This window comes from Podarcis pityusensis (genome assembly GCF_964106645.2).
Source record: "Podarcis pityusensis genome assembly, chromosome: 7".
Lineage (NCBI taxonomy): Eukaryota > Metazoa > Chordata > Lepidosauria > Squamata > Lacertidae > Podarcis > Podarcis pityusensis.
This window is the reverse complement of record NC_138031.1, coordinates 41,150,737-41,291,826: the sequence shown is the minus strand read 5'-3', so window position 1 is coordinate 41,291,826 and position 141,090 is coordinate 41,150,737. Positions and strand designations below refer to the sequence as shown.

The window sequence follows — 141,090 nt, the reverse complement described above, 5'->3', positions numbered from 1 at the left end:
GTTGCCATCTGATTGGATTTTATTCTGATCCTGATCTGATTTGAGGATGTATTTTAATTGATTGTCTGATTTTATGTTAATGTGTTATACATTTGATGTTAGCCGCTCTGAGCCCGGCTTCGGCTGGGGAGGGCGGGATATAAATAAAAAATTATTATTATTATTATTATTATTATTATTACTACTACTACTACTATTATTATTGTTTTGTTACCTATTCAAGCAAACTGAAGTACGGTTGTATTCAACTAACGTTTACTCAGAATATTGAAATTAATGACTGACATGTGTTCTTTAATTTCAATGGATCTACTCCAAACCAAAGTTATCATAGTGTTTACAACTTTGTAAGTAATGATTAACTTTATGCAAATTGATTTAGAGTTGTTTCACTACTATTTCTGGCTTTTGAGGGAAAAAAATTAAACCTCCAGTTGTAGGTACACATAATGGAGAGTAAGTACCTTTGCAAAACTTACTTTTGAGTAACCATGCATGGGGTAAGGACGGAGTTAGTTCCTGAAAACGCACAAAATAAAGAATTAGAAGATGCAGAATGACAACCCCACTTTTTTTCTCCCTTTCATTCTGCGTGAGGAGCTGTAATTGAACAACCTTTTTTATTAGACGTGTCCCACAAACGTTTCAAAACCACAACCCTCTATTAATTTCTTCTTATTAAAAGCGCAAGCCCGCACAAAAACCCAGCTGGAGAATGCGGGCATCGATCCCGCTACCTCTCGCATGCTAAGCGAGCGCTCTACCATTTGAGCTAATTCCCCCTCTGCAGGCAATTGTGAAATTCTACAATGGAAAGTCTCCTCTTGAAACAGCTATGGCATGAGTCTTTACTGAGTCAGGAATGGGGGCAGGATCATTTTTGAACAACAAGCTGAAGAGGAGCTTCTGGCAGGCACTCTATAAAGCCACTCTCCCCCTCATTGCTGGATCGAGAGTTGGAGGCAGGAAGTCACAAAAGTGCAAGTGCTAAAGCGGCAGTCTTTGCGATGCCCCCTGCTGTACGTCTTCCGAAGGTTCCCATTCCCACCATGAAAAATAATTTGGGGGAAAAGCATGCATTGACATCTGACTTTCTAATTAAGGGATCTGCCTTCTGAGCTCCCATTTACCTCATCCTGCTTAGCAGAATCATAAGCAACAGGTTGGTGGTGGGGTTCCAGCTATCCTCTTTCATTCTTACATACAAGCCCTCGATTGTATGGGGCAATTCCCCTGTTTATTTCGTTTGACAGACTGTGATAAAAAAAGCCTTTATTTAAAATAAAATAAAAAACACACCAGGGAATGTTAAACATTTTTTTTTATCTTGCTGATTATTTTTCCTGCTAAAATAAACAAAGGGAAAAGCATTGATTGGAGAATGCGGGCATCGATCCCGCTACCTCTCGCATGCTAAGCGAGCGCTCTACCATTTGAGCTAATTCCCCTCCCTGGGCAATGTTTGCTGCTTAGCCTATGGTGAATCGCCGCAGGAAATGGGATTTCTTTAAAATAAAATTCTGCAGTTTACTTTCTAAGTGGTAAAAAATCCCAGGTTTAACTCTATTTGGAAGAGGATTGAAGAAGTGGAAGGGTGCATAAGCAGCGGCAAAGAGATGATCCAAAAAGATCCGTCACCAAACAACTGCGGCAGCCTGCACCATCCATCTCAGACAGCTCCAACTTCACTCTCTCACCTGTCTCTTCCCTTTGGCTGGAAGAGCATCGCCCCTTCTAAACCCTGGCTGCGCATTTCATTCACAAATACTGATCAGGTTACAGCTATCGGGTAACCTGCTCTATCTAAGCCATTAGTTTTCGCGTTATTAAGCAGCAATGTGTCCAACTACGGACTGATTCTCGTTTGGCTAGCAGCTATAAGGGAAATAAATATGTGACATAAAGAGAGCACAACCTGGAGAATGCGGGCATCGATCCCGCTACCTCTCGCATGCTAAGCGAGCGCTCTACCATTTGAGCTAATTCCCCTTCCTAGCGGTGTTATGCAGTCGTCACCCTTAGGAGTGCCATCGCAGGAAATGAGCTGCCTGGTCTTATGCACTGGCATATTTTGCTAAAACACTTCTTTCTTGTAATCGTCCTTTCACAACCTACTATAAGCATAGTATCCCATACCAGTCCTACTCAGAGTAGACCCATTGAAATGCATGATCATGACTTAGGTTAATAGCTCAGCCGGTACAGCAGGACACTCTTTAATCTCACTGTCATGGGCTCGGACCTCACATTTGTGCAGTGCAGGGAGTTGGACCAGATGATTCCTTGCGATGGTCCCTTCCAGCTCCATGATTGATTTCAATGAGTCTCCTCTAAATAACTTAGCTGGATAGAGCTCAGTGTGGTGCATTCAGTTTTTAGGATTTCAATACACAATACTGCAATTTTGAATATATTTTTATTTGTCTTAGGCATTGGATAGTCAACTTATTTTCTTACTCCTCTGTTTCCTGCTTCCCACTAGCAGCAGCATCCCACATCCACAAAAATAAAATAAAATAATGCTGGAGAATGCGGGCATCGATCCCGCTACCTCTCACATGCTAAGCGAGCGCTCTACCATTTGAGCTAATTCCCCTTCGCTCCCAGCTTCTTCAGCGCTCACCCTTCAGTGCGTCATCGCAGGAAATGAACTGTCTAGCAAACATTCACGCAGTTGTTCCCTAGCCGGCAGTTCGCGCAAGCAAGCAGTGAAACAACGCGGTGCTGAACATCTGTGCTTTTAATCCTCTCCTTCCGGGAGTTTAACTCTCTGGACTTGGACAGAAGGCAGATATTTTATTCTTCTGCAGTGAATTAGCAACATCAGGTTTCAAAGCATTTCAATACTGTTACAGCCACGGATCGAATCTCTGGAAGAGCCACGTGCAAGAGCAGCCAACAAAACCCCAGCCAGGCCAATTAAAGAAGGAGAGACGGAGCAGAGAAAGGGGAAAGATGAGAAAGGGGTGTGCTGAAAACCCAGCCCAAATCTGGAGAGCACTATTTTAAAGAGAGGACATCTGCGGGGGGTGCTGCGCTCACAAGGAATTACCCCCCCCTTGGCAAGAGAGACAAACCGGGGCAGAGATAGAACTGTTACAGAGATATCCCAAGGAAGTTTATTGTCACAGGCTATGTAAAAGAAAGGCAGTTTAATCATCATCAGTATTCTGTATTGATTGCATGAAGGGAGGCACAAGCTAAAATGAGGATTCCCTAGGATACTTGTGTCACAGCCCAATCTAAGGAACATCACCATCACTATTTGTATGTTTGTTTGTTTGTTTGGCTTTCTTTTTAGATGGAAGGAAGGAAACAAGAGACAGGAGAAGGTGCATCTGCAATGGTCCCTTTCATAGTTGTGTGCAGAAGATACTTTGGTAGGTCTAGCTTTTTCACCTTGGCTTGTCCGACGGCACCTGTCAAAATGCCCTCTTCTATGCAACAATTTAAAACAAAGGAGCCCTGCCCTCCTTTTCATCTGGATCGCCCGAAGAGGAAAAAAGGAGCAAAACGGGCATATGAGGTCAAAAATAAATTCAGAATAAAACTGATCTCCATACTGTAGTTTGGAGTTAAAGGCAGGTTTGATTAAGCTGGACACTACTACGCCAGAATACTTAGGCTGCTGGGGAGTAAGTCCAATTAGACTCAGTAGGGATCTACTTCTGAGTAGAAGTGCCTTGGTTTGTACTGGTAATCCTCTAGTCTAAACTGCAGCCCTATGTCTGCAGGCTGAAACAGTGCAGCTCAAATTTCAGTGGAACTTCTCCCAATCTGGCAGCCAAGGAGATGAATCACCAAGGAGAGATGAGTCACCAAAGGTTAAATTCTTCATCTTGTGAGGGGAATTAGCTCAAATGGTAGAGCGCTCGCTTAGCATGTGAGAGGTAGCGGGATCGATGCCCGCATTCTCCAATTTATGCTTGTCTTTTGTGTATTTTAATAGAACATTCAAAAGTAGGGTAAGTTTGGTTAAAATTCTGTGGTGTGTTTTAATACTGTTAAAAGTTGAGGGGAGTTTCAGTCTGGTCACCTCACCTCAAAAATAATATTGTAGAGTTGGAAAAGGTTCAGAAAAGGGCAACCAAAATTATCAAGGAGATGGAGCAACCGTGATATTTGAACCGTGGGTGGTCAGATTCCAAGAATGCCTGCAACTGATCTCCAACACATGTTCAGCAATCTTGCTCAAGAAGAAATGTTAGAAACAGGTCAAAACTTATATTTAAGTACCTTGTATCAAGGAGAATTCCAAAATCCTTATTAGGGCAAATCCTTTATCTGGCTGTCCAAAATGTCAGAAAACAAACGGTTGCGAAAGAAAGGGAGGGGGGAAAAAAGGATGATGGCGAAGCCATGGATTACAATCTTAAAATGGAATGTGGGAGTAGTAGTTCTGGAGAACTTTGAAAGCTTGCACACTGTTTTGTGATATTTTCATTTGTCTAATAAAAGCATTGTCCTGGTATACATGTTTTCTTATGGATCAAGATCGATACTTTTAATTCTTGTATCAAGGACCAGATTTCCAGCACATAGGGTTGTATGCAACAAAGTTGTTCCATTTGTGCAAAAACATCCACCTGCACAATGGAATTTCCTTCTCTCCTCTCCCTGTATGCCCCCTCCCCCATATCTGCTCAAGAGGCTTGGGAGAACTCCCAGAAGAGATTTTCGGTGCACATCGAACAGAGCCTCTGGTGAGGATCTTAATGTTCAAACATGTATATATGAGAGAAACTAGTGAGGATCTTAATGTTCAAACATGTATATATGAGAGAAAATTATCTTTCAAGTATCCTGGTCCTAAGCTGTTAGGAATTAAGAGGTTAAAATCAGCTCTTTAAATTGGGCCAGAAACAAAATGAGAGCCAGTTCAGCTGGCAAGCACTGACAGGTTTAATATGATCAAAACATCCAGTCCCAGTAAAACAATATTGTAGTCCTATTTTGCATCAACTATTTTAGATCTACTGACTGTTTTTAAATAAATCTCCATGTATAATGCATTGCAGTAGTCTAAATGTGTGTGTGCACCAGAGCATGGTCCATCCAGGTACGGTTGCAGCTAGTGTATCAACTGAAGCTGATAAAAACTGTTTCAGGCTCTAATGACAGCACTGGACTAAGCACCCTCAGACAACAATTTTTAAATTACATTTCTCTTCCATCCATATCACTGAGTTCCCTTAGCAGTTTACAGTTAAAAATATAATATACAATACAAAATGTAAATTATAAAAACCTTCAATTATAAATAAATCAAAGCAGCAAAAGCTAACACAAGCACAGAAGTTATTTCTCTCTTTACAGGGAAGGAAGGATGAGGAATATATGGCCTTCCAGATGTTGTTGGAATTTAACTCCCATCATCCCTGACCATGAGTCTTGCTGGCTGGGATTGATAGGTGTTGTAATGTCCAGCAACATCCGAAGAGCCATAGACTCCCCATTTGTTCTCTACAGTCAGGAAGGAGGGTAACATGCAGGGCTTGAGTTATGGTATGAATTCAACCTATAGCCTTGTCTTTCTGTTTTGAGCAGGAAATAAATTCCCTTGCATGAAACACAATAGTATTGTATTAAATACTGTAGTATTTAATGTTGGAGCAACTGGAAATGAAAAGGGGTAATGTCCTTTATGAGCATAAATCACTCCATGGATGAACTAATAGCAGGTGCAAGGTCAGCCAAGCCAGTTACTATGGCAACAGCAATAGTGCTCCAACTATATATGTGATTAAAATATATCAGCTCAGTTAGTCTGTGAGTCATCAGTTCATTGGTGTTACTAGTCCAGTGTTACATGTTGAAATGTTGGAGTTTACAGTATTTGGAGCAACAGAGAAACTTTTTACTTGTATGTATCTGTATATATCTGCATCTGCAAAAGCCTACAAGCTGTATAACTACATCTAGAACCGTTTTACTGAGCCTTAGCTTCTGCCATAGTAAAGTATTTGGATCTTAAGCTGCTTCTGTGTGGTGACTGGTACTGTGAGCAACTATCCCTGCCTGTGCATTTCGTATCAGTTTCCCAACATTTAATACACCAAACCAGCCTCTGTAGGTTAAGGTTTTATTCGACTACAGCTCCATCATCCCTGACTATTGGCCATACTGGCCGAGGCTGATGGGAGTTGGAGTCCTCCACCACCTGGAGGCCACCCCATTGGCTACCTCCGCAAACTCCATAATTAACCCTTTCGCAGCCTCACTTCCCGACACTAGCGCGACAAATGCCCGCGAGGGCTCCCTTCTCCTGTCAATTGCTTCGCGTAGCCACCTCCCTCCTTCCCTCCCTCTCCACCCACCCCGGTCAGTCGGTATTTTCCCTTCCCTTATCTGCAGCCGCCTTAGCCGCCACCCTCTCGACGCGCAGAAGCAACAAACGCCAGCGCGAGGCGGGGCTAGTTTCCAGGAAGTGACGTAGGGCGCAAGGCAGAAGTCACGTGCTCGGCGCCCGTGTGTTTCCTGGCTGGTGGGGGAGGGGTTTGGACAAGATGGCCGGATCCACAGGTCTGTGTTGAGAGGAAGGCGGGGGGCGCCTTGGAAGGGCTGGCGGGGGGCTTTCGCCGGGGAGGGGGGTTCTCTCCCTAGAGACCCCGGTGGCGGGTCCCCGGCGCGGCTCATTCCGTGGAGAGCGGTCGGCGCCAGCGAAGCCGGGCCAAGGTTCCGGCGCCGGCGGGAGAGGAGGGCGGGGAGGCCGCGGGGGTTGGCGCTGGGGCCGGAGTCTTCCTCTTGGTGCTGCAAGGGATGCGGGGAGGAGACGCCTGCGGGGCTGGCAGAGGCAGGCGGTGCAGCCGGGAGGTGGGGAGGCCGAGGCAGCTTTCCGCTCCTGGGGTCGGTTTTTGTTCAGGGGAAGGTGGAATTCGGGGTCTTCGGACCTCCTTCTCACGCTCGGGTTGGGTTTGGGTGAGAGGAAATGTGGCGTTTCTTGAGTCTCTCTTCCGCCCTCCCCCCGCAACGTAATACTGATAAATATTCCCCTTCTCTTCGAAAACGAAGCCGACCCCAGTGGCATTTAGGTGGCTTTTAATATCGCCGATTCCGAAGTGCAGGCGTTGCTGGTTGCTGAGGGTAGGACAGATACGTTCAACAAAAAGCACACAAAGTGTGTATGGGGGCGTGTAATTAAGTTCTGTCTTGGTCTTTTTGCTGATGAGGTCCGTTGTTAATCTTGCGTATGAATTTTTGTTACTGGCACGCTTCCCTCCTTTCCCGGTTGTGATCTTGTCGAAGTATTTCCAGCAAAACTCCAGAAGGAAATTAGCGATGAGCTTTGAGGCTTTGTATTGAATTTACTTTCTGTTTATTTTAATCGTATTGCTGAGGCAGTAGGCTAAGGGAAACCAAAACCTTTAATACTTGGACCTTACAGTTCCCGTTTTCCTGACCTTCTTTTTCTTTTCCTCCCTACATCCCCTTTTATCCCAATCCCATTTCTTGTCTTTTTTGTATACTGCCCACTTTTCAGCATCCCCACTTTCCTAATTCCCCGCACCCTTCTTCCCACTTTCAGTTTATTCTAGTTCCTACCACAATTTTTCAATACTGTGTCTCAATTCTCCCCACTTCTCATAAAATGGTAGAAATGCAAATGTTTATCAGTCTTCCAGTTCATGCGGTTATTGGTGAAGTGGAAATATTGCAGCTGAGTAGTGCTTATGAACGAGGGGTGGCAGTTATTCAAAATTAATGTGAAGTAAAATCCATAACTTATACTATGGATTATGTTACAAAGTTCATTTGAGATTTAAACATGTCAAATTATTTGGCATGTTGTCCTTGAAGTCTGTTGTTGATCATAGATGGTGTTACCAAAGAATTTTACTTGAAAATAATAACCTTTAATAATTCTTTAATAACCTGGGTCTACTTGCTTGAACTGTAATTATCTTCCTTTTCATCGTTGGCAATATGTTTCTCACCTGGATCTTTCACAGCACTGATAGGTACTGAATTTGAAAGGGTATTTAAATAATTTTGACTTTGTGTTCCTGTATTCCAGCCTTTTATTTAAACACCATTAATAGGTGATTGTTGAATAGGTGTGCTGAATAAACTGTAAATAATTTTAAACCTGGAAGCTGTGCATATTGTTCAATTATCTTGAAAAGGCATTTTCTTTCAGATTCACAACATGTATATCTATTAGTCTAATTATTTTTAATTGTGTTACAGCCACATAGGAATTAGCCAAATAAAGCCATACATTAATAAAAATTAAAACTTCTTAATAATATCAAACCCACCCATAGCCCTGTTTTAACATTTGTCACAAAATACCTTCATAAGTCAGGCTTGATGGGTGGAGTTTCAAACCTAGTGGGGGAACACTTGCTTGATCTTAATATTCTGTGATGGGACACAGAATACAAGCTGCTAAGACAGTCGGTCCCAAACCATTTAGTGGTTTAAAGATCAAAACCAGTTCTACTGGGAAATACATTGTACATACTTATGGCTCTCTGTGTGGAGCAGGTTGCTATGCACAGATCTGGTTAATATTACAACTCACTTTTTCAACTTTATATGTTGTGCTTTCCCAATAATCATGAAATCTGGATTTAAAAGTATTGTTAGCATGAACATAATTGCTGTTTTGCATTGAAGTTCTTGAGTGACAATCAAAATATAGGATGTCGTATTGGATCCCATGATCTTCAGTTACCTGTATTTGTGCCAACGCAGAAAAAACAGAATAAGCAGTACAGTATTTCTATGTCCAGACATATGACTGCTTGGCTGTTTTTACTCGTTTAATAAATGCAGTCAACAATACATCCAACAGTATTTTAAATAGCAACTCCTTTCAGTTATTTTTTACTGATGAAATACAAAACATAAACTGATACATAATTTATTTTTTCCATTAAACATTTACAACTTATTTATAACAAAACTATTCAGAATTTTGCCAGAGTTTGCTGCAATTCAGGCCAGAATTTTGTTTTTAGCAGCATGTCTTTCCATGAAAACTAGGGTGTTGTAGGATAGTCTCTGGGCATCACTGACATGCCTTTCTTAATTTGTCCATTAACCATAAACTGCCTTGCATAGCTCCCATCAAACTTCATACAAAAACAGTTTCCAAGCTGTGTTCTCTTAAGGGAACCGTAAGCTTCTGCAGCAAATGTAAACAGCTAATGAGAGTTCATTTCATACTCTCATTATGAATCTGCCTCTGGGCGAGGAAAAGCTCCTTTCAAAGATAACACTCAGCACAGAAAATCCACTAATTTGGGGTTATTATTTTAATTTACTAAATCTTTATTGGCACATTTTCGAAGCAAAAGGAAGAACAAGCAAGTATAGGTCCTCTGCATGGAGAAGATGGAGAAATGCTATAGGGTCACAGAGAGAAGGCAGAATTGCTTAACACCTGCTTTGCCTCTGTCTTCACCCAAAAGGAAAGCAATGACCAACCCGGTGATAACAGAATAAACAATGCAAGGAGGGAGCTGCAGCCCAAGATAGGAAAAGAGTGGCAAGGGAACACTTAGTTACTAAATGAATTCAAATCTCCAGTGCTTGATGGGCTGCACTCAAGGGTAATAAAAGAGCTTGCAGATGTGATCTCCAAGTCTCTGCCTATAATAATTGAGAAATTTGTAGAACAGGTGAGGTCTCTGCAGATTCTCCCCATCTTCAAAAATGTGAGAAAAGAAGACCTGGTATATAGATAGCAGTAAAGGGTTGGTCTGTGAGAATTTAAGAAATAGTGCTTTGATTACTAAGACTTTGCATGGGTTTCTATAAACAAGTCATGCCAGACAGAGTTAAAAGTGTGGTTGATCATGAGAATGGTGGGGGCATAGTGTATCTTGTTTTCAGTAAGGCTTTTGACATAGTGCCCCATAATATTCTTGCAGGGAAGTTGGTGGATTGTGGACTGGATTGGGTGACTGTTAGGTGGATTTGTAGCTGGTTGACTGAGTGAACCCAAATGGTTCCTCATCTTGGGAAAAAAGTGAAAAGTGGGATGCAGCAGCATTGTTCAGTGTCTTTATAAATGACTTGGATGAAGGAATTGAGGGGATGCTCATCAAATTTGTAGATGACACCAAACTGGGATGGGTAGCTGCAGAAGACAGAATCAGGACTCAAGATAATCTTAACAGATTAGAGAACTGGGCCAAAACTAACAAAATGAATTTCAACAGGGACAAATGCTATGTTCTACAATTAGGCAGCAAGAACCAGCTGCACAAATATAAGATAGGGGAGTCCTGGCTTGCCAGTAGTGCATGTGAAATAGATGACAAACTTAATAGGAATCCACAGTGTGATGAAGTAGCAAAAGAAGTATAGTGGCCAGATCAAGGCAAGTCACAATACCACACTATTTTGCCTTGGTCAGACCACACCTAGAAGACCATGGCCAGTTCTGGGTGCCAGATTTAAGAAGGATATTGACAAACTGGTAGGTGGACAAAGTAGGGCAACCAAGATTACCACAGGTCTGGAAACTCAGCCATATGAGGAATGGTTGAGGGAGTTGGGTATGTTTAGCCTGGAAAAGAGGAGACTGAGAGGAGAGATGATAGGCATCTTCACATATTGAAAGGGATACCACATGGAAGATGGGGGCAAACTTGTTTTCTCCTGCTCTGGAGGGTAGGACCTGAACCAATGGCTTCAAGTTACAAGAAGAGGGATTCTGACAAAACGCCAAGAAGAACTTTCTGACAGTAAGAGCTTTTTGACAGTACAACAGACTACCTTGAAAGGTGGTATACTCCCCTTCCTTGGAAGTTTTTGAGCAAAAGTTGTATGGCCACCTGTCATGGATGCTTTAGTTGAGATTCCTGCATTGCACGGTGTTGGACTAGATTACCCTTGGGGTACCTTCTACTCTATAATTCTATGTTTTCATTATGCACATGGATATAATATTTAATGCTGCAGTTAGGGGAGGTAATTATTGGTCCAAAAGGGGGGTATTTTTGTAGTCACCTGAGCATGTAGCTAATCATGCAGAAAGAAATGGTTCTGGCCTTTATCAGATGCTAAATGTAGTTTTGCATGTTTAGAAATATCTGTTCTTCTTTGTACAATAACACTGTACAGAATGTGAGTCTGAGGCTGCACAGCAATACAGACAAATGTTTTGTGTATTATCCAAATGTTCACCGTTTGGTAATGGTGATATGGTTCTATACAAACAAAGGTAGTGAGCAGCTACAGCATGTGAGCAATTTAAAAATTTAGTCTGCAATACATTGCTGTATTGTGAGGGGTTCTAATTCAAAAACTGTTTTCCATGGCAACCATTGGGCATTCTTAATCTTAGCTGGAAACTATAGCAGGGCACTTATGGAAAGGAGATCTTTTGGTGTGTAAGGGGAAACTGCTTATTGGCTAGTGTAAAGCATGCTTTTGGTTGTGTGTATGCTCAAGCTGATTTTAGTCATATGTCCTGGAGTGAGTGCATAGGGAATTACTGCTTTGCTTATAGTGGGGCAAATCCTGGTTTATTTAACTTCCCTTTTTCTTTTAAAGCCAAATATATTTGTAGTCCTGCTTGAAGCAGAGTGCGGTGGGGAAGCTTTAACTCTAAGAATGAAAAATGGCCAGTAATGGTGATAACCTTCCCATGGTTAGGATTTCCTGCTCTGTTTTTTTGTAATTATAAAAGGCAACCACTTTATTGGAATCTACAGTGTATTCCTTTACAGGTTGTGTGATATCACAGTATGGCATAGGTCAACTCATTATCTCCCATTGCTGTATTTCAGCATAATGAATACACATTTAGATCTCCAGCATCTCTGGTATTTAGAAATCTTGAAGATATTATCTGTTAAAATCCCTTAGCACTTTTCTCTCCCAAAATAGCCACCTGAGCATGCTTGTGGTCAAAGCAACTTAGGGCAGGCATTGCATGCTTGCATAATTGTTCGACCTATGCAAGGGATCAGATATGTACAAACCTGCTTTAGTAACCTGATACAGTTGTTTGAGCTGCCAGTACAGTTTGTGGATTTGGATCATATTTTGAAATGCATCCTTTTATTTGTAGGAAAATGGTGTATTGTGAATTTGCTTCTCTAATCCTTTTCATACAACCAGTCCTCCGCTAGAAATGAATGCTTTCCTGTATTCTTATTTTTGTTATGAAATAGGAAGTAACTGATTTCTACTCTGAACTGTTGTTTAGTTAGACAATTGCAAAGAGCAATATTTCTTAAATGCCTTCTAGTTCTGAAGTTCATCTCAATTAGAATTTGTGTGCACAATATTCTTATTTAATATGCAGTATGTGTGACTAGGACCAGTTCAAATGATGATATTGGCTTTATAATAAAAGATAACGAACAATATCATTGATTTTCTGTAAATTGTTGTGAGACATATAGTGAAAAGCAGGATTAAGTGCTAAACAAACAAGCCCGTACCCCATGCACTGAGCCCCTTTGTTCATCCGTTTGCAATGTAAGCAATCAAACCAGGAAGCACCTAATGAACCATAGTGCCCTCGGAAACTAGGCTTACGAGCTTTGGAACAAGCTAAGACAATTAACCCACTTAAAGTATGGTTTAATATTCTAGCTTGTTTCAAATGTGGTGACCATAATTTTTTCGGTTTGCTTATGCTGCAGAGGGAGGAGCAAATAAGCTGAGTGTTTGGGCAAAGACTCATATTTATTACTACTATAATAATTATATATTTATTTATATCCCACCTTTTCCTCTAATGGTACTCAAGATGACTTACAGCTAAAAATAAGAGCCGCTTATTTCATCTTAAACTCATAAAGGATTGTCTGAATGTAACCAGTATTCCACAGAGAAGTAATGACTGAGTAGTGCTTACTGTTGTAACGCTGAGGTAACTGTCATATATTAAAACTTACTTTCTGAAGCAGAAAATTGATGAACTAAATGGTGAAAATTATGGCTGTATATGACTTCCAGATATGAAATTTGATCATTTAATTTAGACTGTCACTTTAAAAAAAAACAACCATAAGAAAATCAAATCTGCATCCAAATAATTTGATGTTGCTGAGGAATTTAAGATTCCAAGTTGTATGATACTTCATAAGTGGAAATAAGTTTGTTTTTCACATTGGTTGCAATTCAATATGTATATCAGTAAAATGTGTTATATGCATAAATTCTCAGGTGTGGATTTTTTAGTTGGCTCAACCAGGCTTTCATACTAAGACGTGACAAGAGATCAGCTGTGATTTTGAACATTGCTATTTACATTGCTTTACTTTTTTTCAAATAGTTAAAGTCCCTCGTAATTTTCGCTTGTTGGAAGAACTTGAAGAAGGTCAGAAAGGAGTAGGAGATGGTACAGTAAGCTGGGGCCTCGAAGATGACGAAGACATGACACTTACAAGGTGGACGGGCATGATTATTGGACCACCAAGGGTCAGTACTATAAGTTAAATCTTCATTTAGCGGAACTTTTCAGACATTTGCAATGCATGGTTGTTAGCTATGGGTTATGCTATGGGGTGAATCAACTAAGTCAAAGAGTAGACTCATCAATTTCAGGGGATTATTCTGAGTACTATATAACTTAATTGGATTCAGCCCAAAGATTGATGAATATCATAATTCAATTAGGAATCTTATAAGCTATAACAGAAGTTAGCCCTATAGCTAACCTTGCTTTTTCACAATTGGTAACAATCATAGAAAGGTGTGGAATGGTTTCTTATAGGCCCAGGTCAATATGGGGGCCACATAATTGTAACATTAAGGACAATGGTATTTTTTTTACATTTTATTGAATACTAACAAATCTCTATTCAGATGACAGTGTCTCATGGTGACTTCTGCTCAAGTTGAACTGTTCCAAATCCATATTCAGTAGTATGCAATTGTGGCCCAGCACAGATGCATAGTTCTGTTGTGTGCATTCAAACAACACATTGATGATATTAGCTATCCCTCATTAAACAATAATTTCAGCTCTGCCAAGAAACAGTTTGGACCTTTAGAAACATGAGATGTTCTATTTTGGTTTTTAACTTATAAAATACCACTTCAGTGTGTGCCTGTTAGTCACACTGAGCTTATGGCACCAAATATTCTCCCTTCCTTTAGTTTTATGTGTGCTTGTGTGTGCAGGGATAACAAACAAAGTAACTTGATGTGGATGGTGACAATTGACATGGCTATCCAGTGTACACAGAGTTCTGTTGCCTTCCCCTCCTTTCCCTTTAAGACCTGCATGTTGGCAGCAGAGCCTGGTATCATGCTAGTCACATCTCATTTGTTTTGTATTATAACCCCAGGATCTACTCCCAACAGCTTAGTGTGAAAGAGATTCAGCCATTAATAAAGAACCCAGTATGCCCTAATGACATTCTGAACCTTTCAAATTTGTTTTCAGTACTGGAACTGAACTGAGCTCAGTTTTTAACACAAGTTCATGCCTGATTAGATTTCAGCAGCCTACTGTAGGTGGGAAAAGTATTTTTATTTTATTTTATGCTGTTAGGAGGCAGAAGCCTTTGCCAATCTATTGCAAATTAGCTAGAGATCGACCAGTTAAAGCCTGGTCTACCTTCTCTCCACCCCTTCCATAAGCCAACAATCGGCTCTGGCTTTCTCTTTGAACCTTGGCTTGAGAAGGTTGGAGTAGCAGCAACATCTGGATCACTTCAGGATACTGTGGCTTTTTGGCTTGGCTGCTCTTGCCATGCACTCCAAAGGCAGCCCCTACCCTTGCATTACCCCAGACACAATTAGTCTTTGAAAATCAGGTATCTGCATATTGTATGGCTGACATATTGCTAAAGGTGGCGCTGTGGGTAAAACCTCAGTGCCTAGGACTTGTCGATCGCATGGTCGGCGGTTCGAATCCCCGCGGCGGGGTGAGCTCCCGTCGTTCGATCCCAGCTCCTGCCCACCTAGCAGTTCGAAAGCACAATTAAGTGCAAGTAGATAAATAGGTACCGCTTTATAGCGGGAAGGTAAACGGCGTTCCGTGTGCTGCTCTGGTGCCAGTTCGCCGGAGCAGCTTTGTCACGCTGGCCACGTGACCCGGAAGTGTCTGCGGACAGCGCTGGCTCCCGGCCTCTAGAGTGAGATGAACACACAACCCTAGAGTCTGTCAAGACTGGCCCGTACGGGCAGGGGTACCTTTACCTTTACCTAATAGGAGTATTCTGGGCATCCAGGAATTGGACAGAAATATAATTGCTTTCTGCCCCTAGGCAAAGTTAAGATTGATTGTATTTCTTTGCCGCTTTACATTCAAATGAATCGCAAAGTGGCTTACAAACAATTAATATCAATAACATAATAGAGCATAATAGAACAACATAAGTACAGCATAAATCATATAAAATAATTATCAAACCAATATACCATTACAGTCTATACAGCACTATTAACAAAGCAGCAACTAAAAAATAAGGTAAACATCACAATTACAGCAAAAGTCATATGATTAACAAATCAATTTGTCGTTTATAATCTATAAATAGCAGCTAAAAAATAAGCTAAGCACTGTTAAGTTCATACACAGACTCTCCACACCCCTATGACTCATAGTATTGCATTCTATTCAGTTCATTAAAATAAACACAATGCCTGTTGCTAAGCCAGCTCAGCTAGATGCTGCACTTGATGGGGTTTTCGGTTAGTGAGCCATGGTGCAGATGGTGGTTTTTCGGACCTACCACTGGTGGTAAGGTGGAAGTTGGCTTTGGGTAGCCCACCCAGGCGCCTTTAGTAAGAAAACGGGTTAGATTACCTGACTGGTTCAGCCATTTGGTATGAATGGTAGCCTTGAAAATAGGGCTATGCCTGCAGTAACTTGTTTTACTGGCTTCCGTGATTCTAGCATAGAGTATATACCAAGTTTTCTGGATAGCAAAGAATAGGGTTAGAAAAACTTAATCTTCGCACAGTTACACACAAAATTGTATGATCTGCCACAATTTTTCAGACATAGCTAGATGCTGAGCTTTCTCTTGTAGATTCAACCTGCATTATACTTTGGCCAAATGTGTGTCTTTTTATTTTTTATTAATCTGCCAGTTTTGCAAACAGAGGGCTTCTTCACTTGTGTTTCTCCTTAGGATGTTCTTATCTTCTGGCACTTGCACTTCATTTTCTTCAATTCCTGAGGAATTGGAGTGAACTCTTCTCTCCTCACCCTCATATAGTTTTCAGTGCATATGTGTGTTTCTAGGTAGCACGGGGTGGGGGGGGACATACCCAAGGAGTAAAATACAAGAAATCATGGGAACATTGGTAGGAAGAGGTCATGGTGAACTGCAAATTTGGAGGAAGCTGCTATAAGCCAAGAGTAGAATTCTGAGCAAAGATAGAGAGGATTTGGTACTAATATTAGGACTGGTTTCCTTTTATTTTAGTTTTGAAGATCATTTATAAAATTAGCAGCATTGTTGTGGAGCAGCATCAATCATTGTTTCTGCTTCAGCATCACACATACTGAATGTCTTAAAGTTAGTATCAATTTGAATTTGTTTTGATCCCATTTTACTGTAGTTGCGTTAATTATATGTAGAGACTGAGAGCAGCTAGGGCAAGGCAATTCTAGTTCTGTTTCCCCAAAACTGACCTGTCAATGTGCTTACTTAAACATCTTTGACACAGTAGTCAAAGCTTAGGCAAATCTGTCTTTTCTGAGAAAAGGGGATCCCAGCAATGATAGGATTTGAGGGTGTTCTGGTCAGTGTTGTGGAAGGAATAGTAAATATTCCTGGAACTCAGTCTAAATCTAGCTAAATGGTAAGAAGCAGTCTGGGTAAGTGATGAGAAATTATATACTAAAATTCTGTGGGCAGCTTCTGCCTTCTCTGAAGATGAAGGGATACGGCATCTATGGGATAGGGAAAGGTTTTAATTTAGTTAGTTTGGATGGTCACTGAGCACTGAGCCCAGTAGGTTTTTGAGCAGCGGTAGTGACTCTCGGGCCCTCCAAGACTCTCTGGACATTGGAACCTTCCCTTGTCCACATCCCTCACCAACACTTCTTGTGTGCTTCTCAAGTGCTGTTGCCTGAGGGGGGGATGTATGTTTGAATTGTGATAATGGCTCTTGCTTGCCTGGATAGAGGTTGGTGTTTGGGTGTGTAGAAAGCTGACTTTTGCATGGCTGAAATGTAATCTACTGAAAGGGGTAACGAGTCACAGCCACTGCTCTGCTGACCTTTGCCTACATTCCCACTCAGTTTTGCATCTGGGTGCATGCACCATTGACATGTTGCCTGCCTCCCAAGGTTGCCCATGAGAGAATGTGGCCTTCATGGAGAGAGAGGTTCTCCACCCCAATGTAGAACATTCATGAAGGGAATTCTCAAATCTATATTGTCTCTCCCCCGGCAAAAAAAAACTACGGTATATGCAGTTTCATTTAAAACAGTTCTGTTTCACCTTCCTATTGCGAAGCCTTCAAGGTGACCTATAAAAATTCAAATGCAACCATAATGGAACCCACAACAAAATTACCATTTATGAATTATACCCAGTTGTGCCTGTCTATGTGTGGAATGCTTGCCCAACAGGACTTCCTCATTCTTGCATTCCTCCTGCAGCCTCTCACACTTCCATTTCGCTGCTGCTGCTGCTTGTTTCAGTTTTTAAGCAATCAAGATGAAATTGCACTGTCTGATTACTAGAGTGACCCCTGGTCACAATTTTCCCAGATTAATTTGATATGCATATTTGTTCGGAGTGTTCAGTAATTTGAGTACTTCATCCACACTGAGATCAGAATGAGTCATAAGGTAGTTTTGACAATGCCATATAGTACACAATTCAGATTCTTCAGTAACTAATAAACTAGAACGTAATTTTAATTTTAATGATAAGCCACTTTACTCAGTGAAATAATAAAAGAGTTAAATATTGTTTTTAGGGCTGACAGGTGTTGTGAAGGAACCAACATTGTATTTCAGATCAGGGAGATGCCTTGAGTGGGGTCGTTGTGAACTAGGTATGTATATACAGGCCCAGGATCCACAAGGCTACTGCAACACATGTGGAAAGTAGGAGGAGATAGCTTCTCATATGTGTAAGGGAAGAAGCTTCTTAATTGCATGGGTGATGTTTTTTGGAAGGTCTTTCCACTATTATGGGTATTGGGCTTCTTTACTCAAGCACAGTTCAGTTTGGAAAGCAAGCGTGATTACCTTCCTCTTTATCTCAGCAACTACTAGATGCAGAAGCCTATGAAGCCTATCCTAAGTTCTGTCGCTTCCTTCCTCTCAATTTTGGTTTGTTGCAAAGTTCTGTTTGAGGTTATTGGCTGCCTTCTGCCACCTTTCTTCTGCGTTTACATGTATATATTTCTCACAGTTTCTCTATTAAAAATGGATCCTTTGAATGATGGTGGCATTGAGGTTGGTTGTTTTGTGAGTATTAAGGGGAAGATACATCTAGGTTTTTCATTTTATAAAAATCTTTGGGCAAGAAACCTGAAATAATGGTTACCAGGTGAAGGGGGAAATCTGCCATGAAATGATAACACCAGTTTCTTCTTGCTAAGCCTTAGTTAAGCTGAACTTCCTTTGTTGCTTTAGTATTATAAGATATTTATTTGTCCCAATCCTGCTAGTGTTATCTACGTATCTCTAGATGGCTGGAGAACTGGGGATATATACAAGCCATGTTCTTCAGGTAGTCTGCATTAAAATATTAAAATTTCACCAGTCAGCTGTTAGGAGAGAGCAGGAAGCTGAATTTACCTGCTACCCCTCTTTCCTGCCAAACAGCTGGTCAGCAGAATCTTACCAATTTTGAAACAGCTCTGCACACAATCCTTGAGATGGGGATGACTGACTTTGTTTCAGTATTGTTATTTGGAATGCATATTAGCTTTCAGTATGATTAATTCTTTTTTTCCCTCCTCTGTTTACTAGACAAATTACGAAAACAGAATATACAGCTTGAAAGTAGAGTGTGGGCCTAAATATCCAGAAGCACCTCCAACAGTTAGATTCGTAACTAAAATTAATATGAATGGAATAAATAATTCCAATGGAATGGTAAGATGGAATGCAAGATGATCAAGCCAGTTTATTTTTTGCAGAAAAGCTGTTAAGGATTCTGTTTCTTTTTTTGTAAATTGTGCTGTCATATTATGTGTTGGTGGTACCTATGGTCAAGGGGTTGCATCCACATTTAGTCATTTTTAGAGCAGACCCATTGAAATTAGTGAAACTTAAGTTTGTCATGATGACTTTGCCCCATTGATTTCAGTGGGGTTTATTCTGACCAAGTCTGGATCCATACCAAAGTTATAAAGTCACAGTAAAAACAAGAGGCTTAATCAATTTTATGTGGTGTGAAATAGTTAAAGGAATGGAAAGCATTTTTTAAAAATTGTGACTGCCAACATTATCAACTTCTTACATTAGTAAACATTTTGTGTATAGGAACGTGCCAAAGCCACAAATCTCTTTCTCTGTGTAGGAGATTCATCTAGGAAATGTGTAATGTTTGGCATGCCCTTGGGTCCATATATTATAATTTTACAATTGGAGCCATAATTTGGAGTACTGCAAATTAAAGGAAATCTATTCATCAATTATAGTTTGCCTTTGCTGTCATGTTAAATAATTAAATTTTACAAACTTAGTCCTTTTAGCTCCCATTTTTCTATTATGATCAATCCAACTAAAGCTGCAGAAGTTGCCCAGTGAAAATGACTCTTTGAGTCTCTCTCAGTCAAGTACAGGAATAAATTTAAAGCAACAGCACATCTGTTGTCTGTGCTTGCTCTGTATCAGTTGTGTTGGTTTCTCCCCCAGTTGAGTAGGCCATTGATTTCAGTGTAATGGACTGAAAATCCATTAAATGGGAGCTGTAGACTTGCAAGTAGGTTGCTGATTTGTGAGTGAACAGTCAGGTAAAAACTGAACTGATGAATCCCAAACAAACTTAAAGTTATATTGGAATTTTTTTAGGAAGAACTGTGATCTAGCTCTAAAATATTCTGTATGGATCAGGGGTGGCTAACATTTTTGGGGGTTTGTGTGTCATCCAAGGTCTACATTTGCTCTTGGCCAACACTCTGGAGGCTGAATGTCAGCAGGTGGTGTGGCTGCTCACACTCACACATGCATGCACAAATGTACAGGGCCCACTGCTCCTGTGGGTCTGATTCGTGCCATCTGATTGAGAAAGGGCTCTCTTGCCCCTTCCCTGCTCATCAGATGGTTGAGACTACTGTGAGACTGCTGGGGTGGGCAGAGAGGTTTACCCATCCTCTGCAGCCCCTTGTCACATTTATTTTTATTTTTAATTATGGACTTGGCAGTGTGGGGGACAGCGGCAGAAATTTACTTGGTGGCCAGTGGCTAGCCACCCTCAATACAGACCCTCTATAGAATGTCCTGTAGTATAAAAATTCATTGTGGAAGTACTGTGAGATCTTGACTGTTGTATATCCCAGACCTATAAACACATTTTCTGGGGTTGCTTTTTTTTCATGGCCTTTAGGGGTTTCATACATTCTTTACTTATTAAAGAAACAGTATTCTTTGTTACCTTGCTGATTCATCACAATAGTTTCTGTTTTATATTCCAACAGCTGCAAGTGTATATTCTAAGCTCCTTGAATTGTATCCAAACTCAAATTATTCATAAGAGACAGAATAGTTGGCCTGTTTTTCTAAGGATGAATTCATAGAGAGGTTAAATCGCTTCCGCACTATCCAATAATTAATTAGTTGATGCATGCTGACATTTACATGTTTCTGTTGACTATGTTGCTAAGCTAAAATGGTCAGTTTTTACTAACCTATCCATGAGATATGGCAAAACATTATTTTCACCTGCCTTCCTCCTCTTGAATTGTTTAACAGGAGATGCCAAATGTTTTGAAAACTTTCCCTGAATAGCTATAAAAACTAAAAAATCTTCAAAAGGAGCCACAAATTCTCATCCTTGACATTTGTATCCATAGTGGTTTATGATGAGTCACAGTGATAATTAAGGCCTCAATCCTACCACTTCTGTACTAGTGCAGCTAGTGTTAGCACCAGGCCATAAGAGCAGGTTGTCTGAAAACTCAATGCAAGCATGCTACTACAGTTATGGAATTGGTTATTTTATGTGCCTTACTTAAATGTACACTTTCTTTCCTTACAGGTGGATGCACGAAGCATACCAGTGTTAGCAAAATGGCAAAATTCTTATAGCATTAAAGTTGTACTTCAAGAGCTAAGGCGTCTAATGATGTCCAAAGAAAATATGAAGCTTCCACAACCTCCAGAAGGACAAACTTATAACAATTAATTTTAGCTGAATCCCAAACTTGTCTTAAACAACTTCTACTTATGTTTAATGTCTTGATTCAATCTCACAATGCAAACCACCCACACATTAAGAGTTTCTGCTGGTGTACGTGATCTGGACATTTGAAAGAATATATATATGTATATGTATGCCCCATATGTTTTCAGGCACAAGCAGAGAAAAAAAAAGGCAGCACAATTATTTTTCCTCTTTACCAAGGCACTATAATTTTAAGCATAAACCTGAAGTAGCCTAAAATTGGAGCTCCGGTGTTTCAAGACGAAAGCATGACAGGAAGTGTCAGGTTGCTGTGGAATAATGTTTCAGAAAACTTTTTCTCAAGAAGAAAAAATAAAAATGGCATGCTTTATCCATCTTGCTTTAGTAAAAGAGCTGCAGATAAAATTGTTTCAGTAGCAGGTACTGCAAATACCATTGCTCAACTTGTTTAATTTTTGCAAAGGTGTGGGTGCTGACTGCTAGTAGTGTCACAGAATACGGTCAGGATTGTTTTGATACTTGTATTTATAAAATGGGGAAATGATTTTCTTTTAAGCGGCTCCTGTGTGTTACATGTAATGGACATTGCAAATATTTGTTTACAGTCTTTGTTCTAATAAACCATGCATTTAAGTTTTAGTGAAGCAAAACAAAAAAGGAAAATAGGTGTATGGATATGTGATTGAGAATAAAATTAGTCTTCAAATGTAAATAAAATGTGGAAAGTATTTGAGGCTGTGCTTATCTCTCTGTTTAAGTTGTGCCAGTAGTACCTTGCAGCACTAAGAGGTCAGATGTTGCTCCTAATCTATGGCAGTGTTCCACTCACTTACTTTATATCTTAGGCTGTTGAAGTGATTTTAGCCAAGCCAGATCCTTAGTCTAGGCACAAGTTAGGTTCTACATGTGTAATACTTTTTAAGACAAAACACAAAATATTGATGACAGAATGGACATCCAGTTGTAACTTTACTGCTTTCATAACTGCTCATGCCCATGTATCTCATATTATTGCGATGCTTTATTGCTTTTTTTAAAAGCAGGTTTGCTATTAAAAACGATGGGTTATATTCCACAGTGTCACTTAGGTTGACACTACAACTTCTGTTAGTTGAATGGTTAGGGGAGCAATTTTGGGCTTGGTTAGGGACCCTCCAAATCAGATGTAGGGGGAACACATGAAGCGTCAGGGGGAAATCACTGAAAATTGCTTCTCTCCTTATTCCAATGATTGAAGCCTTATACTCAGCTATCAAATACAACCCTGTGAGAATAGGGGAAAAGAAAACTGTTGGTAAGCATTTCAGTGCTATCTTAAAGTACTTTGGTGTTGCTACTAGAAGGTTCGGGCGGTTTAGAGGAGCAGGATTGCAGTTCTTGGATTGGCTGCCCTAAAATAATCATTTAAAAAATATATCCAGTTGCACGGACAGGTGCACAGATGACCTCTCTTCAGCAAAAAGGACGTACCAGTGGAAGGCTGCAGGGTGGATAATTTGCAAGAGAAGACCCTTTTAGAATGAAAAGTTACCTGGAGCTTGCATATATACACTTGCTAGGCATGCTGTGGTCACTGTATTGACCAGTTTCTGCATTATGAGTGCAATCTTTTCCCTTCCTTGAGCCATTAGAATAGGTGTGGGAGACCTTTGACTCATGGGCAAACTTGGCCCTCTAGGTCTCCTCTCCTCGTGTAACTGACATTACTGCAAAGGGATAATCAAGCTTAAAGTGAGCTCCTGATTATTCATTTGCTGGAGCAAGATATGTTCCCATCATTGTGAGCTCATGGGTAAGGGGAACGCAGCTCTGATAGCACCAAGCTAGACCTTTCCATCTTAGCAGTTTCAAAGGAAACAACTTGAGTGTTGTTGGAATAAATTGCCCCCTCCTTTCACTTCCCCATCATCGCACCTCAGCCTTTTGAGAGCACCCCAGTTCTTCCTGCCAATGAATTGCTGCCTGTAATCCTGTTTTGAAGCTTTTAACAAAGCAATAAAATGGTCTGGGACCCATCCTCTGGTATCACCTGTTACCTGCTCCTGTGCCTATACATATGCACATGTGAACCTGCATCTTACAGGCATGTTCAGTTGGGGGGATCTTTACTGGAGGTGATCTACATCTACTGTGGCTTGAACCATTAGTAAAGAAAAAGCAAGATGGTTGTAAGTTACACAGGCTACCCCGTGGCCTGGACCATAAGCTGAAACACTTCCTATCACAGAATGCTATTGCAGCTAGTAGTCACTTCTGAAAATTAGGGAAACTCAAATGGGTTGCTCTTGAGTCCTGCTTTTGGGATTTTCATAGGCACCCATAGGCTATATCCAGCTGGACTCTTCTTGTGTTCCTATGAGAGCTTTCCTTACATGGATTATGTTGTGTAGTCATTTAGTCGTGTCCAACTCTTCGTGACCCCATGGACCAGAGCACACCAGGCACTCCTGTCTTCCACTGCCTCCCGCAGTTTAGTCAAACTCGTGCTGGTAGCTTCGAGAACACTGTCCAACCATCTCGTCCTCTGTCGTCCCCTTCTCCTTGTGCCCTCCATCTTTCCCAAAATCAGGGGCTTTTCCGGGGAGTCTTCTCTTCTCATGAGGTGGCCAAAGTATTGGAGCCTCAACTTCACGATCTGTCCTTCCAGTGAGCACTCAGGGCTGATTTCCTTAAGAATGGATAGGTTTGATCTTGCAGTCCATGGAACTCTCAAGAGTCTCTTCCAGCACCATAATTCAAAAGCATCAATTATAGGTGGGCACTAAGGAGCCAGACTGTATGCAGTGGAGGTCTAAAGCCACCAGGGGGAGAAGCTCAAATGGAAATAACAGATTTTGTGTATGTAGAGATCAGGAAAATGAGAAAGGCAGAGAGAAGAAGCAAGATCCTACAATTACCTGTCCTGTGGGATGAAGGGCAGAGAGAAGTCTGAATTTCACTGTGACTTATACATGCACTGTCATGACTAGATTAAGAGTTACTGGCAAAGGCTAGGCAGTGGAGGGCTAATCTTCCTGGATGTCTGATGCATTCAGTTTTCTAGGCTCAAGCTATTGATAAGGTGGTTGAAGATAAGGTAGCATTTGTAGGTCATCCTTGAGCTAAATCTGCTCAACTCTGGGTTCTTTGGGACCCTCCAAAAAAGTTCAAAAATTTTAAAAAGGGTTTTGGGGGCAATAATGGTAATTTGTGCTCTTTGAAATAGTTCTGACTGACCTGAAGAGAAAACTAACTGCTGAGAAGCAAAGGAATGGAGCAGGGAGGCAGGGGTGTAAGGGGCCTAGCTTGGTTGAAGAAGTCTCGCTTCTGCAAGTATCTATGGAGTGAGCGCAAGCTTGGAAAAGGATGGTGCAGAAAACACTTCTGGAGGATCTCCAAAACGTAGATCAGTGTCCTGGGTAGGATGCTGAACAATGTGGGAACTGAGAGGTGCCTAATTATAGGAATTAAGCTTCCTAACTGGCATTAAATAAATAATGCCAGTTATTTATATATAAATAAAACAAATTAGCTCCAACGCAAAGACCAGGGCAGGACTGGACAGAAGGGACTTTTAAAAGATACAAGTAGTAAATTGTCAACAAGTCAATCACATGTCACAGCCAGGTGATTAGAAATGTTTCAGAGGAAATGCATATTTAGAGACTTAATCCAGTTACAGGGGAAGATGTCCGGTGGAGGATGCCTCTTTCTAGGTTCTTAGTAAGAAATAAGAGTGTCTGTTTGCATTAGATACAGAAGTTCAGGATATATAATTAACCTTTTTGCCATTAATTTTATGACTTGTGCAAAGGCTGTTTGAGATTTGAATTACCGTAAGCCGCTACAGCTTCCCCTCATGGGACTGACCTTATACCACTGTCTCTGTTTATTTGCAATAGTACTGCACTCTTTTACACAGAACAAAGCCAAAATAAATGTTTAGTTTCAGGGCATATGCAGAGTTCCAGTTGAAGTGATATTCTTGGCAATGTGCCACTACCAGCTTTCATGTTTCTGCAACCTCTTTATTGTGTTCTAATCGTATTAAATATCACCCCAGTACTTATTAGTAAATGATTTTAAAGCTAAAGCTGTCAAACTCTTATCTGTGTGCTGGTTATGATGGAAGATTCAATGTTTGTGTCCCTAAGTATCCTCAGGTTTGCCGTATTTATTCTGAAGTAAAAATTAAGATGGAGCTTCTATCTCTTTCTCCCCCTCCCCCCTAACATAGCTGAGAAGTCCATATTCCCACGGCAGCATGCCTAAAGGAAAAATTGTTTTGCACAACATGACACAGGCACTCTGAAAGTTTTGTGTAAATCACAAAACTTGTGTCTCTTAAGAAAGGTCAAGGGGTTAGGAGTGGCTGTTAAAGGCCACACCCTTCCATTTCCCCCATAATTCAAGGGCTGCCTGAAAGGTAACTGCAAGATGGCCACGGAGACTGTGGATCTCCGTCGTGTTGTTCAGTCTGAACCGTTGCATCATTCCTCTATTGTTTTCCTACTGTATAAACAGCCAGGCTGCTGGAAAGCTGTGGAACTCGAATCTAAGGCCCTGTATGTAAACATGCAGTAGTGTTACTGTTTTTCAGTTTACAGTAAACATAGAGCTGCAATACGATGCAGGGGATATTCAGTATTCCTGCCCTCAGAGAATACGTAGATAAAATATCTATTGAGTAGATTCAGAGGTGTTTCCCCAACTATGATTTGTCTCCTCTCTACTACCCCAAGTGTATATTAGCATGGCAGCACCTGTGCCGTGGAACTCCCTGCATCTTGACATTAAGCAGGTGCCTTTACTGTACTGTTTTAGACACATGCTTATGTGCCTATCCAGACACATGCTTTAGTTTACATTTGTTTCATTTTTTTATTCTGCTTTGTTTTTAATGATAGCTTTCTTCATGTTTGTTTTTCTTGGTTTCTTCATTTTAACCATCCATTATATATAACAGAATCTGCACACTGCTTGGACTTTTTTTTTTAGGAAGCAGTTTATATTTCCCCCTAAATAATAACAATAATAATCAAAAATAGTAAATGATTATAATGTGAATACATTGAATGCCACCCATATCCAAAAGTATATATGAAGCACTACCTATCCATGCATTGTTCCCTGTCTCTTAAGATGAAGCAATAATGTCCTGTTATTAAACCAAAGTAATAATGACCTTATTGCTTTAAAGCGTCAAGGTTAGGTAGGTTCTTTTGTCACCTTCCTGCTTCAGACACTGATTTGGGGGAACCTCTAGATAAAATTTCCTGTGCCACTCCCCACCTGAGAGCACACACCACCTTCTTATAACCTTTTCCCACTGCCTATTTGTTTGCCTCCTTCTCTTGAGACCAGTCCACAGCACATCCCAGAGAGAGGACAAGTTGTAAACCATGAATTTGTCACTATGCCTTCTTTTTGCTCTGTTCACTTACTCAATCACTTGTTTAGTGGTAGTAGGTAAACAGGCAACAGCAAGAGCCGGAAACTCCAGATATTGGCAGTGGGCCCAGGCTATGGGTATCATTAGATGCCAGATGATGCCAGCTCTGTAGTGCCTGCCTTGGTGCTAATCATTGTTATTAGTGCCCTTTGCAGCCTTTGTCTTTGCTTGTTGCTTGAATTTTGACTTTGCACAGGGCACTGCTGAAATTTGAGACCCCGAGGTCTGCCAATGTGGCCAGCCATTATGTAAACATAACATTACAATATTGCATTATGTATGAAAAATGTTAGAAATTTTAAAACACACAACGGTTTAAGCAGCAACGTAGGCTAAGCAATGAGGTTCCCTCCTGATGTTGTTTAACTACAGTACCCATCAGCCCAGCCAGTAAGGCTAATGATAAGGATGATGGGAGTTGTAGTTCAAAAACACTAAGGATACCCCATTGACTAGCCTTGCTTTTAAATACAGTTGGTCCAACATAAACATTTTTTTAAACAGTCCAATAAAAGCACATAAAAGGCATTTGGGAGTGGAGTTTTTAGCCATTTTAAATCCTAAGCAGAAGGGTCAACTATACCTCTGTTGGGAGTTCAACAGAGTAGGGGTGCCACTCCTGAAAAAGCCCTGTCCTAGTGCCTGCCCATCTAATCAATCTTAAAGGCAGATTACTTGACCAGGGCCTTAGATGCTGAACTTGGGACATAAGCAGTTACAGATAGCCTTGGCCGTAAGCCATTTAGGGCTTTTAACGCTCAAGACCCATGCTTTGAAATGAACACACTAGTTACCAGTTCAACTGATACAGCATTGTTGCAATGTGTTCAGAACGCTTAGCGCCTGATATAAATTTTTACATTAAGTGGCTGGGAAGTATGATGACCAAACCCTCCGCAATCGCCACTTGATTTTAAACCCTAAGTCTTCACATTCTCTGTTGTTCAGGAAAGACTCTGTGTTCAGTTGGCTGCCTGCCCAACCCTTTTGGTGGGAAAGTCACCTATGAAACAAAAATCTGGTTCTGACAGGTTCTGGGTGACACAAACATGCAGGATCTGTGTGGTGCTGCTACTGAAGCAACCCAACCCACAACATAAGTCAGTGAGCCCTTGTTGCACAGCAGTCAGTAAGTCCTCTCCAGGTGCATTTGTCAACCATTGATTTGCAGGCAGAGGTCTGAGGTCTTCTGCTGCCACTTGTGATTCTTCAAAATGGCAACCCTCCTTTCTTGCAAGAGATGCACAGATGATGGTGAAGAGGAGATGCTGCTAGCCGAAGATCGGCCAGATTTGATTGAGTCTCTTGATTCCAGATGCAACAGCAACAGAAGCTGTTCAGGAGGGGCGAACTTCCTCCAAGAGAAAGAAAGGGAACGCCTATCTGTCCACGAGAGTCTGGATTATTTGCCTTCCCACAGCAGCGTTTACAAGAAGTGGCTGCAGGGACAAAACTACAGGTAATAAACAACCTCTTTTTGTACACACTGGAAATTAGCACTGAATTAGTAACACCGAGTTGGAACCCCATTTGAAATTCACATGAAAGGGAAAATAAGCAATGGGAGTTGTAAGGGAGTTTGGAGTCGGGGATGCACACCTTACGATTTATGCAACTTTCCCTCACTCCAGCATAAGGGATCTGCCTACTTCAATAGGCCTTTGCAGAACAGGCATGAAGAGGGCATGCCCACTATGCTGGGACCCCTGTTTTAAGAAATCAGCAGGAGTTGGGATATTGGAGTTCAGGGATGAGTGCCAGCACCTGTGCATCCCCTTACCCCTCTTTTCTTCCCAGGAGGTTGAAAGGGAAGCAAACGGAAATAACAGGAACCCAGTTTACAGAGGGCTTGGAGGTGTATTCTGCTGCCACGCCATCCAGTGTAGTTAGGCAGGTAATTAGTTATTAGTTTTAGCGTCATTTTGTGTTAAATGGTAAGCTGTATTGCTTTAAAATGGGGTGAGGCCTTGTACAAATGGGGCTACCTCTGTTCAGCCCTGGACTTCTGCTCCAAAGTCCTGTTCCAATGGCACCACCTATACCACCAGAGTTACAGTGCAGCAGGAAGGCAGTACACATGTGCAGCCTGTGATTTTTTTTCTTTATTAAAAAGTCCATGGGTATATAGAAATGATACCTTTGGGTCTGGGTTTTGCTGTTATATACCAGTTAGCATGGGGTCAGCTGCTTCTGTCTTAGAGTGAGTTATATAATTAATGCTCAATTGTATACATTAGGATTTCCTGACAAAACACATGTTTGTTCTTGCTTTGATTTAAACTTTTTGAGAGTCAGTGATATCGAGCACCAGCAGAGAGTTCCATAATAGAAATGGCTTTGGAATAAATATTTCTCATTAGCTTCAAGCTTGATGCAACAAACTTTGTAGTGATCAGCTTTAGCTTTGGGCAAAGATATCCAAACTGATCAAACTGAAGTTTGTCGGTCTGGTTTCATGTTGCTTAACTTCTCCCAACTCCTTTATCGCACTGATTAAGAAAACATTTTCTATAATTAAGTGTGCTGTTCACTCAAAGCAAAGTATTTTTAAAATCTGATCACACACTTACCTCTCTTGTTCAAATCAATGGCATGCAGATGTACCAAAATATGGGTGGTGGTGGGGAACATGCCCTAATTTTCCTCAGCTCGTACAATAATTTATGTAAGAGTCAGATAATTTAAACCTGCATTTTTCTTAGTCCTCAACATGATGACCAGCAGAGACAAAATAATGGGTCAAATATATTTCAAATGGACATGGTGAAAAATATCATTTTGTAGCTTAAGCATTAAAAGCACATCAAGAACACCTGGGCTTTCTACCTGTTCCTAGAAAGATAATTGAAGTGAGTTGCAGGCTATGAAATAGTACTGTCTTCACTTGGCTCACTCCACTTGCACATGGAGGATTCTGCCCCCCCCAAGCTTTCACAGGTTAAACATATTTTCCTTTATTTCCTCTTTGCGCATATGACTGTAAAGTATTATTACATCGAGTGATAAACTTAAACCAAAGTGTTTTGGTGCCACCTATTGGGAACAGTGAAGAGTGCACTCAGATGTTTAGGGGAAAATGCGCTGTTAGGGACCAATGAGGAACTGCCACATTCTGAAGAGATGCAAAACACAGGAAACTCTGCTGGCAGGTTAGAGCAATTTCCAAATCCACAGTGGGGCAAGACCTTCATTTGTACCAATCTGAATGCCACAAAATACAGCAGGGAGGGAAAAGGTACCAGGAACATCCTAAGCATGTCTTCTTAGGAGCAGTTTATAAAAACATAAAACTTGGTAATACACAGTATTGCTGCAAAAGTGCAGGTTACACATCTATAATTATTATAAGAAGGAGAGTCCACTGTGACCACGAAAGGTTGCAGTCTACATTGGACGGATTGATTACAGACTGAGCTTCTTGCTCTTGCTGCAGACTCTGTTTCTCCAGAGAATAACTAGGTCTGGGATTCTTGGAAATGTTAAATAGACCCAATTTCCAGTGGGAAGTGGATCCTTGGATCTATTGTTACATTCTTGCATCAGAGCAGTCATAAGAGACATCACACCTGCTTATTTTAGCTGTTAAGGCAGCTGTAGCGGATAATCAGAAGAGCTAAATGCAGCATATTTGTTACCAGTAAACGATATCTTGAAAGTTTATGCTTGTAATTCTCAACTGTTGTGTCTGGATTAAATTATGAAAATTAAGTCAATTTGCTCTTGTTGCAATTTGTTTTGCAGAACCTAAGATTTGGATCAGGGACAATTCAAAGGGCCAAATTAGAGATGTAGGCAATACTTGCCTAGGGATATGGACTTGAAGCTTTGGGGAAGAAAGAACAAGGCATATGGGTGGAACAAAGAAGTCTCAATCCTTCACTTCTGAGTCATTAGTTAAAGAAAATCATGACTGAAAGACATGAACACCGTTCAATCACAATTCTTCTGAGAGATACCCAGAAGAAACTGAGAGCTCTTCATCTCAAAAACTGAGATTCCAGATTAACTGTTTAGCATTTTAGATGCATTACCAAAAGGCTACTTATTAACATTCTGAGATTACTGCAACTGATACCAATTCCCTTTTATTTTTATTTTTTAGAATGGACTGGGATCGATGGTTGGTGATGGGCATCATTGGAATAATAGTAGGAACAGTGGGTTTCCTGATCCATCAAATAATTGATTATCTCATCAAACTGAAATGGGAACTGGTGAAGAACTACATTCAGGTAACATGGCAGAAAATAATAATCTCTTTGTTCAAATTACTTTGGGGGAAGTAATAAAGTCCAAGTAAGATTTTGTTACCTGATATTGGCATCATGCCACCTCTGTCCCTGATGACCTCTCTTTCTACAGACACTGAATGACATACTCGGGTAAAGTGTGCATAACAATGCACAGATTTCTGAAAATAACATACAAATAATCTTCATTAGGGGAGACTGCTTTGCAATAAAAATTATATTAGTGAAGATTGAATGCAAATTGTGTATATTAAGAGAAATTTGCACTAAAATGCTGATGAATTATTTATATTATAATATTTATATTATATGTATTTATTATATATATATTTGTAGGGTTTTTTAAAAACCCTATGAATTGCTGCAAAAATGTGGAGAACAGAATTTAAGATTGGAAACATAAGGAAGCAAGGTACTGTAATTGAAATTGACAGATTCATACATCCCCACTTAGGAAGAACAGTTTTTGATAAAGCTAAGCTAACCTGAACTTGGTCATAGCATGGGAGCCCTTTGTAAGCCACAGTGAACTATGACCCTGGCTACCCACATGTCTTACTTTTAGGTTTCCCAGAGGCATCTGGTTGTGGGAAACAGGCTGCTAGATGCGATAGACCTTTGGTCTACTCCAAAATCACCTTTTATTCTTGCTTGGACATAACTGTAACAATTAAAGCATTGTGAAAGGGAGGCTTGAAGAATGCTGGAGTCTAGAATCATGCTGTAGTGGACTCACCCTGCTAATTGCCCCCAATTAAATATAGTGGACTGACTGCAAAATACTCCAATTAAACAAATTTCTACAATTTATCACAGGCTATCTTGTGTGAGGGAAAACTTAGTGATTTAGAGTCTCAAGCAGGAGTTCATCAAATAAGATAAGTTTTATTTACAAACAGAGGTTGGTGAAACCAAGTTGGGTCAGGAGATGCTTTTTTTCAGGTAGAAGTTAACTTATTAGTTAAACTAAATATAAAGATGTCACAGGCTTAAACACAGAAGTCTATGCACAGCTTTTCTTAAACTTCAGTTGCTAAAAATCAGTTGTTATATTTCAGGTAGATGTTCAGGTTTCTAGAATTGGTGGTAAAATGCTTAACTCAGTTTCTGTTCCTTTACTTAGCTATTACAGGTGTTACAGTTAAATACTTTTGACACAGCACAGCTTCCTTCACAGATTAATATTTTGGTTCATGAGTGAGGGGCACTTTTAGTCAGTTACCCACTCTTTGAGCAATCCCACACCTGAGGCATTCTAATTAGTATAACAGACCCAGGGGATCACCTCATCCCTTGTTACTGGCTTGGAAGTCTTCTGTACCTAGAAGAACTATCCCCTCCTGGCTATACTGAGGCCCAGGTAGTCTGTATTCCCACAGCTGCTACCTTCCCTGGTCAGACTCAGTCCTTCGCTTAACTCCAGTTAACTGTATTCTGTCCCAAGACACTTAACACGATCTTACTTTCTAAGCTACAACGGCGCTTAGATATTAGCTATAGATATTTTCCTCAGAACAGATGTTAAACGCAAATTTGAACCAACTCTCTCAGACAAACCCTATCCTAATCACTGTCTCCCATCTCAAATTAAGCCCTATCTAAAACAAAAAACACAAACTCCCTCAGAAACTGCTCCTTTTATTCTCCCTCCCAAAGTGCTGCTCCACCCCACCTCTGGCTAGCTGTCTTGGCAGCCATTTGGAGAGAGGCTCCAGCGCTCTGGTAGGATTCTGAGGGACTGCATCACCAGTCTCTGGGCTGGCTCTGCTGCCTGTCACACATGCCACATCTACATCATACATAGTAAACTCTTATATCACTTTATATCAATTCGTGCTTCTCACAAAGGATCCCAGGAACTGTTAGGTTGTTAGGTGACCCCCTCAATGAGCTACAATTCCCAGCACCCTTGCAAAACTACAGTTCCCAGGGTTCTTAGGTGGCAGCCATTATTGTTATGGTGTGGATATGATAAGTAATAACATGTTAAAGAATGAAGTCACAAAGTATATTTACATTTTTATTTGTTGTAAAAATGGGAATAACAACTACCATGAGTGCACCACACAGGGGTGCAGTATATGTTAACTATAGTCCCATGGTTGTAGCAAAGACCCCAAGTCAGTTTTTAAACACCATACTACACCAATTTTGTGTTCTCCAAGAGAGACTCCAAGAGAACTGCTACTTTCTTAGATAGGCAACTGAAATAACAGAAATTGTCAGTGGATTTAATAATGGTTCCCTCGGTGTTTATAGCTGATGTGACAGGCCCAATACTCGGCCTGTGGTACACACACAGCTTAGTTTCTATTTTCTTTAGATTGAGGCCCATAATAAATTGGTATGCTGACTGCTTGAGCAGTCTGTACAGAATGTGCATCTTGTTGAGTCTGTTGACAACAAGAACGCAGTTGTCAACAGAGAGGACATCATGGTTCAGTCAGTCCATCAGGTCTTATTTTAATGTGGCAGAGGTTAACAGCATCACCATCAAGGTAAAAACAAATGGAGACTAACCATTATACTTAAGGCTGCATCTAGCACAGCATGGAAGGATCTAAGAAGGAAGAACCATAGAGGGCATCTCCTTATAGCACCAGTTGCAGCATCTTCTTCCATGGGTGTAGCCAAGATTTTTGCTGGGGGGGGCAGAACCTCAGATTTGTATTGATTTAGGGGGGCAGCTGCTCCCCTTGCCCCCCCAACTACACCCATGCCTTCATCTCTTTGTTACACATGCTCTTGTTGACATCCATCTGCCTTGAGAGACAATGGAGGAGTGTGACTTTGAGGTTGATGTCAAGCTGTTGGAAGGTTGCAGCCCCTGCTGTAGCTGTAGAGACTGATGTAGGAGAGACATGTTTTGTTGCAGCTGGGGCATAATAGCCAGTTGTCAACTGTCTTTGATACACTCAGTTGTCTTGTCTGAGCTTTCAAGCTCAGAGCAACCAAAGAATAGAAGGTAGGCAACAAAATTGGGAAGAGACCTTTGACATTACAAGTCACATGTAAGCAAACTTGACATTACAAGTCACATGTAAGCAAACTTCAGGTAATCAAAGGAGAATATATAAATTATGTATATCCCTTTAGTTTGCAAAGAGGTTGACCCAAATTGCATGTATCTGGTCTTCCTGGATGACTGCAGAGTAAGCACATGTTTGCAATTTACCGTCAAAGATCTGACCTGAGGCCAAGACAGGAAATCTGTGGTAGCTTGCTGAGCCATTTAAATTTGGGAAACAAAAACAGCATCTTTGACTTACAGGCACAAGAGAATCCAATCTCAACAAAATGACTTTTTTTCTTGCAAATTTGTGGGAGTCAATTTACTTGCAAAGGGCAGTGGAGACAACATGATTCTGGCTAACCCAAACACAAACAGTTCAAAATGGAATGGGATGACAGTCAGACAAAATTGGTGGAATGGAAGGCATATTTTATAACTTTCTATAATAATTCTATAAGGTATTCACTAAGAAAACTGTACAGCCTTTGTTGATTGGATATTGGGATATATGGGTAGCTATGTGTAATGGTTCTAGGGGTTGCTTGTGCGTAAGCCGGTGCAAACACCTGGCTGGGTTGCCTGAGTGAACCTTTTCTGTCCGGACAGCCACTCACCCGTGGCTGTCTCAATCGCTGGCAGAATCCATCAGTGGGCGTTTCTTAAACTTCTTCCAGCAAAGAAGCTCTTTGATGCCTAGTCTCCTCCTACTCTCTCTGCGCGAAAGCCTTCTGCGCAAGGAGGGCGTAGGCAGCGGAGGACCCCTACTCTCCCCGCTGGTCCCCGGCAAGGAGTCATGGGACCGCCTCGCCACTTCCCCCCTCTGCCCCCCTTCTCCACTGGTGCTACACTGATTCTCTTCCCCAGAAGATGGGCTGCCTCTCCCAATCCCGGGACGCTCTCTGGAATCCCTCTGGATTTTGCTCTCTCCCTCCGGCACTGATGGCAGTTCCCTGACACTATGGTATTATTCAGGAAGAGCATTTTGATGAGCATTTGCCTTGAGAAAGATGAGGGTGCAAAATCTTAAAATAATTAATAGTCAAATTACATTTTAAGCAATATTAAAATAAAGTTTGTTCTAAATAGGAATCCACACACAATTCTATAGATGCCCAATAGTAAATTCCATTGATTTGAATCAGAATTTTTCCTAGGCATTGTAACCTCAGCTAGGCATGCAGTAAAAGGGATTTCTTGAAAATAAAGTAAGTTGTAAGTAACCGGTATGTCAAGTGACACTAAAAGTGCCTTTTTTGTCTTTAATCCTTTAAAATAAATGTGAATATAGTTAATTAATATGCAATATATGTTACGGTTGCCATATTTCAAGAAGTAAAGATCTGGACACCCTCAAAGTTGTTGAGGAATAATGAAGATCCAGGACAAACTGCTGCCTGGATATTCCCCCCGGACGTCACTTCCGCCTTTGAAATCCCGGTAATGTCCGGGAAATCCTGGATGTATGGCAGCCCTAATATATGTGACATGGGATCTTGCTATTTTCAGCTCAGACAATACTCCCTGTTTAATGGCTATTTCATTCAAGTGATCAATTTCAAATATTGTAAAACAGAGAGCATAAATCCACATGATGACTTCCTTCTATGAACATGTGTTCTTTAAAGACACGTATTCAGCTAAGTGTACTCAGAGCAGACCCATTGAAATTAATGGATCTAGCTTAGTCATGCTCATTCTTTTCAATAGGTCTGCTCTACATAAAACTTAGTTGTAAAAAAACATTTTTACCAAGAGCTGTAATGGCTGGTGAGGTGGTTTGGTAGCTGAAACTGCTGGCACCTGCTATATGACAATTGTATGTGTGTGTTGGAGGGGGGGTCCTGTCCATATATTTTAGCAATGGGAGAAGTTGATGGGGGCAGATGGTGCTGTACTCATCACTGTGCATAGGATGCTGGACAAGATGGGCAATTGGTCTGATCTTTAAGGCTCTTACGTTCTTCTAATATGTGGATTGACAATGTATTTGTTTGGCAAATGAATATCCTACCATATTAAGCAGTTTTTCTACCAATAACTATTTATTTTGTAAAACTGGCAGAAAGGCAACTTTCATATGACCTGGTTATATATACTTGGAATTGGACTGGCTATGATCATTGTATCCTCAGGACTGGTTGTGGTAAGTACTGAACACCTGCTTCTTGCTCAGTTTTTAAAATATCAGGATATGATATGTTTGCCTGGCTGGAATGTGTTCCGTGATAATGCTTGTTGCTTGCCTATGTGGAAGATAGAAAAGGTGTGTGTATTTGTGTTTTGTGTGTGTAGAAACTAGCCTACTGTAGAAGGTAAAATTCATATTAACTTTTCTGTCCAATTTTGCCCCTGGTCCCACCTACCCCTAGCATGTGGCCCCTGGAAGGTTGCCTCAGGCTGAAAAAGTTCTTACACTCCTCATTTAGGCATGTTTACCTGATAATCCAGGACACGGGTGGTGTTGTGGGTTAAACCACAGAGCCTAGGGCTTGCCAATCAGAAGGTCAGTGGTTCGAATGCCCGTGACTGGGTGAGCTCCTGTTGTTTGGTCCCAGCTCCTGCCCACCTAGCAGTTCGAAAGCATGTCAAAATGCAAGTAGATAAATAGGTACCGCTCCAGCGGGAAGGTAAACGGCATTTCCGTTCGCTGCTCTGATTCGTCAGAAGTGGCTTAGTCATGCTGGCCACATGACCTGGAAGCTGTACACCAGCTCCCTCGGCCAATAAAGTGAGATGAGCGCCGCAACCCCAGAGTTGTCTGCTACTGGACCTAATGGTCAAGGGTCCCTTTACCTTTTTACCTGATAATCCTGTTGACTGACGAATCATGACTTGATATTGGATAACATTTGATTCGAGCTGTGCTATGTGAGCTTATGTGGCTGCTACAATAATATTGCCTTTTTCTTTTCCCAGTTCTTTTGTCCAACAGGTGCACCAAGTGGATTACCGGAAGTCATAGGTTTTCTGAACGGAGCTTCTATTCAGCACATTTTTAATATCAGAACTTTTGTGGGAACTTTTGTCTCTTGTGTTCTGGCTGTGGCATCTGGGCTATTCTGTGGACCAGAAGGTCCCATGATTCACTTGGGGTGAGAAATCAATATTTTAAAAGTTACAGATTTTAAAGAAAATAGGGATAGGAAGAATGGAATGGAGAATATTGGGAAAAGGCATTAGATGACTGGCACCCTGAATAAGCACACTTCCTACTGCAATATTTTGTTGCATGCCCACTCATATATATATATAAAACACATAGATAAAATCTTATGAGTATAATCCATAATATAAAGAATGAATTTAATTTGTCATTGCTATTATATTAAAAATATTGGTCACTTTTTCTCACCGAGCAACTCAAAGCAGCTTGCAACCAACTAGTTTTGCATGCCTTCTGCCAACTGGTTATTTGATTTTTTTAATTTGAAACTTTGTAAATCAGAAAATTAAATATACCATTAATTTTTCACAATACTTTCCCCAGTGCAATAATAGGATATGGATTGAGCCAGTCCAAGCCAAAGATCCTTGGAATGAATCTCCCCTCCTTTACCAGATTTTGGAACTCAGCTGACAAGTAAGAGACCTTATCAAATAAGTATGCAATAGTTAACTAAAAAGGGTTACTGGCTGCCTTAATTTAGGTAACATGTAAAATAACAATAGAAACACGTAACTGTAATGGTGTCTTCAGTGGAAACATAGAGTTGCGTATCCGGTGCTATCAAACAGTTCAATGGGACTTTACATTCTTCTCTGCCATTTGGCAGTCTCCACAGATTTGGGGAGAGCCTGAGGGCTGCAGGAGGAAAGAATAGAAGTAGAAGTTTGCTTCTGCAATGTTGGACTCAGCTCATAAGGGCTATACTGCTGAAGAATTGTATGGACGCTTTCTTTAGGAGAAACAAGGGTCCGTTTTGGATGCAAAAATCCAGACAGCTTTCCTCCTAAATCATGCCTCCACAGCAGCAAATACAGCATTTCAAACAGCAGTTCACAGTGCAATGTATATGTGTTTACCTGGAAGTAAGACAAAAGGTGGTCATCGCGGCTTAATGCTGTGTGGTGTGAGTGTGGTGCAGAATCCACATCCACATGTGTTTGTCTTGACTGGTGAAGCTTGATTAGTGAAACCTGGTTATGTTGCACTTTTGAGCACCATCATTATGAAGCATACAGCTGCCAAATAGAATATGGTAAAGCTGCTACGTTGAATGCATAGAATAAATGAGGTTTAAGGCTGCTCATCTGATTTTTAATTGCCTTCTCACGTATGTTTCAATAGTGGCTTACTTATTTACAGAGCATGAACAAAACAGAACTTTCAGGTCAAAATGGTCAGGGGATTTTTAAATGGATGTTGCTCACATGAAATGACTTCATGCAATGTGACATGGAGAATGCTACTTCTGTATAAAATAACATATTTTCAAGATACTTGGATGCGATAAATCACCAGATCTTGCAGTATGGACATGAATCACAAACACTTTATCTTCTATTTGTGAAATGCTGGCATTTGCAAATGCATGGGGTGCCCTGTAAGATCTTACTTTAAACAGGATCTATTATACCAGTGTTATTGTTCATGTCAAGCCTGCATTTGGAAAGCTTTGAATGATCAAGTTCCATAGCCTTAAAACAGTGGATTATAAAAATATGTAAATAAAACATGTGCCTTTGACCGTACTGTTTGTTGTATCTCCAAACAAAAAGCCATTACAAACTATCTGTGGCTCAAGGATAACCAGACAGCCCAAATAAACATGATACATTTTGCTTTTTAACTTGCCTCAACAATTAGTGAAATAACTTAGAGATGTGTTTGTTAAGCTGTTACTTATGGAAGAAATTTGCCCCGTGACCAATGGCACATATTTCTGAAGTATTTTTGCATGTTCATTAAAATCCCCATGGCAGTTTGAATCCACCTGATACGGGTCACAACCAAATACATTGGCCCTTGAGGTCTATCTAGTAATAGAGGACTTGGGTTAATTCAGTTTGACAAGAGTTGGCTAGATTGCTGTTGCATAGCTTGCTATGGGCATTTCCAGATGACCTGTTCATCCTGATTTGTTTGCAGGGAGATAGGACAATGTTGGCTGCTCAGAGAGCATTCACCAGTAGCGGCTGGTGAGGCAGTAGGTGTAGGGTACCCAACACAGTGGGACGCGGGTGGCGCTGTGGGTAAAACCTCAGTGCCTAGGGCTTGCTGATCGCAAGGTCGGCGGTTTGAATCCCCGTGGCGGGGTGAGCTCCCGTCATTCGGTCCCAGCTCCTGCCCACCTAGCAGTTCGAAAGCATCCCTAAGTGCAAGTAGATAAATAGGTACCGCTTTATAGCGGGAAGGTAAACGGCGTTTCCGTGTGCGGCGCTGGTGCTGGCTCGCCAGATGCCGCTTAGTCATGCTGGCCACGTGACCCGGAAGTGTCTCTGGACAGCGCTGGCTCCCGGCCTCTTGAGCGAGATGAGCGCGCAACCCTAGAGTTGGACACGACTGGCCCGTACGGGCAGGGGTACCTTTACCTTTACCTTACCCAACACAGCAGGTTTCTGAGAAGCAGAGGGGCAGCTATGAGGAGCTTGGCATAGTGCAGCGCATGGTGGCAGAGCCAATCCAACACTCCTGCCTGTATGCACCACACTGAGCTCCCTGAATTGGGGCCCTTCCTGTCTCTATACACAGCAGCAACCCGGTGGGTTGGGAAGCCAGGAGAGCAACACAGCCCCCTCACCCCCACTAGTGCCTTACCAGCTGCTACTGGTATTCAGTCTTGCAGGAAGGTTAGTTGACTATGCAAGTGTTAGCCTACACTTTCCGGTACCTTTCCCAATCACTTTCCTCATTGCAAAAGTCTGAACTTTTGGAGAAGTGGATTTGTTTCACAAGCCCTCCTAATCAAAAACAGTTGTGACATTTGAATTTTTGTTGCGGAATTGAATCCCACCTGAAAATAGCAAGTCTGGAAGTGCCATATGCACCATTCAAAAGCAGGTATCATTTTGACTTTATTTTGCTCTGAGAAAATATATAAAGTTGGCACTTATTTCAAGCTCATGACAAAGTAATTAATTATGCATGCTGTTTTGTGAACTAAAGATGAAGAAACAAAATAAAAAAATCCTTCCAGTAGCACCTTAGAGACCAACTAAGTTTGTTATTGGTATGAGCTGAATCTGAAGAAGTGTGCATGCACACAAAAGCTCATACCAATAACAAACTTACCGTAGTTGGTCTCTAAGGTGCTACTGGAAGGATTTTTAAAATTTTGTTTCGACTACAGCAGGCCAACACAGCTACTAAAGATGAAGAGTATATCTTACTTTAAAAAGTAATGGGATTATCCTGAAACTCTGTTCTCTCCTCTCCCCCCACCCCACACTCCTCTTTGTTACAGGAGGAATTTTGTTACGGCTGGTGCTGGAGCAGGGATTGCCTCTGTGTTCCATGCTCCAGTGGGTGGACTTCTATTCACACTGGAGGAGGTGGCCTCTTTCTGGGATATCAAGCTAGCCTGGCAAACGTTCTTCTGCTGCATGACGGCTGCCTTCACCACAGATCTCATCTCCTCTTCTCTCTGTGGGTTTGTCTACAGGGGCCAATTTGGATTTTTCAAAGCAGAGATGAGGATTTTATTTTGGGTATGTACTACATCCACACTAAATTAAGCCAAGGCCACGTGTGTATTTTGCTGTGCCTGTTTATTTAAAATATTCATATTCCACTTCACCTTATGTTCAAGGTTGCTTATCCTATGAGGAAAAGCTGCCACATTGGGGGCTTTTTGAAGTTTAGAGAAAAGGTGAATAAGAGGTGGCCTGATAGACGTGTATAAATTTATGAGTGACCTGGACAAAGTGGATGGAAGAAAAGCTTCCCTTCCCTTCTCATAACACTAGAACTCATTGTCATCCAATGAAATTGAATGTCGGAGGATTCAGGCAAGCAAAAGAAAGTACTTCTCCATGCAGCACATAGTTCAGGGGTAGGCAACCTAAGGCCCGTGGGCCAGATGCGGCCCAATTGCCTTCTCAATCCAGCCTGCGGACGGTTCGGGAATCAGTGTGTTTTTACATGAGTAGAATGTGTGCTTTTATTTAAAATGCATCTCTAGGTTATTTGTGGGGCATAGGAATTTGTTCATTTTTTTCTTCAAAATATAGTCCGGCCCACCACATGGTCTGAGAGTTGGTGGCTGAAAAAGATTGCTGACCCCTGATATAGTTAAACAGAAGAACTTGCTCCCATAGGAGGCAGCAGCAACCCCCAACTTACGGTAGATGGCTCTGAAAGTAGATTAGACAAATTCGTGGAGGATAAGGCTATCAATAGCAACTAGCCATGATGGCTGTGCTCTGGCTCTACAGTCAGAGGCAGGAAGAAGAAGAAGAAGAAGAAGAAGAAGAAGAAGAAGAAGAAGAAGAAGAAGAAGAAGGAGAAGAAGAAGAAGAGTTTGGATTTGATATACTGCCTTATCACTACCTGAAGGAGTCTCAAAGCGGCTAACATTCTCCTTTCTCTTCCTCCCCCACCACAAACACTCTGTGAGGTGAGTGAGGCTGAGAGACTTCAAAGAAGTGTGACTAGCCCAAGGTCACCCAGCAGTTGCATGTGGAGGAGCGGAGACACGAACCCGGCTCCCCAGATTACGAGTCTACTGCTCTTAACCACTACACCACACTGGCTCTCAATGCTTTTAAATACCAGTTGCTGGTAACCACAGGAGGGGAGAGGGCTCTTGTGCGCAGGTCCTGCTTGCAGACTTCCCATTGGCATCTGGTTGGCCACTGTGAGAACAGGATGCTGGACTAGATGGGCCATTGGCCTGATCCAGCAGGTTCTGCTTATATTTTTTTAGAATCATAATTAAAATTCCATAAAACAGAATTACAAATAAGTTGAACATCTAAAACAGCAGTAATAAACACCCAGCTCAACTGATTTCAGCTTCCAAACACCATCCTGAATAAAAAAACATTGCAGACTCTTAACATTTTTAAAAAATTAAATTTATATACAACACTTCATCTGAAGATCATAGGGTAGTTTACAACATAAAAACATTCTTCTGAAAATGATCACAAGTGTGCTTTGGTTAACTTTCTCTGGAAGGCCATTCCACAACCCTGAACAATCATCCCCCAAAATGCTCAAATCTTTGCTGAGGTTGACTTGACCTCAAACAATGATGGAACACTGAACAGGGCACCAGATCAGGTGGGAATAAATCATTCTGTTAGGTGTGCATGTCTAAGACCATAAAGAGCTTTAAAGATTAAGAACAGTGAGTGGTATCCAAGGCAAATTGTACTCAGAGCAGACCCATTCAAATGAATGAACATGACTAACGTAGGGCCATTAATTTCAATGGGTCTACCTTGAGTAAAACTATTGGGCTATAACTCAGTGTCTTGAATTGTTAGCAGATGGCTCCTGCCTCCCCATTATCACCAGGACAATATCAGAAGATTATGGGTAACATTCATCCTGGTTTTAGTGAATACTCTGGGCAGGAGCAGATGCATCTTAGGAATCCTGCAGAGCAGGAAACAGCTTTGAGGCAATTCAGGGGGTGAGAATCATGTGTGGGGAACCCAGGCTGCTTCTCCCTTCTATATTTCCCCACTTTGAAACTGATTTCTTTAAAATAAGGAAGTTCCTACAATGTGCCTTTGGCCCTCTTTTAACTTGCTTGCTCCATATGTGGATCTTAATATGGGAAAGACCACAGTTTCGACTGATTTAAGGCATATGCCACTTCATACTTCTCATGTGAATGTGCCATAAAACACAGGAGACTGTTTTATAAACTGGAGAGTAATCCAAACAAAGATTGAGGCGAAACATAGTTGGGGACAAGTAATACCTTCATAATATCGGTGTTCTTGGCAAGATTGGAGACTTACGGAGAGAACTGAGTGAGAGAAACCTTTTGCAGAACAATCTTGTTTTATAGCAGTGCTTTGAACAATCCTAAAAACTGACTAGAAGTACCAATATAGTTTTCCATTTCATGTTTGAATTCTTTATCTCATATGATTTCTTGCAGGCTCATCTTTAGTATTCCTTTGTGGACTCATCTTCTTTCTCATCTGATCCTCAACCAGATGTATGATAAGGGAATTTAGCAAATATAATTGAATGTGGATGTAATGGAAAAGTGGGTAGGAGGGAGAGAAAACTCTTAAGAAATAGGCTCATGGAAACACACTTATCTGTCCAAGAATGTCCTCCTGAGCAATTTAGGGACTAGCTACTCATTTTTTTTATTTTTTGCAAAACATATTACAATGACGTCAGCATTATGTGTCCAGAGCACTGCCTAGTCCTATGTTGTTAGATAAGTTTCAATTCTTAAGCCCCAAGAATGTGGACAAGGTGCTTGAATTGGTCAGGGTGACCACTTTTGCTCTGGACCCTTGCCCCTCTTGGCTGATAAAAACTAGCTGGGCCAGGGAGGTGATTTATGCCTCCTTTTGAGAGTGAATGGTCCCTGTCTGCTTGAAGGAGGCAGTAGTAAAATCATTCCTTAAGAAATCCTCACTGGATTGGGAAAGTCAAAGTTATTACCGACCAGTTGCCAATCTTCCCTCCTTGGCGAAGGTTCTTGAGCAGGTGGTCGCAGACCAGATCCAGGCACTCTTGGAGGAAACTGATTTTCTAGCTACATTTCAATTGAGGTTTAGGCTTAGTTTTGGAGCAGAAACTGTTTCGGTTGTAAACTGTCCTATGGGCGTAGTCAAGGAGGGGCAGGGAGGGGCAGCTGCCCCCACCCCAGATCAAGTGAAACAATAGGAATACTTAACTAACTGACCAATCACGTCAGTTCTGTCCCTTAACAAAAGTCCTGTCCCCCCCAACAAAGTCTTGCCCCCCCTAACAAAAATCCTGGCTACACCCATGAACTGACCTGTGACCCTCATATGAAGGGCTGTATAGAAATTAAATAAATAAATAAATAAAACAAGTTAGTTTTAGTAACTTGCATACATATTTTGGCACATCTATGGCATGGTTTCCATACTTGAGCAAACAAAGTTCTGCAGGCATAACAAATAACAAAAGTATGTTCAAAATGAGTACCTTTTAATGTTACATTCTAGGCCCAAGGACAGGCAGGGGGTAAGCAATTGACCAATAAACTGTGGTCCTTGGCATCTTCAGTTTTCCCATATATGTAGGATAATGATACTTGACACATTGTTTTGCCCACTGAAGTAACTTTTAAGTGCTGTTAACCTGAGAAGATAATTCTCTTCTGGCTAGACAGGATAAAACTGGCACAAACTCCTGTCTTCTGGATTTGTGCTAAGCCACCTTACTGTAACAAAGGGGCACAGACCTTGGCAGATATAATGAAAAGAGAGTTGAAACTTTGGATTGTATTACAACACCTGCCGTAGGAAAGTTAGCCTAATAATGCTACATTTGTGAACAATTCATTTTTATCAGATAGCGTTTACAAAGAACTGCTGTTCCTTCGTGGATAGTTCGATAAAAGAATGTAGGCCAGCATACCTTTGGTACTTTATAATATCTATTAACTTAATATTGATAGCAAAAGAGATTACTCATGGATTTGCCAGACATAAACACAAGCAGTTCTACTGCGTCCGATCAGACCAACAGCTTAGCTCAGACTTAACTACATGCTTGGGAGACATTTCCAAAAGAAGCTATTATGTCACCCTCCACCAGGGCCCTGGTTACCAGAGCTATTAGCCACTGTTACAGAAGAAGAAAAGATGTGGCAGGATTTTGTTTAATTCCACTCAAACTCAGACCTTGGGATTTTGGGTGATTTCAGAAGGGTCAAGAATAAAAGGCAAAAATGAACGGAAGATGTCCAAAGGTGCTGTAGAAGTCAAGACTCACTTTATTTTTAGAAAGTTGTTTGACACATTTCAAGCTGTGCAGCTTTTTCTTTCCAAGGGTATTTCCCTTGTGCAACTCTTTGCAGAGAAAGCAACGTTCTTTTTGCACTTGCCTTGTTTAGGTGAAGAGACAGGTGGTAAATGGTGGGGGAGAGAACTTGCTCTCTCTGGAAAGGGTCTTGCAAGAAAACACATTTTCAAGGGTATTTAAAGCCCTAGTTAGCTCATTTTGGGGCTGTGTACACATTACCAGTTTAAAACTCAACTAGGCCTGCCCCTCCTCAGTTTGGATTAAAACTGGTTTGGGTGAAAACACGTCAAAATGCAGCATTTTATAGGAAACAACAGAATAGATACAGGATTGTCGCTTACATTGTGCATATACCACTTGTGCATCTATGATCAGAAACAGGTACTTGTTGGTAGTGGCACCTGGTTGGGTTTATGGAACATCTTCCTTTGAGGAAGTTTTTACTCAACATGAAGAAAAGCCACTTTGCCACAATTGCCATACAGAACAATACAGTGGATTATAATGACTTCCGCCTTGAGTTACAGTTTATAGTCCTTTATAAGTTTATTTAGGATATTTCACAAAAGAGCAATTGATTTTGACTCCCACTCTCCTGGAGGAACTGTTGCCAATGTGGTTTCTACCACAGCTTCACTGTTTTTTTTTTGCTTGCCAGCTAGGCTAGATAATCAAATGCTTTCATTTCATTTAGTGTGGGGCTCCAGGGAAATCTGGCTGCTTTCATGTTTTATAGCCAAACTCTGAGCAGAGAGCTTGTGGGTTATGTCAAGAAAAAAACCAACATTTATTTTCTTCAGTTTATGCTGAACATAGCAATGTAAAGAAGTCTTAAGACCCTTGATTTTCCAAGGGTAGGATTTTATGGAAGTCTGAATTTATTATTTATAATTTCTGCAGTACTATGCACACTTAACCTGGGAATAAGCGTGCATAGGACCAAGCAGCACAACTTGCTACTACTCAGAACAAAGTGTAGTTCATCTTGGTTGGATTTAAGTTTTAAAGAGCAGGGAAAATGTGAAATGTACTCAAGTAGGAACTATGAACCAAGATAAATCTTATGAACTCATGCTGCAAATGTAATGCACACTGTGTTAGAAGAAACATGTTAGAAGACAAAAATAAATTATATATAATGCATATTTCACTTGTAATAGCTTATGGTTCAGCTTCAGTTATATCATGCAGGTTCTTTTTTTCTTTTGGAGAAAGCTATATGTAGCAGAATCAATGGGCGACTCTTTGCTGGAGGTATGCCAGCCAAGTAGCTATAGGGCAGTGCGGGGGAACAAAGTTAAAATGTTCATTACCGCTCCACCCACTTTCTACCTCTGGCCCCACACAGCGTTGACATATGAACCACATAAATTTGCCCAAAAGGAATGCAGCCCACAGGCTGAAAGAGGTTCCACACCCCTGCTATAGGATATGGTGGAAGCTCCCTATATCTGGTGCAACACCCAATATGCCACTGCTGTTGCTTATTCACTGGTACAACTCTCCAGATATGCTGGCTGAGCACTCCATCAGTACATCTGTTCCTGGAGCCACTGGAAGCCATATGAAATTGTTTCTGGCATATGGCGGCCCCCAAACCCAATCCTGAGCAGGCAAATACAAGTTATAAGCAATTGAGCAAGTGCTTCTGTTTTAGGGAAATAGGATTGTATGGGATTACTTGCATCCTTTAAAAAATCATTTCTGTTGGTATGCATGTTTTGATGGAGAGCAGTGCAAATGTGTAGTAAGGCTCTGCTGGTTTTACAGACCTGTAGAAGATGTACATCTGCTGTTAGGACATTCAGAAGGTCAACAATGTAGTCTTCTGTACTAAAGTACCCAGCAGTCTCTGTAAGGCTACAGTCCCCAACATGGTACATAGGAACACCATGTTGCCCTTGGCACCCACCAAGTCTCCCTTTCTTCCATTTTTTAAATGTTCCCCCTTTTTGGAGACTTGGTAGTTTTAGCTGTTCCTGTACTTATTTGGGGTTTGTGTTTTGCCTGTTTTAGGGGAGGTGGCTTCTGAGTATTGTCATTCTATGAAATGGGTATTTTGTGGTGCCCACAACAGTTTCTGAGATTTAAAAATATGCCCCTCGGGATCCCCTGCTTCTTAGGGACATATAGGAAGTAAAAGGAATCAGGAAGCAATGAGCTTGCCATGGAATTAAAGAAGAGTTCTAGATTGTGATACAGTAGCAAAAAATGCTAATGCTTTTCTAGGTTGTATGAACAGAAGTATAGTGTCCAGATCAAGGGAAGTAATAGTACCGCTCTATTATGCCTTGGCCAGACCATACCTGGAATACTGTCCAATTTTGGGCACCACAATTTAAGAGGGATGTTGACAAACTGGAATGTGTGCAGAGGTGGGCAACCAAGTTGATCAAGGGTCTGGAAACCAAGCTTTATGAGGAACAGTTAAAAGAGCTGGGTATGTTTAGCCTAGAAAAGAGGAAGCTGAGAAGATATATATATATATATATTTAAATAATATTTATTGAAAGTTTTTTAGAATTACAGAAAAAAACACAGCAGAAAAAGAAAAAAGAGAAAACAAAAAGAAAACAAACCACATCAAACAATGTAGATTCAAAAAACAAAAATACACCACAAACATATAAAAACAAATCCATCATTCTCTAATCCTCAACTTTCATTACCTTCTTTCTTTGACCTCCTCCTCCTCCCTTTTTTTGTATCCTAGTTATTAAATATCGCAGCAAATCCTTTCCATATTTCATAATATTCTGTCATTACATTCCCTTAATCTATTTTCATCTTATCTTATAGAAAACCTTAAAACTTAAAACTTAAATCTTATTTTTACCAACTTCTCATAACCATAACATTCTTACCTAATTCTTTAGACATTTTTGCTAGAGCCAAGTAATTTCGTTCCAACATTTTTCTAACATTCATCAATTTTATAAAACAATCCTAGTAATAAAAAGAAAGAAATAAAAACAATCCAATCTTCATCCAGCGTCCCTTCCTCCTGGTCCCGGGTTTTGTCAGTCCTCTTTATCTCATTGATCTAGCGCATTAACCTGGTAACCTTATATCCGAGGCCCTTAAGTCTCTTCCATGTCCCTTCCACAGCTCTTCTTCATATTGTCCTTTCACTCGTGGGAACTCCAGCTTGGTAATGTTTTTGACCCTTTTCAACAAATCAGCCCCTTTTCCAAAGTCCAGACTAAACTCCATGTGGTATTTAAAAACATGTTTCAGAATCCCTCTGTGCTGGTCCCGGGGGGAAGGTTACTGTTACCGTAGTCAAAGTTCAGTCCTAAGTCACTAGCCTGGAGATAGTCCACAAAGTGCGAGGTGAGGTCCGAAACAGGGAGCCGGGCGGGGACAGGAACACTCGAAGATCAGAAGCAGGTAGCCGGGCGGGGAACAGGAACACTGGAGGAACAGGACTGGATGCTGGCCAAAACAGCTCTTCAATGACGACGTTGCTCCCGCAACCTGGGACCGGGCTGACTGCCCTTTATCTTCTCTAAGGCCAGGGGCGGTCCCGGCCCCCAGGAGCCCCGCCTCTCCTGGCCTTAAGGCGAGCACTCCTCCTGGGAGAAACCAGTTCCCTTCGCCTCTCTGCCCTAAGCCTCTGCAGTTCAGGAGAGGCCGAAGGGTTACTGGGCCCCGGGGAAGGCTCACCTGTAGACACTGAGTCCTCAAGCACCTCTGGGGTTTCACCTGGTGCCTGCTCCTGAGGATCTGGCACAGGTGCAGGCTCCTCAGAATCTAGGCCTTGCCCCAGTTCAGCCGGCCCTGGAGGCGGGGACTCCTGTGCCGGCTGGGATTCCTCCGGTTCACTCTCAGAATCGGAATCCCAGGCCATCACACCATCCCCCCTCCCAGGCCCCCCCCTTAATCGAGGGTCTGGACCCGGCTTGCTGGGGTACGCCGCATGGAACTCTCGGAGGCAGGCAGGCGCGTGGACGTTGGCCGCTGGTTCCCAGGAACGGTCCTCCGGCCCATACCCCTTCCAGTCAATGAGATACTGCAGCTTTCCCCTGCGGTATCGGGAGTCCAGAATGCGTTCCACCTCGTACTCAGGCTCTCCCTGAACCAAAACTGGCTGCGGTCGGGGACGGTCCGGGTGGAACTCGTCGGGTGGGGCCACCGGACTCAGAAGGGACCTGTGGAATACCGGGTGAACCTTCAGGGTTGCGGGCAACTGGAGACGGAATGCCACAGGCGAGACCTGGTTCACGATAGGGAACGGGCCGGTGAAACGGGCGTCCAGCTTCCGCGAAGGTCGAGAAGGGTGGAGGTGGCGAGTGGAGAGCCATACTAGGTCACCGACGTGGAGTTCCGGCCCCACCTGGCGGTGGCGGTCGGCCTGGACCTTGTACGTCTCCTTGGCCTGGCGCAGCTGCTCCATCAACAGCTGTTGCTGGGACTGGAGCTCCTGAAGCCACTCTGTCACCGCAGGGACCGCAGATGCCGGCAGCACATCCGGAAACAACCGTGGATGAAAACCGTAACTGGCCTGGAACGGGGTCTGCTGGGTGGATGCATTCACTGCATTGTTGTAAGCGAACTCCGCCAATGCTAGGTGGTCGACCCAGTCATCCTGCTGGTAGCTGCAGTAGCACCGGAGGTACTGTTCCAGCACCGCGTTCGCCCGTTCCGTCTGGCCATCAGTCTGTGGGTGGTAGGCAGATGAGAGACAGACCTCTGTTCCGAGGGCCTGGTGCAAAGCACGCCAAAACCGGGACGTGAACTGAACGCCACGGTCGGACACCACACGCTCAGGTAGGCCATGCAGGCGGAAGACATGCTGAAGGTACAGCTGAGCGGTTTCCTTAGCTGAGGGTACGGATGGGCAGGGGGCACAGTGCACCATCTTCGTGAAATGGTCAGAGAAAACTAGAAGGCAGGTGCAGCCACGAGACGGGGGTAGCTCCACTACAAAGTCCAGAGAAACCGTGTGCCAAGGACGTGGTGGAACCGGCAACGGCTGAAGAAGGCCGGGGGGTCGCCCGGTAGGCCCCTTGGCCCGCCGGCAGACATCACAACCAGCGACGTAGCGAGCCACGTCAGCCTTCAGACGGGGCCACCAAAACTCACGGCTTACCAGATGGGTGGTCCGATACCGCCCAAAGTGCCCTGCTGCTGGAGCATCATGGGTCATCCGGAGAACCTCAGCCCGCAGCGGCCCTGGCGGGATGTACAGGCGCCCGTGGTGCAGCAGAAGGCCCTGATGCAGGACCAGCCCCGGGTACTGAGGGCATGACCCTTCGGCCAGTTCCTGGAGTCGTTCCTGGGCCCAAGCGTCGACCCGCTGCTGTTCCCGCACCCGAGCCTGCAGTGGCTCAGCCTCCTGGGTGGCCAGGAATGCAGCCGGTGGTAGGATCGTGGTGGGTACTGCCTGCTGTACCATGTCTGTGTTGTCTTCAGGTTTCCGGGACAGGGCATCCGCCTTCTGGTTTTGGGAGCTAGGGATGTAGCGGATCCGGAACTGGAACCGGGAAAAGAACAACGCCCACCGGATCTGCCTTTGGTTCAGCTTGCGGGTGGTCTGGAGGTACTCCAGGTTCCGGTGGTCGGTTCTCACCTCCACCGGGTGTCGTGCCCCCTCAAGATGGTGGCGCCAGACCTCAAAAGCCACCTTGATGGCCAGTAGTTCCCGCTCCCATACAGTATAGTTACGCTCCGCCGGCAGGAGCTGGCGGGAATAAAAGGCGCAGGGTAAGAGTGGCGCATCAGGTCCGTACTGCTGAGACAAGACGGCACCGAGAGCCGTACTGGAGGCGTCAGTCTCTACCACAAAGGGTCGAGAAGGATCCGCATGTTGCAAGATCGGCGCTCTCTGGAAACAGGCCTTCAACCCCTGAAACGCCTCCTCTGCCTCGCTGTCCCAGGAAAACGGCGTCTTGGGGCGCAGTAGCCGGGTCAATGGGGTAGTGCGACGAGCGTAACCCGCAATGAAGGTCCGGTAATAGTTGGCGAACCCCAGGAAACGCTGTAGGTCCTTGCGGTTCCGAGGTGCCGCCCATTCCCGAACCGCTGCCACCTTCCCAGGATCCATCTGCACCCCATCTGGAGAGAGTCGGTGACCCAGAAAATCCACTGTCTGCTGATGGAACTCGCACTTGCTGAGCTTCGCATACAGGCAGTGCTCCCGCAAGCGCTGCAGCACGGTCCGGACATGACCCTCGTGGCGAGCCGGGTCACGGGAGAAAATCAAAATGTCATCCAGGTACACCACCACGTACTTGTCCAGCAAGTCCTGGAACACGTGGTTGATGTACCGTTGGAACACAGCGGGCGCGTTGCACAATCCGAAGGGCATAACCAGGTATTCGAACTGCCCGTACCGGGTCCCAAATGCTGTCTTCCACTCATCCCCGGCTCGGATCCTAATTAAATTGTAGGCCCCCCGGAGGTCAAGCTTGGTGAACATCTGCGCCCCTTGCACCCGCTCCAGCAACTCCGAAATAAGGGGCAAGGGGTACCGGTCCGGGATGGTAATTTTGTTCAGGGCCCGGTAATCATGGCAAAGGCGAAGCTCCCCACATTTCTTCTTAACGAAGAGTACTGGCGCAGCGGTGGGTGAGGTAGAAGGCCTAATGAACCCACGCTCCAGGTTCTTGCGCAGGAAGTCCTGCAAAGCTTCGCGCTCTGGCTCTGTTAGAGAGTATAAGCGACTCACCGGCAGGGGCGCTCCGGGCTGGAGGTCTATGCCGCAGTCAAAAGACCGATGCGGCGGCAGCTGGTCTGCCCCCCGTTCCTCGAACATGTCTTGGTAGTCCCGGTACACGGCTGGGAGCGTGGGTGCTGCCTCCTCAGTGGGTGCGGCCGCTAGCATCTCGGACCGAGCATGGGGGCATGGGTCTGGGAAGTGCACAGTCCGATTAACCCAGTCAATCTGAACATTGTGAGCCTCCAACCAGTCCATTCCAAGCACCAGGGGGAACCGGGGCATGGAGGCAATGTCCAAAGTTCGCACCTCCCGGTGCTGCTGGAGACACAGGACCAAGGGCTGGGTCTCCCGAGTGACGGCACCCGAACGCAGGAGCCGTCCGTCGATTGCCTCCACCTGTACCGGTTCTGGCTTGTTCTGAAGTGGCACCTGATGATGAGCGGCAAAGGCAGCGTCCATATAGGAGCGGGTTGCCCCCGAATCTACCAGAGCGTGGGTAAGAATCCAGGGCCCACCTGGAGGGTAGAGACGCACTGGAACCATGAGATGTCGCAACTCCACTGGTGAGGGCCCCTCTTGCATGGTTTGGGACCCCACGTTGCTAGGGCCTTCGGCTACAGAGGTTGGTGGTTTTCCTGCGACTGGCATTTTCCTGGGACAGGAACGGGCGTAATGTCCACTCCCACCGCAGTAAAGACACAGGTTTCCCTCCCGACGCCGCGTCTTCTCCGAGGGGGAGAGGCGAGGTCGCACAGCCCCGAGCTGCGTTGGCTCGACTGGCAACTCGGCTGTGGGCGTGGACCTGTTGGGAAGGATGGGCGGTAGGAGCCGGGGGTGCTGGCGGTCCCGGGCCTGGCGACGGTCCTCCAACCGATCGTCTATCTGCAGGCTCCGCTGAATGAGGGCGTCCAGCGTGGTGGGACGCTCCATCATGGCCAACTGGTCCAGTATCTCGTCCGACAGTCCCTCCAGATACTGGTCCCGTAGTGCAGAGTCATTCCAAGACAAGTCTTGTGCCAACAGCCGAAATTCTGTGGCGTAGGCGGCGGCTGTGGACTTGTCCTGTCTCAACTGACGAATCGCCCGATTGGCTTGGCTCTCCTTCAGAGGGTTGCCAAACACAGTCTCTAAGTGGTTACAAAATCCCACATAGTCCGTTAACAAAGGAGAGTCTTGCCGGAGCAGTGGCAAAGCCCACTTGGCCGCCTGGTCCTTTAACAAACTGATCAGAAAGTGCACCTTGGTGCGGTCGTCAGGGAAGTTCCGGGCTCGCCCCTGAATATACAACTTGGCCTGGGCGAAGAACATGGGAAAACTGGCCAGGGTCCCATCAAATTTCTCTGGCCAAGCCACTGGGTACTTGCCTGGAGCTGGGGCGTCGGCCCCATGATCTGTAAAGGTTTCCAACCGTTGCTGAAGCGCCGCAACCACATCGCTTAACTGCTGAACGGTGTGGGTCAAGGCCTGGTTCTCCTGGGCCAATGCCACCAGCGCAGCTGCCTGGTCAACCATGGCCTCTGGCTGTTCCCGAACGCACCCCAACGAAGGGGGAGTGCGGGTGTGGCGGGAGCAAACTGTGCTGGTCCCGGGGGGAAGGTTACTGTTACCGTAGTCAAAGTTCAGTCCTAAGTCACTAGCCTGGAGATAGTCCACAAAGTGCGAGGTGAGGTCCGAAACAGGGAGCCGGGCGGGGACAGGAACACTCGAAGATCAGAAGCAGGTAGCCGGGCGGGGAACAGGAACACTGGAGGAACAGGACTGGATGCTGGCCAAAACAGCTCTTCAATGACGACGTTGCTCCCGCAACCTGGGACCGGGCTGACTGCCCTTTATCTTCTCTAAGGCCAGGGGCGGTCCCGGCCCCCAGGAGCCCCGCCTCTCCTGGCCTTAAGGCGAGCACTCCTCCTGGGAGAAACCAGTTCCCTTCGCCTCTCTGCCCTAAGCCTCTGCAGTTCAGGAGAGGCCGAAGGGTTACTGGGCCCCGGGGAAGGCTCACCTGTAGACACTGAGTCCTCAAGCACCTCTGGGGTTTCACCTGGTGCCTGCTCCTGAGGATCTGGCACAGGTGCAGGCTCCTCAGAATCTAGGCCTTGCCCCAGTTCAGCCGGCCCTGGAGGCGGGGACTCCTGTGCCGGCTGGGATTCCTCCGGTTCACTCTCAGAATCGGAATCCCAGGCCATCACACCCTCCAAGATTAAGAGCCCCCACAGCCCCAAACCTCTCACGGCCCATTGCCAGACTTGGAAAGTCCAAACATCCCTGCATAGGGGGGTCTATCCAACCCCCCATTTCCAAACCAGTCCAAACCTTATCTTTCCAAATCTGGCTTTTTCCAAGTTCATTTGTCAAATCCAAAGGCTCATGTTCCTGCAGGGCCACAGCTCCCTCCATCTCTGGCGCCCAAGATTCAGCAACATCCTCTTCTCTCATCTGTTCTGTCAGGGCACACTCCTGATTTAATTCCTGGGTGGGCTCCATATAGTTTCCCAGTGCCTGTTCAAAAATTCTGACCGCATTAGTCATCAAATCCGTATTCTCATTTAACTGTTCCAGTAGGGCATTTGTTTTACAGAGAGCACACAACAGAGCTTCTGAATACATTGTCCTGCAAGGTCACAAGTCTGTTCCCAAGATTGTAATCTGTAACAGCTGCAAGCTCCCTGGAATTAGTTACAGTTTTACAGTCTCCCTCTAGGGGGAAAACTTCTATTTGTTCTTTCTTTTAAAGACGAATCTAGCAACAAAGTTTCCTTTTTGAGATATTTTGTCAATATTTGTTCCTTTAAAATGCGAAAGGGAACAGTGGAATCTCTATGTTTCTCTTCTTTTAGCTATCTGTCAAAAGCGTTTGTCTCTGGTCAATGAGCTTCAAACGTCAGCCCTGACACCCCGCTCCAGGATCAGGACGGTGGAAAGTTACTTTACTTTAAACTCACTTCTGCAGGTTTAAACAGTCCGAAAAAGATCCCCCTTCTTCTCCTGCTTCCGAAGGGGGGTTCAACAATTTTAAATGATGAAAGTTAATCTTTTAGCGATTTTCTAAGCTCTAGTTTACGTTGTCTTTGCTTTATTCTGTCTACAAAGAAACGGAAGGCTGACTTCCTGTTTAGACCTTCCCGTTTCAGTGCCAAATTGAAGTAAATTTTTAAGTCCAATTCCTTTCTGCTCGCAAGTCCTTATTTAAAGTCCAATTGTCCAAAATTTAAGTACTCATGAGTGATTATTTTAGAAGCCAAATTGTCCCAGGAAAAAGGCAGCGCTCTCCGGCAACGGCTATGCGGCTTCGCTTCACGGAAAAAGCAGTTGACTCTCAGCACCGCGCCACTTCCCCCTCTTCGCTTCGGAGCCCGTTAGTGGGTTCCTTTGCGGGTTGGGGGGGCGCTAAGGGTGCCTGCCGAGTTCCATGGTCACAGGCTTCATCCGCCTGTGATTTTTGAAAGGGTCCCCGCTTCGCCATAGCGGAAAAGACCCGTTTTGCGCGGAGCTAGTCCCTCCAGATCAGAGGGAGTCCGCCATTGCCGATGGCGCCACCCCGGAAGTCGAAGCTGAGAAGATATATGATAGCCATCTTCAATTATCTCAAAGGCTGTCACATGGAAGAGGGAACAAGCATTGTAGGGTAGGACTCGAACCAATTGGCTTCAAGTTATAATAAAGGAGATTCTGACTAAACATATGGAGAAAATTCTGACAGTAAGAATTGTTTGACAGCAGAATATTCTCTCTCAAGAGGTTGTGGACTCTCCTTGCTTGGAGGTTTTTAAGCAGAGGTTATATGGCCATCTGTCATGAATATTTTAGTTGAGATTCCTGCATTGCAGGGGGTGGTCCTTGGGATCCTGTCCAACTCTACAATCCTATGATTCTATGAAATTAAAGAACTACAACAGGAATAAAATTGATTAAAACAACTCAATGTCTGAAAAGATTTCCTTGATAGAGAAACCTCAAGGATATATACAGCATGACAAGTTCTTTGGGAGGCACTGGCAAAACTTAGAATTTCAAGGGAAAACATGCTGTTGATTCTTAAATAATAACTGGCACATCCAACAAAGGTAGAAGACAGCATCAGATAAAATAAAGAATCTGGCATGAGGTCCTTGGCTATGAACCATAAGCTATTACAAGTACAACCTGCATTTTCTACATCTAATTTCTGCTTCTTTGAGTTGTTGTATCACACCTCTTTTAACAGAGTGGCTGCTGCATGTCAACTAAAATGGCAAAATTAACAGAACATATTGTTTCTTTCCTCTTCAATGCAGGTTAAGAACTTACTGGACATGAGTGTGTTGGCCTTCGTTCCAGCCATTTTCCTTGGAATACTTGGAGGACTTTTAGGAGCTCTTTTTGTTTTTCTGAATATAAGAATTAATAGATTACGCATGTGGTTCTTCAACACAATTCCAAAAACATCCCTCAGAAAAACAGCTAAGCTCCTAGAATCTGTGCTGGTTCTTGTAAGTACTTAATGGTGTTTTGCCAAGTGTTCCAAAGTTACAACTGTGCTAGCTAGAATTAAGACCTAAGTCTGAAAACATAAAGGTTACTAGAACAATGGAAGGTGCTAAGTTGCCACATAGAACTGGCAGAATAACAGCAGATACTCAGAGGCCCTGAATCTATCTCCTACCAATATTTTCCAGTCTTTCTGAATTATGCAGAAGTCTAGTCATTAACAATCAGGTTAGGATTGTAATTTACAACAGTTATTGTTGATATTGCTACATAATACATTGTTTGGGAATATATCCATAATTCATAAATTTATGTTCAGCTGTTCAGACATATTTTGATCTTATCACATGCATACAAATTTAAACAGAGACTTTGGGGTTAGGGACCCACATATATGGAAATAAAACAGATAGGAAACAAGGTAACTCTGAGTACCTTCCTGCTAAGAAGCTGCTGATCTCTAGGCTATGAAATGAGAGGTCCTTCCATGCAATAAATAAAAGATTATTTCTTCACTGTATTTTTTTATAACAACTAGCTTAATTAACTATTGGAACATTATTATTATTAGTAGTAGTAGTAGCATTTATTTAATTTCTATACTGTCTTTCATTTAAAGATCACAGGCCGGTTTACAATATAAAAATGCAACAATACACACCATAACAACAAACAAAAAACAATAACATGGAAAGATTACTTCAAAAAGTTTAAAACAAAACAACAGAGCTTGCATTAGAATTTTGCTTAAGAATGGAGATTGGCAAATGCAGTTGATGCATGAATAAGGATTCTGAGTGCAGGGATCTTTGAAGCATTGGTTCATGGGATTCCACGTCAGCATCTATGCTTCTTGGCCTGACTTTAATAATTTCTTTTGTAATTAAGGAATTTCCCCTTATTGTTCTTCAATACACTCACACATTTCTCCTCTGACTGACTGCTCTCACCACCATGTGAAAACTCAGTAGGTCACACATGGTAAATATTACTGGCAAAATGAGTGTTTATAGAATAGGCAAGTCCTTGCATAATGAGCAACATTGTCTATTGTTTGGATGCACTTGAAAAATATGGGTCAAGGCACAAAAAAAGCATTTGGGTAGAGTTCTTGCACACAGATCAAACCCACCATACTCACCTACCCTCCTTAACTTCCTCATAGTTCCTTCCCTAGCCAAGCAGCAAGAGAAAGTGGGCAGACATCATGCACCTGTTAATTCTCCTGTGCGATATACTTAAAACATAGAACACTTATTACAGGTACCTATTGCCTACTGCAGGAAGGTGGGAGAGTGGGCAGTGGGTCCAGTGAACTGCCTCTTGCTTTGGAGTAATGTGGCTTCAGTCCCTGCCTGCTTTAGCAACAGAAGAAAAGCAGTAATAGCATGCTCCCCTGTCCTTCACTGACTTGTCTCCACCTCCAGGATGTGGTGAGTTTAGCCCTTGCTGCCTTAATGAATAGAAGGCAGGACCACAACAATCATGGCTAGCTCGATCGAGGATTCTGCACAGCGTTAGGGCTCGCCCACACTTCCGCTTGTCTTATACCTAGAAAGCAAAGGTCTGAGAGGTTATCTGCTTGTCCTGTGCTTTTAAAGTACAAGTTCAAGTAGCTTTTCATCTGTTCCATTGCTTACCCTGGGAAAACCTTCTGTTTACTACTGAATCAGAACCAACATCAATCTGCAGACAAACTGACATTTTTTTCTGATTAGCGGTAAACAAGTAGGAATGCTAGATATCTTGAAGAAATGTTCCAGTAACTAACGGAAGACAATTCCAATCCTAAAACCAGTACAAAAGAAGTCAGAATTCTAGTCATGGATTGCTGGATTGTGAACTTTGATATTAGACCTTTCAAGAGCTTAAATACACCTTTCTTATATGAACGTGAACTTGAGTGGGTGTGTATAAGGGTAAATTTGTTTATTTTATATTCAACATTTCTCTCTTACGTATTTTTAAAAACATGTATAGGTTTTGACCATTACTGCAACGGTCTACTTGCCATATTTCTTTCACTGTACTCCAGTCAAGAACCTGCCAGAATTTGAACCATCTACTAAGCCAGAGAAGTAAGTAGTGAAAAGAGAAATGCAGGCATCTTTATAAGTGCCACTGGCTTCTTCATTTTCAGAATTGGTCCCTTCATGAAGCTTAAGTGCAACTTCATAAGTTGTTGGTGCCAGACCAACAATTTGCTTGAATATGGGAGCCCAGGAAATGAAACGTTTCCATCCACCCATTCCATCCATCCATCCACTCACCCATCCACCCACCCATCCATCCCAACCTTCCTATCCATCCTATTCTGATGTTTCTATTTAAGAAACCTTTCAGAATGATGTCATGGAATCATAGAAACAGTTGGTTGTAAGGAAATCACAGAAATAATCCACTTGGGTAATTCTCAAATGATGCATCTAAAGTAAATTTCAATAACACAGTACCTGTGGGTACTAGTGTGTCCACCCCTCTTTATATGGCACGTATGAAAGGTTTCAGTAAATGCTTCCTCACAAATCAGTGCATGAGATATTGTTAGCTCTTCCTCCTCAATTCCTGTTTGCACTATCTTAGCCTCTCCTACACCTCTCCTATAGCAGCCATTTTGTGTTATGCCACACCCCTACAGCAGCCATTGTGCGACCCCCACTGGTTAGCACAGCACTTTATTAAAATTCCATATGTGCCCCCTGGCCCCAAAAGATAAGTGACCTCGCATCTAGAGTTATCAGTGGGCTAGAGGCTCTTTTGTGACCGGATTGCTCCCCATTATACACATTGCAACACAAGGGCTTAAAAAGGAGAGCTGTCTTCTGAATAAAGAGATGGAGGCTAACTGCTTAAGTACAGAACATATGCACGATGTCAATCATATAAACACAAAGCTAACTCCTCTTCCTAAACTAAGTTTAGTTCCAAATTTAAAGATATAGAAGTGAAACAGTTTACCAAATCATTGAATACTTTAAAAAGAACCAAACAAGGACTATTTAAGGACTGTTAACTGACATCTCAGTTTTGAGTTGGAAAGATCTACGATTTCTGATGGCTACTTAACGATCGGAAAATAGTTTTTCTCCCTCTGCTGCTTGATTCTCCAGACTGCCCTCAGAGAGAGACTGCCTTTGGAGCTGAGTAGCATTAGAGAGAGCCACCTGGTGGACAGAGTATATTACTACAACTTGGATTTCCTTTTCTTTTCTGTGTATTTCTTCTGCTTTACACATGTTCTTGGTCTTCTTCCAGCTTAAATTGTAGGGTCTATTAAGGTGTGAACTTTCACTCTCCAATTGTAATTTAAAAGATCTTTCTAAGAACTCTCTAAGAGTACCTTCCCCACTGCTTTTGTGAGAACTTAAGAATTTCAAGACACCTCCAAAGAAGGTCTACTGTAAAAGGAACTAAGTTGATCCACGTGGACTATTTAAGGACTGTTAACTGACATCTCAGTTTTGAGCTGGAAAGATCTACGATTTCTGATGGCTACTTAACGATCGGAAAATAGTTTTTCTCCCTCTGCTGCCTGACTCTCCAGACTGCCCTCAGAGAGAGACTGCCTTTGGAGCTGAGTAGCATTAGAGAGAGCCACCTGGTGGACAGAGTATATTACTACAACTTGGATTTCCTTTTCTTTTCTGTGTATTTCTTCTGCTTTACACATGTTCTTGGTCTTCTTCCAGCTTTAATTGTAGGGTCTATTAAGGTGTGAACTTTCACTCTCCAATTGTAATTTAAAAGATCTTTCTAAGAACTCTCTAAGAGTACCTTCCCCACTGCTTTTGTGAGAACTTAAGAATTTCAAGACACCTCCAAAGAAGGTCTACTGCAAAAGGAACTAAGTTGATCCACGTGGACTATTTAAGGACTGTTAAAATACTGTGGGTCGGGGCCAGAAGGGCCAAACGGGTATTGCTCAACGGGTGTTAGAAACTAAGATCCTCTATTTTACTGAGTATCTGTTGTACCTAATCAAGTAAGAATGTCAAACATGGGAAAAAGACCAGAAGGGGGAACACCAGTGGATAGAAAGGGATCCAAACAAGAAGCAGACTTTAGAGCAGATATTTTAAGAATGTTTGCGGAGATAAAACAAAGTGAGAAAAATTTAGAGCTCAAATTAGAACAAGTAGACAATAGAATTGGGAAAATGGACAAAAAGATAGATGAAACAGTTAACGAATTGAAGGGTCAACTGAAAGAGGTATTTAGGAGGACACAGGCAGTGGAGGAAGGTCTGAAAAAGACAAGATCAGAAATGAAAGATGTGAGACGAGAGGAGGATAAGATAAAAGCTGAGATTTTGGAGTTGAACAAAAACCAAGAGGAAATGAAAGACTTAATTGCTATGAATGAACTAAGACAGAGGGAAGTTAATTTAAGATTAAGAGCCGTGCCAGAATTACAAGGTGAAAATATAAAAGAGAAATTAATAACAGAATTAGCCCTCTGGTTGGAGATTCCAATAGAAGAGATGGCAAACGCAGTACAATCTGCATTTAGACTGAAAGCCAAATCAGCCAGAAATAAAAAATTTGTAGGAGATTGTTTAGTTACATTTAAAGAAAGGGAAATGAGGAATATGATTCTCCAAAAAAACAGAGGGAAAAGGCTGAATATTGATGGAAATTACGTAATAATTTTCAAAGACATCCCAGTTAGGCTGCTAAAACGCAGAGACTCATATAAAGAACTGGTACAGACTCTGAAAAGGAATAATATTGAGTTTAAATGGGAGTTCCCTGAAGGAATTTCCTTCACTTACAAGAGTAAGAGGCAAAAATTGACAAGTCCAGAAGAAACCGGTAAATTTTTAAGAAAATATAAAGAACTGAAAATACAAAAAGAAGAAGATAAAAGTGAGGAGGCAGAAGGAAGGAAAGACTCAGAAGAAGAAACAGAGAGGACAGAGGGAGAGGAAGAGGAAGAGGAGGAGGGGGGAGCGGAAAGAGTTTAAAGAGAGATAGCAGTTTCTTGCAAAGGTAAACTACCATGGTGTTAAAAGTTTGGAGCTGGAATGTTAATGGGATGAATGATAAGAAAAAGAGGAATAAAATCGAGTACATCTTAAAGAAAGAATGTTTAGATATTATCTGCTTACAGGAGACCCACATAGCAAGGAAGCATAAAAGAGTTTTGATTAATAAAAGATTAGGAAATGAATTTGTATCGTCAGACCAAAGTAAAAAAAGGGGGGTGGTTATTTATATCAAAAAACAAATTGAAGCACAGCAAATTTTCAAAGATGAAGAAGGGAGGGTAGTAGCGGTTCAAATTAATTGGCAAGGAGAAAACCTAATAATAGTGGGGATATACGCACCTAATGATAACAAATCGGAGTTTTATAGGATGTTAGAGGGAAAGCTATTTGAATACGTCGATCAGAAAATAATACTATTGGGAGATATGAATGGTGTGGTGTCGTTAGAGATGGACAGGTTAAGGGATGGAATGGGCAAAGAAGGAAAGCTACCCAGAACCTTCTTCTCATTGGTTCAGAACTGTAATTTGGTGGATATTTGGAGATTTAAATACCCTCTGGAAAAACAATATACTTTCTACTCAGAACCCAATGACTCATCCTCGAGATTAGATCAGATATGGACCTCGGCAGAACTAGTACCAAGATCTATACGGGTGGGGATCCAGGCCAAAACGATTTCGGATCATAACCCAGTAAAAATGGAACTGAAAGGGCTGGAAGAAAGATCATACAGATGGAAAATGAAAGATTACTTGTTAGATGATTTAGAGATAGTAGAGAAAGCTCAGAAAAGGTTAAAGGAATACTTCGAGGATAACTTAGGTAATGATACAAAACCAAAGGTGGTGTGGGATGCAGGTAAGGCGGTGATGAGGGGTTTCTTCATTCAACAGAGTGCAATTAAGAATAAAAAAAGAGAAAAAGGGAAAAATGAAATTCTACAGCAAATAATGGACAACGAACAAAAATTAACTAAAAACCCCAAAAATAAGAGAATAAAAGAGAATATTAAAGTTTTACAATCTCAGTTTGCAATGTTGATAAATAGGGAAATAGAATGGAAAGTCAAAAAATTAAGACAGAGAAGCTTCGAATATGCTAATAAATCAGGAAAGCTATTAGCTTGGCAGCTTAAAAAAAGGAAGGAACAGAACACAATAAATAAAATCAAGGTGGAGGGAGAAGAGATAAATAATCCCAAGGAAATAAGGAAGGCCTTTTTGGATTTCTACAGAGGACTTTTTAAAAACAGTGAAAGGAATAATCTGAGAAAAATAGAAAGATTTCTAAAATGTAAGAATATAAAAAAGATTTCCACAGTGGAGAAAGGAAAATTGAGTGCCCTAATTGAGGTAGAAGAAATCAAAGAAGCAATAAAGGAATTAAAAAAAGGGAAAGCCCCAGGTCCAGATGGGTTTACTGGTAGCTATTATAAAGAAATGGAGTCAGTCTTGCTGACTCCATTGCAAGAAGTAATGAATAATATCCTTAAAGAAAGAGAAATACCAGAGACATGGAAGGAGGCACTAATCACACTAATCCCCAAACAGGATTCAGATTTACAACAGATTAAAAACTATAGACCGATCTCCCTATTAAACATAGATTACAAGATTTTTGCGGGAATTCTGGCAAGGAGACTAAAAAATATATTGGTAGAAAGTATACACAAAGATCAAGCGGGCTTTTTGCCAGGTAGGCAAATGAAGGACAACATAAGAAACATAGTAAATATTATAGAATATTTATCTGACAGGTGTGATAAACAAGGTTTGTTGTTGTTCGTGGATGCAGAGAAAGCATTCGATAACATAATCTGGGATTTCCTGCTGAAACAATTGGAATATATGGAGGTTGGCACTGAATTCTATAACGGGGTAAAGGCAATCTACACGGAACAAAAGGCAAAACTGATAATAAATAATGTGGAGACAGCAGAAATAAGAATAGCAAAAGGAACAAGACAGGGATGTCCACTGTCCCCATTGTTATTTATAATGGTGTTAGAAGTCCTCCTAAATTCAATAAGAGAAAATAAGGGGATAAAAGGAGTAACAGTTGGGCAGAACGAATACAAAATTAAGGCATTCGCAGACGATCTGGTTGTAACAATGGAGGATCCAATAGATTCAATAAAAGAGGTACTCGAAGAATTTGACCAATTCGGAAAAGTGGCTGGCTTCAAATTAAATAAAAGGAAAACAAAAATTATAGTAAAGAATATGAATACAGATAAAACTGAAGAATTACAAAGAGAAACGGAAATAGAGGTGGCCAGAAAGGTGAAATATTTAGGAATATGGGTAACGCCAAAAAACATAGACTTATTCAAAAATAATTACGAGACAGTATGGAAAGGAGTTAAGAAAGATATTGAAACATGGGGCAAGCTAAAACTGTCATTTTGGGGCAGAATAGCCACAATCAAGATGTGTGTGCTTCCAAAAGTGTTGTTTTTGTTTCAGAACATTCCTGTAATTAAGGGTATAAAGATATTTAAAGACTGGCAGAGGGTGATCTCAAAATTCGTCTGGCAGGGCAAGAAACCAAGAATAAAATTTAAACTGTTGACAGATGTGAAGGAAAGGGGGGGCTTTGCCCTGCCAGATTTGAAATTGTACTATGAGGCGTCATGCCTATGCTGGGTCAAAACATGGATAAAACTGGAAGATAAGGAAGTGCTAGACCTAGAGGGATTTAACAACAGATTTGGGTGGCACGCCTATCTATGGCATGGGAGGAGAAAAGTACACAGGGGCTTCGAAAATCATATTTTCAGAGGTCCACTGATTGAGGTATGGGAGAGGAACAGAGATATGTTAGAACCTAAAACACCCCATTGGCTATCGCCACTAGAAGTCATGAGCGTTAAAAAGATTAACATGAGGGACAATTGGGCTACCTATGAACAACTGTTAATGAAAGAAGAAGGAAAGTGGAAAATGAAGCCGTACGAACAGGTCAAAGAGAAAGTCTATGATTGGCTGCACTATTTCCAGATAAACGGAATGTTCAGGAAAGATATTAAAGACAAAGGATATGCTGATAAAGATTCTAGATTCCAGATTGAGATATTGAATAACAACTATAAAATTTTGTCTAAAATGTATAATCAGTTATTGGAATGGAATTTAATAGACGAGGAAGTAAAGTCGGTAATGATATATTGGGCTAGAGATATCGGTCATAATATATATTTTGAAGAATGGGAGAAACTTTGGAAAAAACATCTCAAGTTTACAGCTTGCGTGACACTAAAGGAGAATTTAATGAAAATGTTTTACCGATGGTATATGACTCCTGCAAAATTAGCCAAAATGTATGGAACTTGTAATAAATGCTGGAAGTGCAAGGAAAGGGAGGGGACCTTCTACCATATGTGGTGGGAATGCCAAAAGGTTAAAGGGTTCTGGGAGAGTGTATATAACGAAATGAAGAAAATTCTAAGATATACTTTTGTTAAAAAACCCGAGGCTTTTCTGTTGGGATTGGTAGGAAGGGAGATAAAAAAGAAAGATCACAAGCTGTTCCAGTATGCAACAACGGCAGCAAGAGTCTTATTAGCTCAAAATTGGAAATCAGAGGGCCTACCGACAATTGAGGAATGGAGAGCAAAACTATTAGATTATGCGGAAATGGATAAGATGACAGGGAAAATTAGATATTCAAAAGACCAGAGGTTCATTAAGGATTGGGAAAGTTTTACGAAATATCTGGAAAATTTAAGTGATGGACAGATAACACTAGTGGGCTTTAAAGGAGCTCTGTAAAAAGAAAAGAGTATTGTCTAAAGAGAAATGGAAGAACTAGAATGATTAATGGCATTACAAATTAAGAAATGCGAACTTTTATAAAAGATTATTACGGATGATTTGTGGAAAGGTTGAAGGAAGCCATACTTAAAAACCTGTGAAAATGAGAATCGAACTTTTATATTTTGTTTTTGTATTTTGCATTATGCAAATTAATAAAAATTATGCATTTAAAAAGAACCAAACAAGCACCAATCCTAGAGTTATTCAATGGATAATAAATATTTTGGAGAGATATTGAGGACTTCAGATACTCACACATGTGTTGAAAGAACATGTGAGGGGGAGTTGTGGGTCCACATGGGCTAGTCCCACCCCTAACTGGTCTTTGCTGGATGGTGAACTTTGATATTAGATCTTTCAATGACTTAAATACACCTTTCTTATATTTAGTTGGTTTGTTATGGGGCTCTACATGTGTACTTTCCCTTTATGAAAGGGAGAATACAGATTGGGTGAGGATTATGAAAGGGAGAATACAGATTGGGTGAGGATTATGAAAGGGAGAATACAGATTGGGTGCATATAGTGTTCTATGCACTTACATGCTCCTCTGTTGCATTTGGAGCTGGGAGGAAGATATGTCTATCGAGGATGGTGATGAGTGGCCCAGTCTGCTTGCTCAGCCTCACTTGTTATTCAATACATGTAGTATGTCTGAACCCCCTTTTGCAGTATGTATTCTACTCATGAATACAATGTTGTTTCTTTTATTTTTGATTTTTCAAGTATAAGCCAGCCTACGTGGCACATTTCAGAATATAACTGTGCCCTGGGAACAATCCAGACTGGACCAGATGGAGCGAACTATTCCAACCGATCCTTTAATGAAGGTATGCAGGAGGGTGGGTGGGGAGTAGAACTAGGAATAGGAATGACCAACATTCATGTAACTGCATTTCTCCAACTATGCTGTTTCTCTCCAGAACACAATTTGACCAAAGTCTTTGATTTCACTGTTACTTGGGGTTGAATAACAAACTAGAAACAAGGAGATCAGATGCTTCTTAACCGTGTTATGCTCTTCTACACTTTTCTAGAGACTTTGGTAGCTCAGCCTTATTTAGGACTTTGGTCACAGGACATGATAGCTTAGGTGGATAGGCAGCAATACTAAAAGGACTTGCCTTGCCTATCTGCCCAATGAATCTTGAGTTGGAAGATGTCGCATAACAAACAGCAACCACAGTCACAATGATCCATCAGCATCAGTGTCCTTGGTGCTCTGTAGAGTTTAACAAGCAAAAGCAAATCTAGACAGGCCTCCTCCACATCATCCTTCTAATCTATAATAGACAATGGAAAAAACAGAAGGTGGCATGGAAGTAGAGAGGGGAAGGGAAGGTAGCAAGGGATGGATCTGAACAACTTACATGTCCTTAATTGTGGTTTACAATTGCCAATTGAGACTGAACAGTTAAGCCATTGGTTTTGTGAAAGAAGTAATTTTGAGGCCTGTGCAGATGCAACTGTACACAGAAGCCTGTTTGATAAACTATCTGGACATTAGAGCCCTTCTGTTTGTTCTTTCTCTCACCTCCCACCTTTCCAATCTCATTTAAAGCTGCTGCTCTCTTGGCTGAGAATGGGATGAGAGGAATCACGTACTTATTCAGACGTGGAACTCACGAGGAATTTGGATATGCTTCTCTTTTTACGGCACTTGTATTCTACTTCTTGCTTTCCTGCTTGACAGCAGGCTCTGCCATTGCAAGTGGTTTGGTTATACCTATGCTGTAAGTATTGCATTCATTTTATGCTACTATAGGATGCAGGTATCTCTATGGAAATCCACAATATGGTGAAAGTCACTCAGTACATTCCACTTACACCACACATTTTCAACATTGCAACTGCCTACATGTAAACCAAAGAGGTTAGTTATTTACTACATATGGTGGTGGGTAAAAATAGTCATGTATACCATCCACCTCTTATTCTGGACAAAATAGACTTGCATTTATGTCTCATATAAGAAAAGTGGGTCAGCTGCCTTCAGAAAAATGCTTAACAAGTGGCTGAAAAGAGCAGGCAGATCTAATGATTTATCAGAGCCTTTCTGTCTTTGCATCTCAGGTTGGTTGGGCACCTCTAGGCTGGTACTTTCTTGCAGGTGTGTTGTGAAATGTATTATTGGCACAGTAATAGCACATTAGTGGTGGATTTATTCTGCTTTATTATTTCTGCAATGCTTCCCCAATGTTATCACGTTATGGTTGTCTAGTGGGACTATGGTACAACAAAAGCAGGACACCTCCACCCCTCAGAACATCTGTAGTATGTAAAGCAATGGCAAGTTACAGGATGTGCACTGATTGGAAATGAAGCAGTGTGACCACCCCAAAACTTTGGCAGGTGTAAATAGTATTGAAAGTGGGAATGATAGCAGCATGACCACAAATCACCGTGCCTGTGCAATAAAAAGGATGCCTGGAGATATTATTTTGAGTTTGTTTGAGATATATCTGACACTCTATTGCCAAAACTTAGCTTTTCTTTTCAGGTGATTTTTAAAAAAATCAATATGCAGCTTCTACTTATATGTCATGCAGTAATCAGAGACCTTTCCTCAAGATGCTGCTCCTGTTTATGGGGGAAAAATCACAAACATTTCAATTTCAAATGCTGTGGGGTATGTGGCTGTGTGTATGTCAGAGGCATCTGTTGACTAATGCTTGGGACATCACTAGAGATTAGCAACACACAGCTCCTACCAAACCATTATGAGAACTTTTATGAGAACTTGTATCCAATGTAGCATGAAGTCACTTGTTTGGCAAGTGCAAGGAATTATCATTGCAAAGTGAAATTTCCACCATTCTTCTCTCCCTGGGCACTCCCTAAATCTGCTCTGGAGATTCCTCCAACCTCTCCTTCTCAGAGAAGAGTTTCATCTCACCAGGGTAAATTTTTGCACTCATGGAATGAGTGCATTGGATGCCACCTTTAAAGTTCAATTAAAATAATTGATTTGATGTCTAAGAGTGTTGAATGCTGCTCTGCTGTTCCACATCAGTGTTGGAGGGCACATATTGTCTTTTAACAGGAAATGTGGAAAACACCAGACTATCACCTCCCACTGAAGCAGGGGTTCTTTTTTTATTTAGTTCATTGAAGGCTTCATGCTTCCCTCTCCTGTGCTACTTGCCTGTGATTTTATCTAACATCACTGGCAAGCAAGCAAGCAAGCAAGCAAGCAAGCAAGCAAGCAAGCAAGCAAGCCAGCCAATTTCTCAGAGCATAGCTGGCCCACCCTTTCAGCAAGACAATCCCCTTCTATAATTCAGAGACAGGTTGTCATGCTATAGTGCCAGATCTCTGCTAGCACAGTTACCAAGAGAAAATGAAAACCATTTATCTGCCCAGACAAGTGTCTTTACTGTCTTCTTTTCCTTTGCAGGTACACAGGTGCATTATATGGCAGGATAGTTGGCTTGATACTGGTTTCCATTTTGGGGGTTCAGACTGATGAACACAGTGCATGGATTGATCCAGGGTTGTTTGCCGCAGTTGGAGCTGCTTCTTTCTTCAGTGGTGTTTCAAGGCTAACCATCTCCCTAACAGTTATAATGGTATGCAATAAACTAACTTCTATGCTGTTTCGCCATTGGCCGCCATGATGTTACCAAATGCCTCAAAAGCATATTTGGTATTTTGGTCTCTGAGTAGTAGACTGGCAGTGTGGAGGAGCACAGTGGAAATTAGCAGCAGTTTGCCCTGCTTCAGAAAGCTCTGTGGTAGAAAAACTGGAGCCCTGCCAGAATCCTTGGAGCACGTGGGCAGAGGTTCGTTGTCCTTTTCACATGGTCAGCAACTGAGTAAGGTGAAGAATGAGGAGGTTGCTCTGTACATCTTTACAGGCAAGCATGTAGGACCCCCTTCCCCTGGGCTGGTGATGTGGAGCCCTGATTGTGTTAGTAAAATGTGATATCTGAAAAGCAAAACAAAACCAACAAATCCCTGTCTGAACATTTTCTAGTCTCTGTGTTGAAAGCTGTGTCCAGCATTATTGACTTTTAATAATAAAAAGGTCAGAAACAGTACAGCTACCACAGAAAAGCTGTAACTCAGAGTACGCAGAAATCATGGCACCATTAAGAAAATTAAAAAAGCTGAAGGGTCTGCAGTAATGTTGGCTACTCTTCAATATTCCTTTTTGAGATGAAAAAAGGACTTGGACGTGACAATGCAAAAACATAGTTAAAAGGTGGTGACCTTGAATTGTAAAGTGCATACATTTTTCCGATACCGTTTGATAGGTTCCAAAATAATTTTGGAATGTTTGCTTTGGCTGTCTATGCAGTCTTCCATTTGGAAAGAGTTATATGGTGGTGATGAACAGGTTAGTAAAATGCTTTTTAAAAAGAAATACCAGACCCCACAGGCTTTTGCCCACTTCTTCGTTCTTGGCTGCTTCCCTTTTCCATGTTGATACTCAGCTCTCTGCCTTTCCTTTTTGCTGAAAGTACTAGGTCTGATGGTAACATTTCCACATGCTCCTATTCCAGTATGGAGAAAAGTCCACTTCATCCAAGTTAAATAACTGTGCTTAAGCCCATGCAACTCTATATGAGGCTTAAGACTGTTTGTTTAAGTATTCTATAATATCCTAATTAATTAAATTAGCTATTGCTTGATGGCCAAAAGGGCTTCTCAGTGGTTTACACTTTATAAAATCAATGTAAAAAAATATAGCCATACATAATTAAAGTACACAATAAAACACTTCTATCAAAATATTAAAATAAGCACCCACAATTAAAATGCAGAACAAAACAAGCTCATTAAAACAGCATAAAAATTAAAAAAAGCAATTAAAACAATTAAACAGGAGGTTCAAGCCAGGAAATTAGGGGAATGCTTGTTTAAGCAGCTGTGACTTCAAGAACCAGCAGAATGCCAATACAGACAGGTTAAAATATTTTATGTTGAGGGACAAGCTTCAGTTAAGTACATTTGTATTTGCAGATGCAACTATATGGAGACATGCTTTACAAACAGATTATTCAGCTATTGCAAATGGCATGCAATATGCAGTGTGGCAGGAAATAAAATGAATGAGATCAAGGGCACTTCCAGACTATCACTATTTTGGGGTGGGATTCATACACATACTGGCAAATTCAGTATGCACAATTATAGTTGATTAGGAATTCTTGCACAGCAAATCTACTTCCCAAAAGCGATGGAAAAATGTACTGGAAAGTGCGGGATAACACTTGCATTGACTGAACATCTTTTGACCTGCCCACCAACAAATCAGAATGAATGTTAATAAAGTAGCCAATGTTCTCTAATCTCCCTGCAAGCAAATTGGGATGAATGCCCAATAAATAGGTCATCTGGAAGTGCCCCAAGAGTCCATTGGCCAGGCTGTCTCTACTGTCCACTGAAATATCTCCTCAGGCAGAGGATCTTGGATGACAAAAATTATTGCAATGACCCTTATATGGCCCAGAAACAGGAGTGGTTGGAAATCCTCTACTCAGCCTCTTAAATTGTACTATAGCTAATAAAGTGCTCAAAGACCACTTCTGATTAAATCTTGGTATGAACCATTCACATTGTCTCTTTTGGGAAGCCCAAATGGAATAAAAGTAGAATGCTGTTGGTTCTTTAGGCAGCAATAACTTAAACATTGCTGGCTCAAGTGCAAACCTTACAGCTGTAGGTGCACATCCAGCCGGAAACTAGTAGTAATCTCCTCATGCAGATGGTAAGAACTGGTTTTGGATGATAAAATGGAACGAAATCTGAATTGGAGAAAGATACAATTGTACGTCTCAAGAGCCAAATACAGTTGCAGCCAAAAGTAACAGCTGGCCTTATTTGTGAAGGGAGTGACAAGCCAGTAGTGAGGATTGGGAGGGCAATGGTTTCTTTTGCTAGATGGGAACAGTTTTAGAGCAGTCACTAGGATAGACAGAAGCAGAATCACAATGACAGTCCTGTGTACAACCAGAAGTGCAGCTGGTGCTCCAAATACCTTCAGCCAATGTATGCAGCTACAGCTATTGCTCATGCTCTAGGATGAACTGTCTCAGTAGTTGCTCATGGTTAAAGCATGACTTCAGTTTCTTTGTATCACGACACTGGATCACAACCTTGCTGACATTTCCTCTTGGGAAAGGAAAATAAATTTCTAAAAGGTTTCCATCTGTTACAAAAACCCACCAAAACATCTGTCAGCGTCATTAAGCGCTTTTCTGGCTGTGCTCGACATACACTAGCGGCAGCAATTTCAGAGTGGAAGTGTTCTGTTGAGCAAGCAAAAATGGGCAAGTGCACCAACCTTTTTCTTAAACATCATTGTTCAGAGACTTCCGATGGTTGTACCAACCTTTACGCTGTGATTTGAGTAACATTGCTAGAACCAACATGTTAGCTAACTGAGTCTGCCCTCAGATTCCAAGCATACCTTGAGTAGAGTGAAACATGAACATGAATTCTATATGGTCCCAAGCTCTAACACTTCTTTATAAAACCCCTCCACTCTGGCACTTGAGAATTGCAAGTATCAATTTTATGTATCCCTTCAATGTAGGAACATCTAATGTAGGCCTGTTAAAGGTGAAGTTGGAAGAAATGCCTGCATCACTTTGTCTACATTGGAAACATAGTGAAAGTATGAACTATGCAGTATCCCATAGTATGTAGAGCAATCTGGAGTTGGAAGTGAAAAGGAGAAGATTAACAGAGCAAGGGATATGTGTGTGCGTGGTGGTGATGGTGGGGTGAAGATTAACAGAAAACTGATTTAAAAAACCAACCTTCTCTGTTCTTAGGACTGCAAAATTATCTGGGCTAGTCTGTCTTCCAGGCTTCAAGTGTATGCTGTACTGTTTGTTATAAATGAAAACCAATACAATGTCTTTTAAAATCTCCAAAACTCCAGTGATAACAAGATGCTAGCATAGTGATGCAGCCCTCTAGAGTTAGTAAAAATATATAAAACTCAGAATTATTAGAGTTGTGCATCCTTGGTGTAAATCGCTTTTGTAAAGTGTGTTAGACAGTTCTGAGCTGGATTATGCGGTATCTTTTTCAAGAAGAGAAAGGGAACTTGGTGAGGAAGGCAGCTGTTAGGTTTTAAGGAAAGTTCACATTTACCACAAGCCACTTGCCTTTTTATGAATGTAAATATAAATGGTGCCCTCTTTGCCTTTACAATTTTTTTTTTTGCACCTAATGACTTCATTTTTAACTAGATTCTCCCCTCCAATGAATCCGAGTAAAAAAGATCGTCAGTAAAAGTCTGCTGGATCAGCAGGCCCAACTTTAATGAGGTTCCATTTTGACTACATTTTCAAAACCAAAAGCCAAACCGAGAAACAAGTTAACCATGGTGTGACTAAGAATGAGGGCCAGGGCTTTTATCAGTAGTTTTATGTAAAATGTGTCTTTTGAATTTCCTGGGCAGCTGCCCTCCTCTCTTTGATGTGCCATGCCTTGTTGATGCTCTTAATGAAATGCATAAGTATGTGTTATGTAATAAAACTATAATAATAGACAGGGGGCCAACTAGTTATAATGATGTGGGGTATACATCACTGTAGGGCTTACAGAAAAATTGCACCAGTGACTAAAATAAGGTTGGTTTTTTCTAAAAGCCTCTGAAGCATTCCACTAAGCGTGCAATTATGTATGAGGTAAGCAAAGTGAAACTAATTTGCTGATTTATGAATTATAAATCTGCCTATTAATGGTATTTTTCCTTAATCCATTAGCAGTGCTGGCTGTAGAGGAGCAGGAACCCTAAAGGCAAGTCGTCTTTAGCATGGCCTGTTACCACTATAAGACCTAAATTACATAAGATAGCGAAATCAAGCATAGCTAGTAAATCTTTCCTTGTGATCTGCCCCCTAAGTGCACTTTACATTGCACATGATTAAAAGATAAAATTTACTGGCTGTTAAGCTGTTTTTCCTGTTTTTCTTTCTCTTCCTTTTCTTCCATTTTTTTTTAAAAAAAATCTTAGCACCAATTTGTCTACTTCTTATATCTGTCCCTTCAGTGTAAGTTCTGTTTCTACAAGGTATAGGGCTAGGGGAAGTTTTACCTATTATGAGCAGCCCAAATCAAGTAGCAAGTTTTCTTGAGGTGGGGTCTTTTCAGATTATCAGTTTATAGAGCAGCAGGTGTGCTCTTTTCCATTTTTTTTTTTGCTTGAGATCTAGTTCTATTTGAGGATACAGTGTTTCCCCAGAAGCCAAACCTTATTGGAGAATTTGAGTCTTTCCCCAGTTAGTGCGGCTGTTATGATTTAGAGAACTGTTCAGAATTATATTGTTTCTGTATCATTATTTGTGGTGTCACCACTGCACACTATACTTGACTTACTAACAGCCAAGAGAAAGATCACTGTCCTGAGGAGCCTACAATCTAAAATAGTTAAGATTATATTTATACATAAGTGTAGTTATAAGGAATGAAATTAACATGTGTGTTACATAGTTAAATTACATTTGAAGTTTAGGATCCAGATAGGAGCTCCCATATTTAAAAACATAAAAAAGCAACTGTGCACCATTCTGATTTGGGAGAAGGTTAGCTGTTCACTCTTTCACTCTTTGCTATTTTTCTGATTAAAATTGCCCCTCGTTAAGTTGCTGCTTGACCCACAGGGAGAAATGTACAGATATATCATGCGTACTTGCAAGTTTCTTCCGATGGGACAATTAATAGCTTTGGTGAGAATAATTTCAATCAGGAAAATGGCATAAAGGGAAAGCTTTAAGCCTCTTCCATGGTGCTTTTGTACTATTCCAAACTGCCCATTCCATTGCAGCTACATTTAAGTGTTGAAACACAGGTGATTTTGTACATGGCTCTCCCTTACCATGTCTAGATTGGTCCATGAACATCTACCTGAGAGTAGCTGTTGTGAGAGTGACATCCATGATGATGGGTAGCACAATTCCACCCCTCTGTTGCATCCTATATTGTGCCTTGTACTCAGGGGAACCACACAGCTGCTGAAGCTGACTAATCTCACGGCAAAGTGTGAAGAAATATGTCTTGACAGTTTCACATGCAGTACCTAATAATTTAAGACTTCATCTTCAGTGGCTGCTGAGGTGAAACATTCAAGTGGATTCTTTACACTTGCTTTGTAACAGTCTTATTATCTGTGTGAGTCTCCTCTTTGCAGGTTCAGTGCTCTCTCTTTCACACACCTCATGTGCTGGAGCACACATAATTCACCTATTATTGAATAAGGGCAGCAAGGCTATGTCAGTTGCCACACATCAAGGTTATTGGAAGAGTAGTGAGGCAGCCACCCATCTATTATAAATGGGCTGGATGTTGTAGAATTACCTTTGAAAGAAGACATGCAAGACGTTCTGACCAAGGTTAAATACAGATAGGGCAGTTATTATTTTTCTTTACAATGTCCATGGGTGGGACTGCATAGAATCATGGAATTTTTGAGTTGAAAGGGACACTAAAGGTCATCTAGTCCAACCTCCTGCAATGCAAGAATCATGCCCACAGCCATCTCTGGGTGGGTTCGAACCATCAACCATCTGGTTAACATCCAGATACCCTAACCCACTGTGGCACCAGCCCTACCTGTCATGTTAGCCTGTCTCTGATCACTCCCAGGGACATCTGCAACCCCATTTTCATCCTGCTTTGCTACCCAGACTTTCCAGCCACTTCAGGATGGTCTTACCTGTTCAGGGGTGGGGGAGAGACTTTAAAACATCAAGTCAGCTCTTTGACTACCTTGTAAAAAACTTTTAAGTATTTTAAAATGCATTTTAGTGATGTTCAACACAAAGGGTAAAGGGAGGGAATGGATGGAGAAGGAATAAAAGTGAAAGTTACACGGACCAGGAATTGACTGAATTGTCCATCTTTATCTGTGACCCCAAAGTAGGGATTACTGGACAGCAAAAAAGCTCTAAAATGCATCTGAGAAATGCATAGTGTTTCTGTTTGGGCTGGTTAGGAAAAGTCTTTTGTTTCTTCTGGCAGCTTCTTAGCAGAATGCTTCCTTGCTTAGAGAATCCATACTTTAGTGGGTCCTCCATATTTTAGTGGATACTGGTTTTTTCTTCTTCTTTTGAGCCTGTGAGCACATCAGGCATGCTTAGAAAGTGCTGTAGGCATCAGTTTCAGAATGGCTGCAATAGAGTGCAGGCGTGACCTTAACTGAAAGGGAGTTCCATAAAATTTGGCCCACAATACTCTCAACTCTCAACCAATGCTATTCAAAAAGTGCTGAAAATGGCTGTTAATTGTAACATCATGCTGCAGTTATTTCTTAGTTTGGAGCATAAAGCCTACAGTATTTTGTTTAACAGAATTTTTGTACCATGTAATTGTAAATAAAACATCTAACCGGTTTCTTTAAACAGATGACCTCTAATTATCAACAACACACTTCTTTTCTAGTAACGCATGTTCTCATCTCCCTGCTACTTTAGGTAGAGATCACAAATGATGTACAGTCCTTGCTACTCATCATGCTGGCAGTCATGCTAGCCAAAATGGTTGGTGACTGGTTTAACATGTCTCTATACAGTTCTTTACTGAAGCTGAAATCCATTCCCTACTTAGATGCTGAACCATTTGTTTGCCATAGGAAAAAATGGTGAGTGTATTCTTATTTTCCTATTGTGGCTGTTCTATGAGTTAGTGTAAAATGACTGGATGTCTTTAATTTGCTGATTTAGAGATTGATTTGGCCATAACGTGTGATTTCTTTTGAGTTAGGGACAAACAGAAACCTGGAAGGAACCTAGTTCAACTTCTGGCTGCATCAGAAAAAAACCAAACAAGATAGGAAAATATAGTAAATGCAGAATCATGTCCCTTGAAAACATAAAATGCATAGCAAAGCTATCTCCATGTATATATCAGATGAAGACTTATCTGCAATTGCCTCCTAACACAAGAAGCAAAATGAGTTTTGTTCTAGTATCACAAGAAACTGCTTAAATTATAGTGAGTGTTGGCATTGCAGCATTTTGGCAAGGAAAGAAGAGCTATACTTCTGGCCCACTAATCTAATTTCTAGAGAAGAGACATTTTAAGTGTGTGTCTCTTTTCTGATACAAACTTCTGATATATAGTGATGGGAAAGAGGTAATATATTCATTGTGGCCTTTTTCAGCCAAGGCTGGGCATAATCCCCAAATGTTGAATAGGCTTCCCATTAATAAACCAATGAACAATGGGAACAAAGTTTCTATTCTTTTTTCTTTTCTTTTAGCACATCATAGATATTCACTTTTGCTTGTAAAAAGTTATGTCAGATCATACAGTGTGTTATGTTCTAGATACTGGATGATTAAGCTGTGTCTAACAGAGGGATGCACTGTGACTTCTAGTTATGCTGCATACCACCATAAATTGTCCCCTCCCTGTTATAAAAGCTAGCTAACTGGAACACTCAGAGCTGCTGGCTGCCAGGGAGTGCTTTTTAATGAGGGCAAGAGTACTCAAACACTTCTATAACTTGGCAACTCTTCCTGCTTTTATAAGCCACTATACACTTCAGAAAGAAAATATCTTACAGCCTACTTTTTAATGGGACAAGTTAAGTGCTGAGTGAATCTGGTGCTTGTTCTGTTCTAGCTTAACGTTAGCCTTGTCAAAATTCTCTTTGTTTCTGCATGATATGCCACATAAAACTGATTTGAGGAGCCAAGAAATCAGGCTATGATAAAGTAATTGTATATTGTTTTAAATAAAAGCATGTTGGAAAGTGGCATTACATTAAATAGTTGATTGTATTGCATAGTTGAGCTTTTGATATTGCTGACTTGGATTTTCTGAAGTGGGAGTTTGTACATTTTTAACTGGAGTGAAATGAACTTATAGAGAAATCACTCTGAAAATTTGCATGTTGAAACTGTCACCTTGAAATTAAATGGGTTGGTTTTGTGTGTATGTGTGTGACTAAGAAAGAGAGAGAGGCCCGGCTCACACATCACATTAACAAGAGTTAAAATAAACTGTGGTTTAATATGAGCAAGCAGCATGCTGGTTTTTCTGTTGCTCCTCCCACATTCTGGCTGCTGTTGTGTTGCTGGAGAAAGCCATGGTCTGGCTTGTGTTGTCTGATCCCAGGCTCATGGTTTCTTGTCCCTAAACAAACTACATGTCACAATCCAAGAAGAAACTTTGGCTTCTGGACATGCTTTGTTGGGAAAGCAACAAACCATGAACCTGGGTTGGGATTACCCAACAAGATAGACCATGGTTTGTCTCCTGGTAGTACAGCAGTAGCAGGAGTTGGGGAGGAGCAAAATGACTGCAATTTCAACAGTGTGCACCAGCACGTCCTTGTTCACATTAAACCATAATTTATTTTAACTATGGTGCAGTGTGATGTGCAAACCAGGCCAATAAGAAAATCAGTGTGACCAGACACAAGTTTCATGGAAAGAAGGTGTTGGCATGGCTGTCACGATACTGGTGCATACCTCTCCATATTGTGGTGTGATGTTGTGGCATGACTTTCTGTGCTATTTGGAATCCCTTTTTAAAGGTACTAATCATGACCCATCTTTTCCTTAGTCTCCCTTGGCCCTTCAGTATTTTTGGAAAACATTTTTGGCTAAATACTTTTTAATGACTTATATCTTACTATTTAACTTACATGATAAACTTTGTTTCCTTCAGTCATAAGTGTATTCTATTTCCTCAAAAGTAGACACTCATTTCTGAATTAATAAAGAATAATAAGCCAGCTGGCAAAGCAGAGGAACCCCGTCTTGTATGCACAGCTTTGGCAGAACAATAGGATTGCTAGTCACAATTTATTTATTAGTTCTAACACTGACCCATCTTATGGGGTCTTGTAAACATTACTGAGATAATGATGTGAAACACCTTTAACATACTAGCTAAGTTATTATTGTTATGATTTGAAGCTTAGCACAACAATCCTTACACCAGAGGATCAGATTTCTCTGCTTAATTCCCCAATGTGATGATTTATAAGCCTGGGAGTTTTATGAAGGACGAGGGCATAAATCTATAAAATGAAATAACAGTTGCTTTTTCTTTTAAAATCTTCCACGTGACACAGTTGCAACCACGTTCCTGGGTATAAACAAATTTTAAATAAGCAAGTGGAGTCTGCAACCAAATGAATCAGTGTGGAGTGCTTCTGTTCAGGATTCTAGCCACTCTATTCCATTCTCCTCCTCACAGTTTTGTTTCTTTTGCCCAATAGTTAATCAACATTATGTGCCCACTGAACATGCTCAATCCTCATTGGGCTCCTTTGGGGGGGCACACTGGTGCCTAGTCTGAGCTACATTAAACTCTTGGATATCTTGATTGATTACTATATGCAGCTTTCACTTTCATTCCTGGAGACATTTAGAACATTCCCAGTGAGAACCAGGAAAGGGCTTATGAAATAGTTCTCCACCCTTTGCATAGGCCTCATCTGCACCAGAGTGCCTCCCCTATGAAGGAAGGTTAATTAATATCAACAGGCAAACTACTTCCATGATTGCCACCTAGTGAATTTTCTGTACGATTCAGAGTTAAAAACTTAATGTGGCTGCCTAAATGTTACTGACAACCATCATGAAAATAAAACCATCCAAAAAGCAAGCTCTTGAAATGTATTTATATAAGGTCCAATGTTACTTATCATAATAAAACAATGGTTTACAAGAAGCCCAGCTAAAATCCATTGTTGTTTTGAAAAAAACCCTTCATTTAGTCAATAGATAAACATTCCCACCAAGTGATGTGAATGATCTGAGTGAGGTTTACTTAGATAAATGCAACCATCCAGTAGGGAAAGATGTGAATGAGCAGAGCTGCCTGTTTTCTCATGCTGATTTCCACGAGCATGTCTGCTTATAACTGTAAAATGTTCTTCAGGAAGAATGTCGTCATGGGTTTAATTAAGTTTCAACCTAAGGTATCACTCTAATCCAGGGGAGGTGTGTTGGGATACTGCTAGGGAGACAAAGACGACCAGCCATCGGGCAGGCCTCCACGTTATCTCCAAACAATCCTATAGAATCATAGAATCATAGAGTTGGAAGAGACCACAAGGGCCATCGAGTCCAACCCCCTGCCAAGCAGGAAACACCATCAGAGCACTCCTGACATATGGTTGTCAAGCCTCTGCTTAAAGACCTTCAAAGAAGGAGACTCCACCACACTCCTTGGCAGCAAATTCCACTGTCGAACAGCTCTTACTGTCAGGAAGTTCTTCCTAATGTTTAGGTGGAATCTTCTTTCTTGTAGTTTGGATCCATTGCTCCGTGTCCGCTTCTCTGGAGCAGCAGAAAACAACCTTTCTCCCTCCTCTATGTGACATCCTTTTATATATTTGAACATGGCTATCATATCACCCCTTAACCTCCTCTTCTCCAGGCTAAACATGCCCAGCTCCCTTAGCCGTTCCTCATAAGGCATCGTTTCCAGGCCTTTGACCATTTTGGTTGCCCTCCTCTGGACACGTTCCAGTTTGTCAGTGTCCTTCTTGTACTGTGGTGCCCAGAACTGGACACAGTACTCCAGGTGAGGTCTGACCAGAGCAGAATACAGTGGCACTATTACTTCCCTTGATCTAGATGCTATACTCCTATTGATGCAGCCCAGAAGTGCATTGGCTTTTTTAGCTGCCGAGTCACCGATCTCCCGTAGAACAGCATCAGTCAATTAGAGACACGAGCCTCAGACACATTCCAGGACTCAGGCACGCCCTTGCAGCAGACTCCACAACAGAAGATGCACCCAGAAGAGCATATTTACAACTTTATTCAGCGTTGGTCAGAACAAAGGAAAAACATGACTGCCTGCCTTCGTGTCGAGGCAACAGACAGAAACAAAAGCTATATACAAAACAGAAACTTCCTGTGAGCAGGAAGTACGCAGGCTTGGGACACACAACAGCCTGCTCCCTTTTTAAGGAGGAACGGAAATATCCTAACATGGTGAACCTGTAGGTTGCAGGCTGGACCAGGCCACAAAACCATTATTCCCCACCACAGTCCTAGGTTGGGAGGAGAGCCTTTCTTCTCTTGTGCAAGTTAATGGAGAGATTGCTTTTGCCATTAACTTGCCTTGGGTGGGGTTGGGGAGAAAGAGTACACTCCCTGAAATGGTTGTTGGGGGAGAGAATCTATCTCACCCCTCAAGGATCCTGTTACCTCAAGGGTCATTGAGTTTCTCTCCCTACCAGCCATTTTTGAGGCTGTAACTCCTGCCCCCTGCAAGTTTATGGAGAAAGAGCCTTTGCTATTAATGTGTGTGTGTGTGTGTGTGTGTGTGATTGCCCTTCTCACAGTGCTGAGTTTCAACCTCCCCTCTCAGCCCAGCAATGTAAGAATGTGTGTGTGTGAGAGAGAGAAAGAAAAGTGCTTTGTGTGTGTATGGTTGTGGTTTCCATGTGTGGTGAGTGTGCAGTCGTGGACTTCATGAGTGGTGACTAACTATGATGCATACATGCAAGAGAGAGGGTGTGTTTTCTGGCTTACAATCACCACTGGAGTGTGGTCCTTGGAGACTTGACCAATCTTGAATGGACAAAAAAAGTCAGCCATCCAGCTCTAATTCCAACAAACAGTGCATGAAGTGGTAACTTTGTTTCTAGAGGGTACCATTCAAGGTGGTAGATGGCTGAATGGTCCTTTGTACAGAAATTCACTGCATGTAGAAAAATGGCATATCAGAAAGAAGAGTATAATGTTTTCCCAGATATTTACCGGTAGTTTTTTATGTGTACAGATTTTTCTTTTTTGTATGGAGGACTATTAAATCATGGGATTTGCCACCTGCAGTTTGAAGTGGTGCAACCAGATAAAGGCTAATCACCACAATTGTCACTTGTTAGAAGTAAACTAAGACTAGATGCTACTACTTGGTATAGTAATCCCATCTGTATTCAATAATTTTGTAGTCCCAAGAAATAAAACACTGCCTTTCACCAAGGGCCATATTCCTACTCTGCATGAAGCTCACTGAGTGACATTGGGTCAGTCACTATCTCTTTGCCTACTGTAGCACACAGTGTTGTTAAAGGGGAGAAGCATGTCCAATGTCCTGAGCTCCTTGGAGCAAGAGTGTTGAAATCCTCTAGTGACACCAGATTTTCTCTTAAAATTTCTACTGTGCCAACATGCCTCTACAGAATGTTCATGGTGGCCAACCAAGCTTTATAAACAACACTTAAAATAATATAAATAGAACAGATGTGGTACAGATGTTCTCTGATATCTGTACAACATGACCAGAGTAGTTGTTAATGTTTCATATATCTCCAAGAGGACATCAGTGATCACAGCAGCTTATTGAGCTTGGTGAACAATTGGTGAGAACCATTTTAACTGTTATGTTATTATGAAAGTTTTATTTCTTCTTTACATTCTCCTCCTAGTTCCAAGAACTTTTTGTAATCTGAACATAATTTTCTGGGGATTTCATTTTGAATTAAAACATTTTTTAAAAAGCAGAAAAACTCATGGAAACTGATTAATGGCTCTTATCTTCTCTTAGAAAACTAATGCTTACATCTGGTTGGTTTTATCAAGCATCTTACTCATAGGCAGGAAAGTCTTGATAATGACTTTATTGGTTAATTACATTTGAAACAACATATTCACAAAATAAAACCAATTTATTTGCAGCTTGAAGTAATTCACCAGCACATTATAAAGTCATCAAACACTCATGTGGTACGGTGTGCCTTGTTCCTTGTTTACTAAATAAATTGTTGGCTGTCTGCTTTATGTCTTTCAGGTTAAACCTGGAATTGTTTGCTGCCAGAGATGTCATGAAGCTTCATGTCAGGGTTCTCCATGTAAGAGAAAACATTGCTTTCTTGGCTCAACTCCTTGCCAACACCAGCCATAGCGGATTCCCAGTGGTTTACAAATCTAAGCCAGATCAGGCAGAGGTGTTCCTGGGAACAATTACGAGGTAAGAAGCCACTACATTCTTCCCAGAAGATAAGTGGCCCCTAAGGCCAATATTTAGAACAAAGAATGAAGGCCTTAGCATACTGTAATAATGAGAAAACATGTCATGAAGTAGAGGGCTTGTGATCTGCAACAGTTTTCTCTTTAAAGTTTGGAACAACTTTTGCCAGTGCGTGTTTGCATAAACCACTCTGTGTGTTCCTCTGTGTTAACTGTGCAATATTCCTTTAGAAACAGGCACACACCTCAAGGCACTTGGAGGCTTATGAGAACAATGAATCAGAAGGATGTGTGTTATCAAATTGATCACAATTTTTATTTATTTAAAATATCATTGGCAAACTTCCCTTTGTTTACTCTTACTCAAGTTCACCTCTTTCAAGATAAAACATGTCAGAATTCGGATGAAACAGCAAAGTCTCTAATGCTTGTGATGGCTTGCTTCAGTAAACAGGAAATAAAGCCAGCAAGCACTTCCACTCCAAGAGAACAGAATATACATGGCTTTGTTTTCTGGCCTCACAATAACTTGGTTTGTAGTGCTATGGTACACAATTGTCTCCAATCCTTCAATAACTTGTATCAAAGCTGACATTTGTTCTTAGTGAGTTGTCAGTCTGTAGACAGAAAGAGCCTTTTGTGAATTTAATGTTAAAAACAACAACCCTACCTTTGTCCACAACTACAGATAAGCAGGAATCTTTATAAATAGCAGATTTTTCTATATAACCCAGGTTTTTCGTTTATTAAAAAAAGTTACTCAAGCCACTGTGTAAAGCAGCATATGAATTATTTAAATAAAAAATATGGACATATGAAATGTTTAGTAGTCATACAAGAGCACAAATAATCTAAAGATAGGCTATGTTTTATGATGAAAGCTACTGCCTTTTTTTAGTGCAACAGTTACCTGTTTAGAGGGAAATTCTGGATGTTATGGAGGCCAGATGCGCTTCATCAGAAAAGAGACCAAGAAACACGAGAGAGGAAGTTGGGAAACCCGCCTTAAATGCCCTCTATAATGGAGGCTTGCATCCTGTGTTTGTACACAGTTGTGGTTGTTTTGGCACAGCTGGGCTCTTCCTAGGAATGCTTGGCAATAATTTCCAGTTTCTGTTTTCTTTTCATGTTTTTAAAAATATCTCAGAGAGATTACATAACTACTCATTCCTCCTGCTGTTCTCTATTTTTTAAAGAACAGAGCACATTTACAACTCAAATTTGTACAATATCAAGAAAAAGACAATGGAGTAGCAATGCTGCTGCTTTTAAAATTCTCATTGAACAGAGAACTCAGTTGTTGATATTGACCTTGGGTATCTGGTGCATGCAATCTAGCTCTTTAGAGTAAGTGGAGGGAGTCACAGTTGAGAAAAGAAAGTAAGGATGAGAAAGCAGTAGATATGGGAAAGGCCAAGTGTTAATGGTCATGGGCATCACTCAGCTCTATAGGGAGACCAATGACTACTTATTATAGCTACTCATATGCTAACAATTTCCAGGGAATGATGGCATCTAAATATAACTGCTAGGGTGGCATGTCCTCTGTGATAGTGGTTTTGAGGTAACTTTGCAGCAACTAGCAATTTGGCAGCTTGCAAACTAATTGGGAATTGCTGATCCCCACCATAACATTTGCTGTCCCACTCTTGCTGTTTGGGTGGAAGCCAGTTTGGAAACTATTGGTAAATACTGAGGATACAAATGTTGGTAAGCGTAAGCAAGCTTCCTTTGAAAAACTTTCTAGTCAAAGACACTGCATTTTCCTGTTGTACTGCTCTGTCCATAAGCTTTAATGAGCTTTTTTATTACATAATTTTAAGAAGAATAAAACATGGAAGTCATGTTATTAAGCAAATGGTCAGATTCACATGTTTGACTCAACTATTGTTAATTATGTAGCCCTTGTTTCCTGTTGTTTGGTCCAGTGCAAAACATTGCTGTTCTGCTCATCCCTTACTGATATCTATAATAGATTATTTCACAAACAAGCAAACCATACAAATAGCCTCTATCCCATCATGGTATTTCAATCAAAAAAGAAAGCAGCAACAACAACCTGTTCTTGGGGGAATATCCCAATATTATAACCTTTGGCTTAGTTTTGATGAGCAAACAACAAGAAGATGTGTGCTTACATGGGTGGGTGTATGACATATATAAGAAATTGGACACATTTAGAACAGAACACCCTACCTTTTTGCCGTCTAGACAACTGTTTCCTTGCTCACCCCCAACCATTAATGCATTTTTCCCAAGAAAAATTTAGAAATAGTTGGAATGTAAGCAGGGACCTCTTTACTCAGTTAAACCTGAAACCCTGGAGATGATGGACTATGAATATCCACTTGCTCACATAATTTGGGCATTTCAGAAGAATAAAAAAAAGTTCCTTAAGATGAGTCACTTGATTTGAAATCTATACAAGTTATCAGAGTGTAATCCATGATGTGCATATTTGGGTGAAGTAATATGAATTTCATTTCAGTTTCATCAAATTTTAAACCCTTGTGATAATTTCCCCCAATGTTCCTTGTCACACACGGCAGTTTCACATATTGTGAAGGGCAAACAAGATTCTCCTATTGAGTCAGCCAATCAAAACATTCATACTTTAAAATGTTGCATTTGTACTGTATGCCTACAAACAAAATAGGTTGGATCCAGGTTCAGTTAACAAGTTGTTGTTGCTGCTGTTGTTGTTGCTGCTGCTGCTACTGTTGTTGTTGTTGTTTCTTACTCGTCTGCACCATAAGATCCCAAGGTGGGTTGCAGCGATATAGCAACCTAAGAACCTGCCTTATGCCATGTCAAATCATTAGTCCATCTAGCTCAATATTGCCTATATTGACTGGCAGAAACTCTGCATGTTTCTACACAAGAGTCCCTCCCAGCCCTTCCTGGGGATTTCAGGGATTGAATCAGACACTTTCTGCATGCAAAACAGATAATCTGTCAAGTGATCTGTGGTCCCATCCCTAAATACAATATTTAACATTGTTTAGAACCAGTTACTAAAACATGGCTTACTGTGACTGCATGAATACGTGGGCTTCTGGAGAGAGGCTTGCAATCACTTTGCTCCTGCTTGGTCCTTTTTGCTCACACACCACGCTGAGCTAAGGCAAGGTTTAGCTTAGCATGTTGTCTGAACTTGGATGTATGGTTAAGCTCTGTCCTTGCTAACTATGACCTGCAACAATGGTATGATTAGCAAAGGGAGAGGGTTTAACCACAAGTCCTGGTTTGGCTTAGCGCAGTGTATGACGAAGGAGCAAAAAGCAACAGGGAGGAGCAAATCAGTTGCGTGTGTGCATTTGTGTGGCCATGATAAGCCATGGTTTGGCTTACTGTGTCATGTGAACCAGGCCACTGGGACTTAAGTCATGACCCATTAACTTCAATGGATCCTAAATTCAATGAATGTTTGGATCCAACCCAAAGTGTGAAGAGACCAACATATATTCTTATAATGTTTTTCTGTCATTGTCCTGATGCTTCCGTTAGATGATATTAAAAAGCATACGAGAAACCACAGAACTACACTGCTCATGGCTCGCAAACTATGGTGTCCGCCAGGTTGAATATGTTACATTAAATAAACATAACCCACTCATTTATTTCCCAGCTGTCCACTGCAATAAAACCAGAACTGATGCTAATAAATGATCAAGCCAAAATGCTTGTCTCATTCTTTCCCTTGTTAACTTGCCCATACCATTTTGAACTTCCCATCACTTGCCAATTGTGAGAGAGTGTCTGATAGTTGTAAAATACCGCACTAAATCACAAAACAATGGGAATAAAAAGTGAAGGTGTCTGCCGCATCTTCACCTGAATCAGAAAGGGATGAGAACCCAACAGTACTAGGCACTGTGAAAAATGTGTTATCTGTTTGTTTGAGAAGTAGGAAGCCTAAGGACTGTGTTCAATGTTATTCCTATGCACAGCAGACCCCACCAAACAGGTCCATTAATTGAAATGAATCTACTCTGAGTATAATTTAGCTGAAAATATCCCTATCGTTTCTACATTTTAACAGTTCTGCAAACCTGTACCACACTACAGTTTTTGGAGTTCCTATCAGAAAACTGTGACAATTTTACAGTTCAGATGTAATGATAAACTATGGTTTCTTGACCCAAAAATGAACCATGTGTCCAGATACTCTTGTCTCTTTTTTTTGTATGCCTTGCTTTATATTATGTCGTTTTAAAGGAGTTTTCCTTGATGACCGAACCGGAACACTGTGGTCGTAACTATGTTTGCATGGGACGTGCATTCTATATATGCCCAGCATCTACATTTCTATGTCCAGGGAACTAGCCCTTCAGGACCACAAATAACTAAGAGTGAATACTTTAGTGCTAGGAGAATCTTTCCCCTGTAGGCCTGGCTGTATTCTGACAGGCTTCTCTCAGGTCTGATAGAGCTGATCCAAAAACTAGCTTTATTTCTTTTTTATCCACAATATATAGTAGCACAGTGTGTGTAATTTTAGGGGTATTGTTCTGGGTTTGGGTTAGAGTATCCTCACAACTATTATTCCTCACAATTATTATTATTCATTTATTATCACCATTTGTGGTTCACAAGACACCTGAGAAGGCAAGGCCAGAGATTTTTTCCAGAAAAAGGTGAAGCTAACTTACACAAGGCTTGTCCCAGAAGTGGGGGAGTGAAAGATTAGGCAAAAGTGAGCTGTGAGTGGCTGCATGGTGTGGTGCTTCAGTTTAGGAAGCAGGGGGAAGAAAGGGGGATGCTGTGGAAGCTGGGAAGCTAGAAAGAGGGGGAAATCAAAGGAAGGGAGGATATAATCAAAGGAAGGACATATTGCAATAGGTTTGACTGAAAACACTTCAAAGGGAGGGTGAATGGGGGTCCTCAACATTGGGGTGAAGAGCAGGTGTGGCCTGGCAAGGCTTTACCAACAAGGATTGCAGGACAATGGAGTGAGAGATCGGCCCCCAAAACTGGGAGTTCCATGAATCTGTCACACTGCATGTGTGCCTGCAAGAGTGCTCTCTTTAAATCAAGCTGAGTTCAGGGGGCCAAAACCAGTTATAGCCTTAAAAAGACAGAAACTGGCAGCAGCTCAGGTGGCAACAGAAATAAAGATTTCCAGATGAAAAAGGGAGGTTGATGGCCTGTGCTTTACTGAATAGACTCGTGCTTCAGGCTAGGTGAGTGCTTTCAGTACTATTTGGAAGAACTCTGGGCTGTGAATAGTCACTTGGTAAGTGGTAAGGGGTTTTCCTGATTGCGTTATGATCTGGGGAACTTTTGCCTTTTGTGCATTCAAGAACTCCTTAGCCTAAGGCACAGAGGAACTGGAAGCTCTCTTGTTCATGGTGACTAGTGATGCAAACACACTTTGTGCTGGCATGCCAGCTTTTGCCAGCTAGTTGTTAACAGGCAAGAGGGGGATTATGAGCCAAGGTGTTCGGATGGGGACAACATGGAGACAATCTTGTGCTCTCTTGGTAACATGCTGCTTAGCGATCAAGATAAGAAACCGGGATCTGTTTTTGAACTGAGGTTGTTACATCTTAGCCAGACCTAAAGATAATATAGTTAGGATATAACACTTTTCTCTCTGTGGAGCCAGTGTCTCTCACCCACCTTATTTTCATAGAACCATAGAATTGTAGAGTTGGAAGGGACCCCAAGGGTCATCTAGTCCAACCCCCTGCAATGCAGGAATTTTGATACCACTTTTCCAAATGAATGTCAAAAGCAGCTTCTGAGACTGAGTGACAAACTAAAGAGACCTTTTAAAAAAGTATTAGCTTACTGCCTTTGACGGTAGTTTGGAAACTGTAGCTAGTGCAGTATGTGGCCACCTAATTCAATCAATCTCCTTTGTTGGCATCGTATACATTGATCAGAACACAACACAGTTGACAAAACATAGTAGGATATACATTAGGATAAAACTGTCCAGACATCATAAGGTATGAAGATGGCTCTTATGACCTATGGTGATGTAATTTCATAGTGTCACTCAAAAATATTGCCACATTCTCCACAATGTCATGCTTTGGTATCCAGAGCCATAAGCCATATGGTATCCAGCCATATGGCACACAGTTAGGCAGCCCCAGGATTTGGCACCGAAATTTGGATTGAATACATTCCAACAATTGGTTAACTGCACCAATCCATAATGGAACACCATACAGGAGTTGGGGGGCTACTTTGGCGTTAAAGACCTTTAGTGAAGCTGGGAGCTGTTAGAGAAAAGATGGGTGATAGACAGAGCTAGAGTATCCTCTCTGTTAAGTGCAAGCTTACAATGATATTTCCAGGAAGCATTATATAGGATGCCTAGGTATTTAAAGTTTTCAACCTGTTCCAATGGGTTTCCACTGATCTCCCACCTACGAGGCTTCGAAGATCTTGAGAAAACAAGCACTTTAGATTTTGTGAAGTTCAGTTCTGGTCTGTTGGCTATACAATATTCCTGGCTGCTGCACACCTAATTGCTGACAGGCTCAAGATGAGCAGATCATATAACACTAAACTTGACACAGCTGTGCAGGATGCCTGCAAGTTTCTAGGCCCAATTCAAAGTGCTGGCTTTAGCCTTTAAAGCCCTATATAGCTTAGGACCCCAATATCTTTTGCAGCAACTCTTGCTGTATGAACCCAACCAAACCCTTCAGTCCTCTTCTGAAGCCTTTCTTCAGGTCCCCCGTCTAAGGTAGGTTTGGAAGATTGTAACAAGGGAGAAGGCCTTTTTAGCTATGGTTTCCCAGCTATGAAACACTCTCCCCAGTGAGCTCCACCTAGCACCATGATGAACATCATTTCAGTGTCAGGTTAAAAGCTATCTCTTCTCCAGGCATTTGATGGATTATAATGACAAGCTGGTTGATGGGCTATTGAATGAAATGTCCTTGCTGGAGACTTCCGGGTTGGCGCCATCGGTAATGGCGGACTCCCTCTGAGTTTCTGAGGGACCAGCTCCACGGGATCGGGCCTGACCGCTGCGGCGAAGCGGGGACCCTTTAAAAATCACAGGCGGGTGAAGCCTGTGAACTGGGGACTCGGCAGGCACCTTTTGCGCCCCCCCAAACTGCGAAGGGACCCTTTTAAGGGCTCCGGAGCGAGACGGGGTGAGCGGCGCAGTGCTGAGAGTCGACTGCTTCTTCCGCGGAGTGAAGCCGCATAGCCGTTATCGGAGAGCGCTGACTTTTTCCTGAGACAATCTGACTTTGAAAGCAACTACCCGTGAGTAGGATTAAATTGGATTTAAAGGGAAAAACAAGTTAATTTGGCACCGAAGCGGGAAGGTATAAACAGGAAGTCTGCCTTCCTTTCTTGTAAATAGATCAAAGCAAAGAGACTGTAAGCGGAAACTCTGAAAGACGTTTGAAAAAAGATTTAAATCTCAACATCAGGAAAGTGATCTCCCCTCCGGATTGCAGGAGAGGAGGGGGGAAAGGTTTGAACTGTATTTATCTGCAAAAAAAAAAGGGGGAAAGGAGCTAAAATCCACCGCCTAAAACCTGGGAACGGACTGCCCCGAGATAAGAAATGCCGCTCTGTGGAAAGCCTATCGGTAAGCAGAGGACTTTTGACAGCTAACTCTGCAAAAGAGATACAGTGTTTCTGAACTTCTCCTGGCTTTAAAGTAATTGATTAAGTGCAACTGAAACTGTTGTTTTTATGTGAATTGGGGGACTTATAAGGACTATTTTCTTTTCTTAAAGTTGCAAGCCTTGGCTGTTGCTGTGTCCCCCTAGAGGAGGCTTGACATTGCTACAATAACAACTGGGCTAGAGGAATTTTCCATTTCAAAACAAATTCCAGCCGTGGGATCGACCTTGGACTCTCATGAGAGTGTTATGGCAGATGGAAGAGGAAAGTTAGAGTTGACGCAGGAAAAAACTACTAGGTCTGGCAGACCCTATCGGGCAGGTACTGCGTTGCAGTGAAGGGCTTCAACACCTGGTCCTTCTGGACCATCTGGAATACCAGGGGCTGCACCTCCACAAGTTAAACCAAAAGTTATGTCGTCCGAAGACGTTTTGGCTCAGGCACTTGGTAAAATTAATGAATCTTTGGAAAATTTAGCTAAATAAGTAGCTGAAACAAATAAACAAGTAGCCGAAGCATCAGTTAAAATTGACCAAAATACTACAAGCATTAATAATTTGGGACAGAAGGTGAATACCAACACAGAGTCTATTGAAAAATTACTACAGGAATCTGCTTCGACCCGAAAGACAGCTGAAGAAGCAAAAGATATAGCAACTGCTACTCAAGAGAAGATACCACCGATATATAGGCAACTTGAGGACCACGGTTTGACATTGTCTATGATTGAATTGAAGGAGAAACAAAGAAATTTAAGAATCAGGGCTGTACCAGAACGTGAGAAAGATAATTTGGCTGATTTTCTTACACAGGAATTTGCAGATTTCTGGCAACAGGATTTGGGGAAGGAAGAATTTAAGATAGTGAGTGCATTTAGACTTGGAAGAGGAGGAAGGAAGAACAAGGTGAGAGACTGCTTGATCACCCTTCGAACAAAAGAGGAGAGAGACAAAATCTTGAATCTGCATTACCAAAAGACTCTAGAAATTTATGACTCAAGTGTGGAGATATTTAAGGATATTCCAAAACATCTTTTGGATTTAAGGCTTAATTACGGAGATCTGGTTGCCCTGTTGAGAAGTAACAGAATTATCTTTAGGTGGGAATTTCCTCAAGGCCTGCCCTTTAAATATAAAGGAAGAAAGATAAAAATAAGATCAGTCAATGACAAGGATAGGTTTTTGAAGGATCACGGAGAAGATCTACAGAAAGAAGTGGAATCTGGAGAAGAGCCAAAAGCACTGGAAAAAGGAATACTAGATATAGCAAACCTATCTTTTGGATTGCATGGTCCAGAGAAAGTGACACCACTGACAGAACAAGAACAGACACTTGGCACAGTTGGGGGTAAAGCGAAGTAACCCCATCATGGCTTTGCAACTGTTGAGTTGGAATTGTAATGGTCTAAACTCTCCTCGGAAGAGAAAAAGTGTTTTTCATTTACTAAAAAAGGAACAATTGGACTTGATTTGTCTACAAGAAACACATGTAACAAGGTTACACAGGAAACTACTGATTAACAAGAGATTGGGACAGGAGTTTATTTCATCTGACAAAGTTAAAAAAAGAGGAGTTGTGATTTATGCAAAGGAGAGACTATCACTGAAATTTATTTTTAAAGACGACCAAGGAAGATTTCTGGCAATTGAAATTCAAGTTCAAGGAGAGAAATTTTTGATAGTAGGAATTTATGCACCGAATGAGGGGAAATCTGAATTCTTTAAAAAGTTGCATGAGACCTTAATGGACTATTTGGATTACAATCTGATTTTGATGGGGGATATGAATGGAGTAGTATCTACAAACATGGATAAGGCACAAAGACAGGTAGTTACCAAGGATGGTAGACTACCGAAAACATTCTTCGAGATGACAGATAATTTGGACTTAGTTGATACTTGGAGAACAAAGAACCCCTTGGGAAGAGAGGGAACCTTCTTTTCTGAAGCCAAGATGACATGGACTAGAATTGACCAAATATGGGTAACTAGAGGAATGGCACCAAAGATAAAGAAAGTGGAAATCTGCCCAAAAACCTGCTCCGACCATAATGCTGTAAGGATGGAGTTGAAACTAATATCAACTGGCCCCTTCAGATGGAGGATGAATGACACCTTATTCAGAGATGAAGAAGTGTATAAAAAGGCCCAAAAAACCTTGAGAGACTATTTTGAAATAAATATGAATACTAATGTAGAAAAAAGAGTAATCTGGGACGCAAGCAAAGCTGTCATGAGAGGGTTTCTGACACAACAGAATGCAATAAAGAAGAGAAGTCAAAATGAGAAGAAAGATAAAATTTTTGGGAAAATAAAAGAAAGTGAAAAGAAATTGAGAGCAAAACCAAAGTCACAAGAGATTTTGAGAGAAATAAAGTTATATCAAGTACAATATATGGAAATGATGAACCAGGAAATAGAATGGAAAATCAAACAAATGAGACAAAAAACATTTGAATCTGCTAACAAATGTGGGAAATTGCTGGCCTGGCAAATGAAAAAAAGACAAAAATTAAACACTATTACAAATTTAGAAGTGGAAGGAAAGAATATACACAACCCAACTGAGATTAGAAACTGTTTCCAGAGGTATTTTAAACAACTATATACACAAGGGCCACAGAAAGAAATGGACATAGACCGATTTCTGAAGACAAATGGATTACAAAAAATCTCCCAAGATAGTAAACTAATGTTGAACTATAAAATATCTGAACAGGAAGTAGAAGGTGCCATTCAAAACATGCAATTAGGCAAATCTCCAGGACCAGATGGGCTGACTTCTAGATATTATAGATCTTTGAAAGAGTGGTTATTACAACCTTTAAAGGAAGTCTGCAATGAAATATTGGAAGGGAAAAGGGCACCAGAGTCGTGGAAAGAGGCGTACATTACACTTATACCGAAGACAGAGACTGAAAAGACTCAGCTTAAGAACTACCGCCCAATATCGTTACTTAATGTGGATTACAAAATTTTTGCAGACATTTTGGCCAAGAGATTGAAAAAAGTATTGATGGAAGAGATTCATAAAGACCAAGCGGGCTTTCTCCCGGGAAGACACTTGTCCGATAATTTGAGGAATATAATCGATATTTTGGAAAAACTAGAAGTGAACATAAATACTAAAGCAGTTTTGATATTTGTGGACGCGGAGAAAGCTTTTGATAATATCTCTTGGAGTTTTATGAAGAAGAACCTACAGGGGATGGGGGTAGGCCAAGGTTTTGAAAACGGTATAAGTGCAATTTATTCAGAACAAAAGGCTAAACTAATAGTAAATAATGTGGTGACGGAAGAATTTAGGATAGAAAAAGGGACAAGACAAGGTTGCCCAATTTCCCCATTGCTTTTTATATCGGTCCTGGAGGTTCTGCTGAATATGATTAGAAGGGACCGGTTGGTTAAAGGTATACAGGTCGGAGCCAAACAGTACAAATTGAGAGCATTTGCAGATGACTTAGTATTGACGTTACAGGAGCCAGAATCTAGTACTAAAAGAGTTTTAGAACTGATTCAAGAATTTGGTCAAGTTGCAGGATTTAAATTGAATAAGTTAAAGACCAAGGTTTTAGAGAAAAATTTAACACCAATGGAGAGAGAGAGGTTTCAGAATGAGACAGGTTTAACAGTGGTTAAGAAAGTTAAATACTTGGGGATTAACATGACAGAAAAAAATGGGAATTTATTTAAAGACAACTATGAAAAATGCTGGGCTGAAGTGAAAAAAGATTTAGAAATTTGGTCAAATTTGAAGCTTTCACTGCTGGGCCGTATTGCTGCGGTAAAAATGAATGTATTGCCTAGAATGTTGTTTTTGTTTCAAACATTGCAAATTGTGGACAAAATGGACTGTTTCAAGAGGTGGCAGAGAGATATTTCTAGATTTGTCTGGCAGGGCAAGAAGCCTAGAATAAAATTTAAAATATTAACAGATGCAAAGGAAAGAGGTGGATTTGCCCTGCCAGACTTTAAACTTTACTATGAATCAGCAGCTTTTTGCTGGTTGAAAGAATGGTTGCTTCTTGAAAACACTGACATTTTGGATCTAGAAGGTTTTAACAATGTATTTGGATGGCATGCACATCTGTGGTATGATAGGGTCAAAGCACATAAAGCATTTAAAAACCATATTGTCAGGAAAGCATTGTTTAATGTCTGGATAAGATACAAGGACTTATTGGAAAATAAAACCCCAAGGTGGTTGTCACCGATGGAAGCAAAAGCTCTGAAAAAGCTCAATATGGAGGCCAAATGGCCGAAATATTGGGAAATTTTGGAACAAGACGGAGATAGACTGAAATTGCAGAGTTTTGAGAAATTAAAAAACAAAGTGCGAGACTGGCTTCATTATTATCAGATAATGGAGGCATATAATTTGGACAAGAAAATTGGTTTCCAGGTGGAAAAATCAAAATTAGAAACAGAACTGTTAGAACCCAAAACTAAGATTTTGTCAAAGATGTATAACTTGTTGTTGAAATGGAATACTCAGGATGAAACGGTGAAATCTGCTATGATTAAATGGGCACAAGATGTTGGACATAACATAATGATGGCTGACTGGGAACAGTTATGAGGTATGAGGTTTACGGCATGTAATGCCTTAAGAGACAATATTATGAAAATGATATACAGGTGGTACATGACCCCAGTCAAGCTTGCAAAAATTTATCATTTGCCCGATAATAAATGCTGGAAATGTAAAGAAACTGAAGGTACATTCTTTCACCTTTGGTGGACGTGCCCAAGGATTAAGGCTTTCTGGGAGATGATATATAATGAATTGAAAAAGGTATTTAAATATACCTTCTTGAAGAAACCAGAGGCCTTTCTCCTAGGCATAGTCGGCCAATTGGTGCCAAAGAAGGACAGAACTTTTTTTATGTATGCCACAACAGCAGCAAGAATACTCATTGCAAAGTATTGGAAGACACAAGATCTACCCACTCTGGAAGAATGGCAAATGAAGCTGATGGACTATATGGAACTGGCAGAAATGACTGGCAGAATCCGAGACCAGGGAGAAGAGTCGGTGGAAGAAGATTGGAAGAAATTCAAAGACTATCTACAGAAATATTGTAAAATTAATGAATGTTAGAACGATGTTGGATAGAAATTAAGTGGTTTCCAGCTGTAATGCTTTAAGGGAATATGAAAAATGGGTTGTTAATACATAAAAATCTAACGTTACTATTTTAAGACCAAAGATTAGGATAAACAAAGAGGGTAAGGATTTGCTGAACCAACAAATTGAACTGGAATACAAAAAAGGGAGGTATGAGGAGGTCTGGGAAACAAGCTAAGGAAAAATAAGTAATGGAAAAATTGAGTGGTTTTTAATCATTTTTATTTTTATTTTGTATTTTTTCTTTTTTTTCTTTTTTTCATTTTTATATTGTAACATTTGGAAAATCTCAATAAATATCTTATAAAAAAAAAATGAAATGTCCTTGCTGCAGGAGCTTTTGTTTTTCGCTTGCTGGATTTGTGTATGGGTTATTGGAATGGTTTTATTAAAATGTATTGCTTTATATGTTATGCCTTTTGGCTTTTAACCTTTTTTTGTAAGTCTCTTAGGGACTTTTGTGGTAAGTGTCTTATAAATAAAGAGAGAGAATTGTTGTTATATGGGCACTGGAGGGTCCAAGTTCAAATGGCTGACTGGCAGGAGGGAAAGGATTGCCATTGGTCTGCTCAAAACTGTCCTCCCCAATCAGCTTGTCTCTCTCCCTCTTTGGTTGTGAAGAGGGAAAATAAAGTAATTTTGAGGGGACAAACAACGGGAAAGGAAAGGGCTGAGAAATCCGTCTTCTTAAGCACAGAAACTGTTTTCCAGTAAAAATAAGAACAAATTTTCCCCGTAGACATACTGCCTCTGCATCTCTCATGTAACATTACATCTTGTTTGGCTCTCTCACAAGACATATTGTATTTTTTTATTGCGGCTCAGTCTTTGGGTCATTGAATTTTGCTATTCAAAGACTCCTGCTATAATAAGCACATTTGTTAAGCTTTTGTATCAATTTGTGAAAAGTTTGAGAAGTAATTACCAAGGAACTGTTCTGTTTTCTTTGCGTTTAGTTGTTGTTTAGTCTTTGTAATGTAGACAGGAACCTGTTATTGACCAGGCAGAAATATGGACAAATCTGTCAATTTTTGGTTGCTCTCAGTTTCTTGTTTTTCAGTTCACTTCATCCTGTCTCCATATCAACTGAACAGTGGGAGGTTCAGGACAGAAAAAAGGAGGTATTTCTTCACACAGCACGTAGTTAAATCACAGAATTCACTACTGCAAGCTGTAGTGATGGTAGGGGTGTATGAATAAAATTCTCTTATGAAAATTTGTCAGTATCTTAGTGTGAATTTCTCCTATTTAATATGCTTCTGTGTAGTTTTGACAAATAGTCACATTTTTGCAAGCAATTTCCTCTAATGCAACACATTTTTGTGTTACTTTAACTAATGTTTGACTTTTGATGCGATGCAAACTTTCCCCTAATGTATGCATTTTGTACATGTCATTTGACTGGAGAACTGCATTGCAAAATTTGGAGAAAAACAAATTTCAAAGGGGAGCTGTGTTTCAGTTTGCATGTTGGTTTGACAAGCACAAATTGGGTAGTTTCTCATTAAAATGGCAACAGAATTGAATTTCTCCCCCATCCTTGTGCGATGGCTACCATCTTGGATGACTTTAAAAAGCCTTTAGACAAATTAATGGAGGGTAAGGCTATCAATGGCTACTTGCCACAATGGCTGTGTACTACCTTCAGCATACTGTGGGAGCACAAGCGCTTGTGCTTCCCACAGGCATCTGGTTAATCACCATGACAACAGTCACTGCAAGAGCAGTGCTCTTTTTCTGTTCTGAACAATGCAGTAAATCTGTTGTTGCTTGTTTGTCTTGTCTGCCTTTCAACAAAAGGAAATATTTTCGATTTACCTGTATTTAGCAGAACAGAAAAAGGTGATTAACCAGAAACCATAATGCTGTATCGTGTCTGTACAAATGTCCAACACTTTGCCTGTAAAGATAAACTAGTGAAAACCTTGTATTGCTGGTTTAGCAAATAAGAAACTTCTGGCAGTTTACCTGCGTTTCTGTGTAATTTCATCACTGAAGCAGCTCCTTCTCCTCCCATCCTCGGAGCTTACTGAAATTTCAGTCGTTGTTAGAAATTGGTAGTCTTCAGGCTAAACCGTTTTGCAAAAGAGTGGGCATTGCCGGAAACGTATTCAACCTGAAACTGACAGTAAGCCAACATAAAAGTGGGGAGGGAAATTCTGCCAGTTCACTTGAGTGGCAGATATTTTTTGCTCATTTTTTGATAGTCTGACATTAATAAGCCAGCATAGTTTGTGCCCTGTATTGGTTGCTCATGCATTTTTTTAAAATTTAAAATTTAAAAGTTCAGCCTAAGCATTTCCTCTACTGCTAAAAAATATGACCTTAGGCAATGAATTGTTACTAGCTAGCAGTCTGTGAGTTTATTCATTCATTCATTCATTCATTCATTCATTTATTCATCCATTCATTCCTGCCTTTCCAAACTGGTGGATTCAATTTCTCAGGATTCATTCTGACAACAGAGTTATTTGAAGCTCAGCTATTTTTGCAAACGGAGGCTTGTTTCTGGTGCCCCAGGAAATAAGGCATTGTAATTAGATGACTTCAAAATGTTGCCACACTCCACATTAGAATTCTACTAATGTGTGAATGGTTCTCTAGCAGCTATCTTGGAACTCCTATGAATTCTTGTACTGCATACTTAGAAGTGAAAGTGTGAAGTGCTGGTAGTACCCACACAAGTAGTAGCAAAACATCTCTGTAAGGAAAAGTCAATGTACCCTCTTAGTTTTATTGACACTGTTTTCAAAAAGAATAATAAGTTACATTTATTATTAATTTGCATAGTGAGATTGCTCAAACCCATAGCTTGTTGGTTATGAACATAAGAATGCCACCTTATACTGAATCAGAACTTTGGTCCATCTAGCACAGTATTGTCTACACTGACTGACAGTTGCTCTCCAGGATTCCAGGCAGGGGACAGTTCTACCAGGGATTGCATCTGAGATTGGGTTGCCATACATCTGGAATTTTCCAGACATACCCTGAATACTGTTGCTGGAAGAAGTGTCTGGGCGGAAATTGGGAAAATGTCAGGAAAATCTGGACATATGGCAACCCATGTCAGCAGTGCCATTTGGGGTGTGATTTTACTTTTTAATACGCTCCAAAACATCCCCCCTCTTTCTTTTGCTATTTTGCCCAAAAAGCTCAACAACTTTGCCAAAAAAGCTCACTAACTTTTGTTTCACTTTTTGAAATATGGTGACACTAACTTGAGACCTACTTGCAAAGCAGATGCTTCTGCTACTGAGCTATAATCCTTCCTTAGTTTCGCTGTGATAGCAGACTATGGTTTGCTCATAACAGGAACTCATCAATTAAGTTCTGTGTGTGAGAGGAGTGGTGAGGAAGGGGGCGCTTTTGAGCCAGTTACTTGTTAAAATTCATCAAATCTATAATCTGGAAGATTGTTCGAAAACATCCATAGTCTTGAATTAGTTTCTCTGGTAAGAAATGGCTCTTGTGTTAGAAAGCAATGGCAGAGCAGATGTACTCAGTAACAATAATGACACCACTGACGAGACAAACACTTTCATGATGATGCATGGGAACACTAACTCCAAACTGCATTGTTTAGCTAATGCATGCTTTCACTCCAGTAAAGTGCAGTGTCACATAACTGAAAGTAAATCGAAGAGATCATAGTTTAGAAAATATGACAAAGTTGAAAACTTAAAGCTGCATTATGCAGTAATATCCTTTTAGAGATAAATAATTGATCCAAAAGACTACGTCTGTGTTATTATATGTTTATTAGGTATGCTTTTTCCTCCGGTTGGCAAACGAAATAAAAAACTTGCTAAGCCAACATTTGCTTGGGGACACGTGTGTTTCATCAGTGTAACCATATGTTTTGAGTATGTGCTGCTTAAGAAAGAGAATACAATGAGATGATACATTGACCTATTTTGGCCATTCAACAGGGAAAATTTCAGTGGGTTTTATCCAATTCTTTGGGGTACATCCATTCAAATCCATGAACCTAAGCTAGTCATGCTCATTAACTTCAGTGGGCCTACTCTGTGTAGGACTAGCGTTGGATACAACCCAATGTCATAATTGCTTTCAAGGCCTTCCTTCACTATAAGTGTATTGCACAAAAAAATGTGCATTAGTTTCTCATTTGTTCTAATCAGATTTCCTATTCTCCCTCAGCTTCTCCACCGGACTATTTCAGCTTCTGAGTAGCAAAAGCACAATATGCTCAGTTAAAACATTAATTGCTATTGTCATTTCTGTGTATAATTTAATTACTTGAATGTCACAGGCATCTAGAATACTTTATATCTATTGTAATACTTTGGAAAGTATGCCGTCCCCTCCAGCACAATTAGAGTGTAGGAGTGCTCTTTTAACTATGTAGATTTTTGAAGCAAATCACAGTCAGGATTTGCCTCCTCTGTTTCTCTGGCATATAGCCCATGGTTTTGTTGAGTGCATGTGTGTGTACACACACATATTTTTCAAACATTTACCTTCCACTATGCTAGAGCATATATCTATTACTGTTTTTAGAGGAGCAAGGAACACTATTTAGTCTATGTTTAAAATAGAATAATTCTTTCTTTTCACAAGAAGGCTGTTCCTATCCTTTACACATACTGACAGGATATTATGCTGTTCTCATTGAAAGGGTTTATCATGCAAAGACTAAGGGCTTACTTTTATTGATCATGTAGAAAGCCACTTAAGTGACAGGAATGCAGATTTACCCAAGTTAGGTGTATAAACAATAGTCACAGGAACAGTATCTTCTATAGACCAGTTGAGGGTCACTATCCAGTTCCTCCTCCACCTTCAGAACTAATTTTTCCCATTCATATGCAAATTTAACTGATTAATGAAAACTCATACGACTGATCAACTAAATATGGTGAAATGGCCTTAGTGCTTGTATGCAAAAGGTTCCCTCCTGAAAATCTGATCAAAGTACAAATAAAAATAAAAATATTCAGATAAAAAACAAACAAATAGATGATCATCCTGCTCAAAAGAAAATGTCCAGTGCAGTTTTCAAATCTTTCTTCTTTGCGGCTTTGAAAGAAAACTCTGAGAAATAAACTTTCTAAGAGGCTACATTTTTCCAAGATTAGCACAATTAAAAAGAGTCGTTCTCTAAGAAGATTGCTTAATACAGTAAGTGGGGTACTTTTTAAACTGAATATTTTGTTCCATTTGTGATTTATTCAGAGCACATTTAAGTTTATCTTCCCATACTTAGGTGTTTGGTGCCTGAATAAGTGCATGAAGTGTGTGTGTGTAGGTCAGAACATGTAGGATAGTACTTACCCTTGGAGGCCATGTTCCAGCCATGACTCGCTTCTGCTGCATATTTGGTAGGGAGCCAGTATGGGTACAGATGTATGTATGTAGGGCTATTCCATAAGGGTGGGAATGCCGACTGTCCAGGATTCTCATCTCCATAGAATGTCACGGAACCTGCAGCATCAGGAATGTGGCTGGTGTGTTTGTTGGTATACAGGGAATGGGTCTAACCTGTGTGTTCTTGTTAGGCATCCATGTCTACCAGATATTTGAAAAGGCTTCTGTCTGTCTTTTAGACCATGTACCTTTAGCACCAAGGACAGCACAGCATTTTTAGCTGACTATCATTTTCTGCTTTGTTGTTGCTGTCGTCTGGTTGTTTCCCACCATCTCCTAGCTCCTTCTTTGAGAAACCCAGTCCTCAGAAGTATCACCTCTCCTGATATGTCTAGGATTAAACCAAATGAATGAGAGCCATGGGATAAATTTTGTGAGACTGGAATAAACAACATGAGACACTCTGTATTTCTTAAATAAGAACTATGGATTGTTACAAACTGTCCAGAAAATCAAGGCCAAACACCTAGACTGGTGCAATACCAAAATGTTGAACATTTTACCTCAGTTTGCCTTTGGAACCTTGCTCCCTCCTGAGCCTATGAGATGATGAGGCAAGTACGAACTACTGCCTGAAAGCAGAGTGTATATATGATTTATTGAGGGTGGCATCTGATTATGTCATAGTCAGAGAAGACCCATTAAAATAATGACTAACTTAAACCCATTAATTTCAGTGGGTATACTCTGAGTATCACTAAGTCACATGCTGCCCTTTATCATAGTGCTGTTAAAACTGCAGTAAATAACTGAACACAGTAGCGTTGACATTCTTCCATAAATCGCTGCTGCTAAAAATGTAGTAAGGCACAATAGGGAATTTGAAACAGAGCAAAGGGAATGGGAAAATGTCTGACGTGATACACGATGTGTAGCTTCCAAGCCTATATTGTAATCTGACCTCGCTAAACGTGAACATATGCAGTCTACAAAGATGATAATGTTGGGAAGTTATAAGATTATAATTTAAATAGCAGTTCAGGGGTACCTCTGGTTACGTACTTAATTCGTTCTGGAGGTCCCTTCTTAACCTGAAACTGATCTTAACCTGAAGCACCACTTTAGCTAATGGGGCCTCCCGCTGCTGCCACACTGCCTAAGCATGATTTCTGTTCTCATCCTGAAGCAAAGTTCTTAACCCGAGGTATTATTTCTGGGTTAGCGGAGTCTGTAACCTGAAGCGTATGTAACCTGAAGCATATGTAACCCGAGGTACCACTGTATCTAAATGCAAATAATCTCTTAGTCTATACATGAATAATTTCTATATAGTTATTTTTTCTTTGTGCAGTTTTTTCTAGATCACTCTAAGGCAGCTGTCTGGAGCATAGTGTAAAATGTCTGTGCCGAAGAACGCCATCATTTCACATTGTTTAAAAAGTAAAGGGTTTGCTTTGTTGCACAGATAGCTGTACAGGTGTACAAAGCTCTTTCAGAATGAGCTGGAGTGATGTAGTGTGTGAATTATAATTCTGAAAGGCAAATGAAAAACATATGTAGCCAAACTACAGCCTGTGGGTGGCTTTGAGGTAAGTATATGATGTTAACAGCTAGATTCAAATATGGTCATGATGGGAATGTTAATATGTATGGAAAGACTGATCATATATTTGTCCTATAGTGCAAGTATGTGATGGAGTCATCTGCAATTGAAAGTTAGCTAGGTTCATTATAAACATTTTTTTTTTTTACAATACCACATCTTGGAAAAAGAGATGCAAGAACCTCTTCAGGGAATTTTGTTCAGTCTCATAACCAGGCACAGCAATTAAAATCCTCTTAAACATTTCTATTTCTGATCACCCAGCAAGAACAAAAGTGACATGGAAAGGTTGAAAGTGTACTTTGAAAGAGCAAAATAATTTGTGTATTTGACAAAACTTACTACCTTTATCATCTAGCAATTTCACTGATATCTCCTGGCTAGGTTTTGCTTTGGATGTATTTAAATGCATTTTTATATTTTATTTCATTTCTTCAGTTATTGGTTCTTTGGATTCCTTCTTCACTTGTTTTACTATCAATTTACACTGGCTTTGTCAGAGTGTATGTTCTCCTTCACACCAGTTTACACCAGTTGTTTAGTTGTAAAAATATTTCTTTCTGCCTTTTATGGTTTTTGTTGACTACCATTTAACCACATTGTCATAATCTTGGACTTGTTTGCACTCTTTCTAATTTGTACTCCACCCAGAGGAAGGATCATTGTTGATGTGTGTAATGAGTATGGGTTGCTCGTGCGTAAGTTGCCACCTCTCCTGGCTTTGTTGCCTTGTTAAACCTCTCAGTCTGGACAGCCCTTCACTTTGTGACTGCCTCAGTCGCTAGCAGAATCCGTCAGTGGGCGTTTCTTAAACCTTTTCCAACATAAAAGTTGTTTGACACCCAGTCTCCTCCTACTCTCTCTGCGCGGAAGTCTTCTGCGCAGGGAGGGCGTGGGTAGCGGAGGACCCGTGCTCTCCCCGCTGGTGTCCGGTGAAGAGTCTGGGAGCCCTCTCACCGATTCCCCCATCTGCCCCCCTTTATTCCTGGTGTTGCGCTGATTTGCTTCCCCATCTGCTGAGCTGCCTCTCTCCCTGCTGGGCCCTTCTCCAGCATCATTTGAGAGCCTTCCCTCCGCCTCTAGCTCCGATGTCAGTTCCCTGACAATGTGTTTTTTTGAAAAAATATAAATGAATGCAAGAATGCTGCATTTTCTTTATAACAGGGTAATTTTGTGTTTTTGTTTTGTGCCCAATGGAATGATTTATTATGTGACTCCACCCTGTGCTCCAAAAAGGAGGAAGGCTGGAGTAGAATGACATCACATGAATAAAAATAAAGCTAACTTTGCTCCCCCCCCATATAATAGTTCTACATGTTTCTATTCTTCCTTGGGTGCAGTGCTAAATAATGAAGCTCCAGCAGCAGCTATAGAGTACTGAAGAAAAGCGAGTATCTTTGGCTGAAAATTATCCCCTTATTAGAGGGTCTGGGGCCTTGAGAGTTGTGGAGGATGATGCTCGGGAGCAGGAAAAACTTAATGCAGCCATTGCATTGTCTGAGAACTCAGTTTGAAGGCTGCTTCATTGTCTTTCTCTACTCTGTCATATGTAAACCTCATTGACCAGGCACTTCCAACAGGTAGATCATGATCTACCGGTAGATCACTGGACATCTGTGGTAGATCACTGGTAGATCACTAAAAAAGGTAAAGGACCCTGACAGTTAAGTCCAGTCGCAGACGACTCTGGGGTTACGTCGCTCATCTCGCTTTACTGGCCGAGGAAGCCGGCGTTTATCCCAGACAGTTTTTCCAGGTCATGTGGCCAGCATGACTAAGCCGCTTCTGGTGAAACCAGAGCAGCACACGGAAATGCCGTTTACCTTCCCACCAGAGTGGTACCTATTTATCTGCTTGCATTTTTGGATTGCTTTCGAACTGCTGGGTTGGCAGGAGCTGGGACAGAGCAACAGGAGCTCACCCGGTTGTGGGGATTCGAACTGCCAGCCTTCTGATCAGCAAGCCCAAGAAGCTCAGTGGTTCAGACCACTGCGCCACCCAAAGAAGCTCAACATTTTTTTCCTGCACCCCCCAAAAATGCGCCTTTCCTCCTCCCTAAAAGAAGCTCAACAACTTTGACCTGAACCCCCCAAAAGCAGGTAGATCACTGCCAGTTTTTAACTCTGTGAGTAGATTGCAGTCTCTTGGGAGTTGGCCACCCCTGAATTCGACTAATCACATCAATTGGCTTTGCAACATATTCTGGTTGAATCAGTGGCGTAGCGTGGGTTGTCAGCACCCGGGGCAAGGCAAGTAATTTGCGCCCCCTAACTCGTGGATTTGCGCCCCCTAACCCTAACCCCCAGATGTTGCGCCCAGTGTGGCTGGCCCCCCCTGCACCCCCCACGCTACGCCACTGGGTTGAATAAGTTGTAGCTGCACAGAGTCAGTTACTGTTCTTGGAAAGATATTTATAATCAAGTTATATAATTTTGCCACTCACAGGATTGTATTCGGTGCTTTCAGTCTATGGGTGCAATGTCTCTTGTGCTAACAGAGGTCCATTTATAAATGTTGGGCAACAGAAGAATCCATCACAACAGGTTGACTTGTGAAATAATTGTGCAACAGCCTGTATGTACACACAAATAACACTTTCCTGCTTGTGGAACCTTCTGCACAAGAAGATCTGCCTGACTCCATTCAGTTTCGTTCTTCATTGGATGTACAGTGGTACCTCTGGTTGCGAACTTTTCTGGTTACGAGCTCTGCTAACCTGGAAGTAGCTGCTCCTGGTTGCAAACTTTGCCCCAGGATGCGAACGGAAATCACACACTGGAGGCCCCATTAGTGAAAGCGTGCCTCAGGATAAGAATGCTTTCAGCTTAAGAACAGACCTCCGGAACGAATTAAGTTCATAACCAGAGGTACCACTGTATACCTCATATTCTTAGACACATTTCCGTAAAGTCAAATGTAGACAATAAAATGCAGGATGAAATGTGATGTCTTGATTATCTCACCCATAATATAATTGCTTGGACTTCTTCTTCTTCTTCTTCTTCTTCTTCTTCTTCTTCTTCTTCTTCTTCTTCTTCTTTTATTAGAATGTACCCCCACAACAATTGCTTAATCTACATTGAGTGCATTTTGTAACTATTTTGTCAGGGATAATAATAATAATAATATGTCTGCCAGTTCACTAATGTGTAGAATTTTCTATATCCACAGAGAAAGAAATTTTTGCGCAAGGGTGGGGTACAAGACCTTTCCCATTCTGATAGCTTTAGCATAGTGCTCAAGAATGAATAGTATCTAAGGTGGGACCTTTGGGTACAAATGAGCAATCTTAAATGTGTGTCTTTATGATGCCTGTTTCATAGCGAATATTATAAATTAAAAATGGTCTAAGGCCTTGCCAGGCTACCTTTGAAAAGAGGTTCTTTCCTAAAGGGGTTTCTTCCTTTCTAAATAAATAAAGAGCAGAGTAACAATTGCCAGTTCACCGTCTGATCTCTAGAACTTCCTGTTAAGCCCAAAATATAGTGCAAGAAACATGCTTGGGCTGCTGTTTTAGAGACTTGATGATGTGATAGGAAGGATATGTGCAACATCAAAGAATGATCTTGTTATACTTCTGAAGCATGACTTCTGCAAGTCCAAGTGAAATAATGGGTGCTCATTTTTCTCTTGAATGTGGCAAGTTTAATAGCCTTGGATTGTTTTTCATTAGTGGTGTTCCAAAACTTTCCTTCATCGTACTTGCGGCATAGACGTATTGCGTGTCCATGTGCCTTTTTCATTATCCGGATTTTTCTTTCATTTCTCAAAGCCTAGCTCCTATGTGATTCCCTGCTGGTTTATTTCAGGCCAAAGCTGAATAATTTGGAATATGATCAAACTTACCAGCTAGACACGGGTGGCAAACAAATGTTCCTTTTCTTTTGTATTGTGCTAAATGGGACATTTGTTTTACTCCTAAAAAACACAGCTAGTATGGGCTTGTTTTAGGAAAATAACAAACTCCAGGTCAGAACCAAAACAGGGTGATTTTCATTTTTGGCAAAACACCATTATTGCTGTTTTTGTTTCTTATAGCTTTTTATGGTGATCAGATATCTAATCTTCAATTGCCTTTCAATAAAGTAGGTGAAATAATTCTCTTTGGAGCAGCAGATGCACAGAAATTGGCACCATATGTATGTAATCCACCTGACAGCACAGCTTTTTATAAGCTTCCAGCAGCCATCCTTACTAACATTTCAGGCAGCAAATTCCAGAGAAGGTGTCATTTTCTCGCACCCAGACTCCATCTCTCTGTATCCTGAACAATGAGCATTGTACAGTGGTCCAAGGGGCCCTGTTTGGAGTTTTTGCTTCAGGTGTGAAAATGTTTGAAGTAGGGCAGCTTTCGTTAGGGCACACATACAACACGTACCTACAATGGCTTGTTACATCACAGCTACTGCTATGTTCTACCTCTGCTAACAGAGGCAATAGACCTTTGAATACCAGTTGCTGAGAATCATAGGTGGGCAGCGTTGCTGTGCTCAGGTCATGTTTGCTGTCATCTAACAGGCATTGGGTAGCCACCGTGAGAACAGAAGGCTGGACCATTGGCTGGATTCAACAAGCTGTTCTTATGTTATGAAGCAGAGTATGGAGCACAGTTCAATTCAGAGCTATTATTTAAGAATACCAGATAAAGCATGTTCATGCTTGGGGAATTCCTAAACCCTTTATTGCCTGAAGGGGAAAACAAAGTGGCATGGATAGTTTCCAGAAGGGTAACTGTGTGAGTCTGCGGCAGCAAAAACAATGAAGTCTTCATGGGATCTTAAAGACTAACACATTTATTGCGGCATAAGCTTTCCTGGATATGAGTCAGTGAATTCTTATGCCATAATAGATTTGTTAGTTTGCACAGTGCCACAAAGACTTTCTGTTGGAATTGATAGATATATTGAACACACGCCATATTTCTATAAACTGCCTTTGAAACACCGTAACTCCGAAGCTTCCTTTGCATGTAGCCTGAATGGTGTAGCTAGTCCCTCACTGACCTCCACTTACATGATACCTTTTACAGTGGCTTTGATTGCATAGCAAGCTGTACTCTACTGGCTCTTTACATGAACCTCAACTGGTGTAGGAACAAAGTCAAGTTAGGTAGAAGTATTGACTTGTGTCTGGGATAAGTCAGAGCAGTCAGCCTCATGGGAGCCTTTTAGTGACACCTGATCTGGGTTTAAAGACTGCTCAAATGTGAGGGGAGCAATATTGTAATAGCCAGACCCACCCACAACTGATACACATTTTTCTGAATGTCAGAAGTGAGCTCATATATGTGTAAGGGGGGGCGTGTAGGCTCTTTTCAGGCTCTGTTCATGTCAAACAAAGATGCATAGGTCAGGGGATGGCAATGTAACACCCATTCATCCAACATGAATATGTTCATTCTACTCGGATCTAATGTCTGTAAATGGCTCATGTATGTCAGTGCTGAAAAAGTTGTCTAATGTGTGAACATGAAACAGCTGTCACTCTTTTCAGGCTCATAGTTTTAATGAAATTTAACAGTGTCTAGAAAAAGTCAACTCATAACAGACTTGAATGGTAGGTATAAATGAGATTTCAGATGGCCAAATGGGAAGAGGCCAATGGCTAAGATTCCAAATGTAAAACTGGCATTGTAATGGGCTATCTCATGGGATTTGTACGAGGATAAATATCATAACGCTCTTTGCACATTTACAACCAGATAATAATTTCGCATTGGCTCCTGCTGTTTACATTAACAAAATGCCTATTACCTATTAAACCTCCACTTGAATGAACTAGAGAGTAACTGAATACAACCTTGCTCAGCTTGTGTTTAGATTGCATGTCAAGTCTTCCGCAAGGTATCATTTGATATATCTGTTAAACCAATTCTGTTTCTCTGTGAGGCAATTTCTTTCAAACAGACCCATAATAACAGCTATTTGAAAATTGAATCAGGTTGCAGATATATATGGTTTCGAGTACAGCTGCTGTTTAAACCATAATATCTTGATTTAATACAAAACATGATGCAAGATGGATGTATAATAATTTATATACCATAGATAAAGGAAGGCTGTGTGAGAGATGAAAAATTCTGGATAAAAAAATAATCTTGGTCTCATAGCTATTTTGGAGTGGTCATTTGGTCTGCTGATGAATGTATTCTTCATGAAACTAGGCTTGAGCTCTGTGTGCTATTGGAAAATGAAGCCGTCTTTGAAAAGGAGACTACAGAAGACTCTGAATCTTGTGCACCTCTTCTTTCCTATCAGAAGGTAATAAATGCCCTTTTATTTATCTTACACACACACACGCACACACACACACACACACACATGGAACAGGGAACACTTCTGGATCTGAGGACCAGTGTGGGCATTTACTGAGGCTTACCCCTTAGCAAAGGACCCACTGATTTTCCCTGGAGCCCCCCAGATTTTGCTGTTTCTCCTCCTCCCTATTGCTGTCTATTCACTTGTTCCTTTTAAGTGAGCAAAGAACAGCACTTTCCAATCCTCTTATCTTCTCATGCTAAGTGGCTCTATGAATTAGGCCTAATGGAAAAGGGCAGGTGAAAGGGCTGTAGATACAGGAATGTGAAGGACATGGGTCCACTCAGAGAGGGACCCCACTCTGGGCATCTTGCCCAAGGACCTGCCAAAACCTGACGCTGGCCCTCCTGGAGATCATAGTGCTAGTTTTGAAAGAAGTGGTTGGTAAATACTACATACATGTTATACACCCCCCTTTCCCCTGCTTCCTGATTGTAGTAGCCTAGCTTTATTGGTTATTCTATTCCCAGAGTGGAATTTTTTGCTGCAAAAGGCTGGTAAGAATGTGAGTGACTGTTTTTTCCTGTGTTCAGATGTAACAATTTCAAAGTAGTGGAACACTGTGGTAGTGCTTCAAGCAATATTTCTAGGAAAATCCAGTTCTACAAGGGAGATGATTACATAGAAGTTTGTAGGGCTGATTATTATTGATTATTGAAATAGTTTATTCTGTGATTTTGATAATTTCTAGTTTTGTAATAAAACTGTAATGGAATATATTGTTGTATTTGTATCTGTTGTGAATCCATGCTGAGTTGGAGCATTGCAGAAAAGTGGAATATAAATCAATCTGCCATGAGTTGCCTCTCCCAGATCTCAATCTGCTGTTTTTGTTAGCATCTGTCTGTCTCAAGAGACAATGGAGTATGCTTCTTTAAGTCAAACCACTGCATTAGCAGCCCCAAAGTGACTTCCCTAGGGTGCAAGCCTGGCCAATGTGTATGGACGTCCTGGGTTGCCTATACAACAAGATGTGGTCCAAAAGAAAGCAGAGCAATACAGTAAGCACCAGTTTGGCTGCAGGAGTTGCTGGAAGGAGGCATATAAGGTGCCATCCTCCATCTTAAGGACTCCACTCCATATTTGTGTAGGGTTTACTCCTTAGTCTTTTCTTCTCCCAAAGATCCACAAGGCAGCAGAGGTTTAAGATCAGAGTTTTCCTTCTCCTATATGGGCTACCCTCCCAGGGTAGGGAAGCTCTATCTGCTCTCACCTTGCACTACAGCATGTACTGAAACTATCACCTTGACCTGCTGAATTTAGATGTCTTTTTCCCCCTCAAGGACCTTTGTCCCATAGGGTAAAGAACTTCAGTGAATTTTTCTGTGCTAATAGGTTTCCTTGCTAGAAATTGAACCTGGTTGCATTGCACTGCACAAAATAATAGTGATGCATCTTGTCTATTGCAGATCAGAGTTGAAAAACTGCCTAATCAGCAACGGATGACCATGTTGTTGGGTCGCTACACTACGGACCCTCAGTATCAGCAACGCTTCATCAATCTGGTAAGAGCGGAGCCAGCTCTGAAAACAAACATTTCCTCCACGAACAATGTGTTTGTTATATTTTCTCTTCTGTTTATGACGGCTCTGTCAGCTACACTGATTTACATAAACACTGCCAATCCCGGGACGCTACACTCTCAACAAAAGTAGCCGAGTACAAACAGCATTCCTGAGTTTTAATTCATATTATATAAACATAACAGATGTTGATACGATGAGCCAACAAGAAAATACAACAAAGGCAACCATTTCAAGGGGGTTTGCGATTAAAACACGTTCCAGATTGGCGAAAAGATCCAGTGTTAATGGAACAAATCATTTAAATGTCAGTGTTTGACTCCTATGGAATTGCAAAGACACAATGTATAGCGAAGCTCTTGAGTTTTCCCTGCTCTCAAACAGCACAAGGAAAAACTTATTTTCCTGTCTCTGTATTCCCATATATATTTTCATATTTCACTGCTGTGTTGGAAAGCTAAAGTGAGAGGCAGCTTTGTTTGGATCTCTCATAAAGTGACTAGAAGAATAGCAGCAGCAGCACTGTGTTGTCTGTGAATGACAATATTTTATTTATCAGTAGCTGGAGGACAACCTAAGGACTCCCTTATGTCTTTCTACAAGCATTGTCTCCTACCTATGGCACACATGCAGCAACCTCATTAAGGTGATTTTGGTTAACCTTGTGGATGTGATATAAGAGAGGTGGAAGATGTTGGATCCAAGTGGTTGGGGGCTTTCTGGTTGAGGGCTTTCCAGTTTGTGTCGAGGACCATCTGGAACCAATATGCAGATCACACTGAGCAGTGCTGTGTACATTTCCAGTGGAGCAATTCATCAGGGGCAACCATCAACATGAGTTGAAGCTTCTGAGCAGTTGTCAGGGAAACCCCAGCAAGAGTGTTTTGCAGCAATCTAGCCTGGGAACTATAAAAATGTGAGTGAGTGTCACCAAGTGAGAATGTTTCTTTGACTTGGGGTGTTTGTTTTTAGTTTAGGAATTGTGTATCTGCATTAAACTTTCTTCTGTGACAATTCAGCAAATGTAGAAACAATGGATTTAACCTCAAGGCCACTTCATACCTGATGTTTCCTTGACCATGAGATCACCTCTATGCACATCAGCTTCCTGACTGGCATGGTTGTGGCAAAATACTCTTGTGCTGTGCATCTAGCTTTTCCTACACAGAAATAATCTCCGTAGCTTTTTGTGTGAAACCCTGACTCTGCTTTATGGAACCCATCTCCATGTAAGAAGAACACCCTATGTCAGCGGTTCTCAACCTGTGGGTCCCCAGATGTTGTTGGACTACAACTCCCATCATCCCTGAGCTCTGGCCTTGCTAGCTAGGGGTGATGGGAGTTATAGTTCAACAATATCTGGGGACCCACAGGTTGAAAAAGGCTGCCCTATGTGAAGTGACCCTTTCTTTGCTTGTAGCAAAACTGGTGGCTGCAGTGGTTCTTCAGCCAAATTACCTTGTATTCTGAGTGCCAGAGTGGTATTTAAAATTGCCTTCTTAGAAATAGATAAATTTTATTTCCCCTTTTTGTTCTTTCGTTTTTTCTTTCTGCAAGCATCTGCTGTGGAATGCTGTAGGATGTCATTAAGAGCAATGTTATAAAACGTATTTGGTTTAACAAACTGCCACATGCCTATCAAAGCCACGCAGAACTCTTGAATGTACCACTGGAGTTTAGCTTTAACTGCCCTTCCCTGTATGATCTGTGTAGATTCCTGTATCAATATGAAATTCGAGTGAAACATGAAACCCCCATTATACCATGTTTTTTAAAAAAGAAATAATTTGAATGTACAAGTAAGATAAAACAACTACAGCATTGTGCTCTTCTTTCATTTGGGAATTAAGATATGATAAGGTTACACCTGTTTTCTCTTAGTGTGTCCTTTACTTTATCTTGCAGGAGCCCTACATAAACAAATCTGCAGTGTCGGTTCAAGCCCATTTCTCACTGCAACGCACATACATCATATTTCGGTCTCTGGGCCTTCGGCACCTGACAGTTGTTGATTTGCAGAACCAGGTTGTTGGGATAATCACCAGAAAAGATCTGATATCTTTGCAGTTGGAAGAGAAGCTGGGACTCCAGCAGTCATCGAATCAGCTTCACTCTGATGATGAGCTTTTAGACTAGGAAGCAGTCTGAACAGGGAATGCTCAATTTAATTTTTCATAATGAACAAGTATGTATGTTCTTCTTTGAATTTTGATGTGTGTGTATTACAGTGTATCCTCTGCATATCAAATGGATAAGCATTGCCTAATTCTCCCAGTTACCAAATCAAAAAATAGGGACAAATAGATTATCCAGGCTTTGAGTTCATACAATTGGGATCTCATTCCCAACTCACACAGTTCTTTCTCATTCCAATCTCAGATAGGATATAATAATAACATATAAGGTGCAAACAGCAATCATTTTTATTGATTTATGTATTGACTGTTTTATTGCTTTATTTTGTGGAAATTTTTATATTGCAATGTTAACATCTTGTGTAAATCACATAGGGGTGATGTGTCTTAAATGGTATAAACACATCATTAATAATTAAGTATTCCTACCTAAAATCATAATAAGTGTGCTATTTCTTCCTTACAAGATGGTACTAAGGGCCAAACTATATGCAACTTTAGTCACGTACTATAGTCCTGTTCATAATTGCAGGTTTCTTCCTCTCTCTCTCTCTCTCTCTCTCTCTCTCTGCCCCTCTCCCTCTCTCTGTCTCTCCCCACCCTAGCCATTGCAGGCCTCCCAATCCAGGTGACTGAATGGCTTTAACTCTCTCTCTCTCTCTCTCTCTCTCTCTCTCTCTCTCTCTGTCTCTCGGCTGTCTATACCTGGGAGTGCAAGGGCTGTGGGGCACCCCGGCACCAAATTCTGGGGAGCGCCAAATGTATTCTGGGGGAGTCAAATGTATACCTACTGTATACCAGTCCCTCTCGAAAGTCCCCGTCCCCCTCCTCCATTGCTCTGTTACTCCATAGCGTCAAATATTCCCGACGAGTCAGGAAACAAAAGCATTTATTTCTGCTGTGTCGTTGTTACAGGTGAGTGATTTTCCTCCCCCCAAAAAGGTCAACAACTTTGACCCTCTAAAAAGATTTGGGGGTGGCTAAAGTAAATTTGGGGGCGCTGGGTGAATCTTTGCACCCCGGCGGCGCATATGCTAAAGACGGCCCTGCTCTCTCTCCACCCCCACCCCCGGTGTGCTCAGGCATGGACTGGCCTCCTGCATTGCAGGGGGTTGGACTAGATGACCCTTGTGGTCCCTTCCAATTCAATGATTTGACTCATATATTCAATGAGTCTATGAATATGATAGTAAGATTCTATGAATGTGTATTATGAACTTTCACAATGAGTAAAAGTACCACGTCTGTAAAGGAACAGGCTGTAGTACATCTAAAACTCTGTTCACTGGTTCTTTCATTTCCCCTTCCTTTTCATGTTTTATACTATGTGATTTGTACCAATAAATGAATAAAGATGCTGCTCATATATGAGAAATAAAGAGTAATGATCACCCTGAGTGGTACATGGACACTAGAAGAACAGGATAGAAATGTGTATATTCATTACCATAAGTTTATTAAAGGCTTTTCATTAGTATAAATGATAAAAATATTGCATTTTTTAAAAATAAGCAAGGTTGGTGAGTATGGCATTTTATGCTGAAATATTAACATCAGCAGATTGCTGAGATCTTCATAGGATAGTTCTAATGTGGACAGTACTTCTGCTGGTTGGGTTGCAAGTACATTATCATAGAACAGAAACTCTCCTGCTAGTGCTACAACTCTGAAACTCTCTTCACAGATTGGCCCACATCACTATTCTTTTGGACACCAAGTAAAGATTTCCTTGCTTTGAACACATTATTTTGGATAGAACTGTCTCTCAGCTTACTGCTGTTTTTCTTCATTTTTTTCCCTGTTTTCCCTCTTACAATTTGTCATTTGCCCTCTTAAGCATCTGTTTGACTGTAATGGCTATACAGACATTATTAAAAGAAGTTCAATTATTTTGGGGTGGATCACTTACTCAAATGGTGGGGCCAATTTTGATTCCAGGTTCTACACAAATACATCTACAGTGTTACCTCGGGTTACATACGCTTCAGGTTACATACGCTTCAGGTTACAGACTCTGCTAACCCAGAAATAGTGCTTCAGGTTAAGAACTTTGCTTCAGGATGAGAACAGAAATCGTGCTCCAGCAGCGCGGCAGCAGCAGGAGGCCCCATTAGCTAAAGTGGTGCTTCAGGTTAAGAACAGTTTCAGGTTAAGTATGGACCTCCGGAACGAATTAAGTACTTAACCCGAGGTACCACTGTATTTGTTGCTTGTTCTATCAAATTTACATAAAACGCACTGTGAAATGTATTATGCAAAATAAAAAAGGTATAGCAAACAGAAAGATAAATTTTAATTTAAGAAAACAGGCAAAATCCTTTACATCACCAGATTTTGGACTTCTCTCTATTTTTTTCCAGCCGGGTTGAGATGGTACCAGCCTTCACGTTGGTGGAATTTTCTCCCTAGGTAAATGGGTTCAGCCTGTAGCATTGTTGTGCAACATTTATGACTAGAATCTTTTCCATTTTACTAGTAAATAAAAACCTGAATAAGAGCTGTTTGATCACATCCCAGTGTACAAACACAGAAAACCATTTAAAAGCTTCTCTGCCACGACACTACTGGAATATCTGATTCATCCTATGAATAATTTTATTAGATTTTATGCAAGCAAAGTAATAAGGGAAAAAACTCCTCAAGAAGTAGATGGGCACAGATTATTCAGACAAAAGATAGGAGGACTATCAAGTTGGGCAGTGATCTCATGCTAGACACAGAATTACTAGTAGGTAAATATTGAGGTTTTTAATTAGCATTGCTTGATGAAGTCTTCCATCATTGTGATCTTTTCCTGAATTTTGTTGCAAAATTCAAGAAAAGTCTGAGAAAATAAATTGCTTGTTACACTTTAAAACAACAACAACAACAACAGCAGCAGCAACAACAACAACAAAAACCCTCGAGTTTCAAAATGGGGGTAAATGGTTTCTTCAGGACCCTGATTCTCAAATTCATTTTGGGCAGGGGAGCACTGAAGACATAAATCCTTGGAGAAAAATGGTAGTAATGGGGAAAAGGAGTGTAGCCTATGGAGAAGTGCAGAAGTAGGCCTTGGGCACACACAGTCCAAATATCTAGGCTTAGTCCTGTTTTCCATTTATGGGTGGCAGTTTATTTTTCCAGTTTCTCAGAATCGTTGATTTATTAACCAGCTTTGCAGCAGATCAGCACTGTGGCTGTCCTTTCATTCATGCTCCTTTCATAAGGTTGCCAACTTATTTTCTTAAATGTTTGCCAGAGACGCCACATGTCACTGAAGATCCTCAGCTGTGCTGTCTCTAATAGGCAGACAGGCTCTAGAGCTAAAAAGCGAATGCCTTAATGCTTTTGGCAGTCTGGTCTGCAACCCTTCATAGGCTCCTCCGTGAATTGTACATGTTAGTGTGCGCACATATGCAGAAAGTAATGTATTGGTTAAATGCCTGCAGCTTCTTTTTGTTAGACATTTCCACAATCAGTATTGTTCAATTGAAAAAGGAATGAGACAGTCTTCAAATATCAATCAGAACTTAAAAAAAATCTGATGATTGATTGCTGACATGATACATCTCATCTGATTCCTATGAAGTTAGTCTCCGCCAGCAAGTAGGTTCGTGACAATAATTCATTCAATTGCTTTAGTGTAAGGTTTGTTGCTGTTGGCATCCAAATATGTGAGATGATGCCAAACAAAAGGGTGTGCATGCAGATACAAAACAAAATGGCATACTGACACCTTAGCACCAACCCATAATTAGGAATAAAGTGAGCAGAGCCTGAATATAGTTAGTAAATTTAACATACCACATTGATTATAAATTGGAATGTTAAGTCTTAAGTGTATACATGATCTTGGATGGCAAGTCCACGGGAACTGTGGATAATCTGAAAACAGTATGGGAGCAAGATATAGAAAGAAAAATAGACCCTATAGTATGGAAAGCAATGTGGTCAGAAAAGCCATTCAAATAACTGTTGGCACATGTACAAGAAATCTCCCTCAGTGTTTTACATAGATGGCACTTCACCCCACTAATCCTGACTCATGATGTCATGAATGGGCAGGACAACTGAGAGGAGGAAGGGGATCTCGGTGAGGGATGTAGCCACAACTGGTTCACACTGGGGCAAAGCTGGGGGGGGGGAGGAGGAGAGGTTAGGGGCATAGAAAGTACTCATGCGGTGACAGGGGATGGGGGGGTCAGTGCACAGGAACCAGGGCTAGAAGGACCCATCACCAGAGCCAGAGGGGCCCCCATCTCCATGAACATGGTGGGCTCTGAGGTGTAGGGAGCAGAGGGAGCTGAGGCAAGCAAGGGCCCACAGCCCAGCTCCCTAGCTGGCCAGGTGGGGCTCGTTAGTTCTGGTAGGAGCTATGTGATTCCTCAGCTGGAGTAGGCTTGGAACAGGTGAGGGTCACATGCCTCGTCAAGCCCAGATGCTGCAACTAAGAGTCAAGGGGCGAAAGGATAAGCAGAGCTGAGGTGCTATGTCTGCTTAACTTTCCATATTGATAGGCCACAGCTTGGGTGTCCTAGAAATTCCATGGGACTGTGCTTTTCGGGACTTAACTCCAGGTTCCCTGACCAATTGGACTATTGGACTACTTGCTAGCATGTACCCTTGGGACTGTATACACCAGCAGGACCAGTTGCCAGGGGTTCAAGACACATTGATCAGCAGGTAAGGTCTCTTGTTGGAAATTGTCTTGTTGGACAATTATAGATGTTGGAGAGGATGTGGGAGTAAAGGGTCTTTCTACTATTTGTTAGGTTATGGCAAAAAGGCAACTAATTTTTTTGGTGGAAGCATTATTGGAAATGTCAGAAGTTACAGGTTAAATTATTGCATGTAGACCTAATGCTAGCCTTGCTACTCACCTATGACAGAAAATTAAAACCTATGACATGCAGAACTGCTTACCTTTAGACTAAAGACCAGAAGACTGGAAATGGTGAGGCAATGGAAAATGATGTATAAACTTTCTGTGGTCAGGTGGTACCAGCAACTATGTTGCAAGAAGGCTAGCAAAGCACAAGAGACAGACAATTAATTTGAAACCTATCACTTTATTATAGACTATTTGGGGGTGGGATTCGGTCACGTATTGGGAAATTCAGGTTACACAATTATATGTGATTGGGAAGACTTGTGCAACGGATATGCTTCCTCCCAAAATTGGACTTCTGCAGTAATGAAAGTGATGGGGAAATGCACAGAAAAAAGTGTGGGATTACATTTGTTTTTATGCGGTGTCATCTAACCTCCTTGCAAACAAGTTAGAATCAATGGCCTACATAAAAATAATAAATAGACAACATTGTCTAATTTCTCTGTGAAGAACTCAGGATAAACGCTCAATAAATGTGTCACTTGGAAGCACCCCAAGTTAGCACGGAAACTGCCAGCCATGGAACATTTTGAAAATATTTTCTCAGTTTATAGCTAAGATAAATGGGATTGACAGTTACCTGATGGAAAAATTGTAATAGGTTGCTGTTTGTCATTAACGCTGCTGGATTATATTATTAATAAACAGGGATTCTGGTATGCAGCATTAAATTCCAAACCAAGAATGCCCCTCAGAGAAGGAAGCAGAATGTCCTGCTTGCTTCCACCTTGTTTCTTCCAGAGTGTGCATTTTAAAGGAACCTATTGTGTCCCTGTTTTATTAGCTCTCAGATTTTTCCTCAGTTGCCTTTTCATTACTAAGATGTTTGATTTGATATATGGAACCCACCTGCCAGAAGGAACCACTAGATGCCACTCTTTCCAACATCTTCACAAATCTCGGCTGGATTTGCTTAATGAACTGAATGAGTCACAGGCACACAGCCCACCGTGTTTGAATAGAACTGTAGCGCCACAGTACTGCAGAAATGACCTCAGTAGATGTTTATCGTTTTTGGATCATTTTCAGTGGTTTTGTGCCAAGGTAAAAGACGATACAAGTAGAACTAACGTCCCAGGGTATGATTTTGAAAACCTCCACTTGCTTAACCCTTGAAATACTGTTTTCTGAAGAGAACATTATTGACAGAGGCTGAAGAAGCAACTGGTCGTTCCATTCCTGGGGGGGGGGGGACCTTTCTGAATGAACTGGAACTGCAAGCCAGTAGCACATCTGCTGAGCATTTGTTGCAATTCGGTTCATGGCTGCTTCTGCATCAGCCTATGTCAGGTCTAAGGCCAGCAAGTGCAATATTGCAAATCAAGTGGTTGATTGAGGTTTCATGGATATAATCAACTATCATTAGTCAACACTCAGTTATCTGAATGTCTTGATTCAGTATGTGATCCTCATGTACTTTGTAAATTACACTTCTGTTTATCATTCCAGATGTTTATTTTGGTGTTCACAGAGTAGCATTTTGTTTTACACTTGCCTCAGAGCGCTTGAATCATGGCCAATATTTAGAACTCCAGCAATTCAAGCCCATGCACCCAATAAAAATAAATAGCATAACAATGAACTAAAGGAATGTTGCCACATGTGCAAGAATATTAAATCGAATGGGTGGACCGAATAAGATTATGCTGTGACCTCTTTATATAATTATCCATGCACTGAAGCTAACTCAAAACAATATATTTTCAAAACACTGTTATATCCCGAAGTTGAAAATGAGTGTGGAATAGTCCCTAAAAATCCATGGTTGAGCAAGAAATTTTTTTTCTGACATCTCAGAATATCAGGTTTGCCCCTAGTAGCTAGGAAGGTGGTGAATAATTTCTGTGAGGAATTTTTATATGGTTTCTGAAATAGATGCAGAACTTGGATTGGATCCAGTCTTTGCTCCCATGGCTGGAAGTGGCTACTAACTAAGCAGAGTTCTACCCTGGTTGGTGGTAAAAAAAAAATCTCTGCAAGGTGAACCCAACCCCTTGTTTTCAAGGACCTGATCCAGAATGCAAGAGACAGGATCAGGAAGCATCTGAAGATGCTGTCATTGTGAAGAGTCATGAGCATTTCTCATATGTATGCATACAACCAACCACCTTCCAGGAAATTTCATGAATGTCTGACATCGATTCAAACATTTAAAAAATCATGTGGTGCACAGTTATCACTTTGTAATGAAGGTGGAGTGTGCATGTCTCAATATTCTCCACCTCTAGAAACGATCTAGAGGGGCCTTTTATGTTTATGGAGTTTGTGATGTAGTAAAGTATTTAGAAATGCAACTTTGACGTGCATTATGTGAAGTGGTACAGACCTAGAATGGGTTTTTTAAAGGCATTTTGTGACAGGCACCTGATTCTCTGTAGCTACACAAATGTCCTTATGACTCCTTCTCTATCCATGTTTGTGAATGATGTTGGCATCCCTCTGTCTTGGGCTACAGTTGAGGAGTCATTGTTTGTGGGTGAAATCAAATAATTGGAGAGTTACAGTGCCTGCTGTGGCTGTAGGGACTGATACGGGAGAGACATGTTTCGTTGCAGCTGGAGCAGATTGTTTATTAATGTGTTTAGGAAAATATAATGAAGGAAACAGTCCTAAGCAAGGTTGGCCCATAGCTTTTTGCTGCTTGAGGTGCTCACTCCTATTCCATGTTCAGAAGCTGCCTGGACTGGCAGTTGCATCTTGCATCAATACTGGCACTGGGAAAATGTCTTTCACTATATTTGAGGCCAGCAGGCCAGCTAAGAGGGTATATGACAAGCTTCGTGGCACACATAACTCTATTCTTAACATCTTCTCCCTGCTCTGCTGCCTCACTTTGCCTAATGGTAGAGATGGCCTTGGTTTAGATTGTGAAAGTCATGGGAATTAGTTTGACTGCATAGCTGCCATAGTTTGCTACATCTGGAGGAAGAACTATTGGCTTTTGCATTCCTAATTTCTCCTGAGTTGTCCCATTGAAAATCACTATTAACAGTTCGCAGACTAAAACTGTGGAGTTATGGGGCCATAGTAAATGTTTTTATATCTCCAATGTTGCTTATGCCATATGCAGAAAGTTCTGAGGCAGATCAGAGTATGAACACCTCACAAGTTTCTCCCTTTCCTTCCCTAATGAGAGAAGGAGAAAAAGCACAGCCTACCTATGGTAGGGGAATATGGCGTCAAGTCATTGGCAAGATCTTAGGCTCTGCCTATCCTTATTTTATGGGTGGGAATTGAGAATGAATGTCAACTATCTGGGAGAAACAGTAGACTTTGCTTACCTTTCTTATGCATTTGTAGCATAAGGATGTCTATAGTACTCTGGGCTAGATAATGGCTGCTGTGTTCTGTATAACATAAAGACTTGCTTCCAGCAATGAAAACTCCTTGGCACAGATAAGGTCATTGTGATATTCTCTCATTTTCCTTCAACATATGCCTAATATTTATACTTCTGATATTCAGAAATATTCAAGCCAAACTGAAACTAATGGTAAGAAATAGCTTTCCCAACCTCACACTTTAAAATAGTTTAAATTTGGCAAGTTGGCATATGCTTAAAGGTAAATGTAAGAGAGCATAGAAAGAATAGAGAGAGATTCCTTTTCCAATATCTCTTGAAAATGAAAGCAATGTCCCTCAACAGACATTGATTAAGTGAGGAAAAATGAACTTCCACCAAAATCATGAAATGTATTTGAATTGTGCCAAGTGTTTTGTTGTAAAATGATGAGATCCCCTTTCTTAGCAGCTCGTATACTTTACCAGCAACACATGAAGTATTTCATTATCTCATATGCTATAGCTGGCACACATCAATTTTAGACAGAGAAAATGCATACATGTTATTTGTTTATTTGATGGTTTGTTCTTCCGTGTGTTAAAGGTAACAAATAAATGGTAAGGTCATTATGTTATTTGGCACCAAGAACCCCTGCTTAAGTGCATAATTCTCCAGAAGATTGTTACTAATTTATGTGTCTCACTGATATACTGTGAACATTGTTTGCACATATAACCAGGCTTAAGCAAGAGGAATCAAGAAGCAATTGTCGCCAGGCAGATGGCTAACTTAAATCAGAGGCACTGTGGGAGGCAGTCTGCCTCTGAATATCAGTTGCTGAGAATCACAAGTGGGGAGATTGCTGTTGTACTTGATCTTTTCTTGAAGGCTCCTCATAGGTATGTGGTTGGCCACCGTGAGAACAAAGTGCTGGACGAGATCTTGGGCACCACTTAAGATTAAGTCCAGGATTGCCACCCAGAAATTCAGTCAGTAGTGCAGAGGAGTATAGGTTTTTCTGTAGTCACAGCTTCTTGATGCTACTTTTGGTTTGCAAATCAAACATCTGGGCTTTGTTCCATGCATTTGTATGTAGTTTACCTCTTAGCTCACACTCCAGGTTTTAGACAACTCTTGGTTTGGCTGCATATAGCATATTTCCTCAACCTAGTGCTCTCCAGATGTCTTAGAGATAGCCAACAAGGTGCCTTCCCTTTGCTATTGGACTATAGCTCTCATCAGCCCCAGCCAGCATGAACAAAGATGGGAGTTGTAGTCCAAAGCATCTCCTAGCCGTCTCCACCGTATTACCCATTCAAGATTTATAGAGGTTTGTGCTATAGTCCTTCTAATAAGCAGCCATATTTTGCAAACTATTTGATGTGGTCCTACTCTAAAAAGATTTCATGAGCACTATTTCCTTCAGGGTCTTTGCTCGTATTTCCCCTGGAGTGTCAATATTGTAAATGAGGTAACAATTAAACTAAAACAAATCCTATGAACTTAAGCATTTAAAAATGGTGTGGAAATAGCTTATGGAAAAAAATGTGTCAAAACTTTATACCACTAACTTTTTTTTCTGAGATAAGGGCTTAGGTCCCAGAGCTGCCAATTACTGCTTGTTCTAAAAGCCGAGACAAGCATGTTTACTTGGATGTATGTCCCACTGTGTTCAATGGTGCTTACTTCTGGGCAAGCATATATGAGACTGCCCTGTTAGACTCCTTCCTAGTCTTCCTGCAGTGATCTCCTGGAACGAACTGAAGACATACATGCATTTGCAGCTATAGTATTGAGAACTCTGTGCTTTCACATTTTGTTTAAAGCCTGCTGCTTTGCTTTCCTTTTAAGAAAATGTAAGGGATTTGGAGAGCAAAGAAAGAAACTTCTAGGTGACCTTTCTCATTTTAATGAAAGGCAGATTTTTTACTCTGGAGTTTTAATTCAATGGACCTGGACATTAATTTAACCTTTACAAGTTCTGTTTTAAAGTGCATTAAAAATTATCTAGATCATTGCTAAAATTGAAGTGCTGGAGTTCGCTTATAGCCTTTGTAGTGCTTAATGTTTTAAAGCTGACCAGAAATTTCAGATCATGAGAATAACATATCATTAAAGTTCTCTATTGTGCCCCAGCACGCTATGATTATATGGAAAGGACAGATTAATAGGGAGTTCTAAGTGTGTTTACTCAGAGGTCCTGTTGAATTCAATGGGACTTACCATTTAGTACATGCGTTAAATTTGTTTTGTTTCTGAACTTACTTTCAGTTTCTATAAGGCAAAGAACTACTAGACCATAGATTTCAAATATTTAGTTTTGTCTCTGCAATTACAAATGGATATGAGTTTATTCTTTTAGAGTGTGTCTCTTGTGTTCTCAGCAAATGGCAATTCTTTTGATTCTTTGGAGGAAGTCATGACATTTAGGATGCACTTCTAAACACATCTGCTGGACTGTAAGTCTCATTGGAAACAATGGTGCTTAAAAGCTGGATAAATATGCATAGGTTTGTGCTGCACAAGTGGTAGCCAATATAAGTTTGTGGTATAATATGCCCCATTTCCTTCTTGCAGTGCTTGACACAATGGCCTGGTTTTCATATCATGCCAAACCGTGGCATAGTGTTATATGTGAATCTAGTTCAGCAGCATAAATATGGTTAGAGATTACTCATCAACGAAGGTTTATATCTGGTTTATAAACCGTAGTTAATTTTAACCATAGCTTAGTGATATGTGCAAACCTGGACCTCCTCCTTAACTATGGATAAGAGAGGAGTAACCAGTACTCAAAAGCTTCAGATTTGTGAGTGAAAAGTGGCCAAAAACATTCAAACTGCTGTCAAGGCTCAACTGCTCTTGCTGGTGTTTTTAACTGTTCTGTGCAGTAAAAAAACTTATGGTTTAGGCGATTGTCTTGCAGATACCTCATCTTTAACTATGATTAACAAGAACTATCATGGCTCCTACTCTCAGACACAGTAAACAAGATCAAGATACAGGTTTTATAGTCATTAGTTCAGAATCAGGGCTTTAAGATGCATGCCTGAGCACAAGCTAATACATTGCCTCAACACCCAAAACACTTCCTTTGCTCTCCTTGAAGTGAAGCAGGAGGGCACAGTCATTTGCATGGTTCTTGTCCCAAGCAATGTGACTGGGCAAGCAAGGGAGCATTCGGGGCCTGACGCCACTGGTGCATCCAATGCTGCATCCTTGGAAACAGAACCTGGGTCTGCTCAGCTGGCTCATTGTCCGATTCACACACTGCCTTGCTTGCCGGGGAAACCTTGCTGTCAGGAGGTGGGGTGATGGCTGGCTCACATGACTTTCCCTCCTCTGCTGGGATGGCTGGCAGCAGCTGGTTATGGATGTCTCCTAGTGGACTACTCAAACTCTCTCTGTCAACAGTTTCACCAACCTCCTCCTATTCCTACTCTCCTTCTGACAGAGCCTGCCAGGACTGCCCTTCCCTGCTTGTCACCATAGACCTCATTAAATCTAGTCATCGTTAAGAGTTATGTGTGAACTAGGCCATTACTTATCTTCTGTTCTGCACTTCCCTCTTTCAGCATTCTGTTTTTCCCCCTGCCCCCTAAAGAGACTTTACTGATTACACACAATCCTAATATTTGCGCTGGCTTTCTGACCCTCTGATGTCGATGCAACAGCATGTTTGGGGTAGTGGTGATATACTGGTATAGCTATTAACAGGTCCTTAGTAAGTGTGCATTAGTAAATCAGATTTTATAGATTTTACTTTGCCTTATCCCTTTAGGCTCAGGGCAAATCATGACACTGAAAAAAAGGCACATCACGCATAGCACATGGAAACAGGTGGCCCAGTTTGGGTCACAGTAATGTGACCCAGTTTGAGTCTCCCAAGATGCCTTTCTTTTGATGTTCTGAACTCTGTTCTGTTATTTCTTTGGCAGCCTATCTGTTTGCCAGGCGTTTGTCTAATGCAGCAATCCAGAAGTAGGAGGAATGTGCCTTACACTTTTCTGGAGACATACACCATACATTTAAGGGCACCACATAAATGATTGGTCATAATAATAGTATTAAAGCAGCCATCCATATGGTTTTGATTTTGACCCTCAGTCTCAAGCTAATATTTTGCCAACAACCACCACAGAAGAACTTTGGTGGAATTTGTTGACTCATCAAGAAAAAAGAGAGACTATTGCAGTGTTGGCATTGGCACCTGGCGAGCCCACTGAAGATTATGAATATGTTTCTCACTGAAACATTGCAGGTATTATTAAAGCAATTTCCATGATAGCATTAAACCAACTTCCTATAGACTGGCCCCTTTTCTCCATATCCTTTATACAAACCAGCCTGTCTACTTGTAGACCTCCTGTGTACATCAAGAAGATGATATTTGCCAGATTGATAGACTCCTCACTGCAGAGTACCACCACAGATTTTTCTTTCTCTCTCTCCCCCCCCCCCCCAACTTTGGAAAATGTCATATTTGACATTATTCTTGCTTTGGCTATGATTGTGTCCTCTCCCGCAACCTACTTGCCCACATTTTGGAATTTTAAAGGCCCTGATAGCAAGGCTTTTAAAGTGGTTAGGGGTTGGAAAAGTTCCAAATACGTAGAGTAAGAAATGCTGTATTTGTGTTTTTTTAAATAAAAAAACAAATTGCCATTTATTTAATGGCATCACATAGTCTATGACCCTTAAGAACAAATTATGTATGTAAAATATTTATATACTGCCTTTCATTTGAGATCACAGGGGTAGCGTAAAAAAATACATTAGTATTGCAATACAAAATAAAACAGCCATGAATAGGCAGTTTTGAAATAAAGAAATACGAACAGTGTATACGACTCAGCATTTCAGTTCATCTCTGCTGGGATAAGATGATGGGGGAAAGTGTGAATAATAGGCTCATTAGGCCTGCCGGGCTTGCCAACACAAGTGTCTGTGTATCCTAAAAATACACAGCACTCCTCAAGACCTATGGAGACAGATTTAGGATACAAAGAAACTGCAGGCCAGGCCCTGAGGGGAAATCAGCTGCAGGGCCCTTTCTGTGCAAGGTTTGCCCTGGTGAATGAGAGGCAATTTTGCATTAGCCACCACACAGTGCTGCACCACTGTGACTGAACAGCAGAGATAATAACCAAATGCTGATAGTTGCAGTAAAACAAGATCAGTTGCCCTTTACAGCAATAATTAGTGCTCCTGAAGTACAACTTGCGTTTACTGATTTTTTTTAAGGCTTAACCTGATTATTGCTCATTATAATAGACTCAGATCTGAAGACAGATGGTTGACTTTAAAAAATCTTTTTTTCATACCAAACACTCACTAAGTAAATGAATATGGTTATCTAGTAAACTCAGGTTTGCTTGTCATATTTTACCGATTTGTTTCTTTCTCATGCATTGATTTCAGCCTCATTTCCATCAAGACACTGAACATTCTACACCAAAGCAAAGTCTGAAGCAGTCTTCATTCTGACAAAAACTCAGTTTGGCTTGGTGGGAGCTGCATGCTGCATGAGACTTTCTAGATCCTAGCACCGAGGTGGGGAACCTGTGGCCACCCAGATGTTGCTGCACTACAGCTCCCATCCTCCCTTCCTCCTTGACCATTGGCCAAACTGGCTGGGATTGATGGTAGGTGGGAGTTCAACAACATCTGGAGAACACACATTCTCCACCTCTGCCTTAGAAGCTGAACCTGTATTGCACTGATTCTCACTTACATTTAATCTATCTGTTAATAATATTGCTTTGGTAAATTGCAGGTGCTCTTGACATGGGCGTAACTTGTCTCAAGTAAAACTGTGCCATCTGTTCCAAGAGATGGAGAAAGAAACAGTAAGTTCAAAGCAAACCATATCTTTCAGGGCAGATAAGTATTTAAAGTATCTGGAATGGTATAGGTTCAGCGTGTATGTGAAAGAAGGGGCTCAGATTTTCACCGCCAGCAAAACGTTTGTTTTAACATAGCTGAAGATCTCATGTGCTGGGCTTGGTATCAAATTTCTTCACTGATGTAACATAGCTGTGGGATGTGAAAATGTGCACTGTATTCCCTCTTATGTGGGCTAATCAACAGGAGGTTTGGTATGTGGTGTGAATGTACAGAGAATCCTGTACTCCAGAAGACGTTGGGCAAGATGCTGTTAGGACCTGTCTGTCTGATTCTGTAGTCTTCAGTTTTGTGCTATCTCTCCTTTGTGCCTCTTCTGAAGGGTTATATGGTGCATAGTGTTGTATATTCATTGGGGAAGACAGATTATTTTCATCTGTGGGAAGGTTTGCAGCCAAGCACCCTTTCAAAACGACATGGTGAGAAACTGTAGCATTGCAGAAATACTGCAGTACAAAAAGTGCTCTGCTTTTATTTATACATGGAAGAGATCTTTATCAGGATTCCAGTTGGAAGAAAACCACAATTTCACTAGTTGGGGGAGGCCTTGCTTTTTTCTGCTCGTGCTCGTGCTCTCGCTCCAGATTCTGTTCAAGAAACAATAAAAGCAGCAATAAAGTAATAACTGAAATGAAATAATCGCTGCTGTTGCTGCAGTACTGAAGAGCAGCAAGTGGAGTTTCATAGTAAGAAACACCCTGTTCTTTGTTTAAACACCCTTTATGAACTATGCTGATTGTGTGAATCCACAGGAAGGTAAAATCAGGGTTGGAGCTATCTAATTAAATAAGCATGTCCTCTGTGTGGTCCATTTCTAATGCATGCATCAAGGAATGCCTCCAAGTTAAATCTATGGGATATACTCTCACTTTAGTGCATGCGGAAGCACAGTTTGCAGACTACATGCCTTGTAATTATTTGTAGGCAGTTACATACCCTACCAAATACAGAGGCAGATACGTGGCTGCCTTTGTGGCTGTATATGATAACACAACAAGGTGAACTATTAGGTACTCTAAAATAGCACACACATTCCAGCTAGCTACTAAGAGAAGCCTAACTTCACTTGGGTGCTAGAAAAAATGCAACCTGTGCCGTTAATAAAGATAGTGCGACTCGTATAGCATGTTGTTCAAAAATAATTTTACACCATTTATCAAATATGTGAGAAAGAGACAATTACTTAGAGAGTGCCATGAAAACTTACAAACTATCTAAAATAAAGTGAACTTGCAATATCAGATTTTACTAGGTTCTTACAAATTCTTTACTCAGTTTTTCGTTTTTTCTTGTTTTTTAAATACAGCTATGGGTTTTCCCTTGTTTTTTAAATACAGCTATGGGTACTGAAATGTGTATGTGGATGTGAAATGTATGAGATGTAAGTATTAATAGTATCATGTCCATCCTCTACTCCACCTCCTCACCTCCTTGCAGTGAAATATTTGAGGTCAGTTTGGGAGAGTCAAAATGACTCCAGGATTGCTCTCCTGTACTATTTCAGACACGTGGTTTATATACTTATGTGTGTGTGTGCCTTGTACATTTATGAACGTTTATTTTATATTTGGGACCTTAGAATTCTTATAACAGGAGACTTTTGTGATAAGGAGAAAGATGGGGAAATGCTCTGGAAGGTGTGGAGATAACACTTGCTTGATGCAGCACTGTATATCCTCCCTGCGAACAAATCCAAATCAATACTCAATATACAGGTTGCCCGGAAGTGGCCAACACCACTAGGGGGCTGAACTGTATGTCCGAGGTTATGACCCTATCCCTGCACAGCAGCATTTTCCATTTCAGTCACAGAGGCAGATAATGAAATTCAGTTCTGGAACATAACCATGCCAGTGAAATGTGAATTTATTGGGGGGAAACCTCCAGCTATTATTTTCTTAGCTCTCTCCCTCTGTGGGTTGCTCATGATCTTGGTGGGGGAGAGTACCATTTACTCTTTAAAAAAAAACAGGCAGTAAGGCAATTTCCTAAACTGGCAGGTAATCCGATCTGTGAGAGAGGAGGGGGTATTGGACTCAGAGCCCAAAGTCAATGGAATATAAGCAACTGACAAGGCTCAAGGGGCCAAGACTGGATTTCTTATTCAGTCCAAAATTTGATTGTTTTATTTTTGTTGTTGAAAAAGGCATATCTCTCGCTTCTGCTCTTGTTGACTTGACTCAGCACTTTTCAGTCAGGGAAACTCATATTGTGGTCAGTCCTTAGACAAACCAGGGGTTTACATCACATGGTTAGGACTGTAATAACATTAGAAGTGAAGCATATTAATGGGCAAGATTCCCATGCAAATTGTTATAAACTGTTTTTAATATTGTGTTTTAATGTTGTGACTTGCCATGGGACCTTAGAATGAATGAATGAATGAATTATAATAGCATTAATAATGACTATTTCTTGTTCTTGGGGCAGCTTTTCTGATATGAATGGGGGCTATTTCAGTGACAGGATGAAGTGTTAAATAAAGTTTATTAATGGATGTTCCATAAGTGTTCAAAGACTGTGTTGCCAGCAATCTTTACAACCACCATGCAAAGCGGGCTGAGTCTCTTTACTTCACATTGCCTACTAGAGAGCAGATGCTTAAGTTCACCCAATGAACTGGGCTTTGAACTGGAGACTTTGGCTGCATTTGCTCTTTACCTTTAAAGTGCATTTAAAGATGCCTCTCCAAGAATCCTGGGAACTGTAGTTTACCCCTCATGGAGTGTCAATTCCCAGCATCCCTTAACAAACTACACTTCCCAGGGAGGGAGAAAATGTGGTTTGAATGTGCTTGAAAGTTATAGTGTAGCATATGCTTTTGACTTGTAAACTCTAGCAGCTCTCACAAAATATGAATAAGGACAGCAATCCATGCATGCTGAAAGACATAGAAAAGGAAACACACTGCACAGATTTTCTGTAGAATAGGCAAGCACATGCTTTAAAAAAAAATCCCAGCATCTTCACAGATCATTAATCTTTCCATGTAACCACAAACAATGCACTGTGCAAACCCGAAGAATCATTTCCTACCATTGTTGCTTGGGGGGCTTAAGAGCAATTTAAATGTGATCGCTATTTATACACACCCCGTTCTCCGAAAGCCATTTGTTTGTTCTCTCTCTCTCTCCTGAAATAAAAAGAATATGAACAAAAGAGTTGTCTGTATCTCCAGTGAGAACCTCAAGTTTCCTCTATTTTCTCTGCAGCTCTTTTTCTCTAAGAGTTAAATCTGCAGAAGGGGAAAGCAGGAGGGGGGAAAGCAAGCTAGACTTTATGTCTGTACTTGGTGGGATCTATTAAATTACTGTGGGATGTTTTTAATTATGCCACACATAAATGGCTCCACACAACAGCATTTGGATCCAAATGTGTGCCTCATTGACGTGTGCTCTGCATTAGCTCTGCAATGCACTTGCCTGGCACTTGTCTGTGGTGGCCCCTTTGTGGCACCTTAGCAGCCTGGGATTTGTCCTTTTCCTTTTCAAGTTGGAGGATGGGAGCTCATGCTGGCAAAAGGGGAAAGGAAATGGGTAATAAAACAGAGAGCTAAGCGGCTCACTGGAGCCAGCAATACTGGGGATCTGGTTAATTGCTCAAAAATGAAAAAGATTCAGGATTTTTCATGAAATCCCATAGGTGCACTTGCCAAGCCTCAAATATTAGATTGAATTACAGTTTTTAATTCCTGCTCCTCCTCCCCCATTTTACCCACAGCCATGTGTCTTATTTCTTCCAAAGGCTCTTCCACATCACAGAACAGTCACTCGAAGGGGGCTAAGCTAAGCATTAGGCACTGTTTTTTCTGCCTGCTACTTGCTTTACTCAGTCCGATTTCTTTATTCCTAACATTTTGCCTTGTGGTGTCTGGTAAGGGTGGGGGGCAGCTCCTTCTCCTCACCTCTTGATCCTCCTGGACATTCATTCTGTTTTCTTATGCAGGAACCTTGCCAGGGACCTTACACTGAGCTGATGCCTGACAGCTGATTGTTACATCCATGCTGAGGGTGAGCCCCTTCAGGCCATAGGCTGTAGGGTAAAGAACAGTGTATCTGAATGCATCACCACAAAAAAGAAAAATTCTGAATGTTACAACTCCAGAGTGGAACAGCTGTCGTATCTTCCTCAGCCAAGGAGCATGGTGGTGGGTGGGTGAGGAACAACACACAACCAGAAAATACTGTTGCACACCACCACAATCTGAGAAGTGAGAAATTTCACGGGTTCCATGTGCTTACCCAGGGTTCGGTTTCCTCAGAATGAGGGACAGTGGAGACTGAGGTGTCTTTATGATATATGGTTTATCCATCAGAGCCTACAATGGAAGTGCTCACAGCATTAACACCCGAAGAAGGTTTTGCTTCTCCCACAGCCACAGCCTTGGATTCCAGCAGAAGTCAAGCATGGCTCTGGCTCTCTGGATTCTGCCTGCTTCTAGGCAGTTTTCAGGAGTGAGCAAGCCAGCAGTAAACCACACGTAAGTGGAGTTAACTCTTTATTAAACAACAACAACAACAACAACAACAACAACAACAACAACAGGATTTGCACTGGAGTGTCAGGCCTAATAAGCCTAGCAACTCTTCTTTGGTAGGTCTTGCCCCTATGAAGAAGCTGTGGAGAATGAAGGTCACTGCTTCCCTATAGCTGTCCCCTCCTCTTCAGGGTTTCTCCTAAGCAATCTGAGATTGCTTGTCTTTTCTCCTTCCACTTTATGCTTCCTCTGGTTCTGGGAGACCTGGGTGGAGGGGACCTTATCACAACAGGAGGGGGAGACACCCAAGTCTCTTTACCAGGTGGGCTCCTCTCTGCCTCTTGACCTCCCTCCTTTCCTCTCTGCCACAGACTCTCTCTGCTCACTAAACCCTCTTTAGCTTCCAACACCTCCTCCCAGTCTTCTCCCTCTGACCACTCATTTTCACCCCACCACCCATCCCTGGGTTCTGAGCCTTTTTTGCTTGGTTCCCTAGCTGGTTCCTCCCAGCATTCCTCTGCATCCAACCAGTCCCTGACAATAGTACATAGCAAGAAGGGTTCAAGATCTGCCCAGAGAGGAAAATACTCTTTTTATGAGCAGCCAAGAGGAGGTGCAACCACAGACGCACACTCAGAGCAGCAGCCTTCCACCAGCTCTATCCTAGGAACACCTTAAAAAAATAACTGCCTACCATAGCATGAAAGGGTACAGCAGATGGCCTAGACCAAGTAGATTAACAGCCAGGTGATGTTGGAGATAAAGTGTTGGACCTGGGAGAACAGGGTTCAAGTCCCTCCTCGGCTATGAAGCTCACAGGTTGACCTACCTAGGGGCACTCATAATCTCTCAGCCTAACCTACCTCTCAGGATTGTTGTGAGGATAAAATGGGGAGGGGGAGAACTGTATATGCAGCCTTGAGCTGCTTGGAAGAATGGTGGAATATATTAAATATAATAAATAAATTCATGAAGGAACTGCCAGGAACATCTTGGTCACTGCTGGTCATGGCTTGGGCCGCCTCCTCTAGGCTGCATGGAAAAGCATGTGGGATGCATCCTGTACCTGGGGATGTTGAATGGTTTCTTTAAATGTAAAGGTTCATCACTGTTCCACCCGATGTGTATGTCTTTAAGGGGCCAAAGCAAGGGCCAGAGCAAGATAACGAGACCCAGCTTTACAACTGTGAAACATAGCAGGTGCTGCCGAGTTGTACTGATTAAGCTGTGTTGGCAATTGGGTGTAGTATATAAGGAGCAGCACCTAGCTCTCCCATTACCCTGGGGGATGGGTTGGTGGTTGGGTCATGTTTGTTTGTTAATGTATTTAGTGTAAAAGGAGTTTTTGTTTTTCTTATTAAAACCTTGTTTAAATTATTTTTGAGTCCCTTTTTAATGCATGGTCTCCCCAGCAAGCTCTCTGCAGCGCTACCATACTGCAAAAAGCCAACAGGGGAGAGTAGAACAAACAATAGATAGCAGCTAGAACACAATAGGTGGCTGAACCTGGCTGCACAATAGATGTTTGTGGGGAAGAAGGCAGAGGGGTGCCAGCAGGTTGCAGAGCCAGTGCTTTCACCTCAACCCCACCCCAAAAGTGGCTGTGATCCTGCAAAGCAAAAATAAAATAAAATCAATGTCCACGAATGTTTGGTAAGCAAAGACTGGAATCAAGTGCCTGGCCTTTACCAACAGAGGGTTTACTTGCTTGTGGAGGTAAATACCTCCACAATGATCCCCGCTGTTGGGGTATGGGGAGGGAAAGGGCTTTAGAGCAGGCATAGGCAAACTCAGCCCTCCAGATGTTTTGAGACTACAATTCCCATCATCTCTGACCACTGGTCCTGTTAGCTAGGGATGATGGGAGTTGTAGTCCCAAAACATCTGGAGGGCTGAGTTTGCCTATGCCTGCTTTAGAGGAATCAAGTTCAGATAAGACATACCACGTATAGTGAATGGGGTGACATGGAGGTATGGGAGATAGTTGCAGTAGTTGCTTAGCTGTATGGGATGCTTTGTTCTGTTGCCCCCAGTTGTTGGAGCGGAGTTTGTGTCTGGAGTCCTAAGCCAAGGGAAGATCTGAGGCAAAGAACTTGCATTGCTGATGACTAGTGTTGTTTTAACACAGAGCACTGAACAGACTTAGTTTTTGTGAACCTAGGCCTGCTTTTCTGCGTCAGTTTTGCTATTCTGCCAGCTAGGATGTGGGGCCAATCCAACCATGAGACAGAGTGAGGCAGTGGCCTCAGGTAGCTTGCTGGGCATGAGGGGTAGCCATGAGGTTGTTGTTGGTTGTTTTTTTTTTTTTTTTTGGAAGGGGGGCAGAACTGTGTGGGCCACAATGCCTGCCCTGCCTAATGTTTCCCACCCATGGCCTCAGCTGCCCTGGAGAATACTGTCCTGTTGTCTGTGCTGAGGTAAAATCCAACTGCCAATCTGGCCGCCTTCTGTATGTGAATGGGTGAGGGTAGGGGTAGGGGTGGGGCAAGTGCCATCTTGTTTTTCGCCTCAAGCAGCAAGGATGAGGCAGACTGTGAATGGGCCTGTGTCACAAGGCTTTGCTGGCATTCTTGTACAAAGAAAACTAAAGAAACCTCCATACTATGCTGCACTAATAAGCCAACGGTGTAACTCCGACACCAAACATAAAGTACATTCCATACATAACGTTGGCACAACCTTTTGGGAAAGTGCCTCAGAGCTGTGTTAGCCCTGCATCTATAAATCTCCATTAAATCAGTTTGACCGGGGTGAGTGTTAAGAGAGAGAGCTGCCAGAAATAGCTCTTTTCCTGCAAGATGTAGAAAAGATTACAGCCGCGACTGAAGGGAGGGTGGGGGTGGCAGTGGCGGCAGAGCGGGGGTGGGGGGTGGAGTGGAATCAAACCAGAGGAGGCAGGAGAGCTGTGAAAGGCATCTCATAAAAGTCTCATTTGTTGGAAGGCTGGAGGAAGTGGAGGCAGCTCTGGCACACGTGTCCATGGTGCTAAATTAGCTGTTAACACAAATAATCAAAGTGCAAGGCCCATCAAGCCGCTGGCGCCAGCAGAACGAGGGAGTGGCCAGGTCAACGCTCCCTCCAGAGCCAGCCAGCTAGCAGGTGGAGACTGTGCGAGGGGACTTGACAGGATGGAAGTGCTTAGAGAACACATTGATCCACTGACAGAGGAAAACGCCACTCCACTCCCACTTTCCAGCTATTGTGTGCGGCGAGTGTTTGGTGTGTGTTTTTATTCCTCCCCCCCCTTCTCCTCCTTTGACTGACTTATTTAATTCCACCCCCACCCCCAACAAGTTGCTTAAGTCAAGAGCTGGAATGCTCAGTCCATATTTGGCATTGGCATCGGCCAAGCAGCTGAACAAAAAACAAAGCCAAGAGTTATCAAAGGTCGCAAAAGAGCTAATCAACCCAAAAGCTTCCCTTTGAAAAGAACAAATGCTTTACAGAAATAGGATTCGAAAAACAATATATGCCATAGCTGGAGGGTGTGTTCCTACATTTTTATTTTTATTTTAAAAAAGCACTAACAACACTCAAGCACCACCCTGGATTTTTTCAGATGGCTCAGCCTTGGGAAACAGAATTATTTGAGCACAGAAATGAGGAATCACACCCTCAGCGCAATCGTATTCTCATATTAAACCATTTGGATGATGATAGGATTCCTAATTTGTTTGTTTATTTATATCCTGCTTTTCTCCCAGTACAGAACCCAAGGAAGCTCCCACCATGAATTAAAACTAATACAACTAAAACATGCACACACTATATATATATATATATGTAGAGAGAGAGAGAAGTAACCCTATTAAAAATAGCATGGAAAATACTTAAAACCATTTAAAAGCACACATAGAAAAGGAGAGAATGTACAGCACCCACCTTGAGAAGACGCTGCCGCAATGGTCAATGCCAGTGATAAGAAAGTAGAAAGGAGGTCAGACTACACTCCCATGGCAAGGAGTTGCACAATCTGGAGAAGCCACCGAGAAGGCCCTGTCTTTTGTCTTCACCAAATGTGCTTGTCAAGGTGGCAGGACCAAGAGAAAGGCCTCTCCAGAAGATCTCAAGGTCTGGGCAGGCTCTTAAAGGGAGATACAGACCTTCAATTTGCCTGTATCCAAGTTGTATAGGGCACTTTTAATTGTGCCTGGCAATCAACCATTAGCCAGTGGAGCTGTTGTAACAAGTCAGCAATCTGCCCATAGCATCTTTAACTTGCTGAACTTTCAAGCACTTCCCAAAGACAGCCCCACATAGAGCATGATGTTGCAGTAATCTAAACAGGACGTAACTAATGACCAGATCTCCTGCAATGGGCACAGCTGGCACACTATTGTTAAATGAACGTGAAGATGCTCTCCCAGTCACTACCAACCCCTAGGCATCTAAGCTCAGGGTTGAATCTAGCTGTGAACCTGAGTTTTCACCGGGACTATAACTCACCCAGCACAAGTTGAATCGCTGTTTGCTGATCTGCTTTTCAATTGACCAGGATAACCTTTGTCTTATCTGGATCAAGCTTCATTTGTTCTCCCTCATTCAGTCCATCACTGACACCAGAGAAGAAAAAAGTTCTCTCAGATTTAAATGATGAGAACCCCCAAATTCTGGGCAACCTCTCACAGCGGTTTAATGTAGATATTTAATAGCATGAGGCACAGGACAGAACCCTGAGGGATGTCACAAGCCAATGGCCATGGAATCAAACAGGAGTCCCCTAGCACCACCTTCTGGGCTTGCCTGTCCAAGAAGAACAGTGGTTTTAAATCTCATTCCAGGGAAGTGGCCCAGAAGGATACCAGAGTCAGTGGTATTGAAACCTGCTGAGATGTCCAGCAAAACAAACAGGGATGTGCTTCATCTGTTAAGCTCCTGAAGTAAGTCATCTACCAAGGCGATCAAAGCAGTTTCCAAGTCATAACCTGGGAAATGGGTGTTGTCATTTGTGCTGATGGTATGGTTTTCTTTGTCTATTGTTGGTGTTGGGCATCTTTTTTTCTCCTTCCTTAGCAAATAGTTCCCTCAATTCTAATTCGTTTTCCATTGTCTACCACCTTCAATTATTTCTGAAAGATTACTTCTGGTGCAATTCTTCTTCTTTTGCTTCAGTGAATGATACAAATCTGGGTGAAGTATCAGTCACAAGACTATTGACACAAACTTCTGACTTGTTTAGTTTGTAATGGTGGATTTGTCTCACTCGCCACACAGCACAGAACAAGTAGTCAACTGAACCGTCTTTGCTTGATTTGTCCTTCATGGTGGTGATATAGAGTTACACAGTGTCTCCATTTCTTAATAGCTTGTGTTTTTGAATTTGGATTGCTGGATCTGGTGGTCTGTGGTCACTGATTGGAATAAGTCTTATTCTGTAAAGATCCAAAGGAAAGTGCTCACATCCCTACAACTGCCAAGGCTTCTGTTTCGGTTAACAAGAGCCACTGTTCTGTGTCTGTTCATGTTCTTTTTGTATATGCCCTGATATGACCTAGTTGCATCAAAATAAGCAAAAATGTCCAGTTAATTCAAGAGGGCTTGAAATAACTATTATATCTGGTTATCAGTTTCACCTCAGCTTGCAATGCAGTGGTTTTTCTTCATTCACTTGTTCATTTCCTTTTATTTTCTGTTGTTGGGTTCTGATTTATTTTCACCTTGCCATCAGGTGCATTGTTGCTAGGGATGTACTACTCAGACATGGGCGTAACTTTATGACACAAAATGGCTTCTGTTGCTCTGCCCATTGCTTGCTCTGAACCCTTTTCTTCAACCATCTCAACGGATTTCTCTGTCCCGCCCCACCTCCTGAGAATTCTTCCGAGTCCTCAAACATCCCTTGTATGAGGTTTTTAACCCCACATGGACTGACAACTTGCCCTCTCTCACAGAAGGTGGCTTACACTGCTTTGTTTCCTGAACAACCAAACATTTTGAACCACCAGACCAGCTTAGCATGTCAGAGGCTTTCACACTGCAGGACTATGTAGGTGTTCTAGAAAATCTGTCTACTAGGAGGAGGGCTGTAGTTCAGCAGTAGAGCACAAGATCAGATTTCTTCCTTTGCCTTGTCAACAGAGCAGTATCAGCTGCTTACTGCACATGAGGTTTTATCTGTTAGCTTTATGCACTAACTTTAGGTACACTGAACAAGAGAACTCAACTTCCAGGTTCAGATGGGGGCATGACTGCCCACATTCCCACCCTGACCACCCCAATATAAGGAACCCCCCCTCCCCAGTTTCCACAAACATTGCTAACATGTTCTTATATCTGCAGAGTTCTTAATGTTTAACCTAAATCTTCCTCTTGATAGCTCAAAACAGTTGCATCACTCCAAACCATACATTTAATGCACCCTTATACCATATTAACAGTTAGGGCTTTCCCAAATAATCATGGGAACTGTAGTTTCTCAAGGGTGCAACTTCACAGTTTCCAATATCCTTAACAAACTAAAGTTTTCTGGATTCTTTGACTGTTAAAGTGGTAAAGGTAAAGGTAAAGGTACCCCTGCCCGTATGGGCCAGTCTTGCCAGACTCTAGGGTTGTGCGCTCATCTCACTCTATAGGCCTGGAGCCAGCGCTGTCGGCAGACACTTCTGGGTCACGTGGCCAGCGTGACAAGCTGCATCTGGCGAGCCAGCGCAGCACACGGAACGCCGTTGACCTTCCTGCTAGTAAGCGGTCCCTATTTATCTACTTGCACCCGGGGGTGCTTTCGAACTCCTAGGTTGGCAGGCGCTGGGACCGAGCGATGGGAGCGCACCCCGCCGCAGGGATTTGAACCGCTGACCTTTCGATCGGCAAGTCCTAGGCGCTGAGGCTTTTACCCACAGCGCCACCCGTTAAAGTGGTACTAGCTGGTAATGAAGAACTGCTTTATTACTTTTGTTCTGAGAAACTTACAAAACACAACTCCAGTTTATTTCCACTTCCCCTTCTCTGTCCTGCACACCATATCAAAAAGTCTCAAGTGGCCTAGTCTGCGCAGTCAAGGCAGTGCTGTGGAATGTGCAAGCCTCTAAGAATCTCTCCCCTACAAGTGAGAAAGGTGTTGCTTATTTATTTCTTTTCCAGGGAGCTACTGCTGCCAAAGTGGTAACTATGATCCAAGCTAAGCCCGGGGCAGAGAGAAGGATCCTTCAAAATCCAGTTTCCGTCCCTGCCAAATTTTAGGCCCCTACCAGAAGTGTTAGTAATGCTAGAACTCTTTAAGAAATGGGCTGCGGTTAAACAAGCTATCAATCCCCCACAACCCCCAGTAACCTCATCCTGCAGAAAAGCTGGAGCAGCTTCAGCAAATTCACTGCATCCTTTTTTGTTGGGGTGGGGGCAGAACAACATATAAAGAAGGTGTTTGGAATTACTAAGCCAGCATCAGAGAATTCTGCCTTGACAATTAATGTTTGGCTAGCTTAAAAATAACTGAAGGGAGGGGCTTTAAATGGGAAACATTTGGCAGGTTTAATGAGGCCTTCTCTAAGAAATGACACCAATAACTTTGAATGCTGAGGATTTTTGTTTGTTTGTTTAAATATTATTAAAATATAACCTTCATGCATGCATGTGAAACCCGCTAATCAATCCCATAAGTGTATATGCAGTCAACTTTTCACATTATTATTTTTTTAAGTGCCAATAGGAGCTTTTTCTTGAGGCTAATTTCAGTGGTGAATGAGGGGTTATTTTTTATCGGGATCCTGGCTGGAGAGGGAAGGGTTAAACCTCCCCTTCCCACATGCTGTGGTCCCCATGAAAATTGTGCTTCAACACCCAGTATGAAAGGGTAATATCCCAGTGGTAGAGTATCTGTTTTGCATGGATAATTTCCCAGTTTCAACTTCTGGCATCTCCAGGTAGGAGTGGGAACGTCCCCTATCTTAAACCTGGAGATCTGTTGACAGTCAGTGTGGATAATACTGAGCTAGAAGAATCAGTGGTCTTGATATTTGTTAACATCAAATTTGACTGTCAGTTGCCCTCAGCTCTGTTAGGGATGCTATTCTGCATTGAACCTTCCAAGCCAAAGTATTATTGGGCATTATGTGCAGTCATGTGTCCTGACAGTTTGGAAATAAAGTGAGCAGCTGGTGCTAGAACAGGCATAGGCAAACTCAGCCCTCCAGATGTTTTGGGACTACAACTCCCATCATCCCTGACCACTGGTCCTGTTAGCTAGGGATGATGGGAGTTGTAGTCTCAAAACATCTGGAGGGCCGAGTTTGCCTATGCCTGTGCTAGAAACACCTTCTTCTGCAGCAGCTTTTTATAAGGCTTCCAAGGGCAAGGGGTGAGAAAAATGATAAGAGACTGGTCTAATCTGATAGAAAGAGGGATTTCTTAATCATTAGTTTTTTGATCTAAGCAAATCCCTCTTTATGTTAACCTAACCTGATGTTGAGTTTCTGCAAGTAAATCTGAAAGTACCTTAATAATTCTAAACACAAAATAGGCATGTCTTCTTTGTCTCTTTAGACTTTTTTAATTTTAAAACATTAAATTAAATTACTGTTATGCCACCTAAGAGATTCTGTTCCCTTCAACAAATGTCTGTGAGTAAGCCTCATAAAGTTCCAGAAACTTCAAACCAAAAACTTCCATAAAGTTAAAAGAAACCTTTTATCTTGTCTGTCTTTTTTTAATTTAGAAAAAGCTTTGCATTCTAAATCCAGCATCAGTAGTGGCATGACCCTCTGAGTTACGAGAAAGTTAGCAGCTTAAACACCGTAACAAGCTTCAAAAGCTATGTGCGATTTCTGTTTCCAGATGTTGAAATGAAGAAGTATTGAAATGTGAGTTCAACCTGCTGTTGTTCAGAATAGTGAACCAGTCTGATTTTAAACTGCATTTGCCATTTTTAGAATTGTTCCTTCTTTTTCTTTTTTCTTTTACTTTAAAAAAATCTTAATGAAGAAAATGGTAGAAACTGGATTTTTCTAAATTGCTCTAAGTGATTTTTAGCTTGTGTAGGCAAACCTGATCCAGTGGAGTGAGTTTTGGTTCCATACTGTCAATAAGGGGTGGGGATGATTTGGCTCTCCAGTTGTTGCTGAATTACAACTCCTATCGGCCCCAGCAAGCATAGTCAATAGCTAAGGGTGATGGGAGTTTAATTCAGCACAAGGGCGAAGGAAGGGCGGTTGCGATGGGTGCAGGCCACCCCGGGTGTCACCACAAGGGGGGGTGACAAAATGGCAGGCGGCACTCACTGCAGGGCCACGCATCTTTCCTGGGAGTGACGCGGTGGCTTGGGCACACACAGGTTCAGCGCTGCCCCAAACGGTCCACCCACTGCTTCCCCCCTAGCTATGTAGGGTGGCTGACTAGGAGGAGGCAGGCAGACTCCAGAGGCCCTGCGGTGTGCCCCGCCCCTATGGGCAGCTCACCACGCCCCTGGGCACGCCGCCCCAGATGCCCAAGCAGTTTCCTCCACCGCTGATTCAGCAACACTTGGAGAGCCAGGGCTTCTCCACACCTGCTGTGAATGGACGGTACAGAGATGATTCGTATCCCCCTCAAATGGTTTCATATGGACCCCACAAAATCCACCCAAAATTTCATGGCAGCAGTTGATTTTTGAAGAAATGTTGTTGTTTATTCTCAGCTGTCCTTCTCAGGCTGCATTCACACAGCAGTTTATTATAGTTTCCTCATGTTTTCCTAAATTAATTTCTGCATTACATTTGAAATTTCACATGACATAGAAGCTACTTCCAGAAATATAGCAGAATATAGTGTAAGTTTAGCATTCATTTCTGTGTGGTTTTTTTAATGGAAATAAATAACACAGAAACGAACACTAAACTTAGACTCATAGAATCATAGAGTTGGAAGGGACCCTGAAGATCATCTAGTCCAACCCCCTGCATTGCAGGAATATGCAGCTGTCCCATACGGGGATCAAATCTGCAACCTTGGTATTATCAGCACCACTCTCTAGCCAACTGAGCTATCCAGGCTCGTGCTATATTTCATTATATTTCTGAAAGTAGCTTTTACATCATGTGAAAGCTCAAATATAATGTGGAAATTAATACTTAGGGGGAAACAGAATAAACTGCCATACGAGTGCTTCTGCCATACTCAAGAAACCTTCATTTTCCTTTGACTCTTCTAGGCATCAGTTGGGATAGATGGTATCTCTCTGTCATTGTGTTTGGAGCTGGATAACATCAGCCAAGAGGAGAACACAGCCAGCATTTGATGGGAGTGTTAGTATGTATATGTGTGTGGTGCTTTTAGATCTGCTTTTTTGAATAGAAAGAACAAGAGCTCGGGCAGCACTTTAAATTCCTGCCAACATTATTGCTGTGCTCCATTAGTATGGTTTGTATGTGACCTGTCTACAGTGTATGAGAGATATACCATATTTTTTGCTCTATAAGACGCACCTAGTTTTTGGAGAAGGAAGACAAGAAAAAAAAAATCTGAATCTCAGAAGCCAGAACAGCAAGAGGGATCACTGCGCAGTGAAAGCAGCAATCCCTCTTGCTGTTCTGGCTTCTGTGATAACTGCGCAGCCTGCATTTGCTCCATAAGACGCACACACATTTCCCCTTACTTTTTAGGAGGGAAAAAGTGAGTCTTCTAGAGCAAAAAATATGGTACATGTGGTCTGTATGTGTGTGAGAGGTGTCTCTCTGTGTGTGTATGTGTGTGGTGAATGCATGTGCATCCTGTGTGTATGTGTTAAGAGAGTATGGGGTGGCAACAAACACTTTGGAGATGCACCAATATTACAACATTTCTTGGAAGTATAAGTTGTCCCATTGCACCAGCCCTGCTCACCTCATATCAGCCTCAGGAGCCTCAGCACATCAAATTACAGTGTCAGGCCACTGGAGAGCTTTGGCTCAGAAAGCAATACGATAAAATGGCGGTGATATGGCCATGTGGTGGAACTGATACCTCACATATTCACTGCTAGCAAAGAAATCTAGGCCAATGATACACTTGTGAGGAACTACAAAATCTGCCTTGTCTCATTGGAGGAATGCAACTTTAGTGGAAAATTTTAGAATAATGTATTTCAGTGCTTTTGCCATATTTGGTAGGAACCTATTGCACAAGCTTCTAAATAACCTTAACAAGCTGGTTGGGAAATTTTGGAGGGGAAATGGCAAGAAAGTTATTTGGGGTATTCTTTCAGCAGAACCACCAAAGGCCTGCTGTTGATGCTAAGCAATAAACCTCACACTCCCTATGTCTCAACCAGTGATCTTCCCCTAATATTACT

General features: G+C 41.5%; 2 protein-coding genes across 3 annotated transcripts; both read left to right on the top strand.

Moving 5' to 3' along the window:
- Positions 1-6,394: 6,394 nt before the first annotated feature.
- UBE2V2 (ubiquitin conjugating enzyme E2 V2) lies at positions 6,395-21,970 on the top strand. Of its 2 annotated transcripts, none has more exons than XM_081013849.1 (4): positions 6,395-6,522; positions 13,244-13,389; positions 18,863-18,988; positions 21,096-21,970. In XM_081013849.1, the coding sequence occupies exons 1-4, from the start codon at positions 6,507-6,509 to the stop codon at positions 21,240-21,242; spliced, it is 435 nt and encodes a 144-aa protein (XP_080869975.1). In that variant the 5' UTR covers positions 6,395-6,506; the 3' UTR covers positions 21,243-21,970. The 2 variants fall into 2 exon arrangements, with proteins under 2 accessions (XP_080869975.1, XP_080869976.1); XM_081013850.1 differs by lacking the exon at positions 6,395-6,522 and adding an exon at positions 12,814-12,838.
- A 4,275-nt stretch (positions 21,971-26,245) lies between these two features.
- Positions 26,246-113,193, top strand: LOC308481459 (chloride channel protein C-like). The gene is made up of 16 exons (XM_081013839.1): positions 26,246-28,132; positions 30,776-30,905; positions 35,999-36,079; positions 36,853-37,028; positions 37,424-37,516; positions 40,341-40,584; positions 55,778-55,972; positions 57,951-58,048; positions 65,502-65,605; positions 66,337-66,508; positions 68,173-68,344; positions 75,206-75,372; positions 81,498-81,677; positions 107,503-107,599; positions 109,066-109,161; positions 111,085-113,193. The coding sequence occupies exons 1-16, from the start codon at positions 27,888-27,890 to the stop codon at positions 111,313-111,315; spliced, it is 2,481 nt and encodes an 826-aa protein (XP_080869965.1). The 5' UTR covers positions 26,246-27,887; the 3' UTR covers positions 111,316-113,193.
- Positions 113,194-141,090: the final 27,897 nt, after the last annotated feature.

Bases quoted from the DNA above. Each gene is read 5' to 3' on its own strand.
- UBE2V2 (XM_081013849.1), top strand. The intron at 13,390-18,862 runs GTCAGTACTATA...TCTGTTTACTAG, and splicing joins TGATTATTGGACCACCAAGG to ACAAATTACGAAAACAGAAT. The intron at 18,989-21,095 runs GTAAGATGGAAT...CTTTCCTTACAG, and splicing joins TAAATAATTCCAATGGAATG to GTGGATGCACGAAGCATACC.
- LOC308481459 (XM_081013839.1), top strand. From the start codon at position 27,888: ATGGCAACCCTCCTTTCTTGCAAGAGATGCACAGATGATGGTGAAGAG. The intron at 55,973-57,950 runs GTAAGTACTTAA...AAACATGTATAG, and splicing joins TAGAATCTGTGCTGGTTCTT to GTTTTGACCATTACTGCAAC. The intron at 81,678-107,502 runs GTAAGAAGCCAC...TCATGAAACTAG, and splicing joins TTCCTGGGAACAATTACGAG to GCTTGAGCTCTGTGTGCTAT.